Raw genomic sequence first — 144,179 nt, forward strand, 5'->3', positions numbered from 1 at the left:
CATTCACTCAACCCTTCCCCACGTTCCCTAAATTCCATGTTACTTTTCTCAGCGCCATCCAGACTCACTACATTTTGTGCTTTCTCAGCAATCATGTCCACATCTGATCGTAACTGAAACCTTATCAATGATCAGTAGTGCAATCACCATCCATATCTTAGATGATGTACCTTGCTGATACACACCTTCTTTCTGGCAACATCAGCCAACATTGACTCATTTGTGACCTTTCCAGTAGCACTGCTACTTGCTCAGTTGTTCCTTTTTTGTCTCTGTACCTCTGGTTCCAGGGTGGCACTAATAAGCATACTTTGAATTTGTTTGGGCTGAATCCATAGCAATGATTTCAGACCAGTTATCCAGTTTTTTATGATCATTTGGAATCGTTAATCCTTCAAAAGACTTCCACCTGGCAATGCCGCAAACCTGTTAGGTTTTCTCTTCCCTCATCCAGATTGTATGGGGTACAGCAAGGCCCAGGAGTTATCACTTAAAATGGCCCCTCTTCTTGACTGATAACTGTAAAGCCTGTTTTTTTAAGTAATTATGCGCCTTTTGTGATTCTTGTCTAGCTCATCGTTCCTTAATTTGTCAGTGAGTCTGTCATGTACTGAAATGTTGATAGGTTTTTGTGTTGTTTCATCTGCTGTCTGTCAGAGCAGGGAATTATGTCTATTATTACCTTGATATGATTTCTTCTCTCCCATTAGTCAACAGGGATTATGTTGACTGTTCACTTTAACTCTCATTTTCTCCTCTATGCTGGTAAATTACCTGAACACTCACTGGACCCAGTACTTCTTCAGGTACTAAAACAGTGAGCTGAAAATGGTAGCAGGGAGAGCCACACTGAATTACGCCGCAGATTTTCAGCCTTCTTTGTAAGTTCTTTTCTATTGCATACCTAAATGCAACACTTGATATCATATCTGAGAAATAATACAAGAATTACACTGCATCTTTCTTGCCATTGCCTTAACTCAAGAGAAAAAACTCTAACCTGTGAGATTAATTAGCACAAAGACATGTTCTGAAAAACAGTTACAACAGTGGGGCTCCACACGCATCATACTTTCATGGATGGATTTGTTTCCGCAAGCAGACACATGGAAGACCACTGGATACAGACTTGTTTGTGTCAGCCTTACTGCAGGCTTTCTGAAGGATGGCTGGGCTCTGAGCTTGGAGTGACTTGTGTAGTCTAAAATGGTGAGGGCAGGTCTGTTGGGAGAGGATGCCATCCACTCTCAGATGAGCTGGGAGCATTTCTTGGGGTGGACCTTCTGGCTGGTCTGGCAAGAACCTGGAGATAGTTTGTGCCACAGCAAAAAGGAACAGCAAACAACTGAGAAATGGAAGTAGCTTGATCCTTTTCAGGAAATCCAAACATCCAGCAAGGGCAGCAAGGCAGCAGCCCTTGGGCTTGGTTGACAGGAGAAGAGCAACGAGGAGTTAAAATCCAGTCTCATTCAAAGATGTTGTATGCAATGGCAGGCAGCCTGCTTGGCTCAGAGCAAAGATGACTATGTCAGTTTGCCACAGTACAAAGGCTGCAGATAACCTGACATGACGGCACAAGCTCATTCTTTTCCAGTGTGCCAATCCTCCCCTCCACCCCTCAGGTCGGCAGTGAGCACTGTGGCTCCCAGCTCCTACCTGATACTCCCAGTCCAGTAGTCTCAAGGGTTTGAGTTGCTTGACATCTACTTAAATAGCTGCCCGCCAATGTTCGTCTGTACTCTGGCTTTGTTAGAACAGCTTTCTGCCTCATCACTCATGTTGCTGGCTGAGCTGTGCTATGAAACTAGGACTGCAATAACAAAGAATTGCAGTCAGGGCATGCCTCAATAAGAAACTCCTGTGTTGTGGATTGGGCATCACAAAGTCTTTAAATTGCTTAAAATATCATTATCAGGCAATTTTTTTCCAGGCAGGATAATTGCCTAAGCTCTCTGCTGCACTTTGTTATTCTGCCTAGTGCATAAAAGACAGACATAAGCATTACTCAGTGACTGATTTACAGAGAGGAGCTCTGAAGGGCTATGGCTGCATAGCACCAGGGCTGCATGGCTTGGAGCATCCCCAAGGAGGACGAGCTGCTGTGGAACAGCTGTCCCGCTGCCTGTGCAGGGTTGCGCCTGAGCCACTCTCTGCCATTCCTCTGCTGTTTGCCAAAGAGCTGCTCAAATCAGTTAAATACCTGGCAAGTCCTTGCTCTGAGGGCTCCCCGTAAAGTGGCTTTGTGGAGGCAGTGGATGGCCCAAGCATGGCTTCAGCCCCAGCGCACGTTTCTGTGACACTACAGTAGTACTTGGAGAGGGGCCACACTGCTGCAGCTGCACCTGGGCATTGCTGGGGGGCAATCCCAGCTCCTCTCCCTCTTCCTGGTGCTTCAAACCGGGGGCTGGGCAAATAGTCCTTTTAATCCCTGAGCAGCCTTTTTCCCACATGACTAACTCTTCTGCATGCATGACATACGCCCTTTTCCAGACAAAAGCCCTCCTGCCACTGCCGGGATCGGGGTGCTGGCTTTCTGGCTCACCAGTTGCCCTCAGCCCATGTGACGGGGCCTTTCCCCTCACTGCGAGCACTCCTACAAGAAGGGAGTTATGTGAAATCCTTGTGTCTGCTCCCTAGGTTGGGAGCAGAGCTGTGCTGCAGCAAGGGTGGACATCTCGGTTACTCTGCAGGTAGGCACATTCTGTCCTGCTCAACCTCTGAGCCACCTGGGACCAGCTCCGGTGCAAAAGGCACATACCAGCAGCCGGTCTTGGCATAGCTGGCTCTTCCTCTGCAGTGACAGGGTGGATCAATGGCTGGTTGAATTAATTCCTCATTGTCCAGCAAGAATGGAGGTCAAGGCAATGAGTGCAGGGCAGAAAGACTCCCCACCTGCTGCCCCCCCACACAGGACCTTCATCTCAGAGGGGAAGAACTGAGGCAGGGGGAGCTTCTACCTCGCTTGCACCCACCTCCTGCAGCTGATTTGGCCACACGGCCATATCCCAGTAACTTCATAGAGCAGGGAGGGGTTTGCACCCTGCCAACCTGGGGTTGGGGCTGGCACCTTGGATGACTAATTCATATCCCTCCATAAACTGCTGTTCCATGGCAGGCTGCTTCACTGCCTGGATTTCAGACTTAAAGAAAAGCTATGACCTCTGCGCCACACTTTTTTGCTCCAATAGAGGCACAGACTGGTGGCTGTTCCCCAAGCCAAAGCGTGCTCACCATCGCCAAGGAGGGAATTGCCCTGTGGGTAGGGGCAAGCCCCACATCTGAAGACAACATCACAATATCAGGAGTTGTGTAAAGATGCTGTCAGTTGCCCAAAGCGTCAGGAAACCAAAGTGTTTTTCCACGGTTTTGGAGAAAGCTGAATGATTTTCAGGAAGGCAGATGAGTGTACAAACCAGCAGGTTAAATTAGGATATCATAAAGTGTCACTGCTGAAGGCCACAATCAAAATCAAGACCATATGCTAAGAAAGCAAAGGAGAGGGAAGCACCCAGGGGCACAATACTCTGTATTCCTTATGCCCTGCCCATTACAAAAAGCCACCTTGCCCCACCAATGAAGGGAAAGGTACTGATCCTGTGAAACACAGCTTTTCATCTAGGCATCCAGTGTTCTCATTTCAGTTTTACTGAGTGCTCCCAGTTCGTTTTACACTAAACATGTGTCTACACATCAGCATCTACAATGTTGTTTCAATACAATATCATAGTGTACATCACTCCAGAGTCTGTTGGTCCACAACTGATAAAAACTACACACTGTAATTTGTAGCAATTAGGATCTAAATGATAGGAGAGAGGCAGAAGCTGACAGAAAGAACGCCAGAACACACTCTCTCGTTATTTCTCAAAAATTAAATGTTTCCTATTTAGCCGTTGCTGTCGCTAATAAGATACTTGGATGGCTTCAGATTGCCACCTCCAAGGGAAAGGGAAACACAGGAGAAGGAAGACAACAGCAAAATCAAACTTTTCTTTTTGATCTTAGGTCAAATTCAGCTCATACCGAACCTTCTGACTTTACTTTCAGCAAAGTTGAATACATGCTATAAAGGTGGAATTCCTCTGATGCAAACATCAATCCAGCCACAGAATATCCAGTTAAAACACAAACGCATTATGCTAAGTGCATCCACAGTGCTTAATGTATTCATGGAACTGAACATACTGACACATTTGTGCTGGCAAGTGTGTATCACTCATCACTGTCAATGTACTTTAGCTTTATGTGATTTGAAAACTAGCAAGTTCAGTCCATCAAATTAGGTATATCTAACAGTGCAAATTTTTCATTAGCAATTGTCAGCATAGGAAGCTGTGGTGTCACTCCATTGCACACATCCCTCCCTGCATGCCACATTAAAAGGAAACAAAAACCATGAGAGGCTAAAAGAAACTGCTCATAGAAAACCAAGCAGATTGCTCATTGCTAATGGATCGTGGACAGTTGGTCAATGCATTTTGTATAAAAACTTGGCACATTTAAAACAGCTTATGAGTCACAGGTTACTGCACTGATGAACTGACCAAATTTCTGAGGGCAGCAGAGCCATGTTTTTAGGAGTATCTAGAAACACAGACTCACACTGCTCACTGGGAGTTATTTTACATTTTTGTTGCCCTTCTGCCCTAAGATTTAATTTCTTTTGTTTTTCCACATGTGGGAGGTTACATAAGAAAACTCTTTCCTTCAAGGTGTGGTATTTCTCCTTGCTTGGAAAACAATGACGCCCAGTTCAAAGAACCAAATTATCACACCAGAAGCTCCTGTTCTAATTCCACAACTTGTATTAATTTGGGAATTATTTCATTCTCACAGTGATGAAGGAACAGCACTTGAATACTAACCTAAGGCTCCTTGTGCCCACTTCACCCTTCTCTTTTGTGAACAATGGTAGAAACTGTGAACTGGCTTCTGTCTTCCCTCAAAATGCATAACAAAGGTGTCTCTTTATGAAGGCATAGCCAGGAAAGAGTTCTCCATTAAGGTCAATGCAACAGAAGCAAATGTCATACCTGGACAGGCAAATACGACCACGTAGGGCAGAGCCTGTAGGAATATTGGGTCCAGTAGTGAGCACCAGACTTTAAGGTGGCTAACAGGGAGATGTTTAGGAGTGAGAACCACAGAACTTCTCAAAGTATTGTACACTGCCATGGAAGGGAAAAGACAAATGCTGATGTGACAGAACAAGCTTCCTTCTAGTTTTTTCTAACACAGAGTAAGCATCAGCTTGCAGGACACAATGGTTAGCTTTCCTTCAAGCAAGTGGCAGAATGGCTCAAGTAAGGACTTCAGCATCTGCTCACAGTTTGCAATCTTCCCTGCATAAATATAGGTAAACAAAGACTGCTAGCTTCATCTACAAGACCAGTCTGTGATCCATACAACACTGAAGGTTGCACACAGCAAACAGTTGCTTCACAACCAATGCTGGCTCTAATTCAAGGAGGGCACTGCAGAGTTCCCAACATTCTCTAGCACTACAAATGTGTAGCTAATGACTGACAGTGTAAACAACTTGTTCATGCATGATTTGTGCTCATTCTAGCCTAGACATCTCTCTCAAGTAAGCTGAACAGAACTGTAACATCCTTCCTGAAATGTCAACTCTTCAAACAGAACTTCTTTGCCTTTATTGCTTCATTTAACTGAATTTCCTTTTCTACTCTCTTTTCTCTCAAAAGGAGCTCTTGAAAATTAAACAGGGTAGTCTCCGGCACGCCATGTTCCTTTGTCAAAATTCATTGGCATGGCACAAATGTAACTGAAAGCAGAACAACTCACTGTTTTAGGAAGCAGTTTACAGTACAGTCTATATTGTTTGTTCCTCATTTTTCTGTTTATTATCAGGTTGTTTGATGGCAAGTGGTTTAGAGGAAAAAGAAAAAAAAAGGTGAAAGCTACATAAAACATCTGGGTGAGATCCTCAAGGAATATAAATTGTACTGTACCATTTGCAGGCTCTGGACGACAGCCTTTACTAAATCAAAATGCTCTTTGTTTTCTAATATGATCCTGCTGCAGAGACTTCTGTAGCACTGCGCCCTTGATTAACCCAGTTTGTGGTACCTATTTCAGTGAAAGAGCTAATACCAACCCTGACTTCAAAGCATTGCTAAGTGTGATATGTGCCTGTTCATGTATCATTTGCTTCTCTCAAGCCATTTTCTGTCAGCAGAGAGGCAAGCAAGATGTATGATCTGAGTAAATCCCATGTCATCATTAGCAGAACATTACACCAAACTGCTGTAAAGTAATTACGTGGCTAAAAGGTAAGCTGGGAGGAAGTCAGTGATTAAATACCTACCACCAGACTCAGCCCACATCACATAATGCTTTTTGGTCAGAGGCTTTCAATCTATTTTCAAATTATCCACCAGTGCCATGGGCTGAATTCTTCACTCAGACCTTGATAATTATTTTGCTCAGATATGCTTGGCCCTTTTCCATATCGAATGAATTTTATTTCGGTATCATATAATACAATACAGGATAATAGTAATTCTTAGTCAGTAGCTTGAAGTTGCTCTTGCACCGCCAAGCTTTTCTCACCAAAATCTTTCACGGGTTCTTACAGAGGTGCTGCAGTTACAGCAACCCATTGTGGTCACACTGCAGTGTAGCTATCTGTCCTACAAAAAATACAAAAAGTGTGAAGTTCTAGAAATTATGGGATCTGAATTACCTCAATAAAACTCTGCCTAAGTGAAAGACCTTGGGGTAATGACTGAGGAAGCAATAATAACACTGTACTCTGTATCTTCCCTCCATACAATTTTAAACACCAGTAAGCTTCATCTTTGACATTCCTATGAGAAATATATCTCCACATTGTGGATGGTAATTTTGAAGGACTGAGATACTATCATGAATAACTGACTTTATTAATCCTTTTCAGAATGGAGCAGCACACCATCTGGGACACAGAGAAGATGCCATCCTTGTCCAGAGGGACCCACCACCAGGACAACTGTGACAGATGAGACCACATGAGGTAAATTATCAGTGGGTTCCATAGTTTTATTTTGCATTTAGCCCTCTTCTCCCCCAACTCCCTTGAGCTTCTCCCTCTCAGCTTCCTCCCTTTGTCCTGCAGCTTACCCTCCTCTTCCCCATTTCTCCCCTTTTGCTCACCCTGTTCGCAACAGCCAGCGCTAAGTCAAATTGACAGCCAAAAGTGCTCAATACAGCCAAAATGCTGAAGGATGTATACCCTGAGAGACAAGAAACATTTTAGCCTTAGGACTGGATGGTCCTTTACAAGCAGCTTTGACACTATTTTACCCCGTTCTTCTTTGTGAGGAGTCTGATGGAATAACCCTGGTAAATAAATGGGTTTTCTAATATTGCCTCCAAACACAGCAAACAGGATGCCTAATGGTTAAATTCTGCCTCCAGTGATATGGGCATCTTTGGTGATTTCAGATACTGCATCACACTTCCATTCTCTGTGTACAGTTACCCACACACTTGAACCCCCTTTCACTGGAGCTCAGTTCTTCTGAAATCAGTCAGAATTTTATCACAGATTTAAATAGGAATGGGATCAGGGCCCAGATACTACAGTCTGTATGTATGGCAATCCAACACTGCAGTTCAGGGTCTGGCACCATTTGATGCCCTCAACTCCCAGCCACACAAACAGCAACGCAGGTCTGAAAAGTCTCTGCCAACTTACCACCACCTACATGTTGTCACGCAGGTTGGGTACACCAAGCCCAGCAGCTAGTGTCTCAAGCACTGAACCTTTTCAGAAGCTCTCCAGCTGTCACATGAAGGTTCACCTGACCCCAGGCTGGCTATGTCTTGGATGTCTACTCTAGTTTCACTATTTAAAAATGTAAGGGGGATTTTTTTTTCAGAGCTGTGAAATGTCCTCATAGATTTAATGAGAGCTGGGCCACTCACTACAGACTGCACCTTCAGAAATCTGCCCTTTGTTGAAACTTCTACTTTCAACGGATCTTAAACTTTTGCAACTCTTAATTTCCTGGTCATATGCTTTGTGACTTTGACTGTTAAATGAAAAACAGTTTTAGTACCAGACCTTTGCTAGCCTTAAAGCTATATATGGTCCAGCTGCTTTTTAATCTGCTGTTATGGAGGCTGTGAAAGCCTGCTTTTTTTCTCAATAAATGAAAACTTCCATGCACTGATCACTATTCCATCCAAAGGCATACTGCATATCAGCAAAACCAAGTCATTTTACAGAGAAACTTTTGCATATGGCTTGAAAGAAAGCCCAGCAAGAATTGACAATGATAAATGTTATCCCCAGTGACATTCAGGAATAATGCAGTTTCACATTTATATTAGGGGAAAACAAGCGATGGACATATTTAAATAATCATTACAAATTAAATGCCTGACACAAGGCAGGTTTCAACCTTGTTTTGCTGCACATCTTCTGGTAATCTTTAATGGCTATCATTTGAGGTCTTCTCATTTGCTTTGCCCATGAACAAAAGCTTTGTAATGGAGGTTCAAGTGTATGTGTCATCAGCAAAAGGTTCTCTTGAGGAAAATTAAGTGAAAGGACATTTTTCTTGTCTTCATGTTTGACATTGAGGAGTAGTGACGAGATAAGGTAGGCACAGGAGTCTTTCAAAAAAACACCAGATAGCAATGGCAGCATTTCATAAGGATGTGAACCGTTCATCATCTGCTGCAAAGACTCCGTTAATACGGCCTGCTTTTAAATCCAGCGCTTCACAAGGAATCCCATTTTCTACTGTTATTGTCACTTCGCATTTCTCTTCTAAATTTTCTCTCTCTGTTGGCTTTTTATTCTTTCTAAAAACAAGAAAGAGAAAATCATCTTATTCTGTTGACCTGCAGCACTCCACCATGATTCCACAGCCAGGAAACTGCACATATAGTCAGAAGTTCATTATAGGTTATGAAAAGCATAATCTGGTGCACCTCTTTGATGCTGTAAGCATACCACAGATGGTGGAGGCTTAAAGACTGGAAACCCTGGTTTAGTGGTTTGAGATCAGGAATCAGGAATCAGAAAACCTAAAGTAAACATGTTGTAAGCATGTTACACATATTACTTCACCTTCTCATTCTGTAGAATGACTGGAGAGTGCAGAAGGAAAAGCTGGTGAAAAACAAAAATGGAAAAAAACCTCTACATCTGTTTTTGCTTTATGTCAGGAAGGACCACATTAAGCATCTAGTCTGACCCTGTTAGGTATGTTATAGATTTTACCCCATAATGTGGGCAAATTAAAACATAACTTTAGAAACTGATCATCTTAAGACTATAGTCTCCAAATGTGGAGACTTGAATGCCCTCACACTCCTTGATGATCTCCAGAACTTAGGTACTCTTAATGCTGCAAATCCGTGTTTTTCAGTCAATCTTCATTAACAGTCACCTTCCCACCCAGTATTTATACTTCTGTGTTCTAGATCAAACAATTGCACAGCTTTCACTTTTCCAAGCTCCAGTTCCCACCGAAAGCATATTAAAATTATCCAAAAATACAACCACAAGAGGATGTAATACAGAAATATCAGTCAACATGTCACGATGTTCCTTTAGTTCCAGATTTATTCTGACCTTGAGATCTACTAGTTCATAGTTTAAAAACCTGCTACACTTTACAGCCTGCAGCATCAGCAGTTTCAGAGGATAAGAAACTCAAAGTTCAGCTCCACTGCTTCTTCCTATCCTGCAACATGTACTGTAACAATCTGACTCAGGACAACCGTAACAACCTGAGTCAGTGTAACTGCCACTAACAGCGATATTAACAATAATAAAATTTTATTGGCCTTTGGGAGATTCTTGGCATTACAGATTTGCTAAAAATAAACATGGGCAGTAGTAGGGGAAACCTCTTGAGTGCTGTACCTGCTCTTACATTGCTAAAAGGAGTGTTCTTTAGTACAAAAACTGCGGGGCCAGAACATAAAAGAAGATGCTAACAAGCAGGTTTGAAAGAAATTCTCTTAATCAGGGATTGTAGTGATAAGAGGCAATGGGTTCAGACTTAGGGAAAGTTCTGGTTGGATATAAGGAAGAAGTTCTTTACTGTAAAGGTGGTGAGGCACTTGAACAGGTTGCCCAAAGAAGTGGTAAATGCTCCATCACTAGCACTGTTCAAGGCCAGGCTGGACAGAGCCTTGAGCAACACGGTCTAGTGTGAGGTATCCCCGCCCATGGCAGGGGGGTTCAAACTAGATGATCTTAAGGTTCTTTCCAACCCAAACCATTCTATGATTCTGTGATTCTATGAAATTACATGAAGAGGAGACGTGTAGAACTCGTTGCCATAGGAATTCAGAGAAGCCAAAAATTTCTGAGTCCAAGGGGATACTAACAAGTTAAGAAGAAAACATTGTGGGTTACTCAATACATGAAAACCCAACACAGCTCAGGAAGGCCCCCAGCTGTAAATTAGACATTGGGAGAGTAACAGACGGAAAAAACGTGTGCTTACTCTGTTTTCACTCTTCCCAAGGCAAATGTTTATGGCCTCTGCGGCAGATGGTATTTTGGGGGGTAAGGATAGACTTCAGTCTAGTTCAGCATAACCAGTAGAGGATGATCCTGCCCTGGGTATGTGCCAAATCTATTATCAGACAGGGAGGTGTCCTATAGCTGCAATGACAGGAGAACAAACATAAGGCTGGGAGACAGTATGTCTGATACAGCTCACTGTAAAGTGAAAGGCTACAATTACACAGAGCTCTTCAACTGCAGGCAGCTGTGGGCTGGAATTTTATATGCTGGCAGTGATGCACACTGAAGGACTAATTAAGAAAATTTTTCAATTCAAGAAATAAGGTATGAGTGTAACTCATTCCTGAAACTCCATTATAGGCCAGTCGTGCTTCCCAGCCACCCTGAGTACGAATGGCCTGAAGCATGTGCTTTTGGGCTTCCTTTAACAGAGGTATTTAACTGATACTTTAAAGGCCTATAAATAAGAATTCCAAACTTTTATTTTTTTTTTTTTTAATTTTTACATTTTTACTTCTTACAAGGGCATGTTGTGATAGAACAGTGGGTAATGGCTTTAAATTGAAAGAGGGTAGGTTTAGATTAGATATTAGGAAGAAGTTCTTCCCTCTGAGGGTGGTGAGACACTGGAATAGGTTTTCCAGAGAGGTTGTGGCTTCCCCATCCCTGGCCAGGTTGGACAGGGCTTTGAGCAACCTGGTCTAAGTGGAAGGTGTCCCTGCCCATGGCAGGGCAGTTAGAACTAGAGGAGCTTTAGGTCCCTTCCAACTCAGACCATTCCATGGTTGATATGACTTTATGAGTTATAAGAAGTCAACACTGTCCTTGGGGCCAGATTTCCAAACCGGCTTACTCGGCAGCAAAGCTGCTGCTATGTCAGCTCTGGACAGATTTCCAGTAAAACTCATTACTGGGCATGCTAAAATCTTTGACGACCTGGTCACATACTTTGATGCCTGAAAAAGAGATGAGTACTTTCTAATTTCTCTTCTCTGATGTCTGGCTCTTCTTTCAAGCAGCCAAATAGCTTAGACCATCCATGTTATTTTTCCAGTCTTTGTAACAGTAGTTTACCCTCTCTTTCACGCCCTTGCCCCTGCCTGCAGATGCCATTGATGTAAAAGGAGGGTTGGAGTTCAATCATGGTGGGATCTGCTCTGAGGAAAAGTTATATGTAAAGGCAAAGAAGGGAAACAGGAGAAATGAAGCATAACAAGTAAAAGGACAACAAGAGCATGACACAGAGAGGATGCCAACTGACCACAGGCAGGCAGCAAGTCATATTAGTGGTGGTAGGATGATATGAGCATGTAGTTTACACCATATTGAGGGGAACCGCTCAAGCTCGGCTGAGTTATTTTGAAAATAAGAGGGGAGAAAATAATGTCTTTCAGCATGATATGAAACACAAATTATTATTTTAGCTAGAAAAAAAATCATAGCTATTTAGCATAATTTATATTACACTTATTTGAAATGTTCAAAGACCCCCTTTAAGTTAAGCACTACATAGACACACAGCCATTTTACTAACACAGAGGGCACATATGGGCTTCATATAGTGAAACATCATTCTCCAGTTTTACAGAAGAAGTTGCCTAGGTTCAGAGATGAAATAACTCAGCCCATACCACATGGAAGGTTGTGACAGGGCCTAAGCTAATCGCACATCCACAACAGCATCTCTCATCTATTTGTCAAATTCTGCTGTTTAAAAACAGAGGGCTTGCAAAACATACAATTCTTCTGAATGCAAAATATAACTAAAGGGATTCTGACTCCACTACTACAGGTTCTTTATGAGAAGCACTTATCCTTCACAATAAGTGGTGTTCTTCTGCAGTTAAAATAATGTTCTTCAAGGTGATAAGGAGGCAGAAAGGAAGTGTCTCTACAACACACCACTCTTCATATCTTCTTACAAGAATTCTTTGTTCTGTTGTATTTGGGGATGCAGCTCACCATATAGTCAATAATTTTAACATTACCTAGTTGTCAGCAGAGATTTACCCTTTTTCAGTTCTTCTGCTGTTCCTATATAACTCTGTTGCTGAAGTCATAATTTTTTCATGCTTAGCATAACCTTTGTGGCAGCCTAAAGCATGGCAGAAACTGAACTTCTACAGCAGAATCTCAGATGACCTGAGAAATTTCTATTCCTTATGCCCACTTCCAAGCCAACAGAAAGGGCAGAAACAAAATTCCACCTGCTCTCTGTCTTGCTCCAACATGCTCACACTAGGACAGCATGAGTAGCCTTCTCTTTTTCACCACTGCCACCACAGAAACTAAGAGAAAAAGGGCAGAAATGAAAAGAAAAAGAGTGTGTCTCTCTCCTACCCTACTGCCAAACAGCAAACACTTAGGCTCATGGGGAGATCTGGAAATCTGTGAAGGGCTGGGTTCTTTGCACTCAATAAGGTGAGACCATGCACCATTCCATTGAGCAGACCCTCTTCAGCCATACATTAATCATTATTGTGTCCCCTACTGAGTCTTCTGAAACTGCAGCAGCAATTTTTTTAGCCCTGCCAGGAGGCACACAATCACTGCTAGGCTTCTCCTTCTTGGTAGCAATTTGGGTAGTCTGTGAGAGGAGGCTCGCCTGTGGCACTAAACCTTGAGAACAATGACAGCAAATGTCTTGTAAAGCTATCATGTCTAGTTAGGTATTCTCCAGGATCATATTCTTGTACTCCCTATTTCCTCAGTACAACTCAACATTACTATACTTCACAGTTGTTACACTTCACATCTATACTTCCTTTTCTCAGAAAAAGACAGATGGGTTATCTTTACCTAGTGAGGGAGAGGGGGGCACAGCTATAATTTCTCTGAGACTGATCTGAAAAACAAAACCAGCCCAGATGGCTTAACTTGCAGTATTCAGTTAAGACAGAAGAAAAGCTAAGCCGCTTACTTCTTGCGTTGATGAATCCCTGCAACAACGAGGAAAACAATTCCAGCCAAAATAAGACAAAGAACAACACCAAATACAATAAGCCAGACAGGTGTGGAGGGCTCCACAGGAGGTGATAAGGTTGAGGTTATCTTCACGAACTGCAGTGTTTTGTCGCTCAACAGGAAGGCACTGTTGATTCTGTTCCGGTTCATCCTTCATAAAAACACAAAGAACATCACAACTTTTTATAATGGCATTTTACAAGTTAAAAAGATAAAAAGAAGGAAAAAAAAATCATATAGGTGCTGCAAGTCTGGGAGGGCTGAGTTTGATCCAGTATGATATTGGCAAGATTACACAGACCTTCATTTTAATACAGACCTTGTCAGTAATCCACAGACATCCACACACTTACAAACTTTTGTACACTTGAGTTTTGTATGTGTTCATGTGAAAAACTGGGAAATATAGGTGAGACCTGCAGTATTATTATTTATTTCTAGTTTGGACCATACACTGAAGACTTAGCAGGTTGTAATCTGTAACAGTGGCTCTGTTATCTTGTTCATGCAGCATTCAAGATTAGCACAGAAGTGGATTTACTTTTCAGTGCCCCTTGGTTCCTCAGACTGAACCACCCTGCATGTGATGGGCTGGTACATCTGCTCTTGCTGCTGTGGATTTTCTTAGGTCCATGAGGCACAAGATAAAATTTGGTCCAGAGGAATCCACCCATATAGCCTACATGCCCTTCCTCCCCGCAGGGTGCATATAAAAGGATTTATACTTTGCACATTTTTTCCAATTGCTACCCTTTAACACATACTTTCACTCACAGTCACTACTTCTAAGTATTTTCAGGCATTTTTGGATCTGAATCTAAGCAGCCTTAAGAGGCTTTAGCAGTATCTTTCAATTGCTACCCTTTAACACATACTTTCACTCACAGTCACTGCTTCTAAGTATTTTCAGGCATTTTTGGATCTGAATCTAAGCAGCCTTAAGAGGCTTTAGCAGTATCTTTCATTAGCTCTTTCAGAATGTTAAAAATTTTTGAGAAAATTTATTACACATATTTTTCTTGAGAGATTCTTTTTGTTTGTAGTTGTATGATTTACAAGCAGCTTTCCTGTATACAATTCCATCTAATTACCATAAAGCAAGTATTTCCTAAGAACAAATATATGGGAAATGCAAGTAAGATTTTGCAAATTTTTTTTCTTGGAAATTATAATGTTTGCCTTTCCCTTAAACAGGAAGTTCTTAGCCTTAATGAAAAGCTAGCATTCCTGGGGAAGACTGAAAGCCATGGCATATTAAAAGACTCGTTATACGGTAATCCGTCTTTGATTTAGAAAAGATTTTTATCCTTACTGATATGAAAGAATCATTGTGAACAGCTGAAATAAGCATTGTTCACCCTCATCTAACAGCTGGAGTTACAGAATTATGTGCTGAAACACATGCAGGCAGCTACAGGTGCATTTCATGTTTGTATATGCATAAGTATACCTTGTGTATATTTATGCAAGATCTTGAGTCTCATACAGAGCTCTGAAAAGGTTTACTTTATTCTTACTGTGTAGAGAATATGATACAATAAAATTATGGTACATGAGTAGTGTTCTTATGTGCTACTGTAGCATGAAGAATTAGAATAATGGTTTACTGTGGAAGCCTACAATTAGAAGCAATTGAATAAAAAGTATTGTAGTTTTATAGATCATTTTATTTCTCATTTCTAAGTTATAAAAGTTCCTATAAATAGCATATTCTTTATCAGGTGACAGACAACAGTTAAAACCCAAACATACTATAACAGCATCCAATTTCTGTGGCAAACAGGGCACATAAAAGATTTAAATAAATCAGCTTATGCTACTGAAGGTATCAAAGAATAACAGAAATGCAAAACCCCTGCATTCCATCACTCTGACAGAGAACTTCAGTGAATAAATAATCTGCTTCCTTCACTAATGCTATGAAGCTATTGTTTGGTGTCTGTGTAGGAAATAGTCTAATCTGCTCATGAGCTTAAGTTAATCCTTCCCAAAGAACGCATACTCATTCATCAGGAATTAGGCATTACACCTCCATAGAGATAACATGAATTTTCAAGACAAAGTACAGAATGCCTGAAAACAAAGAGGTCTGTTTTCCACTCCATGCGCCAGAAATGTACGAGTAATGCTGAAGTCAGATTACCCTTTTTTTTTTTTTTTTTCCCCTTCTTCAGCTCTACACTCCTTTTATTGGCTACAGAATGTGATATTTAGTAGAAAGCAAACTGCTTTGTACTGCACGGTCATTTGTACAAGCAACGCTCAACAACGTTATCGACTGGCATTCTAGTAAGAGATATGAAAAGAATGTAAGCATAAGATTGTTAGATTATTTAAGCCAAGCTGGGATACAGCCAGCTCTGGTCATAAAGAATTCACAGGAGCTCTTGTATTGTGAAAGCTGACTTCTAAATTAAGTCAGATGAACTGTGCTTGAGAAGCACCAAAAGGGAGCCTGTGGCCATTAGTCTAGGCATAGATGTGCATGTGTCATGCAATGAAAGTTAAATGACCTCGAATACTGTATTCAGTTATGGGCCTCTCACTACGAGAAAGACATTGAGGTACTGGAACGGGTCCAGAGAAGGGCAAGCAAGGTGGTGAAGGGTCCGGAGAGCAAGCCCTGTGAGAAGCAGCTGAGGGAACTGGGGTTATTTAGTCTGAAGAAAATGAGGCTCAGGGGAGACCTTATTGCTCTCTATGACTACCTGAAACTAGTAGGGCAAGAGGTAGGTGTCATTCTCTTCTTCAAGTAACAAGCAACAGGGTGAGAGGAAACAGACTCAAGTTACACCAGAGGAGATTTAGATTGTATATTAGGAAAAACATCTTCACCAAAAAGGTTGTCAAGCATTGAAACAGGCTGCCCAGGGAAGTGGTCGAGTCACCATTTCTGGAGATATTGAAAAGACATTGAAGTAACATTTAGGGACTTGGTTTAGTGATGGACTTGACACTTAACACTGTCAAGTGTTAACAGTTTATGGCTGGACTTGATGATCTTACAGGTCTTTTCCAACCTAAATGTATTCTATGATATAAATTACACCCAGAAAGTGTGCAATTCTCTCATCTGAGGGAGAAGGCTCTCTCACTGGAAAATACAGCAGCTGGATGAGAGCAGCATATGTGCAGTACAGTACCTGCAAATTACAGGTAAAGCTCTAGAAAAGGGCTAGATTTCTTCTGGGGCTCCAGCAGTAAGGGAGACTCCTTCCAAGTCATAATCCCAATGCTGACGTGCTTTGCATTCTGTGGTACTGTTAAAAATCCTCTAATCTCACATGCATGAAAGAGTAGTGACCCCTTGGTGTTTTAACTACTTGGACAGGTTCATCCTTAAAGAGGCAGAGTGCTCATTCACACAAGTCCAGAGAGAGAAAGCATTCTCAGTCAGCAAGGAAGAAAAGGTTGCAGAGGCAGTGTCTGTACCTGATGGCAGCTTCTACCTCACTTCCAGGAACAGTTGTCACATTTTTTGAAGAATCTGTGACCACGAACCAAAAGGACACCCTATCCGTCACATTGCAGAGCAGCACATTGGAAATTCTGCAGACAGTTAAAACAACAATCATCATTAAAGTGCACAGAAGGAATTACTGAAATATTACAGATTTTCTTAAAATATATCTTTCATTTAAAGGGAGAAAAGTTCTTACTTTAAAAACGTTTACAGTTAATGCTCAAGAGAAAAATATCACTCCCAGCATTTCCTATTTCCCAATACTAATAATAATAAAAAAAGCTTACTAAGACCAAACTTGAGTCTTAAAATGAATTTCTGAATCTATTACAAACTTGCATAGTCTTGCATACACATTTAGTGCAATCAAATGGAAAAATACATACTTGCATCTTAATCATTAGGGCTGTGACTAAAGCCATATAAAGGGGCAAATGCATTGGTTGAACTAAGAACTTTGGTTTTGACAGGTAATGCCACAGGAACCAGGAATGAGGGATTCCCCACATGATTTTCAAATGAATGCAGTCCTCATATAGGATACATTTGTTGGAGGGAAGAGCAATGAAACCGATGTTATTCTTTTTCACATCTTTATTCACAGAGTAAGGGCAATGGGCTAAGTTTATATATTCTACTGACACTGGCCTATGACCTTTAGCTTATGCTATGACAAAGATTTATCTTATCTGTTTAAAAAGATTGCTCAGCTTTATGTGAAGTTAATAGTGGAAGGCCCCAGGCACACAGCTTCTTATGGCATACTATGTAAAAAGTCTGAAAAAAAAATGTCTTTTAAATTACTTTTTTCAGATTCTTACAAATTCGTTTTCTATCACTCATAGTAGTAAAAGGTGTAAGTATCATTTAAAAAATCCATGGAATGACATGGTATTTAAACTAAAGTGAAGGGCAATATATCATAGTAGTGACTGAGGATAGATGGTAACCTTATGTCTTTCTGTGTGTTCCCAGTTTATCCACACAACTAAGAAACAAACCAGCCAAATGCATAATACATAGGAATTGTATAATGTGACATTAATTATGGCATGGCAAGGAACATCACATGTACCATAAAAGGACTGCTGAAGTCTTTATGAAAGAGAGCTAGAGAGATAAAAATGGGGAAAAAATATTTAGTTCTTTATCATTATACATTATATACATATATAATTATATACTTTCAGGTTGGATGGGGTTTTGGGCAACTTGGTCTAGGGGAAGGTGTCCTTGCCCATGGCAGGGGGCTGAAATGAGATAATCTTTAAGGTTGCTTCCAAACCAAACCATTCTGTGACTCTATGATTTTATGATCATTAATAAATAACCTAAAGAATTTAGCTCAGGACTCAGGTTTACTGACCATGTCCAAGCAGCAAGCAGATATTCTGAAAGTCTAGGACCAAGAATTAGGATCATTTTTATTTCCAGAGAGCAGCCCTGACTCGTTTCCCCTTTGCACAAGTTCTACCTGGTCACAAGCTCTCCTGTCTTGACCATCCTCAGTTGGGATGGTCAGTCTTCAGATACTTCCTGCTGTTCTGGAGAAGGAAACTCTGCAGTATGTCAGTGAAGAAGATTGCAGCCCCTCTTTTAATTCACTGGAGTGATGTTTGTAACATCCATTACTACTACAATTGGTTTTAAGATTTAGCCTGTCCATCATCAAAATTCAGGTTTTAACATTTGCTTTTCCAACCTGTGATCCTTCTCAGGGTGATGAATTCCCAGCTGCTAGCCACCTCCCCTGCGGCAGAGTTCTGTTTTGTAGTGCCATCTGCCGGCTAATTACAATCATAATTAAATGACCTCTGCAGTGGCCTGAGAAACAGGAAGCATGAGGCAGGAAGGAATACAAGGCAGTCAAAATTGCCGATGAATGTGTAGACTTTGTCCAGAAAAGAACGAGTTTGCTTTTAAGGCACAACAGGCATTGGCTTGATCACAGTATTCCACTATGCGTATTTTTGCACAAATATTTTACTTACTGCTGAAAACCTTTTTGGGCAGTATTCTGAGTATCTTGGGTAGTGCAACCTTTTGTTTTACAGAGAAGGTATGTATTAAATAGAGATACACAATAAAATTGACATCAGTAAGTCTGCAGTGCTGGAACAGCCACTTTTACTATTATGGAACAATGACAATTTTGCAAATATAGAGAATTTTTATGGAAAAAAGAGGAAAGTCATCCCCTGGAATTTGGAAAGATGTTCACATCAGTTTGCTGGCAACAGTCAGAGGATCAAAGCAGATTTAGTCCTCCCAAAACAAAAGCAAAGCACAACATTTGGGGGAGGGGGGAGTGTCTTGCTGACTTCACAGAATATCCAAAATTGTATCTGCAGAGGAAGTTTTCCATCAGGAGAATTTAGAACAGTAGGACCTAAGGCTTCATTTCACTGCAGTTCCTAAAGCTGGAATTTCTGTAGTGCAATCAAAACCTGACCCAGGTAGAAAATCTGCCAGAAAATATTGCCCTACAGATGATTTTGAAATGGGGTGAGTGAGGAAAGTCTGATCCACAAAGAGATCCCCAATAAATTTCATAAAGACTGGCAGAACACCCTGACTTTCTTACTCTCATTCAGAGATTCAGAGACACTTCAATCTGGGGTCTTCCCAGTGTCAAAGCTTTCGGCATGTGATACAGCAGTTCATCATTTTGGGGCAACATATCTTTCTCTAGAACAAACAGCACTGACTCAATCAATTGGGCAGCAAGGCTTACGCTAGAATACTTGAATTTTGTCTCCTTTCTGCTCCCTATTTTGTCTAAAATCTTTGCTCAATTATAAGAATCCAAAATCTGGCTTTACTGCCACCACCATTGGCAGAATCTGAATGCTGTAAATCCTCCCAGTCTCCAAAAAGAGTAATACTGCTTCTGAGAATTTCAAAGGGGATTGAGTAAACACCAAAACAGACCGGTTCAACAAGCACCAATGTGGAAATCTTTTTTGCAGCAGGTACACTTTTTGGCTTTTTTCCTCTGTGCTGTTTCCACGCAGGTTTGTTTCACAGCATGCAGAAGAATTACTACACTATGCTTATATATTGTTTAGATTTGAGAATCTGATATCTCCATGCACTATGCTTATTAAATGTATTTGTAAACATATATGTGGACATCTTTCTACTTCCTTAGCAGGCAAGAAGACTTTTGTCACAGGTACTATAGGAAACTGTTATCATTAAAATGGTTCTGCTGGTTCTGCTTTATGGCACCATGGCAGAAGTCTGAAATTGCATTTCCTTTAATATATGCAAGTGAACATCAGTGAGTTGGGTGCAGGAAACCCTGATGGTTCTTTGGCCTGAAACACCATCATTGTTCCTTATGGAGATATAAAGGCTTGGTTAGGGTAAGAAAGAGCTGCCAGAGACTTGGGGAGCTGGTTGCCTCGAGCGGTCGTTAGCTCGTGAAAGAACCACAGTCCCCAGGTCCTGAGCACCTATCTCTAACTCCTGAAGGCATCAGGCCCCTTCCAAGCCAGTGCTGTGCGGCTGCTCCTGCAAAGAAATGTTACTTTCTTCCTCTTTGCGAACAGCAGCAATGAGATCACCTTGCTGTAACAGCTTTAACTCTAGAAGCTTATTTTCTTGTTCTAAATAGACACAATATTTTTAGTACCAAAAAAGCCTGTCTTAGGAAGATGGATAATGTTGATGGATATTTTTCTCATCATTTCATGGGGAATACTTCAGCTTTTTTAATATACAAATGAGGAAAAGACGTACCAAAAGTAGATTCTATTACTTGAATGAAAGTAAATGTGATGACATTCTTTCTGTTTTAAAGATCAACTAGTCTGAGGCCCAAAAGAGATGCATATTATTTCAAATGAGTCACAGATTATAAAAAACAGGGTTACTAACACAGACTACAGACAATATTTTTTTAACACTGAGAGATCAAAGGTTGGCTCACATAGTTCAGTAATGTACGTATTGAGAACCCATATATAGAGCAGGAAATAAAGGGGGTTTAATTCTTCACTGAAAAAGAAATATTTATTTTATATGTATTAATAATTACTGAGTAATTTGATGGATTGTGTCTTTGTTTCATACAAACTTGAAAAGTTTGACAAGCCTTTCAAGCATTAAACAGAGCTTCATTATTTATTAAATTCTAGTTTAGAAATTAACTTTAGAGAACTCAAGATGTAATGTGCAATCCTGTCCATTTTGCATTAGTTACACAAGGGCAACAGCACCATCAGCTGTTGTTTCCCGCGGCACATTTAAATGCTTGTCGTTACAGGCTGGCTTTTATTCAGCTCCAGAAGCCTAACAAAAGATGACTTTGAATCTCAAAAATGATGGAACAGACTGCAACAATGGTTATGCTGATCCACCAGACAGATTATTCTGGGGCCTGATCCAGCTAGCTCAAGTTAATGGCATTTGGTCTCATGTGGGAGTTAGTTGCGGCTGTGAGTTACTGCAAGGCTGTGGGTGTGCTAGAAATCAACGTTAAAGGGGAGGTTTGTCACATCCTGGTTATGGATGGTGCAGAATTTATACCCTGGCAGAACCAGCATTTGCTTACATAAAATACTGGTGAATTTTTCATAAGTCTTTATTTTGACAAAAGTCTTTAATTAAACAGATGCAAAATTTGGGTAAATTTAGATGCTACCAGAATGCAGTCACAAACAATTTGTTTGTTATTTTATGAGAGAATAATTATCATTGATCTTTTACAGCTCCCAAAGAAAATGTGTTGGCATTAATCTGTAAAAGCTCCTGCAGCGCAGTGTAATTCATCTGACACCAGCTCCTGCTGGTGCTAACACTCTCCTTACCAGCTATGCAAGAGTGTGCAGGGCATGCTGCTCTACAATCTGGGATGCTGAGTGGTCCTGCACCTCCATTCCCACTGTGAACGGGATGGAGATGGGCTGCACTCCCTCCTCTATACCCAGTTACTCCAGCTGCCAGCCACACGGGTGGGGAAAGGAGTATATTATTTCCAGATTTCTAACAGGATGGAGGCTTTCATAACTTTCCTGATCTCATGTAACAGGCAGGTTAGCTGGGGTGCACTGAGAGGTTCACCTAGATCTCCATTGCTGAACTCTGAAGAGTCAGAGGTCCTCTGGGACTTGTGAGAAATTTATAAATAGGAAACTCCTCAGTCTGTTGCCTAGCAAGTTGGACCAGATCTCAGAGCGGCACAGCTGTCGGTTGACATGCTGTCTACACATGACCCCAGAGGTATCTAGAAGTGCTAGAAGAGTTATCAGTTATACCTCGAAGGTACACCCCAACAAGCTATACCCCACATAAGGAAGTCCTATACCATCTTAAAAAGATATAAAGATGACCACACCTAGCTGTTTCCAAATATTATACTGACTTCACTTCTGACAAACATAGCAGCAGGAAATTATTGACATGTCCAACCCCTCCTCCAAACTGCAGTGACACTGACATTATCGTATTTGTCCATAGGAAAAATTGTCTTGGTAGGAGACTGAATTAAGTGAGCATAAATTCTGTGATTTCCCAGAGTGGATAGAGATAACTTCCATTCAAACTTTAACTGCTTTCATACTGGCTTGATTTTTTAACTCTTCCTGCACCAAGCTTTCTAATTTCACTTTAATGTGCAGAGAGCCATTTTGCTTAAAGAGGAAAAAGATCACTGGCTTCTGACCCAGGTTTTTTGCTATGTGAAAGAACTATGACTTTGAAGAAAGACAGTAATTTACAAAAAGGACATGAGACTAAAATAAGTGTACAAAAGCAAATCTTTACGGATCAGATACTCTGCAACCTCTGCTAATTTGAAAACCTGAGAAAAAGCCCTGCATAATCACCTTTAATTAACTTGTATCTTGAACTCATTTTTTTAAATGTCATTTTAATTGGGTGCAGTAGCATACTTGGCTGTTTCTGTTAAGCTCAGTATAATGGCTGTCTTGCTCAAAGGAGACAACTTCTGAGGAATAAAAATGAAACAGCAAGGAACCAAGCATTCGTGTTACACAGAGAGGGAAATCGCCTTGTATTTAAGAGAAAGTGCAGCAGCCACAATAATCACCATGTGACTAAAGGTAACTAATACCTTTGCAAACGTGGAATATGCTTCATCTGATACAATGACAGCGTGAAGCAGGGTTTATTAAAGTAAATTAAAAACCTTATTCTCATTAGCCTACCAGAACTATAAATCTTTCCTTTAAGACTAAAAAAAAAAAGAAAAAATAATAGACCTATAGAAATTCACTTATAAGGTTTCTCAATTAAGATACATACTGAAAATACAGCTTGCTAAATAGTCTGCCTATTCTGATATCTAATTTCATAAATTGCAAGGATCAGAAACCTGAGAAGAATATTCAATACCTCAGGGTGGATTTAATCCCAAAACCAATTAGAGGCTGATTTATGTCTGAACTGCAATATCTGAAACTTCTTGACGTTATGTAACTCAACCACTGCAATATTAGGGATAGATACACGCAGCAGAACAGAGCAGTAGCATAGCCATCCACCTTCCAGTTCCCCAAGTCAGCTCATCTTCAGCATACCACTGGAGCTGTGCTCTGAAATGTGCACCAAAGCTGCCTATTCAAGGATCTGTACTGCATTTCTTAACCTTGCCAATGTGTCCCTTCACCTCTTCCCCGTATGGTGTGCAGAAAGTATCATGTCTTACTGTCAGATTCTGCTAAAGTGAAACGGCGCAATCCACTGAGATCCGCAGCTGTTGAACTCACATCAACAGGGATACTGGTCCAAAGACTGAACATTGCTTAAGACAAAGAGAGTGTGATGTTTAACACAGTCCTGGTTTCAGCTGGGATAGAGTTAGTTTTCTTCCTAGTAGCTGGTGCAGTGCTGTGTTTTGGATTTAGTCTGAGAACAATGCTGAAAACACACTGATGTTTTTAGTTGTTGCTAAGTAATGCTTACCCCAATTAAGGACTTTTCAGTCTCATGATCTGCCAGTGAGGAGGGGCACAAGAAGCCGTGAGGGAGCAGAGACAGGACACCTGATCCAAACTAGCCAAAGGGGTATTCCATATCACAGCAGCCATGCCCAGTATAGAAACTGGGCGGGGGGAGAGTTAAGCATGAAGGGACCAATTGCTGTTTGGGTTGGTCTGGATATCGTTTGGTGGGTGGTGAGCAATTTTACTGTGCATCACTTGTGTTTACTGGGGTTCTGGGTTTTTTTGTTTTGTGGTGTTTTTTTTTCTCTTTTCTTCTTCCCTTCTAGTTTTATATGTCTCTCCTTGTTATTTCACTTTCATTCTTATTAGTAGTAGTACTAGCAGTAGCACATTGCACTTTAACTATTAAACTGCTTTTATCTCAACCCACAGGTTTTACTTTATTTTTTCAATTTTCCTCCTCATCCCACTGTGGGGGGTGTGTGAGCATCTGCATGCTATTTAGTTGCCAGCTGGTGTTAAACCATGACAAACATATATCTGTGTGTCAAAGAAATATAGTGGTATAGTCTGTTTTCAGGAACTTTATATAACGATTTCTACAGTTCTTTACAGCAAAGAATGCACCACTACGTACAGCATTTTAATATGTATAAGGCAAATCAGAGTAGGTGCTTACTGAGTCGTGCTCTTGCTGGAATATCTTCTCATTGCAAAAGCCATCATTGCTTTGAAGAGGTACTCTTCATTAGCATCCCAGGCATACTGTAAAGGAAGAAGGAAGATAATCAGTTTCAGCACCAGTGAAATACAGAAAAGGGAAAAGGGTCACTGAACTTGAAATGCTATATTGATCAAGAAAATGAATAAATTCTCTGGTTGTGCTATGAAAATAAATTCCTACCCACTATCTGGCGTTCACTAAGGACTTTTAAGAGCAGCTGTTATAAAGCACAATATAAAGTGCAAAGAATGTTTCCAAAAGCTTAATGCATTGAATGCTTCCAAAAGTTGGAGATGCAAAGATTCTTGCACCAAAGATAAGGCATATTACTAGAATTCTCCCTCACACACCCGCATTGATGGCCTTGACTCTTTTGCTGGATAAACCCTAGTGAAGCAAAAGGCCTAAATTCACTCTCAAAGACTATTTCACTTTGTCCCTCCCCCCTCAAAAAAAAAAAAGATAATGCTGAAGGTAGTCTCTGAGAGTTGGATACCAGGACACCAAGAAATAAAACGAGATTATGGCCTTATTGCTGCATGTCATCCTTGCAACAAGACAAACTAAACTATAATACAAATTACTACATCGCACATGAGACAAAAGAAAAATAGCATCCTTACTAATTCAATAGAAATTAAAATGCAGGCTCCAAAAGTTGTTCTCTGTTTTCTTGACAAAAAATCATGGGGAGGGGAGGGCAGGGGAAGGGAAGGGAATAAAAAAAAAGAAAAAAAAGAAAAAAAGAAAAAGAAAAAGACACAAATGCAATGTAGTACTACTGAGTATATGTATTTGGTATGCTTCATTCAGTGCAGTACATGTATATATGCACAATTTGTCACTATCAAGTATCCAGTTTTCATAAATAATGCAGTAGCCTATAGCTTCTTTAAGTCAGAGTAACAAAGGGCATCTTAAAACAGGGAAAATAATTTGTAGTGAGGAACTCAATCCCCAGCTAAAAGAGTAAGCACTTTAAAAAGAAGACAGAATAAACAGAAAGCTGCAAGAAATGGGGAAAGAGAGAAAGCTCAGCAGAAACTGGGAGCCTGCTTGAGATGCTGAAAAAGATGCTGCAAACAAACTTCTGGGTGGAAGGGCACGAAGTCCCAAGAAAACAGTGATCAGACAGAAGTTAAGAGGAGATTAAGGTTGCTGTGGGCTCCATATGAACAAGAACCTCAGGACATGATTCATGAAGGAATATGCAAGAGGAAGGGAACATAATGAGGAGGAAAAGTATGGCAAGAATACCTTAAAGCTAACAAACTGTATGAATTCAGGACAAGTGGGCATGGATTGCCAGAAGTCAATTTCTAATCATCAGCTTTCTCCAGTCAGAGAGGGGTAGGTGCAAAGAAACCTAGAAACCTGAATTGTTCTACCATCAGGCTTTATCAGTTTCACCTTTATCCTCCAACTGCAAAAGCCTGGACTGCAGCTGATGACTGAGGATGTTGCTTCTGCTCTTATGTTCCTATAAAGTACAGCTATTAATGCACATTTTGTGCTGCTAGAGAGGAAATATTAAATATCATTTGCAACCACACACTATAAGCATAACTCTGTTATCAATGAAACCTTACATGACAGTATCAGAAACGTTACTGTTTACCATCTTCTTTGCTACACAGAGGAACACACACAAAGACCATGGCTCAGTTGCGCTTGTCATCCTTTATATGTTACAGAGGAGGAGAATTAGACACAGCTGACTGTAAAAGCCAGTTTTAAGTGCCTGTAGCAAAAGCGGAGGTTGATGATAGATGTGTAAGTTGTTGATGAGGTGAAATGGTATAGTAATGCTCTAAGGAAGATAACATTAAATGTTAAAGTAGCAGAACAAGATAGATTATAATATTACAAAATTGCCGTGAGCAACCTGATCTGATTTCAGTGTTGACCTGGCTTTGAGCAGCAGGGGACTAGGGACCTTCCAAGGTCCCCTCCCTCTTGAACAGTTCTGTGTTTTAATTAAACAGCCATTCAGGCTACAGTATGGCTACAGACATATGAACATACTTCTATTTCACCTGTCTGCAGCCCCTGAGGTACCAGCTTTTTGACTCTGACATTTAAACTGAGTGGTGACACAGACTTACATGGAATTCTCAGGGCATATAATTTCTATTCACTTCCTAGCTGTCTTTGGCCCTTTTGAATTAACTCTCTAGCACTCTGCTACCTCCATGCATAGGAAGCAACTAGTGACTAGCACCTATTCCAGAAGCTACTCATAAAGTTAACATCATCCTCAGACTCATAAATCACTTTCCTTTCATTTAGGCTACAGATACCATGTCTCCTCCTACTAGTTAGCAAACAATATCAAGTACACCCATTATTTGCAAATAAAATGGTAACAGCTAAATACATACGGTCTCTTAGCTGCTCTTTCCAGCTCCATTGTGATAAGAACCATATAAATATATGAAATGGCACTCCTGCCTCAAAGTACAGCCTGCCCTGTAAACAGATTAAAAAATGGTGTCCTGTCTTTATCAGCCTCACAAAAAGTGGCATGCACTAAACCTTGTGGAAAACGACAGTAACCTATTTTCTGTGCCCCTGCACATTGGAGTTTTCCTGCCAATCCTAGAGCAAAATGCCCACAGTATCAGTGTTTTGTATTGTAATCCAGCTTGAAGTGACTTGGAAATGAATGGGAAAAAAATTAGCAGCAGATCATCATAACCAAGATGTTCTAAGCAGGCTGTGTCCTACTGTGATACAGTGACATCATTATGCTTTTCTTTGCTAAAAGAGATAAATAAAATGAAAAAGTAAAGTGTTCCAAATTATTCAATCAAAATAAATTTCAGTTTGATAGTAGTTTCAGTTTTCAGTTTCAGGCATTTGCAAAGAAGACTGCAAAGCCTACGGAAAGAAGCAACTACTACCTGTGCACTTAGTAAATTGTTCATTATTTGTGAATAATTCTGTATGGCATCATACCACTTTCTGCATGTTGTTGTTCTAAAATGCTGTTCTAAACTGTCCCATTCAGAAGATATATATGAAATAAACTACTATCTAAAAAAAAAAATAGACTCCTCAGTTACTGCTTTTTTCTTGTGATACAAAATGACTTCAAGATTCATTATTTGTATCAAAGCCTTTTTAGATGAAAAATAATAAAAAAAAGGTCCCAAATGATCAAATACCCCTCCCCCCCCCCTTATTTTACTACAATTGGAGAAGGAAAAAGCACTAAGAAAGAACATTACTGGGAACTGCAATTTTCATTCCTTGCTACTATTTTGAACCAAGATTAAATCGAAACATTACAGTTACCATCGAGAGAAGCTTCAATAACAGAAGCCATAGAACACTATTTTCAATAAATTTTTGAACTAATCAGGCTCACACTACTGTTTAATTAAAGTCTCTCACCCAAGTGAATTGATTTCAATATGAATTTCCACAAATACTTTAGCATGTATCTGGAACTTTTCTTCCCAATTTGTCTGGTTTATGAAGTTATCAGCAGGATAAGGCCCCTGCTAATGTCAGCTTGGTTACTGGACTGTTCTTGTCTCAGCCCGTGGGAGTTGCACTTTTGATTCTCCTCCCCATCCCTCCGGGAGTGAGGAAGGGGAGAGACCCCAGGTTGGTTGGGGGGGCCTCAATTGCTTCCAGCCCGGCACCACTCACTAGGAGTGAGTGAACAAGCTGTCTGGCTAGGTTTTAAACCACAACAGTTCTTTTTGGCGCCAACATGGGGCCCGAAGGGTTGAGATAATGACGGATCTGACCGGATTAATAGTCACTCGTCACAATGCTGATTTATTTGCTCTCAAGGTTGTTCCTCTTGATCTCACAGTTTCAGTATATCGTATCTTACTTCCATCCGGTATTTGCTGTATTAGTGTTTTTCAAGTGTGGGGCTTGGGCTAAGGTTTTTGTCTCATTGTACTTTATGGTAGTGACTTGTAATACAATAGAATCATTGATCATGAAACTGATCTGGTTTATGTTCCCAGTGTGGTCACCACCTTTATACTTTGGGAGGTATATAATAGAAGTGCTTAGCAATTACACATCTTTTTTCTCCTCAGGTGGTCAACCTGTGAAGGAGACATCCTTTTACCCTCCCAGTCCTCCCCCCAGACCATTTACATTTGTGAGTTTTGAAGTTTCTGAATGGCCTTTTAATGCTGTTGAGACTTGTTTGCTGATCGTGATGGGGAGCACCATGTTGGCATGCATACAGAGTGTATTTTGCTCACGAATGATTTCAAGAGTTAAGCAGAGTCAGGTCTGGGTCTTGTCTGGGGTCAAACGACGATGTAGGAGGACCAAGAGATTTTCCCTGAGGCTGGACAGCCATGAGTGGCAGGGTGTGTGGGATAGTATGGGCAAGTATCTAGGTCAGTGGGCCCCTCCAGTACTTTGGAATTTCACCACCGAACAACTGCAAAATCCAGAATGGTGAAACCCTTAAATGAGTTGTGTGGCCATTCTGGCCATACCAGAGATGGACAAATCATGGCAACGTGCTGGGGCTTGGCCTATGCTTACAGGGCCTTGTTCAACACTGTCCAGCACCTTCAAAAGGAAAAAAAGGTCAGTGGATGTGAGGGCAAAGCAACAGTCAGCGCAGCTACTCCAGCTCCAGGCACAGCAGCTTCACCACCCCCAGCAACAAGTACAGTCGCTACTCAAACTCTTGCTGCAATGAACAGCGCAGCTACCCCAGTGGCAAGCAAAGCAGCTACTCAAACTTCGACTGCAACAGACAGTGCAGCTACCCCAGCTCCAAGCACAGCAGCTACACCACCTCTAATTTTGGAAAGGCTTCTACAGTCACAGGGAGACGTACATGTCTCCAATGTCTTATAATATGTAACCAACTGCTTTTTGTTTCCCAGGGCTCCTAACATAATTAGACACCAGACTTCCAGATAGAAAACTGCTCAAGACATTTCATATCTAATTTTATGCTGTATCACACTGCAGATTTGCTCTAAGCATTCTAAACTGCAAAGTACTGAGCTCTGCCATATTTCATAGTACTTTAGATCAGGAAGGACCATTCAGTCATCCAATGTCCCAGTCTCTTATGTATCACAGACCCTTATTGCTCACAACAGTACTTCATTAAGCTCAAGGACCTGCTTTAAGCTGAAGCATTCTAGTCCTCATGAGCCTCATGACAAGAAAGGCCACTGTCTGATGAAGCCCTACATTAGTAGGGAATTGATGAGATATGCTTGAATGATCTCTCCAGAGCAGTCTGAGAGTCTGACATAAGTCCCATTTTATAAAGACCTAACAATCTTTTCCTGCTTCTCTTCCCAGACATACTTGACTTTACAATTAGCACTGAAGTAGAAGTGCTTTTCCCAAAATACAGACTAAGTTTTATGCTGCACCTCTCATGCATAAAGTGTAATACTTCTACTGTTTTTCCAGGAAAAAAATAAAATATTTCACAGAATATTATCTTTATGAAAATATGAGCTTTATACTTCTCTTAAAGGATCCCATTTTAAGGAGCGGACTAGTCAAATGTCAAGAAATGGATGCCTGGATCATGACTTGAGCACATCTATTACAATTAACACTTCAAAACAAATTGCTTGTGCTGCCTTCAGAAACTTTACAGTATACATTACTTCTTATATATTCAGTTAGGATGAATATGTGAAGATATGTTACTTACTGCATCATCTCCCAAAGCTGTTTTGATACTAAGCCGTACTTTGAAAGCATTCTGTGCATCTGGCACGAAGAGAGAAAAAAGGAAACATATATTGACAATCAGCCAAAATAGGACTTATTTACTTCTCTGATTATTTCACAAATGGCAGCTCTTCTAAATTTGTCTCTACAGATCATCCAGTTAGGAGGACAGAAGTTACTGGCGTGAAAAAAGCCATAGCCCTACAGAGTCTCAGTGAGAGTTACCACGACCTTTTTAAGTGAGATCAACTTCCAGATTTAATTTGCAAACTCATAAAAGAAGTGAATGCTCAGCATTTCAACCTCCAAACCAGAGACAACCAGTTACAATAAAAATCTGAGAAGCTGGCAGCATTACAGATGTAAACTCATAGCTACATTTATCTGGGAAAGGGTGGGAATAAGCTCCAAAACTTACCTGGCTTGCAGAGCTCAGCATGAGCAATAGCAGCTACAGAGAGAGTAACCAGCAAAACCCGTAACATCCTGTCAGCATGGAAAGGCTGAAGAAGTGAGCCTCCCCTGTAAAGCACTCTTAAACTTTCTGTGACCCAGGATTAAAGCATCAGGAGCATATGTGAGCAACCAAGGGTTTAATAATTAACCCCCATTATTTTAGCTAAAACAGGCACTAGAAACAAGTGTCTTCTGTTAGTTATTTACTATCTTTTTTATGTAGTAAAAAACAAAAAAGCCATAACAGCTTCTTAATTTTCCTTCTTCCTTTTTAGAATAATACAAAACTTCACCAGACCAACCTTTTTTCCTCATATATGCGATGTCAGACAGGCATACAGATGTCCAAGGGACATTACAGCTGAGCAGCCAGTGACTGCGGTGGTAGGATGCTGTGTTCTTACCCACAGCAGGTGAATTTGAAGCTCAGGTGCCGCTGGATCCCAAAGGAAGCTGCTGCCCAGCTTGCTTCAGAAACTGGCTGGCCCCACAGAGGGCCCCTGAGGATAAAGGAAGACTAGACACCTTTTTCAACCCAAAATAAACGAGTGACGAACACAGAAGCCCCAGCCCCAAAAAACAGGGCTCCAGATTTTCCTCTTCTTTGCCTTTGAACTCGCAGGACTTCTGACGAGCCAGCATCATCCTCCCAGTGGCATGCACCCCCAACCCTGACAAAGCCCCACTCCACTTTCTGGCTAAGGAGTTTGTCTGAGCCTGGCAGAGCGAACATCTCATTCCCCACAAAAGCCTCACAACTGAGGCATTGCTTTGCATGAAAAGAATGTTATAAAAGTGGAAAAATACTTTCTTGCTCTTGGAGGATCATTATGGTAGCAACTAGAATAAGAAGAGGTACAATAAAATGACACTTTGTAGAAGCATGGTGAATAAGCACATACTCTGTTTTGTAGACATAGCATGCTGTGTATACATATATGCACACATGTGAAAATACTTTAAGAAATGCAGAGGAGAATGAATTCAGAAACTGGAATGTATCATAAGTACTTGAACAGTCTTTGCATTCTGGGTAGCAAGACAGGATTATTTTATTTCACTCTGCTGCTGTAGTCCCCCTGTAGCCACTCTGATTAATGGTTAGTTCACAAATCGAAAATAGCTTCAAAATTACTTTCAGTTGGTCCTTTAGCACTAAGAAGTGTGTCTTGAGACTGCAAAACCAAAGACCTGCACAAGAATGAGAAAATTTCACTGAACTGTGTGACTAAATTTATGGAAAACAATAACCAGTATTTACTACATAGGAATACTTGGACTTTCAGGTAATTGAGAACTTAGTGTTTTACTAATTTAATCTTATTTTTAGAAGCCACTGTTAAAGGACTTGATATCCCATCTTTAGAAGTCATTAAATCAAACTAATTTCTGGGCACCTGTTTGCTCTCACTAGGCAACCAGTTCTGAGTACAAAATTACTGGATACATTATCTGCTCAGACGTTTGATCTATGCCTATGAAAACATAAAAATCATGTATTCACTTCTAATGACAGCTTCAACTAACACACTGCATACGCATGGATCAGAAGGAGAGCACTGAAAAATGTACAGATGTATGAAAGACTTCTCTGTAAAATTTGTAATTTAAAAAATCCTTAGAAGAACGTGAATGTGATCAGTTTCATTCTAAATTCATGTGCATTACTTCAATAATAAGCATGTGAACCTTTTTTTACCTTTGGAGAAAATACTGGAGAACTTAGGAAGGGAAGGGAAAAGCCAAATGTGGTTTCCCTGCTGTCAGAAGGCAAAGAGAACTGAGCGTCGATACGTGGCATCACCATTCCTCCCTGCTGTAAACCACTGTAAATCAGTTCTTTCCCTCAGAATCACAAGGAGCTGGTGTCAAAGTACATCGAAGGCACACAACACCCAGCATGAGCAACCTCAGACAACATGACTCGGTTCCCTGACCAGGGCTGCTAACTTCCAGCTGGGGTGGCTGATTTTCCCCAGTTTGTCTTGCTGGCAAGCAGCAAGGCAAATGCTTTTTTCCAGCGGAGAGGGGAGGAGGCCAGGAGAAGCAGCAGTGTGATAAAAACCCTAGCTCAGAGCTCACAGGGAGAGCATCGCACAGTTGATATATATGTGCATAGCAGTTTGGATCCAGGAAAAACCCATCCAGCTGACAGCTCATATGCTTAGCCAGTTGTATATGCACTGCATGTAAACAACTGATTGCTGCACATCTACGAATCTTTTTCCAAAGCCAGCATGTTTTTTAAATAAGCTAGAGGACAAGCTAGACTAGAGAGATGTTAGCAGAAAGATAACTTTTCTTCAAATTAATGGCATTTTTAAATACTTTTTTAAAAATCTCCCTAATCTTTCAGGTTACAAATGGCATTTTAGATTATCAGCATAATGTAAAAAGACAGACATCCTGTCACTTCATATCTCGGTAATAAATCTACATGCATGGTAATTCTAGATTATCCAGCATAACCTACAAAGGCAGACATCCTGTCACTTCATACCTCAGTAATAAATTTACATGCATGGGTTTATTACCCATTTTAGCTCCCATTTTAGACAGATAAGTAGCATTGTTGAAGCATCTCTGCATTTATTTGCCACAAATTAATTAGTCAGGCATCCATCTGCTTTAACAAATGACAATCTACATGCATATATGCAAGGTATGGCTTTAACTCTGTTACTCTGTGAGGTGTTAGATTTTTAGATAGTTCCTCTTTTATAGTAACTTTGTTTTTCCTGACTACTGTTGAGCTACAGGTGGTAGCCATGCAGAATCTCATGCACGATCTACATCCCAGAAATATCACTGATCAAGTGCAAGGAACTATTTCTCTTCCTGTACTAAATGAACTGTTGAAAATACCAGTATACTGATGTTTTTTTTCAGTGTTTGTGACTTCCAGAAGTTCATGTATTGCTTGTATGCATGTACTTAACAGTATACTGTAATTTGGACTTCCAAACAAATCAAGAAAGGACTGAAATTTCAAGAAAGCATATGACTTGGTAAAACAAACAAACCCCTTCAATCTTATCAACATGATTAGCAAGGTACTTTTCTGCTTCTTTCAAAGGCTTTGAAATGGAAAATCCCAGGAAAGTAAAATATTGAGAGCTATCATATAAGTTAATTAACAGCTATGGCCAAACTTAACCTCAGTTTTCAAATTTGACAAATTAACAGTTTTAAACTCTGACGAAGTTAATATTTAGTCTTAAATAGCTGTGTTCAACTCTCATGAGGAAAGAGTCAATGTGCTACTGTCAGCATTAGTCACTCATGGAAATGTACCTGGAGAACTGCAGATCTAATTGTACACAGTGCTTTGCAATTCCCCAGGTGAAATGGAAACACTGCACACCTTCTGCTGACTTCAGAAGCTGATGAGATTAGGATCTATGTGAATTACAGTATCATCCAAGAGACCAGGTCCTCTAAGTCTCATTAAACGGGAGTTTTTCCAGCAACTTTTCGGGAAACAGGATGCTGAATGCGGACCACCACCACTGTCATCAATGTAATAATGCAAAAGTGACTTACACCGTTACAGAGTTTTTATCAGTGCTCACAGATCAGACAGTATATGAGAAATCTGAGCCTGTAGTGTAGCCACTGGGCAGCAGGCAGGGGAAGGATGTCTCCAGATTGTGAAATCTCCAGATTTCACATATATTGCCTTAAAATGTGCACTCTGCATTGGAAAGCACCAAGGACTGCCCACAATGGGCTGCAGAGGGTGTTGCATAGGATGCTGCTGCTTCCATCATTTCACTGTTACAGTACAATTCACATCCCTGAAGTGTCAACAAGAACTATTTCCCATCTCAAACCCACACTTCCTGAATGTCTCCTAGTCAAGATCACTTTCTTAGTCAAACAAATCAGTACCAGTGATTTATTGCCATTTGTATCATGCTCTCTTATGTCAATTTTCTTCAGGAAGGAAAATAAAAGCAGTAAGGTTCCATGAGGACCACTCTCCTATTGGAGTGTATGGCCAAAATTATGATGAGGGCAACTTCTAGGTAACCCGTATGCTTATAAAAATTACCTTCCTTTTTTCAACACAGGGCTTTGGCATACAACAAAGAGAGTGAACAGCTCTTATCTGATTATGTCAGTCCACAATGGAAGGAAATATGACAGAAATGGAAACCAGAAGCACAAGGAAATGAAGTGCAAATGTGTGCTAAATGGAGTACCTGTACTCTTGACCAGAGTGGGTCTGCTGCATGCAGAATTCTGTGCACAGGTCTTAGAATACACCCAGAGACTTATAATGCAGTATGATATGTAACTTCAAGTTGTAGGAGGAAAGTTTCTCTGTTCTGCCATGTTCTGTGAAGTACCATCAGTGTATCCAGTACTGGCCTTCCCGTGATAGGCTTCATATAGTACCATACCATACAGGTGTATTTATTCTTCTTTAGGAAACATGGGAGTTCCACACACTTCGTGTAGGTTTCCACAGAAATAAACTGCTTGAAAAGGCCTGTGGTCTATAATCCCCATGTAAGGCCTAACAGCTATTAACCAGAATGCCACATTACTTTCGGTATGTGAATGGACATTTTTTGTTTCTTTCTGACACCTTATCAATTAAATTGTATGGAATTCAGTGCTGCACTTGAATATCAAACTGCTATTATGTGTATAAATTAATAAGAATAAACAATATGGAGAAAAACACAATTATTGTATTCCTGTTTCAAAGAGGTGTTTTTCCAGAGCTTTTTCCAGAACCATTATGAGTATCTGTAACAGTTGATGTATTTTGTGTTTTCTTACAAGAGATCCTCCTTTTCACTGCTGAAATATATAAGCTCAAGATGGTTCTTTCCCAAAGTATATCAGGAAAATGCCAGAATGTAGCATACCAATGAAAGTCAGGCTTGACTTACAGATAAATGAAGGTTACTGTACAGCACTTACTGTGTTGAAAAGAAGGTGAAATGTTACAGTTGTAATTACTTAATGAAATAAGATTTATGAAACACGTTTTACTGTATTTTTTCAAAACTTTCATGGGTGTCAATGGTCCATCAGTTGTAAAGTGCACAACACTGCCATCTTCTGTACCTAAGAAGCAGCAAATCATGTGTGGTTTCACATGTATGTTCTGCACAAACAGTAAAAGTAATAAAAATGTCAAATCCTTCATTTTAAAAGACAATCCAGAATCTGAAACATTGTTAGGTAATAGCAGAGAGGTCACGGTCTGAATATTCACTGGTCAAACAGCAAACATAACTGCTGACTACAGCAGTCACATGTTTGCTTTGAGTAACTTCACTGAGCTTCAGCATAAATAAGAGGATGTTCATTATGCTGTTAACAAACAGCACGGTCAATTAATCCAGTTTTGACAAAGCCTGCTCTGGTATGCTTCTTTGCCTGCAGCTCAGACTATTTATGCAATATACTACCTCTAGGATGCACAAGTTCCTACACTGTGGTTTCTGACAATAATTTAGATCTTAATCAACAATGTACATTATTAATGGCTATGCAAAACGTGCCCAAGCAAAACCTAAAAATTCATTGCCTCTGAAGACTGCAATCTATAATGCATGTCGCTGAGGAATTGATTACTGACAACTTGCATATTTTGACCCATCATACCCATGACTGTATGTGCATTGTAATTCATTTCCTGCCATGAAATACGTTTATAATCAAGACAGGTAGTATGCCTCAGAGACAATTATAGGAATATATCAGCAGTCTCAGGTAAATTCATCAATATACCAGCCTGATGTTCCCCTGCTATACTAGAGCTGTGACTTTCCTCAGCAGTTTCATAGGCTGTAGGCCTAGACAGCTATCCATCACCTGTATTCATAGCAGCCAAGACGCAAACTAGAAGCTCGCCTTTTGGCAAGCATTGCACACCTCATGTTTCCAAACATATGTCACGAGGTAACCAACACAACGTAAGAGAGGACAAGCTGTCAGCAGCTAGTCACTTCAGTTGGGAGTATTGACGTAGCACAGGCTGCAACGTGCTGAAAAAAATACAGGCTAGCTGCTGCACAGTGCACCAAGTGTACTGCTTTACTCAGGAAGTCTGGGAAGATAACCACTATGAAAAATTCAGTGGACTAAATTAATTCTGGTCTTTAAAGACAGTTTAATAAACTGGAATTTAAAATGCTACTTTTCCACACATTTGCTGAATCCTAGTTCTTGGCTGGAGGAGTAACTTTATCTCATCTTCTCAGATGTGAATACAAGAGCAAGGGATGTGAATTACAAGGAGAACCTGCTGGAGTGAGTCCAGAAGAGGCCATGAAAATGATCAGAGGGCTGGAGCACCTGTCCTATAGAGACAGGCTGAGAGAGTTGTTCAGCCTGGAGAAGAAAAGGCTCAGGACACACCTTGGAGTTGCCTTCCAGTACCTAAAGGGGCCTACAAGAAATCTGGAGAGGGCCATTTTACAAGGGCACATAGTGACAGGACAAAGGTGAATGGCTTTAACCTGACAGAGCAGATTTACATTAGACATTAGGAAGAAATTCTTCACTATGACACTGGTGAGACACTGGCACAGGTTACCCAGAGAAGCTGTGGCTGCCCCATCCCTGGCAGTATTCAAGGCCAGGTTGGATGTGGCTTTGAGCAACGAGGTCTAATGGAGGGTGTCCCTGTCTGTGACAGGGGGCTTAGAACGGGATGATCTTTAAGGTCCCTTCCAACCCATTTCTATTTTACTATGATTCCATTAACAGCTCTGGCCTTGTTTTCCAGATTTTACAGAAGTAACTTTGATAATGCCTAAACACGCTAAGAACAGCTGCAGCCGCCAGCCACCCAAACCTTGCCCTCTTCCCCCTGCATTCACTACCCAGCTCACTGGAGCTTCACATGGCTGAGGGGCGGCTAGAAACCCACGGCTGCAGTCCATCAGCCCCTGTGCCTCCCAGCACCTTCCTCAGCGACCCGGCCACAGTCGCCGAAGGACAGCAGATACCCTTGCCCGGTCCCTCCGCCTCCCGCCTCCGGTGACCGGAGCTCATCCTCAGACCGCACCGCCCCCCTCGCGGCGGCTTCGAGCGTCCCCGTCTCCGCCGGCAGCGCAGTGCGCATGCGTGCTCGCACCTCCCACCCGGGCCCGCCGCCGCCGCCGCTCCCCGTTCAGGCTGCCGGAAGGGATTTTGCGCCCTTCCGCCAAGGGATCACGTGACATCCCTCTGGTAACGCAAGATGGCGGCGCCCATGTTGCTGCCCGAGTCCCCTCTGGGGAAGTTGAGGTGAGGCCGAGGCTGGTACCGGTACTGGGCCTCCCCGCCGCCTCTAGGGGAAAGGGGAAGGGCCTGGGGATCCCCGAGGAGGGTCGTGGCCCAGCCCTGGCCGACACCACCCCGGCCGTACGGCGGCCGCGGCTGAGGCCGCCTCGCGGACGGGCCTGGGAGTGGCGCAGTTTACGTGCGGCTGCGGCCATGGCTGACCGACCGCCGCCGGGCATGGGAGATGAGCGGGATGTGTGCAATCGGCGCCCGTGGGGGGTGGAGGTTGGAGCGCGGGATGGCCAGCGGGGCTGTGGGGGGCTCCCGTAAGAGGGGCCCGATGGGGGTGGGGGAGGGCACAGTGCCGTGGGACTGATCGGCGCTGCCAAGAGGGGAGCCGGAGGTGGAGGTCGGCCCTCCACGCCCAGGGGAAGAGGCGGCCACGAGAGTCTCGGCAAAGGCCGCGGCGCGGGGAGACAGCCGGCAAATCCGGCGCCTTCCGCTGATGGTGGGATCCCCGCTCCTTGTCTTCGCAAGCGCCTACCCTTTGCACATGCTGGAGTGGCCTTCATCGCCAGTGCTGTGTGGCTGGAAGGGGAAGCGAGCCAAGTCGCTGCTCCTTGGGCTTAAGCTGTTTGCCCACCTCCTCGTGTGCTGCTGTGGCCTGGGAGTGAGGCGAGTTGCTGGCTCTGTTTCTTAGGCTTCACGAGCAGCTAAGGAAGTGTGGGGACTGGGACGGAGGTATTCTCATTTGCCGGCCTGAGGCACCTGCTGAGTGGATGAGGTTCACTTCAGGCATTACAAGAGGAGTCACTAGGCTTGCTTGACTTACCAAATGCAGGAGGCTCAGATGTGGGCATTGCATGCGGTCAGGCATTGCTCTTTGAGGGCAAGTGCTCTGTTGCCGGAATAACTACCATGACGGCACGCAGATGGTGAGGTTGTGAGTAAGCCTGAACAGAAGGGTGAGAGATGCAGGTGAGGTTCTGGCTGCGTGATTTACACCTGTGGAATCTTTTAGAATTACATACTTCAAAACCTGGAGATTTTGATCTCCTATTTGAATATTTTGCATGGCAGAATGACAAGAGCTGAAGATCATCCTTCCCTCCTATTTTTCCATTATGAAGTGGCTAGAAAGAATAAAGTTAGAATGAAATATGATAGAAAAGGGGTTGATATGAGAAGGCTTTCAGATACTTAAGGGTTTTATGACCATAACAAAAGCATGGTGTTGTTTCTAGGCAGCCTTGCTGAGCTTTCAGACAAGGAAGGATCAATCTGGCCAAGCTTCAGTAGCAGAAGAGTAGACCTGAGCATTGTGCGCAGTGATGGTGAAGTGTGCTTTTCTTACCTGTACATTAAGGCTGCTGCCTGTAGAGAATATCAGAGGAGATGGGAAGGGACTTAAAATTTCATACCCTGTGTAAGAGAGGAAGACTAGAATGAAATGAAAGGTGTGCCAAAATTGCAGGATAGGAGAGCCGCAAATTTTTCTCCCTAATCTTACCTAGTATCCAAATTTCAGGAACTAAGGGAGAGTTCATGGAGTTGGCAATAACGTCAATACTGCACAGCTCTGGAAGGTTGAGACCCTCTGTGTTGTGTCCAAATGTGATTGCTGCTGCTGTCTGCATGTGGCTCTGACAGCAGGTGCCACAGATTCATTATCATGTCAGATGTCCCTGTAGAGTTACTGTTTCTTATGAATAGCTGTTAATTTTGTGGTTTGTGGGGTTTTGGACTGCTGATGTAAATTGAGTGCATCTATGAAGTAAAAACCCTTTGCTTAGCTGTTTTAATGTAATTAATATTTTCTTATCCTCAGCCATCAAAAATACAGAGCTATTCTAAAGAAAGAAAAACGAAAAAAAAAGCGGCAGGCACTTGCCAAACTAAGAGACTCTGGTAAGTGTGGTTTGTATTGTCAGTGGAACGAGTAGGTTGTGATTTTTTTTTGTTTTTTAAAGGATATAATTTTGTGTATCTTTGCTAAGTGCAGCATCCCATTATTTAGATGTATTGTTTTGTGGGTTTTCTCAGAAACTACAGAAAAAGATGAATCAGTGTCGGAGGAGGAAGAGGAGGAGGTGGAAGAAGAAGAGGAAGAAGAAGAAGAAGAAAAGAAACTTGAGGCAGAAAGGTGAAGAATCTAGAAAATGCCATATATGCAGTAGATGCATTTGTAGTTAATTACACTTTGATACTTTGAAAAGTTTCAGTATAGTCTGTAAAATTGAATCCATTTTGTCTATTTTGGGCAATACAGTTTTTTCTCTAAAGTCTGAATGATTCCTATGGAATTTTCTTTTTTAATGAAGATTGGATGACCTGTAGTTATTCCTGAACTAATAACATTTGACTTGTATGCATGATAATTCTATCAGTTGTGGATAGTCATTAAATTTTGTCTAAGTGGTATCTGGTTTCCTTGGTAGACAAAAGCTACATGAACAGTGGTTGCTGAGAGAAGAAAAGGCCCAAGAAGAGTTCAAGCTTAAGAAGGAAAAAGAAGAGGCTGCAAGAAAACGTCAGGAAGAAGAAGAGGTGATGTATAAATCGAGTATTACAATTGTGTTTGGCAGCAAGCTAGATTTAGTGTAGTATCTTTTACTGTTCTGTAATGGACTCAGTTTTCTTGATGTCGATATGTTTGAAAGTGTAAGCTCTTCTTTCTTCCGCTCTAGAAGAGCAAAATTAAAACAGGGAAAAAAAACGCTCTTTAAATTTTTTTTCTTTTTTTCTCTAGAGGTTTAGTTGCTTATGACTGGATGAAAACTTAATGGTCAGGGAGTTGTATTACAACAGGATTGTTTTGAACTTGATTGATATAAAGCATTAGTTTCCTTAAATATTATTTTTTTATTTTTTTAATCATAAAGAGGAAGATAAAAGAAGAGTGGGAAGAGCAGCAAAGAAAAGAGAAAGAAGCGGCACAGCAGAAGCAGCAGGAGAAGAAAGAGAGAGAGGTGATTCCTGGCAGTGGGAGGATAAACGTGTTACATATCTTCTTACATTATCAGATACAGCAGTCTGAATGTTGGAAGAGGGATTTCAGTCTAATTAGCCATTGTATAAATGTGTTAGAATACTATTTCTCTTGGTTCTGTCTATATTCCTGAAACTGTTATTCACTGATAAAGAGGATACAGTGAATCCATATACCTAGAAGCAACTAGGTTTTCATAGTATGCAATTTCTGTATCTATTAAATACAAAAGCACACTGTGAATTCAGGTTCTGTTGTACACTTTTTGCATCATGCATTAAAGATAATCATTACTTAATAGAATCACAGAATGGTTTGGATTGGAAGGGACATTAAAGCTCATCCAGTTCCAACCCCCTGCCATGGGCAGAGACACCTTCCACTAGACCAGGTTGCTCAAAGCACTGTCCAGCCTTGGGCTTGAACACTTCCAGGGAAGGGGCAGCCACAATTTCTCTGGGCAACATTTTCCAGTGCCTCACCACCCTCACAGTAAAGAACTTCTTCCTTAAAATGTCCCAGTTGAATACAGCCAGTGTTGAAGAAAATGCTCTATGAGGATATGGAATACGGAATTACATTGCTGCTGTTCCTTAACACAGTTCTTAAAAGATACAGCTCCTCTTTACCTGACTCATCCAACAGAACGTATCTTTTTTCAGAGCTCTTTGAGAGGAATAAAAATGGTACTGAAGATACAAGGCAATAGTAACTTTTCTGTTAACAATACATTCTTCTTAAGTTTTAGAAGTTGAATGGCCTGGATGTAAGATGTCCTGTAGAGAATTCCAACGTGAGGACTGGCCTATCACCAGGAAAGGGTGATTGCAGCTTTCTAGGATCGGTCATGTTAGCTTCTCAACAATCACAAACGATTCCTGTCGTTTCACTGGGAGGTGTCTTGCTGCTGTGTCTCATAGCCACAGCAGAAGAAGAGACATGAGCGAGCAGGACTGGCTCCTGCATGCAATAGTTGGTTTTGTCACTACTTACCTAACACTTGCATGGGCAATGAAAAAGAACAGCAGTTGTTGTATTTCCCGTCTTACTTCCACTTGTGTGAAGTGTCCTATTTTTGTAGAATAGGGAGAGAAAATAATGGTTGTGTCCTTTATTTAACGTTGAGATATAGTTTCAAGAGAGTTGAACCAGGAGGTTCAACTGCTTCAGTGGTAACAGCTGGATTTTATTCCTTCCATCTCCTTGTGTCTGGCTTTGCCCAAGCCCGCAGTGAGCTAATTTGGTTCCCTGAACTAGATGGAAGCTGCTTTCTTTTTGGTTTGGTTGTTGGCTGGTTTGGTTGGTTTGGGTTTTTGTTGGCTGGGAGGGTTTTGGTTGGTTGTTGTTGTGGTTTTTTCTGGGTTACTATTTTACTGGTTTAGTGGGTTAAATTGGCTCATAGAGGGCATTGACAGTCACCCAGAGGGAAACCGTACCCAGCTGTGAGTGGAGGCACTCACTTCAGCAGCAGAAAGTTGATCCGTTGATTTTGCCTGTCTCTTTAAACAGCAGTTTATTCAAATTCTGAGTTAGTGATTTGAAAAATAAAATAAAATTCTCTCCCTAAGGTGAGAAAATAGGTTTTCTGATTTGATGGTGTTTTGGTTGGGGTTTTGATTATTTAGTTTTTGGTGTGTATTTTGGGGTTGTTTTTGTTTTTTTTTTACGAAGTTTGATTTGATTTGTTTTTCTTTATTAAGGTGAATAGTATCTGACATACTTGATAATGCTGTCTGGATCCTCATGTTGGATTGCTTTTTTTTTTTTTTTTTAAATTTGCTCTTTTTTAATTTAATTAATTCTCTTCCAAATGAGAACAAAGTTTTCTTGTATTGGTTAGGTTTAAATTTTTTTTTCTTTTTTTCTTGTAACATCCGAGCATAATTTGTTAGAACCCATTTCCAGCCAGTTTTGGAGGGTGACTATTGTTTTGCTCAGCCAACTTAGAAGAAGAAAGGGGAAAAATAACCTCATTGTTTTCTGGTATTTCAAAGGCTAGATACAGTGAACTTACGATATTAAAGTTTCTTAACAGTTACATATTTTGCTTTAACAGAAGCTCCCTAAGCAATGTGTTTTTCTATGTGTTACATAGAATGTTCCAAGTTGAAAAGCTTAGGGCAGCTAAATGATGATGAACCTGTCTGTAACCAGACTGAGTACTAGAGCAGGAGATATATTTAAGTATTCAGTAGCTCAATGATAGTTTTTAAAGAGAAAATGAAACTTAAAGTTGTCTAGCATTTAAATTAGAAAATCATCTACACAAAGGTGTTGTCTGATGTATCCTTTAACAGCTTTGTAGTACTTGAATTGCTACAGAGCAGAAGTAAGCCTTCCATTTTTAAAGCAAACCCCATCAAACTTTTATTATGTATAATCACTGAATATCGTAAATTAGGTTCTTAACTAAAGAAACCAGATGTTTTGTGTGTCTTCAGGGTTTTCACTAGTCCTGTGTTTGCACCATTTATAGGCAGCTGTGCAGAGGATGCTGGATCAAGCTGAAAGCCAGGTATGCTCAGAGACTTTCTCAAAAAGAACTGAAAAGTAATTTAATTGCTATCCAGTGTTCCCTTCTAGCATGTTGTCCATCTGCTCTCAAGAGCCTAGTGGCCTGAATAAATTTAATATGTAGTGGCTTGCATGGCTATAAACAATTATTTACTGGGTGGAACATAATTAAGCATATTTCTGGCTGGTTGGTGTCAGTGCAGTTGTGCATGCTCATTCCTCTTCAGGAGATCTGAATCAAAATAAATCCGGAAATACTGCTATGTGCTGTTCAAAAAAAAAAAAAAAGCTAAACACTGTGTGTGGTGGTTTATATGTGAATTAGAATTCTCAATAAATCTGTCAGTCCTTCTGGGTGGCAAGACAAACTTGTCTTTTTAAGCAGATGGCAAGCTCTAAATAGAAGGATTCTGTAGTAGAGGAGGGCAGGGATCTGTAACGGGAAAAATGAAAGGTATGGGAGGGAGAAGCTGACTGCTTGGGTGCCTGGAAAAGCATGGATCTCAAGCTGGCAGCGTGTGGTTTTCATTTGAATCTTAGGGAGGATCAATTCAGTCTTCCCGCTGCCTTACAGAATAATTTGGCTTTGTATTCCTGTCCTGTGTTAAACTCATGAAGATTCTTGCTCTGCTTAAACCACTGTGTGAATCTGAAAATGAAGTTTTAATCTAGTTAACCCACTGAATGTTGATTGCCATAGCTACATTGGAGTTGAATTAAGTTCCAAATTATGTTTAAACTGTTCTTTAGGTAGGGAATATCTCTGTTTCATAATATGTGTGGAAAAATGCTCTGAGCTATCTGCCCAGAGCTCAAGATGTATTAGCAGCCATTTCTGCAAAGGAATAGGCAGAAATGTGCTATGTTAGACACTTCATTATAGTATCAGCGCAGGGATCAGTTACGTGCTGTCGAAGCAATCGTGCTGTTAAGTTACAAGAAAATTATGTCCGAGAGTCATGAACAGAACTAGTAGCAGGGTCAAATGCTGCTTGTAAGTAAACAGTTTTCAGTTGATTTTAAATGAGAACTTAGGTGAGTCAGCTGTACAAATCTCTTGGTTAACAACATGAAAATTCCCTTTCTAAAATGTGCCTTTTTGTGGTCAGTGATGGCTTGCAACTTGATAATCCCATTTTGAATTACAGAAATTTTTAATGGACTGAGATTATAGTATGGAGGCTTTTACTTCCAGTGCCAACTGAATTTATTTTGTTTTTTTTTTAATTCTGGCCTTTGGCATGTTACTATTATTTTAGCCTTTTCTAGCTGCACAAAAATAATAATGATGGTAACCTTACTGAGCTCTGAGCTGTTGCAGAGACTAATGAATAAATAGTCCTAGCTTTCTATCTGCCAGGTGTATAAAGGGCTGCTCAGCAGGTCCTGGGCCGAAGTAGGTAACTGGCTTAGCTGAATGGAAAGAACCTGTCCAATATTTGTAATTCCTGTGGAAAACAAATGAAGTTGCTGCTCAAGGAGCAAAATACTCTTTTTCTGTTTTTCATTTAACAGAAGAAAGCATCCACTTTAGTCATTTTTTTGTTGTTGTTGTTAAAAAAAAATAATAAAGGATTGTTCTTAAAACTGAGCAAGTACCAAGAAAAGAGGTGTCCATCACCAGAGACCCAAGCCACTTGACAGCTTAGTAACACAGTGCTTAAAGTAGGTTCAGCTTGCCTTGTAGTAACACGGTGCTTATAACTACATACGAATTTAATTGGTGGTAGTGGTTTTATTTTGACATTGTGTTTCCTTATTCTTTTTTAACTTCTGTGTATTTTAATGTTTGGGTTTTTTTTTTTCCACACAGCTGGAAAATGGTGTGACCTGGCATAACCCAGAACCCCCAGAGAATATAGGAACAGAGAAGGATAGAGCGAATTGCCCATTCTACATTAAAACAGGTTCCTGCCGATTCGGAGACAGGTAATTAATTGAATATTTACCAGCAAAGGAGTGTTTTGGAGAGATGAAAGGGAAGCAACTTCATTAGGTCATATGCAAACTGAAGAAAAATTGCTATGCAAATTACTTTTAATTTATTTGGATGTGGTTATGTTATTCATGATGGAACCAGACACTGAAAGCGAAAGTGTTCCCTAGCTGGAATTAAACTGTTTATTGTTAAGGCAAATTACTGATGTTGCATCCTGGTTACATTGGTCAGACTGACTTTTCCTTTGCTCTGATGCATGCACAGATATATTCAAACAGAATATGTTTGTTATTAGTACAGGCTTGGTATGTCATCTGGCTAAAAATCCCTGATTTTTTTGTGTGTATTATAGAGGAACTATAACTCAGCAGAGAAAGACTCTGATACTTATTATATGAATTGTCAGCATAAACTAATAAGGCTATTTTACTAATTTATACTACTGTCCAGCTATTGTAGCCTTCTCTATCCTAGAAGTAATTTGTTTCGGTGTGGTGTAAATTGTGGATAATTATGAGATAATGCAACTCTGTGGAAGCTTCAAGTCCACACAGAATCACAGAATAGTTAGGGTTGGAAGGAACCCTAAGATAATCTAGTTCCAACCCCCCTGATATGGGCAGGGACACTTTGCACTAAACCATGTTACCCAAGGCTCCATCCAACCTGGCCTTGATCTCTGCCCAGGGATGGAGCATTCACAACTTCTGTAGGAAACCCATTCCAGTGCCTCACCACCCTCACAGTAAAGAACTTCTTCCTTATATCTACCCTAAACTTCCCTTGTTTAAGTTTGAACCTATTACCTCTTCTCCTGTCACTACAGTCCCTAATGAAGAGTCCCTCCCCAGCATCCTTGTAGGCCCCCATCAGATGCTAGAAGGCTGCGATGAGGTCTCCGCGCAGCCTTCTTTTCTCTAGGCTGAACAGCCCCAACTTTCTCAGCCTGTCTTCATATGAGAGGTGCTCCAGCCCCCTGATCATTCTTGCGACCCTCTTCTACACTTGCTCCTATAGCTCCATCTTCTTATACATCTTTATTCTGAAGTATGTGTCAGAATTCCTAAATAAAACTTTGGCCAGCTATTTCACTGCAGGCAGCATTTTTGCTTTTCAGATGTTTAGTTCTTTATATTTTTTAATAGTATTTGTGTTTCAGTGATATTTAATGGAGGTAATCTCCTTGGATTAATGATGGATTGCATAAAAATCAGTTTTGCTTTGAACTGTGAACAGCGTTGGTAAATACTGAGAAATATCATATTCCACCTTTCTTGTCTCATCTGTTGTTGACATCAGCTACCTCTCCTTCATCTTCCTTCCTCCTCCTGATATACCTGCTTCCTCCATATTCTGGTCATTTTAACCTCTGGTGTTGACGATAAGTTGAAGGACCAAGGTACAGCTAGGATAAGAACTAGAAGAATGGGTCAGAAGCTGAAATGGACCTCGGTGAAAAATTGAGAGCCAGTATTATCAATAAAATAATTGCTGAATCTTGTCAAAGCTCACTATGTCTTGAAGAAGGTAAAAACTGGCTGAGTTCACCATTATTAATTTCTCCAGTAATTCAAACCCTAATATTTCGTAGTAATACTGGATTTTGGGTAATTCATTTTCCTCGAGGCTGATTGTGTTCTGTCAAATGCTGTATTCATTTTGTGTACAGACAGTATTGGTTGGGTATATTTTGAGCTGCTATTATTCTATGAGCTTCTATTCTATGATTCTGTTCAAATAGAACAAATGAATTGTCTCTGGATTTAGTTTTGGGTTTGGAGTTTTGTTTTTGTCGGTAGTTTTTTGAAGTCAGAAGTGTCAACCAGAAAGTGAGAGTCAATTTCTGACTGATTGGATGCAGAAAGAAACTTCTGATCTGAAGTCTAGTTTGCAGTTGCCCATTTTGAGACCTGACCTCCTCCAATTTGTCTGTGCTTTGCAAGTGCTAGATAAAGAGAGTAGACTAGTCTTGACTTTTTCTGATCATGTCTTGAAAAGGAGAAATGTGTTGGAGAGTGCATGACCCAGTTGCTCAGGGCAGTGTTTGAAATGGAGATCATAAAGCACAGTGAAATAAACACGATGGCTAACATCCGTTTTCGTACTAAAACTAAAGGTTTGTAGAGCAGAACTGTGTTTTAGCATGTGAGGGAGATAGCCTGAACATGATGGATGATGAGGGAGGTCTAATACTTTTATGGCTGCCAAGAAGATGCAGTTTAAGGTAAGACTTACTTAGAAGAATCCATTTTTTTTTTTTTTTTTATTTTTTTTTTTTTTAAGTGGAAAAACACCAATCTTGTACTCATCCAATTTCAGGTCTAAATGTGCCTTCCTTCCCTCAATTCTTCTCCCTACCTCTGTATGATAAGAAAAACTTCAGTAAAAGTTGTTCCACTTGCAAAATAAAGAGCAAGGACTTGCTTTAAAATGTCTTAAAAGATTGTCAGTAGTCTTTCTATAAAGCCCTTCAGAAGTGGGGAACATTTTTTAAACCTAGAAGCCTAAAAGAACTTCAGCTCTTACTGTATTACTAGTACCTACAGCTTTTGCAGATGTGCTTTTTTAAGCAAGAATGTATTTATGCATGGCAGAAAGCACTAAGGTTATATGTAAACTCACTTCTGAAATAACTGTTTTAATAATTGAAGTATGTTAATCTTTCCCTAACTGATTTTCTGTTGTAATATGTGTAACTTGAAATGGGAAGCATTTGTGAAGTTTCAGTAGATGCATCTTTGACTCACAGTGATAATCTTTTTACTTTCCTTTCTTCACTACAAATGCACAGGTGTTCTCGCAAGCATAACTATCCAACATCTAGTAAGACACTACTCGTTCGAGGGATGTTCATTACTTTTGGCATGGAGCAGTGCCGGAGAGATGACTATGACACAGATGCAAGCCTCGAGTATAGTGACGAGGAGACCTATCAGCAGTTCCTGGAGTTCTATGAGGACGTGCTCCCTGAGTTTCAGAATGTGGGGAAGGTTGTGCAGTTCAAGGTATGCATCTGAATGTAAGCTTGTTAAATATCTAACATATACCACCTAAGTTGTGTTTTACTAGCCTTAACAGGAATTGTGTCCAGCATGCCTTAGCTAAATCCCATGTACACAAGAGAACTATACAGTTTCCTTACAGCAAACTGTACGTCTCTCATGTCACTTGTAAACTTGTCAATGCTGTTATAGAGCATTGTCTTACTCCAGGTAAATCTTCTGTCCTGTTCCCTTGACTGTTATAAAAGCTTGTACTTTTATATTGCAAGTTACTCATACTGCTCAACAGTCCACTTACCTCACAGTCGCTGCTTTACTTAGCCCTTGATAAGCCCCAGAGGGTCCACTAAGACTGTTAGATAATATGTCTGAGCTATTGTATTTGTGCCTAAGGAATGAAATAGTGGGGATATAAAATGTATTTGGACTATAAACCCAAAGAGTGTAACTTTAGAGCTTGTTGGATAAAATAAAATCAAATTACAATGAATTGCAACAGTAGTAGATGTTTTGTTAGGAGGAATTATAAAAAGGTAAGTTACGTAAATGGTGTCGAGATTTGTCATATATCCTTTGTGTGCTTGGTTTGCTGAACGTTCTGTACTGAATTTTCCCCATTTATATTATGATTTCTTATGGGGGAAAAAGAGGGACCTGTGTATGGAGACCCCAGAGATGAATGATGTGTGTTTACAGTCCCATGTTGCTTCAAAATACGCGGCTTGGATAGTGAAATTGCCTTGCAGTGAAGTCTAGTGCAGCATACTTTCCTGCTTGCCATTCCTGAGTGTTTTCCTGCAGTCACCAGGAGGCAGGCAGTGCTTTTTCTCCTGTTGTTTCCATCTACTGACAGCTGCCTCAGAACTGAGATTGCATTAGCATTTAAAAAAAGAGGAAAGTAGAAAAAGTGAATTTTCAATAGCTGTATAAGCTTTGTAGGTAAAAAACCTTCACTGGTTTGGAGGAGCATCCTCTCCACATTTTGACTCATGGAGTATTAGCAGGCTATGCTCCAACCTAGAAGATGGGATATAGATTCCCGATGAAGTGTGGGTGGAAATGCTGTCTCACCATCTAACTCAGATCCTTGACTTTGTATCATTGCTATATGCAACTGTGCAAAGTTGCACCTTCTTGGGTCCCTGTGACTAATAATGGCGTAAGAACTTTTAGCATGGCATTTCTCAGCTTCTGAAGCAATTGTGCAACTGTAATGTGATTCTCACGGGTGTTTTCATTTATTAGAGATACTCAGAAATTGCATGTTGGCTGCAGGGGTCTTAACTGTGAGCTGAGTCTCTGCTACCATTTGGAATCAGATTATGCACACCCCTATCTTAGAGATGACTTCCATTTTCAATGTGGCCTAAGGTTTTATTCTTGCTGTTCTTTCTGGGAAGCTACATCAGAATCTGGCAGATCTGACAAAACGCACTTCTTTTCCCACCCAAAAATGTCTATGGCAAAACCATTCTTGGTTTTGTGTTGACATTGTTTATCTCGGAGTTTGACTGCTTATTCTGTACTATTTAATTATTCAACTGCTTGTGGTTGTGTCTGAAGCCCTTGCCTAATCCAATGGACAGAGAGGTGTTCTCTGAGGGCCGGTCGCGGTTCAGTGAAGAAAGGAGCCACTTGCCTCATTAGGTGCTGATATCAGAAGAGGCCTCGAGTCAAAAGAAGCTGGGTACGCTCTTCTGCCCTGGAGAACTGGGTTCTTGCCTGCTTGGGCCATCCCACCTCAGAATCTTTTGTAACTAGCAACAAGCTTTTTGGAAGTTGAATAATGTATTTTTGAGACCTTTAGATACACTTTGAATTCTAAATCATTATGAAAAAAGGTGTTTCAGAACTGTTCAGTGATGAAAGTTAGCGACTTCAACTTTTCTAACTCATCTCATGAGGATGCTGTGAAGGTAAATGGCTCTAAAGATTCTCTTACTGTAATGAATCCTGCATCCCTGGCAGTGTTCAAGACCAGGTTGGATGAGGCCTTGGGTGATATGATTTAGTGTGAGGTGTCCCTGCCCACAGCAGGGGGGTTGGAACTAGATGATCTTAAGGTCCTTTCCAACCCTAACGATTCTATGATTCTATGATTTCCACGTGAGGATACTACTGATCATTTTCAGAGCAGGATTTTGCTGTTCCAGAGTAGAGGTGGTCCAGACAAATGCAAGACAATTAGTACAGGCTGTCTTGCAGACTAAGTGAAGCAGAGGTCCCTGAGTTAATAAAAGCATGATGCTGGAAACCATCAAACGTAAGTCAGAAGGGTGGTTTTTTGTTTGTTTTGTGGGGTGTTTTGTTTGGGAATTTTTGGGTTTGTTTTTTCTTTTTGGCTAAAACTAAGTTTGCAGAAGAATCACTTGTAAGTTCACATTGATGAGCTGTGATATATTGGAATAGCAGGATCTTAGCATGTGTGAGCTGCTGTATAGCATAAACTTTGAGTTGTGCCAACTTTATGTTTCCATCCTCTTAGGTCAGTTGCAACTATGAGCCTCACCTTCGAGGAAATGTATATGTCCAGTATCAGTCGTAAGTACTCACGGTCTTACACAGTTTTACAACTAAACTCCAAAGTTCAGTAAAAAACACTGTCTGTATAATCCAGTTGATTCATTCTCATACTGTAATGGGAGCCTAAAATTGGTAAATAATATCTGAAGTGATTGTAGGATGATAACGTGATTTGTCATTTTTACTTATCAAAGGGAGAAGGACTGCCAGGCAGCTCTTGCTCTCTTCAGTGGACGATGGTATGCAGGCCGACAGCTTCATTGTGAATTTTGTCCTGTGACAAGGTGGAAAACTGCTATATGTGGTGAGTCACAAACTGAGAATGTGTGTTACTGAAAGCGTACTTCTGGAAGTGAAAAAGAGGGAATTAGCCTGTAGCTTTCAGATCTGCCTAATGTTGTAGTTCATTTCTGTTTGGAAGACAAACATGCTGATTTGCTTGACTGCAGATCTAGGAAGGAAAGGGAATATTCTTGCCATGTCACATGTGTGTCTGAATTGTTCTAGTGGGTGTGCCTTGGACTGGAAAAGAAGGTTTGGATCTATGCTTTGGAAATAATAATCTTAAAGTGAAACTACAGGAAGTACCAATTTATCTTTTTAAAAAGCAACAGCAGTTTCTGAACCGTCAGTTCTTAGCAGTAACTATCACATTCGACTTACCTATATTTACATTCTTAGATTAAGGTAGTAAAAGTATTTATGAAAATTGTTTTAAGCTAAAACCTTCATAGCTGTTGGAATTAACTTTCTAAGGAATGTACATATTGAAAACTAATCTTGTGTGAATTAAATTGACGGGAGGTCAGATGCATGTTTTTCTGTTTGAAGATGTGAAATGCAGTTTATTAAGTTTCTTTCTGGTAGGCACAGAATGAAGAAAGGGATTTAACAGGTCTGGTTCATAAAAAAAGCAAACCCTAATCTGTTGCAGGCTTATTTGAAAGGCAGAAGTGTCCAAGAGGGAAACACTGCAATTTTCTTCATGTATTCAAAAATCCAAACAACGAGTTTTGGGAGGCCAATAGAGACATACGTATTTCTCCTGAACGGACTAATCAGTCGTCTAAAAACTCTGAAAGGAGAAAAAGGACAAGCCATCGTGATGACTATTACAGCCGCTCAAGGAGAAGGGGCAGCCCCAGCCCAGATCATTCTTACCGGAGAAATGGAGAATCTGAGAGAAAAAAGAACCGCCGCAAAAACAAGAGAAGGCGTCGATCGGGAAGGTCAAGAAGCCGAGAACGGAGGAGGTCTCACAGCCGGGGCAGAAAGAGGAGAGGCCGCAGTCGCAGCAGAAGTCATAGTCGAACGCGCAGCAGGAGCAGAAGCCGGAGTTCCTCTCGATCCAGGAGCAGGGGTAAAAAGAGATCAAGCAGCAGAGGAAAGAATAGTGAAACTCCCAAAACAAAGTGAGAATTACTTTCAGAAATTGCTAATTGATCAAACCTAGAGCTGACAAAGCAATCTTTCCAATAGGGCACCAGATATTTGAGTTTCAAATAAAGTGTTCTTGCACAATAAATGTTTCTTCCTAATAAAGGAACCTAATTCATTGTGTGCTAAGCTTCAGAAAATTAAAAGTTTTAAGTCCTATATAAGGTGTGAATGTCAAGTACTCTAGCTACTCTGTCCTTCTGAACTGCTGCAACACCTGGATGCATACCAAGTACACATAGAGAGAGAAGTAAAGCTTACTTGGTATATGCTTATTTCTGTGTTACGTGTGTGTTAAATGTTTACTCTCCTTTTAAGGAGTTAGTACAGAACAGCCAGTGTGCTGTAAATTCACACTGCAGCATATTGCAAACTGAAGCCTCTGTAGAAGACTGCCATTTATATTTTCCATCTGTTCATGGGAAATCTCGTTCAAGACAAAGTAAATATAATCCTGTTATGAGTTGGAGAAAAGGGATCTAAAAGACATTGCTGTTTGATTGTACAATACTTTCCCAGTAGGAGCTTTGTGGTCACTTGTGTTGGATTTTTCTCTCTCCCCTGATGGAGCTGCTGAGTTAAGTGCCTGTAGGGATTGCAGTAGACTAAAACCAAGTAGGAAATACACAGAAAAACGATTTATTCAGTATCTTAATCCCCAAGTATGAGTGGAGACCATGAGGTTGTAATCCTCGAGTGGGGATAGAAAATACTGTCCTAGCTCTTGGTTGCATACCATTTGTAGTTGAAAACAACCTGCCTGACCTGTGAAGGAGCGGTGGAAAAATGCACGTCTGGTAACCAAAGATATATATATGTACTTTTGAAGGCTCAGGATGCTGGCAGAGTGGCTAAAGAAACTGAAGGGTTTATAAGTGAAACAATACTTCAGGTTTTTGGGAGAGGAGGACTTGACTTTTTAGGCTTATCTTACAAATGGTTTAAGGCACCCTACTGCCTAGTTTTCCTACAGTCAAGGTGGAGAGCAGGGTACATAAAAGTGAAGTTATCAGGGAAAAAATGTTTTTTAAGTGACAGCTTTATTAGCAAAGTACCTGCAATTAGATAAATCCTTACAAATATTTCTCCCCTTTTAAATGGAAGACTTGTGCTGTTAGTTGGACTGTACTTCACTGTTTAACTTACGGTATTTAACTTGGGTACCTAGGTGTCTTTAGGTGCTTGGAGAGCAGATTGTGGCACTGAAGGTGCCCTGCAGGGTCTGCAGAGGCACTTCCATCTCTTCAGCCTCTCCAAAGAACTTGGGCTTCCGCTATTAGAGTACAGTTCTGACCACTGAAGTCAGAAGCCTAAAGCAGAAATGCAGTGATCCCAAATTGGTATTCATTAACAATTCCTACAAAGTAATAAAGTCCCACAGAAAATCTGGATATCTAAACTTTATGACAGCATTCCTCACAAGAATGTTTTTCCCCAAGGATAGTTCAGAGTGAATGACCATTGTTTCTGGGTATAATATATATATTTTTGCTTTTCTAAATGCATACTGCACCTAGCATGCTGATTATACATTTTCCTTCTTTCATGTGTAATTGTTGTCCAATATGGAGTAATACAACAAAAGTGCTATATATTGATGTTCAGTTCAGAAACGACTTTCACTATATATTGTCATAACGGTAGGCAGAATTGTAGCTTAGTTAATTTGATTAAATGTTTTAGTTATTAACAGATGTAGGACTTGTAACTTAATAGCATAACTTTTGAAATAACAACTTTGTTTTAAAGGCATATTTCAAAGGATAGACAGCACTAAGTTTTAAATTACATTTGGGAAATTTGTGACCACTGCTTTCTTGTGCTGTACTTTTTTGTGACTAGACATTACAGGCAGATTTTCCCCAGGGTTTCTATTTTTTCACAGATGCTCACTTGTCTAGTTGAGTCACTGATGCAGAATGTGGCAAATGCCAGTTCGGCTCCCTGGAACAGGATTGAACTGGCAGGCCAGTAACACCTCCCTTTGGATGGTGCTGCTGGCTTCCCACAGCTGCTGCTGCACCAGCCTGCTGGTTAAGACTGACTCCTGCCATCTGTAGTGCACTGTATATCCTGTGTCAGGTGGCAGGCCATAGCTGAGCATTATCCGAGTGAAATCAATTGCTGAGCTCGAAGGGCAGTAGTGGAATGGGTGGTGGGAACCCGTGACCAGCAAAGCAGGCTTCTGCAGGATTAGAAACTGGGTGCCAGCTAATGCCCATGTGAGAATTCCACAGGTAATTAGGCTTTGTGTCCCCATGGTTTTGTAATGGGATTTGGGAACCTGAGCTGCTGTATTTTTTTTAAAAATAAGTTCTTATAATAAAAAAAGACTTGCGCAGAGGTGCATGTAAAAATTTAAATATACTTTATTTCTGCTACTATAATGGCTGAAGCTTCAGCTTCTTTTTCTTGAGGCCTGGACACGAATGTACTGGCTGTACCTGTGCAGTGTAGGACTGGTAGCTGTAATTATCATTCTCTTCTACATGCAATCTGTTTAGTACACAGAAACTGAGTGCTGTAAAACTGATATTTATTTTGCATTTCTTAGCATGAAACCTGGGATTCAACCAGTTTTCTGACTTCCATATACTTCAATAGTGTTCCCCTACTTCATAATCTTTAGTGTTACATGCATGGTTTTGTGTTTCCTTATTAGCTGAGTGAGCTTTTTATTCTGAAGAGACAAAAAGACTAGAAGTTTTTAAATGTTAAGCTTAATTCTTTTTCCAAAGGGGAGAAACCCAAGAAGAACACAGAAAGGATTTAAATTTGCAAGGAATAACTTGTATTCACTGCCTGTTATTCTGCATTATTCCACATAAAAGGACCTTAGAAACTGAATTCATATTGGCCAAGTTTTGGTTTGGTTTGGTTTGAAGGACGAGGGTGATGAGACACTGGCACAGGTTGCCCAGAGAAGCTGTGGCTGCCCCATCCCTGGCAGTGTTCAAGGCCGGGTTGGACAGGGCTTTGAGCGACCTGGTCTAGTGGAAAGTGTCCCTGCCTATGGTAGGGGGTTGGAGCTGAATGATATTTAAGGCCCCTTAACCAGTCTAGAATTCTACATTTCTGTGGCTGCTTAAAAGCAGTGGCTTTCAAAGTTCTTTCAGTTGTGAATTCTGAAAGGCTGGCTGAGGTGGGTTAGGGTGATGAGCAAAGCAGGTGCTGACACAGAGTGGGAAGAAGTTGTCAAGGCAGCAGGGAGGCCTTTCCTGGCAGGGAGATCTCCAGGCAGGAAGAGTGCATTTCCCAGTGGCAGAAGGGAAATAATGGCAGCGTGGTGAGAACTCCTGTGGACACAGGCAATAGTGTTGCCCAGCAGCACTCAGGCACCAGGGATCAGGACTTGTTCCCCTCTGCAGCAGCCTGCCCAGAGCAGCTTAACCACCAGCAGAGTGAGGAGTGGCAGATGGATGCAAAGCTTTCTATTGCTCACGGAGTGGGACACCAGCACCTGGAAGGGCCTTTCTGCTCTGTCCCCTGCCCTGGCTTGTAGAGCAGGAGGCCTGGAATGCAACCCCAGTAACTTCACAGCTTTACATCCTTTGATGACAATATGTCTTTCTTGGATTCAGCTTTGCATTACTCCATTGGGCATATCAGAAATTGCCCTAAAGAAGTTCATTAGTGACATTCTTTTTTTTTTTTCCCCAAAGAAACATAAGAGCCTGCTTAAAGATGCTGTTGCTTCTTGTCCTGGGTCAGCACTTCTTACAAAACATTAAAGTCTGCGCTACTTAATAATTTAAAGGTTTCATTTACTTTCTTACATCATCTAAAGAGTGCAGCTGATTTTGCTTTCACTGCAAAAGTTGTAATTAAAAGAAATCCCTATTATTCCACATATCCTTCTGTTCAGCACTGTTGAATGAGCTGAATTCAGTATCTGTCTCTGGTTAAAAAAAATATATGTAACACTGACAAGGTTACACTTGGGTAAACTATGATGAGGCAGGTTACAAAGCGAGCTGTACAAGCACAACCCATGACACATGGTACCGTTCCAAACACAGACACAGGGCCACCATCATCATCATGGCATTAACCCCAAAGGAACAGCACATGTTTAGGAAGGGCTCTTTCAGTTAAAGACTAAGATTCAGTGAAGTTGAAGACACTCAAGCCAACAGTCAACTTGCCTAAACAATCCAGAAAGTCTAATTAATGCTTGAGCTTCCCCCAACCTATTCCCTGTAAAACATGAAATTTAAGAAACAAACATTTCATGCTAAAGAAAGGCCCTAAGATGGTGTTGTGGCTTATGAAGTTTTCCCCATGCTTCTGATAACATCAATCTGTTCAGTTCTTTCAGAAAGCTGGAGAACAGACTGATCTGAGAGACTTTTGGTCGAGACCAGGACTGTGGCTGTTGCAATGACTTGCTCATAGTTCCATGTAAGGATATGACTATTCGGTCTGTCTTATCCAGAACCCTTTCTCAACGTGGTTTGTTTCAATTTGCAGATGAAATGGCACTACGCATCCACTTTAATAAATTCCATGTTTAATGTGGTAAGCCTTCCAGAAACTTGCCAATTTACTGCTTTCTGTACACTTCAAATGGATGTAAATAACTGATCTTGGACACAGTATACTCTCACATTTTTTTAATAAAGTGCTCAAGAACAGGTTAAGCACTGTAATAAAATTTCCCTTTTTCTAAGCTAGCACCGAGTAGCCTCTTCTTTGCAAATACCAGAACTGATGACATATAAACACATGGTAATGGTGTAAAAATGGACATTTATTACAACTAAACCAATATGACAGACAGAGGTCAAACAGTTTGTCACAACCACAACAAAGCTTAATCCAGCCAAGCACATACAAGTGACAGTGTAAACGTTAAAAACATGTTTAATACATACAAAATCGCTTCAGATTTGATTTAAGGTAATTTTAACGCTTCAAGCTCACACAAGGGTCATTCTGCTACCACCTTCCCCTTGCCTACCCCTGCAGGTCATGCACTGGGGAAATGCAAACCACTGCCTTGGTGTGCCCTAGAACAGAAACAGTCTCCAGCAATTCATATGTTTAAATCCCAGAAAGGGCCGAAGGAGACAAATTCCACCACTGTGAGTTCATACGCTCCACCCTGGCACTGCCCTTCTGCTGCCCCATGCATTTATTTATACTGGGATCTGTATCAGGGGTGGCTGTGGCAACACTAAGTCAGTCCCAGTGGGTTAAATTTAACCTAGACGGCATCAAGCTGCCAGTCTGGCTCTCCAGATGGCTATGTAAATGCTTATACTAGCAGCGCATGACTGCTTCCAGCAACAGCGCCAAAGCTAAGGTTTGTGAAAACGTGGCACTACTGACTCAAGCAAACAAGCCAAAATGTAGACTCTTAGAGTGAAGTTACTGGGGAGGGAGGAAGAGAGGGAAGCAGCTCCGCCTCCTCAGAGACCATGCAGATGCACAGCAGAATTTGGCTAGTCTAAAGCATGATGCATGACCTCAAAAGTATACATGAATCTGATTCCCTCAAGCAAGTGAAAGAGGTTTCATTTATAACTACTGCTTGGCTGCTCCAAGTGTCAAAATATTACTTGCTATCATTTGACGTAAGTTGCAGTGAATCTACTGTACAAATCTAATATTTAAAAGCTCTTAACTACAAATTAGTTGGTTCAACTGTATGTCACACAGGAGTGTTGTAAGGGATGTGTCACAGTTAAAGGTGTAAGTTAAGAAAAGCAGTTAAAATGACATTGACCTTTACTGTGGGATTTGGGTTTTTTTTAAGGTACCTATATACCCATTAAAGCATAAATATAAACCACCAATAAATACAAGTTAATTTGTAGAGTATGAAAGAAAACAATGAAAAGTCATTTTTATAAAGCTCCCTCTTCCCCATCTTCAAAATTATCCAATTTTCATTATGCACCTCTATACAGTCTGAAAGCCTACCTCCTTTTTAGTGTTTATGTGCAGAGGTTTTTAAGTTTAAAAAGTTTCCTTTTTTCTTTTTTTTTTTTTTTTAAATTCACACATTCCCTTTTTAGCTTAGGAACGTGCACAGTTTTGCTCAGAGTAGCTACATTTCCTGCCTAGTGAGTTAAGCAGTTTGCAGTTTTCTTGCAAAAGCTGTATCACCTTAACAGTTTTTACCAGTGAGATATGCAGATCCTAACAGGATTCTTTGGTATAATGACAAATTCAGTAATAAACCAGCATTTCCAAGCTTTATGCATCAACTGAAATAAGCAGAATTATCACAATTGGTGACTGAAATGTAGATGAACAAAGTCTTTGGTTGCATAAACACAATTTCTACACCATAACATTTCATAGTTTCTTTTCATTTAGATATGTCATAATGATACACTTATTTCCTGAAGTCAAGTTTGCTTATAAAAAACAGTACACTTACTGAAGTCAAATGCAATTTTGTTATAAATGCAGCGACATGAGACACTGAGTCAATTTTAATGTAATTCCCTTTCATTTACGATTTCTGGACTTTTAATTTCTTACTCCCTTTTCAAAAAGGAGTGTTTTTCGTGTAGGCCCGAATGAAGCAGCTTAGCAAAACAGTAATACTGACAAACAGCATCTTACACCATTAGCTAAACATTACAATGAAGGCAGTGAACATTTACAGTATGAAACATTAATATGTCATCAGCTGAAGTGAAGATTTATGTCAATCCAATTTCTTCAAGTACACTACGTGGGGTCTCTGCTTCCTATGGAGGGAAAATAGGAGACAGTGGTAAATGGACCCTGCACTTCTGTTAACAGTACCATACATGAGTTGAGTTAGTATGAAAAATGCGTAATTAAAAGAAGAAAAGCTGAAAGGCATGAAAATAAAGAAGTATTGCAGTTTGCAAACACAGGATTAGCTGCAATTTTCTAAGTACTGATAATTAGATTGCCAGGGCTCACAGAAATCGCTGGTAGATTTTATTGCCCTTAACTGCAATAAAACTAAAGAAATTCAGATGTACCAGTAGGGAACAAATCACAAGCCAGTAACAAAGACATGAAATGGGGACAGATGGGGAAGCATCTTGCAATGGAGTCAATGATTTTTGTGATGAATTGTTTCATGGGTCTCAAAAATCTGTTAGGGAACAATGAATAAATAGATGAATGAAATGACTGATGCAACTAAGACACAGTATCCCTTAAGCTCTTCATAGGAGATCAGGTTTTTATTTTTTTTTTCCACACTGTTCCTATACATAGTTCATAAAACCAGGACAAAGTACTTGGTACAGCTGGTGTCCAAAAATTGACCCCTGCAGAAGTGGAGTAATTGCCAGGACTGGAATGGTATTATTCCACACCAAGCATGAAGTTTTAAATTAATTCTAATCTTAAATAGCTTTGTTTAGATGCAGAGCAAGTTGTTTAATACAACATTGCAAAGGGTTATCATCAGTGTTGTAGTCATTATTCCTATAGCATCTGAAAAAAAATAGTAGTTTAATCAGAAATATTTAGGCTGTGCTTTTCCATAATTATTAACAATATCAAAAAGGGATACTGTGCCCCTATGGAAACAAACAGGTTTAGTATCCACAGACTGAATAAACTTACTTTAGCATCCTAAACCAAGACATGTCATGAAGCAGAAAAAAAAGGCAGATAACAGTTAAGGCAGCAAATTATTTTTCAACTGCTTTCTAAATATTAGAAAAACACTGTCAGCAAAATATATAATTAAACGTCTCAGATCTTGCAAGTAACATCAAAACATCGTCTTTATCAACCCTGACTGTATGTAGCACAAAATGATCAAGTTCACAATCCTCATTCGTTCATGTATAAGGCGATTTTAGAATTGAAAGAACAAGCCATATTTTAAAGGCAACTTCATTTAAAATTCAGTCAGTGCCGGGAACAGGCCACCTCTGAACACTTTGAGATGGCTTCCAAAAGCCAGCAGCAAGTAAGAAATGGCAAGAAAAAACAGAAGTTAAAATTGGAAACAAGATACTTGTATGTTATATTAACGATGTTGTGGTTTTTCCTCACTGATGCAATATTTAAATATTCTTAGAGCTGCAGTGACCTTGACAAAGCCAGAGAGAATGGCAGGATTAATGATTTACATGTGTATTTTAACACAAATATCCCAAAAGAGATACTGATTGAAGAAAAGGCTTCGTAGCATTTTTAATATAACCTGTCGTATTCTATTACCAGATTACTCTGTTGCATTCGTTTTAGAGGACATGCATCTCCCCTATCTACCAACTTAAAACATTTTACTCCAAAAAAAAAAACAAACAAAACAACCCAAAATCCTACATTAACTATAGCAACAGAAGTGACAAAGTGTAACTTTTCAGGCATTTCAGGGTCTTGCAAACATTTGTACTAAAACAACTCCACAATTTTAAATTGATCAGACAGCAGTGGATACTTACAGTTACTCAGTGGTAAGACACAGTATTTACTAAATGACCTGAGGAGTTGCTCCATAGCTATGAAGAAACTGCACTGCTGCTACTGTCTTTAGAGCAGCCCAGTATTATTGTCTCCACTGCCAATTCAGAGTTGTGGGTAATTTTCAGCAGGCATATACGTAAAGATTAAATTTCTTCAAGAATATCAAGGTAATTGGCTAACAGTGAACTTAAAATAATGTATTTCAAGTACACTGGCTACTTCCCCACAGGTCTCTCACCCTAAAACTCGGTAAGATTTTAACTTTTTTAATACTACAGCAGTAACCTTGAGGCAGACATGCCTTCTTATTCACACAGCAACAGTACAATCTCAAGGAACACCTAAAGGCTAATGTGTTTTGTTAGAGGAATTATTTCATCAATTATGACTTTTAAGAAACAAGTAGGATGAATTATGTTTTGTTCATGTTATTTTTTTTTAGGAAGTGTCAAACATTTTAGCCAATTGTTATGGAAAGTATTCTGTAGCATTATACACTACCTGCAGCTCAGAATCACCCCAGGCAAACAATGAAAATTTGAAATATATCAGAACACAGATGAGGAAAAAAGTCATTCACATGAGACAAAAGTGCATGCAATACTTTATTTCAAACATGCCAGGAAAGCTAATTCATTACCTAGTCATTTAGAAGCAAGCAGCTGTATACAGATAACAAGAAAAACAGCATCTCATTACAGCTCAATGCACAGCATTTTAAGCCAACAGGCATGAAATAATGCAGGCTAAAGCAGCATTAACCAGACATTCAAACACATTGTTAATGTCTTACAGAAAAAAGGCAAACTTTGAAGTGGAAAGCCACTCCTGTGATCTTGTTTTCTAAGACTTCAGAATGCTGAAAGTCCAATCCAGATCTTTTGTCTAATCCCCTAAATCTCCCATTTCTCTGTCAGTTTAACATTTAAAAGGTAGTGCATTACCACATATAGTACATGCAACTAGAATGTGGTTAATCTCAGTAATCAGTTTCTTGATAATTAAACAATTTTCAAAACCAGCACTCGTTTGAGCTTACGAATTATTCTCCTCTTCTAGGCAAACAGAGGATGCAATACATGCCCTCTCTCTCTGCCCTTACTTTTTAAATGAATGGCACTTATATTCATCCTTGTGGCAGTTCTCTGATATACAAGGTAGTCTGTACTTAAAACTGGAAATGCCAATTGAAGATGACATTTTTCAAGTATGCTGTAAATGGACTTAAAAAAAATAATCTTTCTAACCCTAGCCATTTGTGAAGCAATGAGCTTGTTCTCTCCTTCAGTAGCAGCAATTGTTCAACTATTCACAAGAGCATTTGAACAATTAAATACAAATTTTGCAACTTCAGATTTACCTGTCATTCTTTTTGCCCATATCAGTTCTGCCTTCCTCCTCTTTATAAGGAGGTCTCATTAAATATATTGCTGTGTGCACCTTTAATTAAGATGCAAGGTCTGTGTAGAACTGTGTGACATCATTTAACATTTGTGTGTATACAGCTTGCATACTACTACTTCATTAGTTTCTCTGTAAATATTAACTTCATCTACAGGTTTTAAGTATTTTTAAATACCACCACAACTTATTTGCAAGATAAACACAGGTCAAGTAATGTTGCAGTATATAGCTATTTAGCTCGGAAAATTCTACAGAACTTTTAAGCATAAGACTTCAAGCTTACACACAAAAAAAAGTTAAAACCATATGCCAGCAAGCACAAGTTCTGTTGAAAGGAGACATGTGAAGAGACAACACTGTAAAACAGAAGGGGAAGAGGAAAGTACAACAGCAGAGAATGGTTGCGGCATTCTGTTAGATTCACGATGACTGGATTCACCAAGCTGATGATAATGTCCTGTCATGAGTAAGTCACAGGTCTATCTCCTCTGAAATTCTGCATGCATGATGAATGAAGCCATTTAGTACACTGGGACATTAAAGTATTCATGACGTGGCTACAAAAGAAATGTACATATTCTTATACATAATAGAAAGGTGGAGAGATGTGCAAGAAAACAAAAATACTATCTCACTGTGGTATCACTGACATGAAAAGGACATTTGATACATAAATACAATTCTGTATTTTTTGACTACTCTAGACTTCTGGGGCAGGGGACAACACATGACACCGTCATTTCACCCCCCAATACTTGCATGTTGGGTCTGACAACATACAGGATAACTTCGTAATTACTATATTATGTAAGCTCAGTCTTTTTCTCAAAAGAAACTTGGCTGAAGCTGAGATACTGTTCCAAGAGATGGACCACCCTATGTATTTGCTCCATTCTAGCCTCTTCGGTAGATACTATTGGCTACTGTCATAAACAGCCCAGGCACTGAGCTAAGTGAAGTTTTGACATCACACATCAAATCTGCTCTGATAAATATGGATTGTTTACAGGCCTCTAGAACACATTTGTAAGCAGCACCGTGGCAGGGTAGTACAGCAGTGGTGTTACTTGGCATTATCTGTAAAAGCATCCCTGTTTGAAAAACAGGAGCTATCTCAGACATGCCTCTCAGCAGACAGTTTCCTTTACTTTCAAATTATACCACTTAATACTCTCTTGTTTCATTAGCATGAACATCAATATGCAATTTGTTGAAAGATGCATTAGAAAGCAAGCGACACTCAATTTTCTGTATTAAAATCAGTGCCCCAAAGACAGATGAGGATATTTTTGATGGAGTAATAGCAATTTAGGAGTATGCCCATTACACACCTGGCGGGAATGGGGACGGGGGGGGGGGGAAGTGCTGGGGGGTCACAAACCACAACTCTGCATACCAGTTAGTAATCTTTCATGATGTACCAATTAAAATCTTCAACCTATTTTAGCACCCCACTCCCAAAATTATAGAAGTGTTACAAGACTTCTAGACCTAAAAATTTCTTCCATCTCAGTTTGTTCACACATTCAAGCTTACATATTTTCAAATTCTAATCTCCAATCACAAAAAAGCACAAGAATATCTTAGAAGATTTATGGGATTTATACTGCTTTTCACTATCAGTAATATGGATATTATCCCACAGTAGTCAAAATCATTCTGATCAAGCGAAATACAAATCCAGTAATTCACAAAACAATAGCACCTAATGCCAAGTGACAGTAACAAATATAAGAAGTCTGCTGTGATTTTTTTTTAGGGTAAAATTCGTAAGAATTTGGTGTACAATAGAGAATACAAATAACAGAATTACAGATGTGAAATTTTGACTCTTAAAACCTCTCATATTGCACTTAAGTGTCAGCCTAAATTAAAAACAAGATATTGAGGCATATTGCTAACTGGAAAAGGCACTGCATAATGGGCAACATACAATACTAGTCTAAGGAATACACTGTTGGCATGATATGTATTCATGAAGACAACTCATGTCTTCCAGTGTTTCACACCCTTGGAAACCTGGAGCCAGTAAAGTTGGTGTCTTCACTGAAATGCCTGGTAACAGATTTCACCTTAATTTTACACTAGCTCTCTGGACAGAAGGTATGAGTGCAGCTCACTCTCTAGCACTTTTACAAAGTTGATTACAATTCATTCTTGTTGTGTTCAAAGATTGTCCAAGGCTGCACAAACTATTTAGCACACTTTGGCCTGGAAGTGCTGACCATGTTCCATTTTACACCACTGGTTCAAACAAAAAAGGACATGGATGTCTTTGTTTCATGTTAACCCACCTGTTACCTTCCAGTACTTTGCAAAGTTCTACCCTCCCACACACTCCTATGGTGTTCCCTGCCCTATGCATATTTTCAATGGTTTAGAGCTTGAGGCATTAACATTCTCTTTGATGAGAAAATCCTGGTACACAAAATTAAATTATCAACTCAAATTACTGTTATGGGATTAGTGTCTCATCTTGACAGAAAATTATTATCTACTGATAAAGCAAGATGAATTGTCAGGTAACGATAGGAAGAAAGTGGTTATTTCGCTCCTGGAGGCTTTTTAGTTTATAGACCATGTAAACACCACCTGCAACTAAACTAGCAATAAACTGACATTGAAGAAGTGAATCTAAAAGATTAAATGGAAGACATCAATAACTAAAATATGAAGTTATATCACAGCAATACAGTGAGATGGAAAACACTGCAGTTTCAGTAAGACCTCTGAGGAGAGCATCTGAGACCATCACACACAGAGGGTCTGCCACTATGGGCTGCCTGACAAACAACAGAAAGGAAAATAAGGGTTTGATACATTATTTTCCATCACAGAACTACAGTATCTCACAAGCTGCAACTACGATTTGTTAATTTTGGTTCTGGTTTGGGTTGGTTTTTTTTGTGGGTTTTTTTGGTGGTTTTATTAGTAGTAGTAATAGTAGTAATATTTTTATCTTACTGTGCTCCCTGCCACATTGTCTCCAGAGCTAGCCCGCTAGTTTGAATACCAGAAAAGACAATTTGGCTTAAAGGACAGATGTCGGCAGCTTCTACAACTAGTATCTAGGCTACCTTGCCCACCTTGTGTGGGACTCTGCAGACCTCAAAACATCTGAGCCTGTGAAGCATGTCCTTAAGATAGTCAGCCATCTGGATCTAATGAATTTAGAAATGAGTTGATCTAGCAGCTAGCAAAGAGGCAACGGTATCCTTACAGCACAACACAATGGCAAACTAACATGAGATACTATCTCTGAAAAATTATCACTTAAAAATTTGGACATAAAATGTTTACCTGACTTTAATACATAGATAGGTCTTAGATCCCAGCTTTGCCAAAACAGTAATAGCTCTACAGTACAAACTGCACATTGCAATTCCACAGTATTTCAAAGTTACTAGAATTCATCTTTCTCGAACTGACATCTGTGTTTACAACTCCTTTTAAAAAGCTAATAATACTCTCTGAAATTGGCAGCCTGAATCATTAGATTTTTAAATTATAAAAATGGTAGAGTTGATTTGAGTCAACAGACCATTTAGCTAGCCCATCCCAGCTTTTTCCTCAGCCAACTTTGTCATGACCCAACCTAATTAAAAATCATAATTAAAACTAAAATTAGAAGTGACTTCATTTAATCCAGGCCCACAAACAGCATACCTACAACATCCCTGAAAGCTATTTAATCTGGTAAAGGCATCCAGTGATGGAAACTTTAATGCCCTCCAAGCAATCTACTTAAATGCTTAATTATCATCACTGCTGGAAAATTTGCCTAACATCTACTTGGAATTTATTTTCTTGCTGCAGTTTAAGCTATTTCATGTCTGTAGTGGACAAGAAAACAGTTTATTACCTCAGGCAAGAGAAAGACACGTAATTTTTTATGCCTACACCAAACTGACCTAAGTTCAGTGTTTTGCAATGCTGCCATATTACTGACAACATCACAGAAGTGACAGAGATTTCATGAATATTTGTCATGCCTTCTTTTTCAGGGAAGGTTTGCTTAGGTTTTATTTTAACTTCTTTCCCATCACAACCAGCATAAAGTCTATGAAGGCAATCCATGTTAAGCTGTAGTCAAAAATTACAACTGTTATCTTTTGATAAAGGATTGGTTCCCCCCCCTCTCTCAGCATCTAAACAAACCCCAAGCTAGAACCACAGACAAGATGTGGGGCTGCAGAGTGCACAGCAGCTTGGGAATAATTCTACAGAAACAGGCTATAGGGAAAAGAGAGTAGGTACAAAGGCTTCTATTTAGAAACATGAAATTCTTACAGTAGGAAGAAACTGACACTTAAGAAGAATGTTTTTAGCAATGCTTCAGAAGCAACTACTTTTACACTCTCATTCTGAAACTTTATTAGGAAACATCTCTAATGAAAGCCTGCTTTAGGAAGTTTCCACTGTTCACTTGCCTCTTCAGGGATTTCAAAACGGTAGAGTACCCATTTCCCAATCCTTGGTTAGCTAACTATTCAGAAACGCCAATTACACGGTTATTGAGAAAACTATACTTTGAAAGTAGTGCAAGATGTATTCTCAGAGAACCGAGAAACACCCATGAGGTCTTGAATGTGTTCAGAGACAAATATTAACTATGATGCTGCTCAAAACCAAAGTACAATCCTACATCAATGCCAGCTTCAGCTCAAGATCTTGCCTGCAGCTTCCTATACAGAGAACAAAAAGAAGAAATCTTCAAGATTGGTATAAATTAGTGAACACAATACTCAACCAGAGTCTGAAACAGCAGCAGCTGTCATGCAAATGTTATTCAGCAAAACACCTTACCATGTGCAAACACTTGGGCTCTGAAACATCACCCCAACAGACCAGAGCAGAAGGGCATGATATAAGATAAGCAGCGGCCAGTCTGCCTGCCTCCTCAAAAGCAGAAGTAAAAATACCAGTGGAAATTTCATGTAGTGTAACTGGATAATAGCAGATACTTCCTGCTTCTTTGTTGCTACTCCAGTCTGCTGGATCACAGGTGGTAATCTCTCCAGGAGGTAGTGGTTTATACCTGCCAATCATTTGCTACACAACAAGCTATGAAGAACTGACAGTCTAATCTTTAAAAGGTAAGGATGGTTCTAAGCATCCACTGAAGGCTCCACTTCCTCACCACAAAATCACAAATGCTTCAAGCAAATACTGCTGCTGAATACTTCTTATTGTAAAGCTAGAGACAAAACTATTACAAACCACCAAGATCTCTATCAGATAATCTCACAGCATCTGTATGTTCAGCAGTTTGCCAAACCACACAGGTAAGGTTTCATTAATGTTTTCTTCCAGCACTGCACCTCCAAGTTTACATTACTTACTCCCCTTTCCTTAAGGACCATTTCTTAAGCTGCAGGGCTGTATCTTTGAAGGTATGACCAGAATATACTGCTGTAACAAACCATGTCATGGCCAGTATCATTCAGCTTCCATGGCAATGGTATTTAAGCATTGTCCTTCCTTCTTGTTCTGCAGCACTTTGCCTTCTAAGAGTTGTTTGGACAAATGTTTGCAGGGCCAAGTTATAAACACAGAAAACCTGCTGACTGTATGTTTTTAGAAATAGGCAATTTAAATTCGATCAGTTTAAATGGATCTGAAATCTAGTTCTAGAATGGTCACATATAAAGTTTCTCTGGCACAAAAGGAGAGAGGCAGGGAAAGGACAACTGAAAACTCCGTAAGTCAATACTGCTGCTGAAGCTCCTGCAACTCTCCTATGACTCAGGTCAAAAGGAGGGGTGCAGGTGAATTAGAACTTACCTAACTGTGCTAGCTAACTTAAGGGTCCACAACAGACATGAAAGAAGACAAGATATAGGGAACACTGGCTTTTTAAACACTTAAATTACATTTATTTTTAACAATTCCCAGTGTAATTTAAGTTGCTCTAGCAGAAGTCCTGGCTGCCACTAAAAGTAGATGTCTTTTACTTCCTTTTTCAATGCCATTGCTTTCCTCCTCCTGGCACTTCCCTCATGCCCTCCTGCATATTCTCAGGTTTTAGCTAACAAGTTAGGAACCATATAATCACAGGGCAAGTGCATGAACACGAGTGCCTCCACAAAAGTAGCAGCAGGAATGGATCCATCCTTCTCAACATAAGACACTGTCAGCATTATTTTAGGTGATGAGGAAACTGTATTCTGACTCAAGTCCATGACTTTACCACCTGTAAACTGTTTTTGACAGAATGCGTAAATTCTATTCAGCAGAACTTGAGTGTACAATAAAGAGATTTCACCCTTTCTAGTTGTATACCACTCTAGGGTTTTTAACATTATACAAGGTATACCTTAAATTTATATGCAAATCTCTCTGAAGCAGAGAAAAAAACCAAATTGTCCTCCTCTAGTGATTGTTTATGCTTGATAAAGTAACACAGATTAAGTAATCTGAGCTGTATAACCTGTTAAATATCAGGTTAATCCAAGCACAAAAGCTGTATGCGTCAAATTCGTCCCCTTGCCCAAAGATAACCTTCTTTACCTGAGAAAATATTTATTTACTACAGATGATCTTCCTTCAAATATACAAGCTGCAGTTTCTTCCAGCAGGCAAACTATCCCCATCTGTTATATACAACCATCTATTTGTCCCATGCCCCTTTATCCATACTCTGTGGAGTCATGCCAACCACGTAAACTAAGCTCTGTAAACAGCCACTATTCCTTCACTCCTTCCCAGGAACAGTACGGGCCAGGAAGCATCCCATGGGCATCTAGTAATGCCACCGTGTTTAAATTAATGGGGGCAAAGCACATTTCAACTAAAACTGTGCCCATACACAGAATTAATCAGAGACATACTGCAGACAGCTATGGAGATTGGAGTCACACAGAATTCTTCAAGCACGAGGCTGCATGTTCCAGAATGGTTTTTTGTAGCCAAGATAACAAAAAGATGAAGACTCCTAAGTAAAAGCTCGGTTTAGCATAGGTCCCAAGCAACATAAATACTTTTAAGTTTTAATTACAAGGAAAGTTTTACAGTATTAATACTAATTCTCACCATGAGAATCACACTCTTCATACATAGAACTTGTTATAAACAGGAAAAAGAGGAATAAACATGGGGAAGAAAAACCGTGGAAAAGAATCAAGCTTGAGCATTTAGGTTTTCTCATTATTTTAGAGTATGTCAAAACTCATATAAAAGAGTCTATTTTGAACAAATGACTCATTGAGCGCCCTAATTCTACAAGTCTAATATGCAAGCAGGTTATTAGCCACCCCCCAACATGGATCAATAGCTGTTTGTCGTGGTTTAAACCCAGTGAGTGGTGCCGGGCTGAAAGCAATCGAGGTCCGTGTCCACCACCCCCCCCCCCCCCCCCCCCCCCCAAAGCTCTCCCCTTCCCCACTCCTGGAGGGATGGGGAAGAGAATCAAAAGAGTGCAACTACCATGGGTTGAGACAAGAACAGTCCAGCAAACAATGCACAACACAAATCACCACCGCTACCACCAACGACAACAATGATAAGGCCAGCTACACCCCAACTGAAAAAGTGATACTGGCAGCCTATGAAGGGGTTTGAGCTGCTTTGGGAAGTGACTGGCACTGAAGCACAGCTCCTCCTGGCACCCTGGCTGCCTGTGCCTGTTCAAAGGCAGGGTCTCCTCTACACATCATGCAACTGATGCTACATGGAGTAAATGGGCTGCACTAATTACACAATGAGCTTGAATAGGAAATCCCAGTCCTCCAGGCATTCTAGAAGTCATCATGGACTGGCCAGAGGGCAAAGATTTTGGAATGTCACCAGAGGAGGAGGTGATGTGTGCTGAAGAGGCCTCACCATATAATAAAACTGTCAGAGAGTGAAAAGCAGTATGCCTTGTTTACTGATGGGTCCTGCCGTATTGTGGGAAAGCATCGGAGATGGAAGGCAGCTGTATGGAGTCCTGGACGACAAGTTGCAGAAACTGCTGAACGAGAGGGTGAATTGAGTCAGTTTGCAGAGGTGAAAGCCATCCAGCTGGCCCTGGACATTGCTGAATGAGAAAAGTGGCCAGTACTTTACCTCTATACTGACTCATGGATGGTGGCAAATGCCCTGTGGGGGTGGTTGAAGCAATGGAAGCAGAGCAACTGGCAACGCAGAGGTAAACCCATCTGGGCTGCTGCACTGTGGAAAGATATCCGAGTGCAGAACCTGGTGGTGAAGGTATACCATGTAGATGCCCATGTACCCAAGAGTCACGCCACTGAGGAACACCAGAACAACCAACAAGTGGATAAAGCTGCTAAGACTGAAGTGGCTCAGACGGACTTAGATTGGCAACATAAAGGTGAATTATTTTTGGCCCGGTGGGCCCATGACACTTGAGGCCATCAGGGCAGAGATGCAACATACAGATGAGCCCGTGATCGAGGGGTGGACTTAACAATGGACACTATTGCCCAGGTTATTCATGAGTGTGAAACATGTGCTGCAATTAAACAAGCCAAGCGGTTAAAGCCTATTTGGTATGGAGGACGATGGCTGAAGTACAAGCATGGGGAGGCCGGCAGATTGACTATATCACACTGCCACCAACCCGCCAAGGCAAGCGCCATGTACTTACCATGGTGGAAGCAACCACCGGGTGGCTGGAAACACATGCTGTGCCCCATGCCACTGCCCGGAACACTATCCTGGGCCTTGAGAAACAGATTTTGTGGCGACACGGCACCCCAGAGAGAATTGAGTCAGACAATGGGACTCATTTCCGGAATAACCTTATAGATATTTGGGCCAAAGAGCATGGCATTGAGTGGGTATATCACATCCCCTACCATGCACCAGCCTCTGGGAAAATCGAACGGTACAATGGGCTGTTAAAAACTACACTGAGAGCAATGGGTGGGGGAACTTTCAAGCATTGGGATACACACCAAAGGCCACCTGGTTGGTCAACACCAGAGGATCTGCCAACAGGGCTGGCCCAGCCCAGTCAGAACTTTTACATATTGTAGAGGGGGACAAAGTTCCCGTGGTGCATATGAAGAATTTGCTGGGGAAGACAGTCTGGGTTCTTCCTGTTTCAGGTAAAGGCAAACCCACTCGTGGGATTGCTTTTGCTCAGGGACCTGGATATACTTGGTGGGTAATGCGGGAAGATGGGGAATCCGATGTATACCTCAAGGGTATTTGATTTTAGGGGAAAACAGCCAATGAACTTAATTGTATGCTGTTGCCTGCTGTGTAATGCTTTTATAGCCCATCAACTAGATGTCTTCAGGTCACCAACAAATAGCCCTGACTTCCATCCAACCATCATCCCAACAGAGAATGATAGAACAAGATGAGTTCTGCAGTAAAGGAACAATCAGCATCAGCAGGCAACGATCCAATGCTGCCCACAGCCTTTCCTGTCCTGAAATATTGTTACAAAAGATGGAACCTGACATCACGGACTGAATGGACTCAGCATTATAGGGATTGGTCCATGCACTAAGAAAATGATCTTTCTCTCGGTCTGTGTATGTATGTGGATGTATGTATGTGGGAGAGCAATGGTATATTGAAAATGTGGGATCCAAGCATGACATGAATGGTATGGAATAAGGGGTAGATACTGTCCTGGGTTTAGCAGTAGCAGTCAATTTTTCTCCTTCTTGGTAGCTGGTGCAGTGCTGTGTTTTGACTTTCAGCCTGGGAACAGTGCTGATAATACCGATGTTTTCAGTTGTTGCTAAGTAATGTTTACCCTGACCAAGGACTTTGTGAGTCTCATGCTCTGCCAGGGAGGAGGGGAAGCTGGGAGGAAGCAAAGAGGGGACACCTGACCCAAGCTAGCCAAAGAGGTATTCCATACCACAGCACATCATGCCCGGGAGGTTAACTGGGAGTTACCCAGAAGGACACAGGGTCTTCTGGGTCAGACTCGTTTTTTGGCAGGTGGTATTGTATTCTCTTCCCTTGTTATCTTCTCTTATCACTATTGTCGTTGGTGGTAACAGTGGTGATTTGTGTTGTACATTGGTTGCTGGACTGTTCTTGTCTCAACCTGTGGGAGTTTCACTCTTTCGATTCTCCTCCCCATCCTTCCAGGAGCGGGGAAGGGGCGCGGGCCTCGACTGCTTCCAGCCGGCACCACTCACTGGGAGTGAGTGAACAAGCTGTCTGACTGGTTTTAAACACCACACTGTTTCATATACTAGGTAACATTTAAATGGTAAAAATACCCATACACCAACATTGAATTTGATTTTGAACACATTACAAAATATTTTTGTCTATTATTAGACTTTTGTTTAGAAACTAAACCCTGATGTTTATAAAGCTGCATATGAAGTTAGATCTATTCCTGCAGTTCCCCATTACAAAAGACAATTTGTTTACTGAACTACTTGTTCATCATTGTATCAAATAAGCAGCAAAGTTTTCTCCAGCAAATTATTTTCACATGTGTTTTAAACTTGACTTATGTAAAATAAAATCTTACCTTTATTAAAGGACTGCCACAATGTATTCCGCTTATGCTTTGGACAAAAAATATGTTGCAATGCACTATATATGCAAATAAGCTTTGTTCTGTCATGCAGCATCCGGCATTTAATATACAGTCAACTGCAGCAGCACCCCCCAGTCTTTTTAGGGCCAATTTTCTCTGCACAGCAGATGTAAAAAGCTCATTTTCCAGTAAATACACATTTACATGGGTTGATTGTAAGTAAACAAAGCCAAACATCTGTTTAGTTATTAGTTTTAGTAACCATTTCTCTAACTTGCATTATCCCACTTGATTATCAACACCAAAGAAAGCTAGAAGTCAGACACTTCCATTTGATGCAGTTAGTAAACAAAGGAAAATAAAAGGGAACACTCAAAGCACTCTTCAAAGACCATCATGCAAGTGTTGCAGAAAGTTAAGCCCATCACCCATTTTCTGTTTACCCTTGCAAGGACTTAATTACACGTGCAGCAGTCTTTGCATAGCACCCATTTAATCCATGCCACCAAAATGGTAAACTTGGTAGTTACCAATCATTTAGATGGGGGTCAAAAGGGCTAATGCCTTAGATTGCTCTTAATCATAAGATATCCTCAGACAAACCTCCCCAGTCTTCATTCTGGCTCTACAAACACAAAATCAAGCGGCAGTGAAAATGCAATACCAACTACTTAATTAAACAAAACAAACAAAAAATAACACAAAAGCAAACAAAACCCCAACAACCACCCAATTATTTACAGGTTACTTCTGTTTAAAACAAACATTAGAAAATATTCTGAACTATATACAAAATTAAATTCAGTTATTTCATTCAAATGTGTTTCAGCTATTGTTACTCAGTAAATACAATTTTACCAGGTCCTACTAAAAAGCCCACTCTTAAACAACAAATATGCATCAGTAAAACATCTATTTGAAGGCTCCAAATAGATGCATTAAAAAAAACCCTCAAGTTTATTTTTCAGTTCTTACCAAGACAAAGAATACCTTAAAGTAATAAATTCTATACAGCTGTTGAGAAAGCTTTACCTCTGTTTGAAGGAGTACTAATTCAAACTTGGGGGTTTTGGGTTGTTGTTTTGTTTTTTTTTTAAAAAAAAGAGAATTTAAGATCAGCTGTGCATTACTGTAACAGATTGAGAGAGCATATCACAATAGGATGCTACCACATTTACATATATCTAATCCAGTGATTTATGTGAAACATGCTTAATCCAGTGACTCATACTGATATCAAAGTAAGATTTGTTCCGTTAAAGGAAGTAAGAATTTCATTCAACTTCTCCACCTACTAGCCCTAAAGTAATTTAAACAATTCAAGAGCTATGTACTGCATTTACTATTAAGCCTCCTTGTTACTTGCTGAGCAGTATATAAACCAGACATTTTCATGTAGTGGTGCTTGGTGCAAAAAGTTGAACATTTTTACTTTAATCCATCTGTTAACCAGGTGTTCTTAGATTTCTCAGGGAATTGTGAGCAATAGGGGTTTTTCCACTTTCTTTTTTCTTTTTTAAAAATCAAACTTTCAGCATAAGATTTAATAAATATTATGTTTTTAATGCATCTTGATATCCACCACCAGAACTGCTACTGTTGCTAGACCGCTTGGCAACAACAACAAAAAAAAACACAACAAAAAAAACACCAAAACCATAGCATCTCCCTTAAAAACAATATATAAAAGCCTCAAAACACATACCAGCAATGTGCCTGACATGTAGAACATACAGACAAGACCATGAAGAAATGACTCTAAAAACTGAACACAATGGCAGTATCTCCTGGGGACATTCATATTCTCTTCACCTACTATTGTGTCACTCTAAACTCATCTTCACAGGTAGCAAGAACTTTAGGAAAGGGTAGGAGCACTGCAACATCACACATCTCAGTCACCAGTAAAAACCAGATTTTCTCCTCACTATTTCAGGGTCCAAACATTAACAGTGCCCTTTCCAATATTCTGCCAGATTCAGGGAAAATGTTCTGCTAAAATGCAAATTTTTGCGCTCTTTCAGAGAGTGTGTAATTTTGAAGATATGATATTCTTTACTGTCAAGCAGCCTTCGACAATTATTCATGGATTTTACAATGTTTATTGACCAAAAGCACACAGCTAAGCTCCTGAAAACGGTTATGACATGTGCAGCAGTGCTAAAATTTTCATGACATCACCCTGACACAGTGCTTCTACAGACAGCAACAGAAGAATATCTCTGGAGAAAAATCTATAGGTTAATGTATAGATAATAAACACACCCTTAAGTGAATTATAATCCATAAGGAATTCAGGATACCATTAATACACCCTTAACCATTCTACAAGAACTGTTTGTATCAATGCATGATCAACTTCATTGGTAATTTTGCAAAGTGGATGATCTTGATCAGTACTGGAATTTATACCAGCCAGGGTACTGAATCATTTATCAGTCAGCAAGGACTTAATGTACACTAACTTGCCTCACTTATAATTGAGATTTCCTTACGTTTCTATTTGCAAAGCTGACTGAATGAATATTTAATACTTACATGGACATCCCCTTCCTCACAACTTGTTGAGTCTTAAAACTTTAATCAGCATTTTGATTTCTTTAATAGAATAAGATCACTTACATCTCACACACATACACACTAAAAACGGGAAGAAAAAAGTATTATGGAGACAGATTTACTAAAATGGTATTTTAAAGGTCTGAACAAAAGCTACTCAGGTAAAAAGCAGACTGCTTTCTACCATTTTCAATTCATAAATGCAAGGATAGATTAAGATTTGCCAAAATGTTTCTCAAAAGACAATTAGATTTCTAAAGCATTTAGAAATCACAGCCTGCAAATCTATGATAAACCCTAAGCATCATGACATATCCAGAAAAGCAAAGAAAATTCAAAAAGAACATTAAAATACTTAACTGCATTTTTCTAAATATAATTAAAAGACTCACAGACCAGTAAAATATTTATGTTGTGAGAAAAAAAAAAGCACTCTGAGAATGGGAAGGGGGTGAAGAATGACACAGTAACCTCTTGACTCAATGACACTTTTTCAAGACTACATTTAAATCTGGAAAAGTTAATTTCCCCTCTCCCATTCCTAACTGGGAGGAAAACAGATGCAGATTATACTGTTAATTTTCTGGACCAATTTTCCTACTGTTTTAAAACAGAAGAATATGATTTGGTAAGTACTTGCAGGAAAGCTTACTCCACAGTACTCCAACTCAAAAGTATCTATTAAAAATATGGAAACAGATCTGTCTGCTATCTGTTTACAGATCTGTCTGCTACTATAAAATGTACAACTAGTTGTCTTCAGAGGCTTGTTTCAAAGGGAAGCAATGTTCGTATGATTCCTTATTACATATATTCTTACAGTTCCTTCTACCTTAAGTCCTGCTGAATTAATATTAGGTATTCATAAAGCTATGACAACTTCTTACAAAAACTGTTGGTAGGCTTTATCAGTCTACAGTACAGACAATGATAAGCAAGATAGCCATAAACATATATGTATATACCTGAAGTCAGAAACACAGTTCTATAAAGATCTTAAGTCACTTTTTACTTAAACAGAACACTGCAAAGAGCAAAGTAATTAACACAAACATACACAAAGAACAAATGCTAGCATAACAAGGCTTGGAACTTTAACTGACACATTTGGAAACACCTCCCATGCACACTAACACTTCTTAACTGTGTACCTCTTTGCTCTCCATCTTGCAAATGCTGACTTTAAGAGGCTGTGTAGTTTTTATGACCACAATAACAACCCATATCATAGCTGAACAGCAAATAAACAAATTTGCCTAAGACAATGTGCAAATAAATTCTTACAAAGTGAAGCATATTATATATATAATGTTACAGAGCACAACTGTAGCCAAGCAGTTATACAAGACCTATTCATTCAAAGAATAATAACCATCTGTTCAACTGATGCAGGAAAACAAACATAAAAGTAACTAATCACTTAGGCCCAATATACTTTTATGTTGACTTGGGGTAATGTTTTGTGGAAAACTATGTCAGTGTCTAAGAACAAGCAATTAAACTTTTTACTTCCAAGACTGGGGAAAAAAAAACAAAACAAAACACAAACCCTATCTCTCCATACCTGAAGTACCTTACAAAAAGCCATTTACGCATGCACCCATTTCCTCACATACTACTTAAGAAGCACCCATACTTTGAATAGCACAATTAAAAAAACATGCAATGCCTCAAAAAGAAAGTGATTATGTTGAATGCACATTCCCAAATCATTCTACTTATGCATAGACTATCACAAAAAAATAAAAAATACTTTAATTCCAAGTTTTTAAACAACATCTGGAACTAGTATCATAAACAAGCCCCTTTATTTTTGATCAGTGTATCGGAATCAATGACAAGATGTCATCGAAATGGGTAAGATGTACACTGCGTACTTAAACCAAAAGATCAAACATGCTAACTGCATTACCTCCTCTTTCCTGCTACATATCCAACATCCTCCAGGGACTGACAGCTGAAATGTATTTTACAAAAGTGTCAGCTACAAAAACACTACCACAACTTATTCTATCTTCCACGAGTACCTTCAGATCATTATTTGTGAGTAAAATCAAGTACATACATGTCTTAAGAACTGCAGTCTTGAACTGACCAACCAAGCTGACTGCCTGAAACTGAGCCAGAAGTTACACATGAAGAACAGATGGCAATCAAGGCAGTCAGATCTCCATTATAATAAGGATCTCATTATCCATTCTTGTTTCACATTGAGAGGAATACAGGTACAGTTGAGGCAATTAATGTCACTGCCAACTTAGGAAGGCAGTCTATTGCAGTAGTCTGAAGAGCTAACATTAAATGAAGAATGAATTAATTGCATTAATTATCCTAAGTTTCTCAGGCAACTGTTAAGAAACAGGTGCTTACAAAGGCCGTTTCCTAAACCAGACAAAAATCCTCCTACTCCCACTCACTCCAGGCTTAGGTAACAGGGATTTTCTTTGTCATTGCTTATGCTAACATTCCTTTATTTTGTCGTATCTCAAAGACAACCTAATACTATCTCTCTGCTACCATGCATAACTTTAAACCTATGTTTTCCAATTAGAACATTTCATGCTTAAGAAAGCAATTTTCATGGCATGCATAAGAAATACACCAAGTTTTTTTTTTCAAAAATACTCATTCTAAAAAATAGAAGCTTAAATCTACACAGCAACCCTAAGCATCTAGTGGAAGTTAACTGACATTAACAATTTAAGCATCCTTCTTGATACAGGATGAGGTAAGGCCTTGAAATAATAAGGACAATAAGGTTAATTGACAGACTATCTATTTTTCTTCATGCAGAAGGACTAGTAAATACTACCTGAGGCTAAACTGCAAGAGCCTAAGACTCACATCGCTTTTAGATTTTTTTATCATTACTAAAGTAGTGATAGAAACAAACAAGTATGATATGTCAACAGATCCACTGGTCTTTTTATTGATATAACATCCTAAAAAATATTTAAATTTTCATTATTTCAGATGCTCTGCAATCAAATATTACATACATACACACCCTACAAAAGAACAGTGGAGGGGTAATTTCTAAAATACTTTTTATAAAAATTACATAGGTTGAATAACAAAAAGTTTTCACTCAAAGCCAAAGTTTAGGAAGTTCCTTCAAATGAAGATAGGTGAGTCTGTACATATTTGCTTTTAAACATATACATCATTGCCTAGTTTAGGCATTAGAATTATTAACTCCTTGATATTAGTATTTTAGCTCAGTAAATGACCATGAACTTCCTAGCACCATGTGGAATTACTTGTAAAAACCACAATACGTAGACTTGAGTGAAAAAAATCAGCTTTTTTCTTTTGCTTAGAGCATGTTATGTTCCTAGTTTCATGCACTGCAAGTATCATGAAGTCATGCACAGGATTATCTTTTAGCTGTTCACACACCACATGTAGAAGTCATGCAACAACATACTGCATCTGCCCATTCTCTCAGTACAAACTGTTCACACAAGCAAACATACACCTTTTCAGAAAGGCATGACTTTGTAATCATTAGTGAAATATTTAAGATTTGTACAGCAAGCAAGATACAAAATTATCAATCCAGTTACATGACATAATTCTTTTGAAGTATTTCTAGCAACAGATTTACAAGGAAGCATGTAAGCACACTGGAATAATTTGGTTTTATTACCATTGATATGTATAACACAGCTAGTACTGACAACTGACTATTGGCAAGTTAACAGGCGGTAATAAATGGGGTGTAGGGAATGAATATTTTAAATGAGCACATTATTAAAGAGCTAACAAGAAAGTGAAGGTGAGGAAGGTTTAAAAAGTTAGTATGTTTCAGTCACACAAACTTCAGCTGTCAAGTAGGTGGACTGCACAGCACTACAAACTTAATGACAAACTGAAGTAGGTGCTCAGAAACAGTACATGCTAGAAAACTGACAGAAAAAAAACAAGCAAGCAAGGGTATTAAGAGCTAATTCCCTATTCAGCAATTTATGCCTCTGCATATTTCCTTTTAACACACAAATAGCCACTTAAGCAAAGGAAAGTCATTACAAATACATTAAGTATTCTGTGCATCTTTTAATCTTTAAGGTGCTTCATACATTAATGTATCTAGCATTACTAATTAATAATGTTGTGTATTCAACACTGAGTAATAATTTTTAAATTAGGCAACTTGAGTATTCACGGCCAAATAGAAGTTCTTTTGTTGCACATAATAAGGATCTGACATGGACAGAAACACACAGCCACCCTGCTAGAAATGGTTTGCATTTGGAATCAAACCACATTTCATTACAGTAGCTTTGAAGTACTCTTGGAAGCAGAAATTAACTAAAGTACTAGAGAGTCTCCAGTTGTGACAAACTATTATTTTAACAACCCTCTTCATCAAACTCAGCATGCACACAGCAGCATTTGATACAAAAACAAACCTCTGCAGAAAGAGTTCAACTTTCTTGGAAGCTCGATTTAAATATGAATTCAGACTTTTACAGGTTTTATAAACTAAAAATCAGATATATGGAGTAGCTTTATACTTGATCAACAATCAATATAACCAAGAATGAAATACATAAACAAACATAAGACCAGAGTGGCACTGTGATAAATTCTTACATTCCAATTTAATCAGAGAAGACCTAATAAACCTTGACAGAACAGAAAATCTCAGAGATGGGGAAAGGAAGAATAATCAGAGTACATCTATCAGGGCAAGGGAAAAGTCTTCCACTGAAAAAGTGATACTTTTGTGTAAAATTTAAGTGTAAAAACAGAATGTTAATTGTTTGGCTAGAAACCAGTAATTAATTCCTACAGGTAGAATGCCTTTTTGTTTTAGGAAAGCCCTAGGAAAATGGTGAAAATAAAATTCAAAACTAGTGTGAATAAGTACAGTAATTCTATTTTATGTATTATTAACTGCGCATTTGCAGGAGACAGATTGGAATATATAAAAGCAGATATAACAGTTATCTAGAGAGCAGCAAAACATTTTCAGAAACTACACAGATTATTCCCCACACACCCCCTTTGTAAACAGCAACAGGACTTCCTGTTAAGATGATTACTTTTAAGGGTAAAGAAGGGGCTAACCAAAAGTGCATCAGAATACAAGCCGTAAGCAAGTGCATATAATTTCCTTACTAGAAACTGAGGGCAGCAAATCTGTAATGGCTGACCTTGCTCATGACACTAACTAGCTGTTGATGGACCAGAACTGTAATGTGCTGTGGATTTGCCTGTACTCTGAAAGGATTACAAACATAACTACAAGGGTAAAAACATTGTGTTTCCCCATGCTATTAATACCACATTCAACAAAAAGAGTACCAAGTGGAACACAGAACTGTTATGAGAGAATTAAGCAATTAACTCACAGGATGAAATAAAAAACTGAGGGGAAGAAAAAAAAAGTGAGCTTACATCTATATGTAATCTTACCCGTGAATCTCAGTACATTTAAACAAAATTAAGGCTCACCATCACTGTTAAACTGGATGTTCCACTGACTTGCACACAAGATTAACAAGTACCCCAGCACACCAGAATTTCTATTTCCATTTAGGTTTGGAAGGACCTTAACACTCACCTCAAGACTACAGCAATTCAGAGGATGGGGGTGGGGGGTGGGGACAGACAAAACAAATGAAAATAAACAAAAAAAATGCCCAGAAAACAAAAAACACAAATGTAGACAACAAACAAAAAAAACAAACCCAAAACTACCATTACCATCCCAAAAACAATAAAAAAAACCTACCAGCATACAATGGAGAAACATGGGGAAATTATACTAAGCTTTTCCATATCATTGAATCCCTTCCCATCAAATGTTTTCCAAAGAAAATGGTATAGAGATGCAATCTTTTTTCAAAGTTAGTAATGAACAATAAAAGCATTCAAAGTGAAAAAACAATTGTTCTTATACTTCATTCTGTACATTTCTATGGTATTACTTTTACTACTTTGTCAACTTAAAAGACAAATGTTCCATGGTAAGCAACCTATAGCAGAAAGGCAGGTCTTTAGAATAAGAACTATACCTGAACGAGTCTCAAAGAAGAGAGTCTAGCTTCTGGATTTCAGCAATGAAACAGTAAAGAAGTGAACATGCATCAGGTATGACAAAAAACTAATGGTTGATTAATAAAAAGAAGAAATTAAAGACACATGAACAAAACTAAGTTAAAGCAGTATGAACTATCATTCTCTTAAGTATACACACAGAACAGCTACTTGAATTTCTAGCAAAAAAAAAAATCACAGTAGGTTACAATATACACATGCCAAGAGCAGAGAGCACCATACTGCACAATTAGAACAACCAACTAGAAACTACATGCTAAGCATGCTAAAAAGCACCTCCTACAAGCTTAACAGAAACAGGAGACTTTTCAATTCAAGCCTACCATGCTGTTACTTTGGCCAGAAAAAGCTGAATTTGCTTACCTCCTGTAAAAGATCTGCCTGTTCAATGGCTTTGAGAACATTTTTCTTGGAAGTCTCCTGAACTTCCCCTCCTAAAAGGAACTCATCCAGAATGAAATAGGCTTTTTCAAAATTGAAGATGATATCAAGTTCACATACCTAAAAAGAACACCAAGCATTAATAGAAAGTAGGAGGATACTATTTATTGAGGTATATCCTCTCACAATACTTAACTTGTTCACAGCTTCGCCAAACCAAGATGTTAGCCTCAGGCTGTAATTTTCTAAGAAACGGGCAACAACAACAAAAACAAGCAAACAAAAACAAAAAAAATCAATCCCTTGGAAAAAAATATTTTTTTTTTGCTTAAGTAGAGTTACAGCAAACTCTCTGCAAAACATTTTCATTGTTGAAAAGGATTCAATTCATAACTGTCAATATAACGTGGCTCTTCATGAAACAAGAGAACATTCCTACATAGAGTTCTCTTCTTGCCTGTGGTATCCAAAGGCAGAACGCAAAATCTTACATAAAACATTAAATCACAATCATCTCAAATTTCTTATTCATTCTGTGCACCTCCCTTGGAAAGTAGAAGGATGAGCAACAGTTTTTCTGAGTGCTAATGTACATTACTGCAGTTTTTTGTTTGCTATCTTGATAAGCAGATGTCTGCCACTTCTTTGCCCACTGCTCCTGTTAGTTCACAACCAACTGCTTCTTTTGGGAGCAGATAAAATGCTTACACACTAGCAGCGTCAAGGACAAGGAAGTCTGGGTGACTAGCCAGAAAGCTAAATACAAGATTTTGCCTGACCTCAAGCAAGGCTATTACAAAAATGAAACAAATACAAGGCAATTAACTCCGGATTCATAACAGTTCTCTCAAATTACTGGTATTTTGTATTTTAACAGTCATATAGGCAACCATTAGTTTAGTTAGGCCAAGCAAGCAACATGTGTCAGATGTACCTCTAAAAAACATAATCAGCTAGCTGTTGAAAGAGCTGTGGGCATAAAAAAAAAAGAAGTTCTGTAATATGAAGACGCTAACTTACACTGCCAAAATACTTGTCAAGAAGTTCTACATAGCGATGAATTATTTCTAGAGTTATTAGTTCATTGTCTTGATCTTCAATCGCACAGCAGAAATAAAGGCTTGCATATCTGTAATAAAATAATCCTGATGTTAGCATAAGAACATGTACAAAATGAATGCACTTGAGATGTATTATGCTCTCAGTAGTCCTTCATACTCAAGTCCAGTAGACTGTTACGCTACATCAGCAGTCATACAAGCTCTACCAAAGAGCTTTCAGCAGACATAGGACAGCAGACATACTCACGGGATCTGCCTCCTTGATTCAAGGAAGACTTCAGTCTTTATCACTCGTCAGTTGATGGAATTAAGAGGTAATTGGAAATGGAAATGCATTTGGGATTTTTTTGGCCTCCTGGCAGAATTCTGGGGCAATTTTTTTTTTCCTACTATCTGTAATATCCAAACACTGGTATACTAATTAACAGATTCAATCTTAAATTTTTATCACAAAAGCCACACACTAAGATAATAAAAACTACAGAAAATACCCTGGGAAAGATAAATTGAACTAACGATTAGAATTTGGTCTTTACAGAGAATTTAACAAATGCCCCAAAAACTCCAAAATTAATACTAATGTCATATACCCCAATTGCTACAAAGTCAACAACTCAATCACTACCAACTATCCTGGTATAAGGCTAACAAGACACCATCATCTGGTTTCTAGCAATCCACTGCCACCTTGGAAGACAGGGAATTCTTTATTTAAGATATCTTGGCTTGCCACTTTAACAAAAAGACCATTCAACTCTGCTGTGCTCTACCATACTCTTAAGTCATGTGTAAAAAAAAAAAAAAGCTGATTAAAAAAAAACAAACCAGAAATGAAAGCTGAATTTTTAAGTGCTAAAACCATATGCTATACAGACACACATGACACAACTGAGATTTCAAGTCACACCTCTTGTAACTGATAATTTACAGGAAACAGAAACAGCTTTTGTTTACCTACTCAGAACAACTGGCCACATTAAGCACACAGTATCCAGCCCTACTGAAAAAAGAAGCCATTCAGATATGAATGCCAAATTTAAGATATGCATTTGTTTCCCATGCACAGAGAGATACAGACCTTTTAAACGTTATGCATATTTTATAAGCTGGGACTTTGTAAGCCCACAAAGAAATTGTCAGGGTTTGGGCTAGAAGTCTGGCCAAGAAAAAAAGTTGCATTTTTTAGTACGTTCAAATTTGCTCACCTAGCACCATTTGTGATCCGAACACTCCGCCGCCTCCACCCCCCCCCCCCCAGCTCTGAGTCAAATTGCTATGGCTTCATTGTTAAAACTTCGCAGAATAAGTTTTGAATAAGAGTTTTAAACTATTTTAACAAAATTACTGCCTGCCAATTCTTCCATCCTACCACAAAACTTTGGGGGGAGGGAAGAGAGGAAGACACCTCCATTGAAGCACTTAACACTAAATCCCTGCTCTTTCATCTCCTCACCATAGGGACTTGTCAGCCCATCAGAAATCCTATCTGAGCACAGTTCTTTTGATTTTACATTGTTGTGTTTGTGCCTCACTAATTTTTCAACTAGCCTGCAAGATGCAATTTGTATAAGGCATCTTTTAGACAAAGCTATTTTAAAAAGTATTGCAAAGTGATGCTATAAAAAAAAAACATTTTCAAATCTACTGAGGAATTTAGAAGTCAAACTCCAACTTACTGTATTTCATTGTAGAGAAAGAGCTTTGGTGCATTAGTTGACATTTGCACTAATTACCAGCACTCAGGCCAGATCCATCTTTTCTTCATATAGCTTTCTTTATATTCAGATGAGCAGCACTAATTATAAAGTGTAGTTAAACTGTTCCTTTACAGTGCTTAAGCACAACTTTAAACACATGCCAGGAAACATTACCAAATTTAAATCAAATATTTGAATTTTATCCACATAAAACAGTCCTTTTGTGCTTCCCCATTACTTATGAATCTCTTTTGATGAACAGAACTACTTTATGCAAATAACCACAAAGAAGAGGGGGGGTGGGGATAGAAGGGAGAGATTACCTAACATAAAGTACTTTCCCAGAAAGGTGTCTGCTCTCAGCATCCTCATTTAAAAGAAAACATAGCATACTTTTGAAAGACTTTATTTGGCAGCTAGTGAGCAGACTACACATTCAAGCTCTGCCAACTGCAGTTTTGGCAAAAGAATACCAAGAAACAAAAACTACACAGTGGGCATCTTAACATGAAAGGGAGGCCTGGCTATCTATCATTATATGCAGAGAATATTTTTCCAAGTATTTTCTAAGTAGCAACCGTAACTAATGGATCACTACTCAACAAAAGAAAATAAATGCAGATTCATTAAGCCTATATGGCAAATAATGTTAGACTATAAACAAGTCAGCCATCACTGCAAAGGGCATGAGCATACTACTAAGGTATACCTTTCTTCAGATGCAAATTCTCAAAGACAACAGTTTAATATCAATTTTCTTTTGCAGGCCAGGGCTTCATAAAAAAGCATCCACATCTAGTCTACTGCAGATAAACTAGAGGTTTTGCCAAGTATAGAAGCTTACATGGAGAATGCCCTACAAAGACAATTAGATTATGGTGCTAAAGGCTGAAGAAAGATTTCTGCTCTGCAGAAATGCTGTTTTCCCCTACTGAGCCCGACATAAACCTGCCTTCCGTATGCACCCATTGAAAAGACAAATTTTTATGGTAAAGTATGCCACATCACACAAAAGCAAATCTAGTGCAGTCTGTAAGAAACATTCTGCCCTATTTTCTTCCACTTGCTATTGTGTTTTGTTTGGGGATTTGGTCTTTTTTTTCTTGGTTGGTTTGAGGTTTTTTTTGTTCTTGTGTTGGGTTGGATTTGTTTTGTTTTCCCTTTTCTCTCTCAGCAGGTGTCTTCATACACAAGTTAGGTGCTTACATTCATTTAGGGAAATATTTTATGACAGAACTCCCTCCACTTGTTAGACATGGAAGCAAACACAGAAACCCCCAGAAGAGCTTGGGGAAAAAAAAAAAAAAAACACAACTAAAAATCCAATGTGGAGTAAATAAAAAGGAAACACAAGAGGCATATGAATACTTTTACAAACTCTTGCCTTCAGACAGATTACTTTAGAGAGATTTTTTTGCAACACGAAACAAATTCATGAACCTACCCCTCAACAGCTGCAATAGTTCAGCAGCAAGAAGCCTCATGATTAGCAGGCAAAGCTTCAGCAGAGTTCTCTGCTACTGCTCTACTCGCAACAAGGTTCAGTAACTCTGCTGGGAGATCAGGTCACTGAGTGCAGAGCATAACTGATTAAACCCTATCAGTTCAGTGGTATTCTCCTATTAGCTGAGAGAACGCCTACTTGAAACCAGCCCTGGAAGTCTGTCACCAGGCAAAGCTACAAGCAAGCCAGAAGTCTGTCAGCATCTGAAGTCACTTTGCACATAGATCCCAACTGCAGAAATTTAAAGCTTACAGAGTTTGACAGGAGCAGAAATGAAATGCAAATGACAACCAAGCTGCCTTTAAAAGGCAGGCAGGTGCTTACAGGAGCCCAAGAATCTGTTGTTTGATGATAGCTGTTGACCCAATGAAAACTGGGACAGCTAGTAAGTTGTGACTGGTAGAAGATTCTATTTCTCCTCCAAAAAAAACTCACATTTGTTTGATGAAACAAGTTCTGAGCATTTACGACAGGCAGATCAGTCACTATTCAGTTATAGAGAGATTAACAATACCACTACTGAAATTAAGCATTTTTTTTTTTTTTACAGTTTCTCATTTCAGCAAGGCTATACCCCCCAGTAAGTTCAGAAATGAACAAAAACTTGGTACTGCTAATCATCTAAGAATTTTTTTCTCAATACCAAGGTCCTCTTAGTGACGCATGAACTGGAATTCTGTATAAAGAAGGCCTGATTAAGTTAAAATAATCAAACCCAAGTACCTAATTCACTATAATTGCATTCAGTTTTACACAGTCACCTAATTAACATCACAGTGATACTTTTAACAGATACAACTGGCAGCTAAGATGTACATAGACAGTGATTATGTCAACTGCTGGGCACATAACATACCACTAGCCACAGGCCTGCACCTTAGATTCATAATACTTTAAGAGGCACACTACTTAAAGAATAGTGTCTTTTGTTGGGGTGGAGGGGGGAAGGAAGGGAGGGAGGGTGGGGGTCAGGAGGGGACAGAGGGATGGGACAGTTGAAAAGAAAAGCTTTAGAACTTAGTTTTCCAGAAGTCTTTAACATAACCTATTTTAAAGTATAAGACATTTGCCACAACATTAAGAGCAGCACAAGCTAAAGTTTTATAACTTCATACTGCAAACATATAAAAGCAAAGGCAAAAACCTTAATCAAATTATTAAACAACAATAAGCAAGCCTCACGTTAGCCAAATATTAACAAAGTGAAATTTATATAAAAATCAGCTATTCTGCAATTCCAATTTTGACTGCATACCACCAGAAGCTAAAATAGTGACCAGCTGACATCTGGGGGGGGGTGGGGGTGGGGGGGGTGGAAATCACATCCTATCTTAAGTTCCTTTTTTCAGTAAAACTACAAATTTTAGCATTTAACACATTTCTCTGCCACAAGCAGACAGCTGCATGAATTTCTAACCTGTATGCACCAGTACCACTACAGCTAGTTCTTAGAAGGACAAAACATGAAGAGTGATCATCAACTGTGTTTGCTAAGTTTCTAATCAGCTGTCTGCAGATGTCTCCCTCGCTATTTTCATAAAGTGAAATTGTTGTTGACTTCCCATATTTGAATTTCTTTTTTTTTTTACTCAGCAAGTCACTTCAAATCTCCGTCTCCTGAAGTTAAACACTCATGCCCTTTTCCAATCTTCCAGTGTCTACTAGCCAGACAAACTCTCTTCCAAACCAGCTACAGAGTACATACATCCCAACTCACAACCACATAAAAAGCAGGGCACCTTTTCATCTGACCCTAGTCTGCAACCGTTATCAATGCTACATGTGTGAAACTAAAGAAAATAAATCACACACATTCAGATGGATTTTAAAACAGTTCTATTTTCTTGAAGTTTCATTCAGAAAGCAAACTAAGGATGACACGTTAGAGAGCTAAGGAGGCTAATCAAAATAGCCCAGCTTTCTTGATAAACACTAAGTATCAAGGCAGCAAAACCTACTGGCTTGCCAATTTTGCATTTCAGTTCATTCTGTTCTTGAAAATAGGTACATCAATGCAACCCTTGAGTACACTTCTAAATAATGGCAACAATTCTCTGAGCTGCAATATCTAGATCAATTCTCTCACATGTCGACAGTAACTACACTCTAAAAACAAAAAGAGCACATCAATTTCAGCACTTTCAGACTCTTAATAGCATCACATGCAACATATACAATCGCACTATGCACATACTTTTCTAGTTTATATTGAAAAACATTTGCAACAGAAGTTCAGATCTTTCCCAATAATGGATTGGACAAGAACAGATCCCAGGAGATACTCAAGAGCCTTTTGTCTGTGAGCAACTGGGAACACTTTTTGCAGTTTCACAAACCATGCAAAACTCACGCAGATGTGTTTCTCTTTTAGCCACCCACCCTTCAGAATGTATTAGGCTTTGACTATCATAACCGTCTTTTGGGGATTATATAATTTTGTCTTATAACTGATCTCTCTTTTCAAAGAAATCATACTAGCTTGTACTCATCACCTTTAATGCCAATGTGATGAGTGGAAAAAATCCCACTAACCTAAAAGCTGTAAATGTTATCAGATACAAGAATCTAAACTATCGCCTCTTATACTTAGTCCTTCTGATGATGTTTTAGTCTAACGGAACATGCCGAAAAAGCAGAAGTAAAGACTGGAGATGTTTATTAGCTTGATACAAGATGATCTTAACAAGATTTCATAGGCTAACTGTGCCAGATTGTTTTGCACAGTGAAGTAAGTAAGCTACGGCAGTCAGCTGTGCACATCAGCAGTCTAGCAGACGGGCTACAGTCTACGTCCAGCCCAAAATGGTCTAGGATAAATCTCCCAGCAAATTTCTTCATTCTCCCTGACCAGAGGATCCACAACACATACTGAGATGCATGAACACCAAAACTTTCAGCAACAGAGTCACAGCCACATTTTCACCACTTCCCTTAGACACAAAAGGACATGACAAGTTGTTAATAGCAATAAACAGACAAGAAGGGAAAGCAGCTGCGTGAAATCAAACCACCACCAGAAGAGCTACTGCTGTTCAAGACTGGGCAAGGGAGGGAACAGACTGGCTTCCTCATGCTAAATTTTTCTGATTTAGTCCCAAAAAAGCCCAGCTAAAGAAGCACTTGTAGGCATTAGAACTCAAGCACCCACAGCATTCAAGTAAGCTTGCCTACATACATGTACAAGAAGTTTTGTTAGAAAAATCAAGAGGCTGAAATAAAAACTATCTATGCTTTCAAAACAGCCTTATGCATTGTTCCTCCTTTTTCCTCCTCCTTGTTAAAGAGCTACATGCATTAGAATGAATGACATTCATGGGCATGAAGTTCCATGCAACAACATATATACGAAACAGGACTTAAACCTCTAAGCCTTTTTAATTCTACGCATTTGGTACACTAGGAAAGAATTATAAACTCTTCATTTCACCTCTAGTCCTCTCTGCCTTACCTATAGAGAGGATATAATAATATTTATTGTAGGGCACAAATCATTTAGTATCTCAAAGAGGGAAATACGAACACACAAACCTTCTAGGGGAGATAACTCAAGATTTCATAGCACCAGCTTTAGCTGGAAGAGATTCAGCCTACCAAATCAGGATGAGGATTACATTCTAAAGATCAGCACAAAACTAAAAAATGCTTTTAAGATACTCCTAGAAAAGTTAGGGAACAACTGAGAAATGAAACTACTGCAAAAAAAAATTATACATTACTTCCATCAGAAGAAAGCTAGCCATGATTTGTTCAATTAGGAGAAATGCCTTTTTGTATACACAGAAAAAACAAAATTAAAGAAATGACAAAAAACCAAACTGGGTAATCTCAAAAATTATTCCTTATTTCTATAAGCCTTTAAAAGCAAGCTACATTTTCAGGCGATTTATGAAGTCACTGACTTATGAAATTCAGTTTTTCTTTACCATGTATTAAACCTCACATGCTTCATATTTGTAAGCATTTACATACTGCGTGAATCTCAATGGAGAACCAAGACTCCACCACTCCTTCTGGAAGTAAGAGGAAACCTCATTTCTTCAGCACATTTCTAAACGCATGAATGATTTTCCACATATGAATGATTCCTAGTTGGTTATCAAATTAGATTCAAGGGAGAAGTCAGTGTTCTCCATAACCAGCAGAAGCAAAGAAAAAAACAACAAAACAAAACCAAAAACCACATCAACAACAAAAATCAACCTTCATTATTTGCTTGCTACTTATTACGTTGTTTGTCATGTAAGGCAATTACAAGGTTAGTGAGACAGAATAACCTTTTGTAGACAATCTTCAGGTCTCTCCATTCCAGGAAGCTGCACATTTTCGGCTTGCGGGCTAATACTGTTTGAACAAGCTCCCTTGTGATTTTCTTCTTTTCTTTGTCAGATAATGGGACATACCACTTCTGGAGTCTCAGTTTCCCCTGGCGACTAAAAAGCAACATAAACTGCATCTGTTGAATTGGGGGGGAGGGGGGGACAGGGAGAAAAGAAGGGGGGGGGTAAAAAAAGGTTACTCTCAGTCTTAGTTCTAAAAGGATTTATGCGAGAAAAAGCAAGCAGGAAGCAAGATAGCCACTGAAAACTGCAACCATGTTATGTATTTCTATAGCCATGGCAGACGTTACACAAGATTGGGAGTACCAATAACACAAAGGATTCTGCTGAATAAGGTCAGTGATAGCAAAGATAGCAGAAAGCACACACAAGTTTCGTAAACTGATGTCAGAAACACCAAGTAGCAAGCGAATACACCCAAATTTCAGACAACAATATCCAGCACTGTTGCGGTTGCATTTACATTTACTACAGAAAATGACAAAAAAAAAAACACAAAACAAACCCCAAAAACCCAGCACAGCAGTCTCCTCAAATACCCAAATTCATTTTGAATTCACCGGATTAGAGGTTTACGGCAGGAGCAATTTGCACTTAAAATCTTTCTGAAAAGCCTCAGAATACTTTAAAAGACATTAAACCTCCCAACGGAGAGTCCTACGGCACAGAAAAGCCTAGTCTTTCCACACATTACACAAAAGGAGTTGAGATTAAGTGCTTTCCCTGCGATCCTATGTTCAGGTCTCGCTTCCTCTGAAGGAGTGATGCTGCAATTATAAGAGGAACTTGCCGACTGTGTTTTCCAGCAGCTATAACATTAAAGGAAATTACTTTTTTCTTTTTCTCTTTCCGCTCAAAGTTGTTTCGAGCTCGTGAAGTTTCCCAGGCAATGACAGACGTGAAATACGACGAGAAAGCCCAGCCTAGTCCCGGATGACAACTCCGACCAGCGCCAGCACAGACAAGAGGCGGCAGCGGCGGCTCGAAGCCCGGTGATGCCGGGGCGCTCCCTCCGCGGGGACAACCCTCCGCGCCCGCGGTCTCCTCCACCCGCCGCCACAACACTCCCCTGCCTCAAGGCGGGCAGCCGAGTTCCCTCCCCGCTGCGGGTGCGCCGGCGTGTGCGGAGCAGAACCGGGGCAGGTGGCACCGTCTTTCACCGGGAAGCTTTCCCTCAAAGTCACCTTGCTTGGTTGGCAGGATGGGCCCCCGTTATGTGTTCAGCGGTGTTGTGTTTCCCAAATGCAATCGGGTTTTATTCCTGTGCAGCTGGAGAGGTTTTCGTGCCAGAACAGCTTGATTTTGTGGTTTGGTTGGGTTTTGGTGAGTTTGTTGGAGAGATGATTTAGGTGAAATTTTAGTTGAAAGAAACACAAGAGATGTGTCTCTTTGAGCCAAAATTGAGGCAGCTTTATTTGTAAGTATTTTAAGGACCTAATGCTCTCTACATCGCTGGTGCTCATCCCTGTCCTTCCCCACCCTAGCGGTATTAAAGGTGGCAATAATGAGGAAAGATCACTTTGAACACCAGATCCTTTCATGGTGTGATGGGATTACAGGAGAAGATTGTGCTCGCTCTGTAGCTCTCCATTAGGAGTAGCTCCAAGTGCTTTGGGATATGTCATGCTTTTATTTTTATTATTGATACTTAAAAAAAAGCCTGTTGTTCTGGCTGCCAAACAGCTGTGTCAGCAGAAACCAGTGCTGGAAATGCTTTTGTGTAAAAATATGGATAGTCTGAGAGGTAAGCCAGTTTTTCTGGCATTTCAAGGAATTCTGTAATCAATTGTACTTGGGGAAAACTGCAACTATCTTTCCCTTTTTACAGCAGAGGTTATAACTCTTAGCCAAAAGTGACAGTTTGGTTCATGAAACCAAACTGAATGGATAAGGCAACTGCAATATTAGAGTTCATGTAGAATGTGAGAGCTACTGATGTTAGGGGCTTGTTCCTGTCATGCTTAATGTTTGTTTAGCAGCCATCTTGTTCTCATTTGAACTTACCTGTCACCAAGTGTAACAGATATGTGTGGATCTGTTACTTCGTAGAGCCTTCCTTTATACCAGTGTATTATTTTGTCCTTTGTGGTTGCCACGCATTGCAGCTCCCGCTTGTTTCTTGTGATCCTTTTCCATGATCTAAAATATCCTGTTGTTCAGAAAGCTTTCATAAAGTATCTCTTTCCTAATCTGCACTTCACTGTTCTTGAATTTAGCATCACATATCCCATGAGTTCTGTGCTAAAAGTGCATGTGCACTGTGGGTGCTTCTGGATCTTAAGCCAACTTTTATTTCTCTTCGTCAGAGCTACTTCAAGTATGCAAGTATGTTAGCATCATTATGGTAATGGAAGTTCAGAAGTTAATTTCTGAAGTAGTTGCACCAGACCTGTATTTTGATTTCTCTCTTCCCAGCTCAATGAAATATTTATGCAATATGAATCAAACCACATACTCTACAAATGCTTAGTTTAGTGAAATCAGGAGAACTACCCAGATGGTTCAAGAAATGTATGTAATTTGTTGACATAGAGTCTCAGAGCTCCTCTTTTTTTTTTTTTGGACTCTATTTTTATTTTTTTCATTTTTTTTTTTTTTTGTCAGATTTCCTGCTTACTTTCAGTTTCTGGTTTCATCCAGTGACACAAGGGCAATTGCTCTACTGTTTTTCCCCTTCCTCTCTTACTTGGCTGGATTACTTCAGGCTTTAACCTGGGGTTTCTTAATTAAAACTCCTTCTGGTCTGAATCACTCTGACATATGCAGCTTCAGGTGGTCTCATAAAGCATGTGATACCAGTGGTATGTCAGTCATGGTGGGAACTGTGTCTAGCTGTGTCTAACTCAGCTGAAGTTTTGTCTTCCTCAGCCTGTCCTGCGTGTCCTCATCACTGTTCCAGGCAGGGGATGCTATTTTATCTAGTCTACCCAGATTGCCACTTACATGATCATTCCTTAACTCATTTCTCTCAAAATGACTCTGCTTACTTTAACCAGTTTAAGGTGCAATTCTGTGGCAGTTTCAAATTATGTAAATCCTGACTTCTCCTACCCTGTCCTTCCATTCCCAGCTTCATGTTCTGATGTCTTTTTCTGTGCTGGTACTTAGCTGCGTATCACACAGGGCATCCTAATGAGGCAGCTTTTGGCTGTACAGGTGAGGATACAATAACCGGGTTAGTTGGTTTCAGGATTAAGTACCTCTGTCGGGAGGGCAGTGGCAAACAGAGGTAATGCTGTCCTTTCTGTTTGTGCTGTTTCTTTTGGGAACTTTAGGAGACTTGCTGTTTGCATTTTTTTCTTGCAGTTTGTACTAATACGCCTCTTTATACCGACTCCATTTGTTCCTGTAAGAAATTATCCTGTCACCTGTTGAACTAGCAATATACTGAACTAGCTGTAATTATCAAATTGATAAAGATACACATGATGCTTAAAACAATAATATAATAGCCTTTGAGCATTCCACAGACCCGTCACAATGCAAATGTCATGCAGTCTAATTTTACACATGACACAGCGAGTCTTCTGTTCATTAGCGTTTGTTTTTTGTCCTAAATGTGGCTTTAACAAGATGGATTTTAAAGAATGAACTCAGTATATTGGTTTCTCAGCCTTGGTTGATAACCCCCATGTTTAGTATGGATGGATTTTTTTAATTGCTACACTTGTAAAATCCTAGTTTTTCCATTTTAGAGGTAAGGCAAGTCTTCAGGGGGTATATCCATTGATCATAAGACATTTGGGGTCCCCAGCCAAGAGTTTGTTCTGTAGGTTATTTCCAGCATAACTTGGGACACAGAAAAGACTGCCTCAAGCTGGGGAAAGAGGGAGGAAGCTTATATCAAATGAGATTAAATTTGCCTGGTATGGTTTATGTCAGTTCTTAAGGGTTTTTGTTTGCTTGATTGGTTGCTTGGGTGTGTTTTTTTGTTTGTTTTTCATTAACTGGGATATAGTAGGTTTGTCTGTGTTACTGGGTCTTACAAAAAATGTAGTAAGGCAAACATCCTGACATTTGTCACTTAATGCACGGTGTTAGTGCCAAATCTGAAGCCCCTAAAAGAATTCTGTTGTGTTTTCAGTCTTAGCTAAAATGATGGATAAACCAAGAGGCTTTTATAATATGAACTATTAATTCTAATGGGAAATTTGTTTACTGAATATTAACAGCATTTTTTTTTTTTTTTTTTTCCCTTTCAGGAAAGTAACCCAGTATTTAGTAGAGAAAGGCTTTGTTTCTACCTCCCTTTCAACCATCTCAGTACTTTAAAGAGAAGGGCAACATTTTTTAAAAGTACATACTGTATCTCTCCACTAAAGTAGGCGGTGGATGTATGAGTGAGACTCATTTTATTGTTAATTTATCTTCATGATGCTCAATATCAGACTCCATTTTCATTGACTGAATAGCTGTGGAGTCATTATGAAGGCAATAAGAACTGAGCTACTAGCCTTGGAAGTGCTTATTGCTAGATTTTTTTCCTCTTAAGCCTCCAAACAGGATGTTGCATTATCGTATGCAGTTCTCTACCCTGATGTATTGTCTGAACACTGGCCAAACTATCAGTGCGCCGTTATGATTCATGTAGAACACTCAATCTCAGTGGAGCCAAAGTGAGTATACATGAGACCATAAATGACAGTTTTCATTGCTGAGCTCCTTTTTTTTTTACATGGAGCTCTCTCAATTAATTACTATTATTCCAATCTAGTAGTCTGATTGCTAGATGCTAGTAAATCATTGGATCATGCCTGGAATCCTAACCCATCTGTGTCTTCTGTGTAAGGGTTACAGGTTTGCCTGTGAGAGACTTCTGGACATTGAAATTTTTTTAAATGCTGTTGTTTTCTAACAGTCTTATATAGCTCTCAGGAATATGAGTGTCAGGCAAAATGTATGATAGGCACAGCTACAAAATGAGCATCACAGATGTTCATCCTTGAAGTTGAATTTTCAGAGCTAAAGGAATAGTTGGAAACTGGAGTGTGAAAATCGCAGCCTGGTTGTAAAAATTGCAGAGTCTAAACCATGCCTTACACGTGTCATTTGCTTTGGAAAATAAAAACCAACTTTTGAAAGTATCTGAATATACAGAAATGAGGTAGGGAAATGTAGTAGTTGCCAGTCAGCAAGGATTTCCTTTTACTTACCATGTTTATTAGCCTGAGCCTGATGCAAGACACAGCAGCCGTTTCAATAAGACACACACAAGCCAGTTGGTAGCATTGTGTGCATTGGGCTAGTGAGCTGCAGATTTCTATCCTCTACTTCAGTGATGTTCTCATCTTTTGTTTTTTCACTGTCTATATTGGAGTAGTGCTTGGAAGCCCCAGAAGTGAAGAAAACTAGCTGCTGTGCAGACATTTATGAAGAAGTTGTCAGGACTTCTGGTGCTTCTTCCTGCTCCATGGCTACAGACTACAGCAAAGAATTGAATGGTTTCAGAAGCAACTGTATGAGGAAACATGGCTTTTCAGCCTCACATGGTAGTTCCTCAGAGGAAGGGAGAGAGGGAGAGAGAGGAAGGGAAAGAGAGGAGGCTGGGATTTCTGAGAATGCATCAGTACTTCGAAGAGTTGTTGAATGCAGCACCTCACATATATCTTGCTCATCTTCTGGCAGTCCTAAGAAAGCAGTACATGCCATTGCAGTTTGTGAAGTGGCTAATGCTGCAGGTTAAGCAATAAGTGCTTACTGAATCGCCTTGGGTGGCATGGTTTAGTGTGAGGTGTCCCTGCCCATGGCAGGGGGGTTGGAACTAGATGATCTTAAGGTCCTTTCCAACCCTAACTAATCTTTGATTCTATGAAGAAGTAGTTGGACAGGCTTATGTGAAGTGGCTCAATTTTGTTCAGGATCAGGAATTTTTATTTTTTTTTACATATCAAAGCACAGTTCTGGATAGGACACCTGAGAAGTCAGACACATTCAGAGTAAGACGGAGTGTAGGTTTTCTGGAACCCAGTTTGATTACTCTAAATCCACTTAAGAATCATTTAGGCATGTGTGTCCTCTTCTGTCCTCGCTACAAAACGTGTTTAACTGGTGATCCTGTAAGGCCTCTTGGTCTGACTGTGTGTGGAGCCTGAATCCAAAGGGTACTGCCTTTTGCACCAAGGAGATAATCTGCTTTCCAACTTCTGCCTTTCTCAGGTTGGCATGTTGCTCTGTGTAACCAGGACAGAAGATGCGGATTTGCATAGCATGTGTCCTGATTTTCAGCAGATAGAAACTTTTCATGGAAACTTGGAAAATGGTCTGAATCTGAAATGGTAACCTAAAACTAAAATGTTCTGTGTTATAATCAGACTCCTAAATCCCCCAAGTTTCCACACTGATCCTACAGTATTATACTAAGCTTTCATTTCAAATCCTTCTGGAGAATTCAGTACAACTTTCTCTGTCATTTTAAAGAAAATATATTACATGATCTGCCTAGTTATTGACACTACCAGAAAGGGATGACGCAGTCTGCAAGGCCTTCATTTACTGCCATTTTCTTTTTGTCTGAAGTGTTTAATGAGGATGAAACTGGGGCAGCTGAAGGCCTGTAAGCCATTTACTCCCTAATTTTAAAGGCTTAAGAAGAATTTAAATGATGCATAGATTTTATGCTGCCTGTTTTTGCATGTGAGAAGATTTGATTCTCATGAAGTTTTGTTCGAGCTGTCTAGACCCCTTCTGTTGCCATTACTTTATAAAGCCTGTCGTAGTGGTGCTGTGTTCCGCCTACCTTAAAGCTGCTGAACGGTAATTACAGCAAACACCTTTGCGGGGGGGCATGCATCTGTTAAAAGAATGTGTACCTGGGATCTCTAGTTTTTGAAGGAATTTGAAAAATTAAAAAGCATATGAAATGAGTATGATAAAGTTTATTGTGCGAGCTAATGGAGGGGGAATGTGAGTTTACAAAGTATCTGTAAAAACTAAGTATCTGTAAACAGTTACTGTCTCCCTTTATGCTTTCACACCCATACAGTCAGAAGCACCAAAGTGTGTGGATTCAAATGGTCTAGTCAAGATCACGTGTGTGATCACGCAGAGGATAAGGATGCTGTCTGCTAAGGCCTCCTTGTGCCTCTGGGTTCCTTGATTGGCAGATGAGCTGATTTTGGACTTTGTTTTTATACTGCCTAGGAGGGGATGATGTTTGTGATACTTTACCTCACTGTTTTGTTTCACCCTTAACAAAGTCATGAAAGTCTTCTTGTCTCTGGGTTTGGCGCTGGACTTGTTCTTCATCTTTTTTGATACCTTGATGTCAGTTTTCTCCTCCTTTTCATTTGTATACTTTTTTTTTTTACGTGTTCTACAGCCTCTTGTGGTACTTTCACGCACATACCCCTTAAGATTTGTTAAAATTCACTGCAAGAGAGCCAAGTAACTCCTCCTTTTTCCGTGATCACTTTGTTCCTCAAGTGCAAGCTTGCTTTCTGTTTCCACCTGTACAGTAGCATATCAAATACAGTCAGAAGTCAGTCCCAGTAAGAAGACACCATTTACTCTCCAACTTTAGGATTCTGCCCTATTCCAATTTACTCAAGTCTGAAAGGCCAGTGTTTCAAAACTGCAGTGTGCTATTAACAGGGATGAATTCTTTGGCAGTGTATTCTTTCTACTGCAAAATACTTGCTGTGTGGAACCTAAGACCCTTATTACAAATTCCTGAATGATTTTTATCCATCCTGGCAACTCTCATAAGCACTGCAGTCATTTGGAAGGAAAAAGATCATTAGTTTGTACAAAAAAACGCAGCTTTGCTTATATTTGATCTAGCGCTCTAGTGAGAAAGGAATACTTAAACTTTTTAAAAAAATTAATCAAGAGGTGCTTCTACTATATTACATCTCACCAATCTATTTAGAAGCAATGTTCAATAAGAGAGAACTCAGTGCAGAGCATCAACAAAAGAAAAGATGATGTCTAAAATGTGCACAGTCCTCAATGTGTTGGAGGAGTTGTAAAATCATCTTGTAAAACTTAACTACTAGTCATCAGAAAATAACTTCCTAAAAGAGAATCTGCCTATCAAGAAGTCCTCTAATTTCTTCATAATCTTTTAAACACTTTCCCCAAAATGTGAGTTTCCCTTTGAGCACTCTTAACGTAGAGCCACTGTTTGTTGCAGAGACAAAGCTGTCAGAAAGGAAATCAGATCTGAGAGGGAGCAGCTTTTATCTCCCTGGAGCACTGTGGTGCAAATGTAACATTTACAGTGTTAGATACTTGAAGAAGTACCTGATGGCTGATTTCAAGTACAATTTTCATAATACTGTTTTTCCCAGTGAGCAACTGTTGTGGAAACAAAAGAGATACGCTGTGATAACAAATAGAGAAGATGTGTGCATGGGAGAGGATGTGCTGAAATGAGTAGTGATCCAGATCTGCTGCTGTGTGTAATACAGTGTAATACAGTCGACCCTGATATAAGGCCAAAACTAAGGATTCAAACTTCCAAGAGTCTGGCTCTTATTTTTATAGAGCCAAACAGATGAGCTTTTTATAGGACTCCTAAATGCTATAAAATTTCTTCTCTAAATAGAACACTTTTGTCCCACTTGCTCAGATGTGCAAAAGGAACTCATGTAAAGAAAGTTTACAGTTAATCTGTTTTCCCAGTCTGCATGAAGAAATTACATTTTTACAGCTAGTTTTGCCACTGATAAATAATATCAATAATAAATAATAATCAGAATTGGGCATCATTCCTCTCTGTTCAGTCATGAGTAATTTGCGCTGAGGGGTACCAGAGGACAGTGGAATGAAATCACCCCCAGGCAGCTAAACAGTCTGAAGAAATTAAGTCTGTGCATGAGCCACATGTAGATTTAAAAAAAAAGAAGAATAACAATAAAAACCCTAACAAAAAGTAAACCCAGCAAAAACCAAAAACCAAGAGACCCATGCCTGAAATTGAGCAACAAGCCAGGGAATATTTATGTTTGCTTATATTTATTTACAAATGTTGGTAGCAGATGGTTACCAACATTTCATCAGTATGGCTGTTTAAGTGACTTATAAAGCTTTAACAAACAGCACAGTTTCTGTGGCAGCTTGCCTTCTTTAGCCCACTCTTACTTGTGTTACCCAGAACAACTCCCATTACAATTCATCACAAAACTAAGTAGCTAAAAAAGGAAGCAGATGCAAATCCTGAAAAGCAGCATAGTTGTCCAAAATTAGAGATTAGTGGCTTCTCCACCATGGATGCCTGCTTTGAGTGATAGTTCTGTGCACAAATGATCATTTTCAGGAGATTGCTTCCTCTTCCCAAGCACAGTGTACCTTGGTTATTAAAGCTTGTGGAGGCTGAAGATGCAGGCTCTATCTTAGCTGCTAGATAGGCATAACATCTCAGCACTTTGTTATTTTAAGAACATATTTAGCAGACAAACTAAACTATGTGCTTTTATCCCACATTATCCTTTTATTTTCCTGCAACACCCAAGCTAGTTAAGTTGAGGTGATGACTGTCAGATGAAGGTGGCTCTTCAAATGGATGACTACATATTGGTTAAAATATGCTAAGAAAAATAAATAAGTACAAATGGGGTTCTCAGCTGAATTTCCCAAAAGAAGGCCTCACACCTTCTTTCATATCTTGAGCTGTCCTACAGAATATACAGGTTTTGTATACCTCCTACTGAAATGGTTTAATTTGTTTGAGCTCCTCTCTTGGATACCTGATTTGCTTACAAATTCAAGAAGAAGTCATAGGTGGCTGGATGGAACTAGTTGTGATGAAAGTGGAAACAGAAGAAAACATCAGTAGCATCACTACAAAGGTATACAAAAGGCAATCTAATGAGCAAACAGTGATTTAAAAATATAAACCCAAATACTTCCTTTGTAAATGTTTACCATGAAGCTGACAATGAAAAGAGTAGTCAGTTGTTAAGGAGGCTGTCACTGTAGATGGCCTGGAGAAAGAGGTCCTACCACCATTTCCCTGTCTGACGTGGCCTCACAGCCTCCCTGGCTTCAGAAACCTCTACTTGGCATGAGCTCAAAGTGTCTGTGCATGGGCATGTGGGCGTTTGTGTCTGAGAAATGATTACTTACTGCACACTTGCAAATTGAGAGTTACTGACTGTACTCCTTTGTTCCTTCCTGGGCAAATTCGATGTACAGTGGCAATGCAACATCATAAAAAACAGGTGGAGTCTGAACTGGAAATGTTGATTTAATTGGTTACATTAAATATATTTAGAGGCTGAGGAAAAAAGAAGTTTTTCCTTTTCTACCCTGCATTTATATGTAATAAAGGCTCAAAACAACTTTTATGAGAGTATGTCTGTAATTAGGAGTGGTGTGCTTTTAAAAACTTGAAAGATTATTTGAAAGATAAACATTGACATGTGCCACAGCAAGCTTTACTTAAGACCAGGATGAGAATGTTTAGATCTCATGCTTGCATGGTATCTGCCCACTATGCCCTTTTGTTGAGCTTATACATTAGCCCAGCGTGGGAGCATTTCCATGCCACAGTGTGACTGATGCTTCCATCATCTCTTTTCTGTATCCACTCGTGTGTAGTGGAGCATGGAGCTGTTACCTGGTGTGCTGGGACCTGCCCTTGTTGTGCCAGCAGGAGCCCTGGAATGGCTGGGGGACTGCAGGGGACAGGGATGCAAGGCTACCAGTGCTCTGGCTTGCCTGCATCCTTGCTGCAGATCCACCCAGTCCTAGAAACAGATGGGCGCTAAGTCAGTTTGGGACCTTGAAGCAGCGCCAGACTTAAATCGCCAGACTTGGGAGTGGATGATAGATGGGTGCAGGCTGAAAACTGGCTGAGAGCCCTGAGTATCTCTCCCATTTAGACATTGCCACTATGGAGGAGACTTTGGCAGGATCTACACTTACCTTCCAGCAAGTGCTGAATCATCCTGCTCAGCTGGGGAAAACAGCATCTAGCCAGGGAAGAGTCACCGGCAAAGGATGCCATTGTGCCAAGGGACCATGCCTGCCTGGAGCTTGGGGCATTCCTGGTTCTTGGGTGCAGGCACAGCTGCCCTCTCACCCATACACAGCAGACACTGGCACAGCCAGACAGAGCCAGATGAACAGAGACTGTCTCTGAGAAAAAAACCATATTCACCAGACAGGCAAATTTATGGGGTTGCTCTTTCTTCTCCATGCGGGAGAGCAGAGGCAGTGTCTCGCCATCTCTTGGGAAGCAGAAGCTGTGGGCCTTGCTGAGGATGTATGCAACCAGCGCTGTTAGATGTGTCCTAGAAGTAGGTGGTAATGACATATTTAGGTTAGAGCAGATCACATTTTCATTAGTGGTGCTGCTTCTGGAGAGGAGTGCTAAGTAATAATCATCATTATTGCTTTAACACATTGTATCTGTGCACGGCTGCCACCTGCCACTTGCAGTACTGCACTGGGGAGACAGCCCTGGATTTAAATCCTAGTGGGTGACCTTGCTATCCGTTCCATGTCTTCAAAGCCCAGAGACGCCTGGCCCCAGATTAGGGAATTTAGAAATAAATACGTTGGAGGGTTCCTTTTCCTTGCTATTTGGCTTCTAGGTAGTTAGCATCCATACAGGTCATTTGTATTTTACTCTCTACAGCAGGCTAAGATTTTCAGTGCAGGGAGGAAGTAAGGAAGGGGGAAAGAGGGATGGTCAGAAGAAAGAAAGAAGAAGAAGAAGGGTAGATAAAAAGGAAAGAATAACAAGCAAGAAGAAGAAAATTTCTACGAAACAACACCAGGAACTGTGCGTTTAAGAAAAGTAACAGGTAAAATAAGTTTAAAAACAGAGACAGTAGCTCTGTCAAGACTTGGCTCGCTGAAGAGTGAAAGGCAAAGTAAATAAATATATTTCATCCAGCAATAGCTTGTCAGCTAAAATTATTCATGACACCACAGTCATTAACAGGGTTATAAAGCCACCCTATTCCAGTCTCATAAATCCCCCAGCGTGAATTAGTGAACTTGAGATTTCTTGTCCCCTTAGGACAATTCTCAGGACTCTTAAGCCGCAGCACTACGATAATGGATTACTTTGGTGCTGAATTTTGTTTTAGTTTCTGAAGTGCAATAGCTGGGATTTCAGGCTTTTACACTTGAGTGCTACCTTTGCTGTCTGGCCTATTGAATGTGCAGGCACAGAAAGAGTAATTCAGGATCTCTGGTTTCTCTAGCTGGCTAAGGGTCACAGAAGTGATATTTCGGAAGAGGAGTTAAGACAGTGTGGGATACAGGAATAATTGTTTGGATGATGCTGCAAAAGGACAAAATAATACTGGGGAAAACACAGTGCTCTGACCTTTGTTGGAAGGACCAATCTGCCTGAGACATGCCCAGCCAGTCACCTGCCTGGGTCAGCATGAAATAGGACATAGATTTTTTTGAAAAGCATGGCTTTGGATGTGTATGCTGTGTAAATCCCTACATCCACCAATTTAATAGAGACATACATATTTCCATCACTGGGAAGCTTGGCCGTGTCTTTAATTTATAATCCAAAGCCTTTGTCACAAATCTGAAGAAAATTACTCCAAAAATGTGGTCATTGACACTGGCAACAGTCTGATTTAAATGCAAACTGTGGATTGGCCATTGTCAAAGGTTTGTGGTATGCATTGCATCCATTTTCATTGCGTGTAGACAGAATGGATTTTGTAGTTGAAAGCCTGATAATACTGTTATCCTTGTTCATTTTTTCAGCACCGTATGTTCTTCCCAAGTAGAAATTCTTGACAAATCATATGAGCAAAAGCTTACTTTATTTCACCATGCAGCAGATGAACCATTAGAATTACAGAAATCTGGTTGGGCAAAGAAATATGTTTATAAAATGATTGGTTTAAGTCTTTGTTGTCTGAGAAAATTACTTTTTAATGTACTGACAGCTGTTTCCCTCTGGCATGTTTTCAGATTAACAGTTCATGCTGGAGCCAGATCATTTGTTTCATAACTGGCTGTAGCATAACAAACAGCACTTCTAAGTCTCCAGTCAGCTCAAATATCACATAAATGTTATATGTCCCAATTGAGATAGTTTCCAATCACTGTGTTTTCTTAATCAGGCCTGAAAAATAGGTAAATAATATGGCTACATGATAATCCTGATTTAAGTGATCTAGATAAAAAATTGAGTCGACTGAAACATTTGGATATTTTTATTAGGTCATTTTAATTTAGAGTCTAGGAAGCTAACCAGCACATTAATAGATATTTATTTATTTGCTAAAATAGTTTTATAGTGCTTATTTAAATCCTATCTAGAAAACAAGTAGTACTATTTTATGATCCCTATAGCTTCCAAAGTCCAGTGTGCTGGGCACTGTACAAATATACTTGGGATGCTTACAGGCTAAATCAGGGATTCATTTAAATGTCTTCATACTTTATTTTCAGATACGAGACCACTGGGCTACATGGTCTGATCCCTCCATCTGTATCCTGCAGTATCCAGCTGGACCCAGGCTGGTTTCTTGCGGGTGAATGCAGAATGAATCATAGAATCACAGAATAGTTAGGGTTGGAAAGGACCTTAAGATCATCTAGTTCCAACCCCTCTGCCATGGGCAGGGACACATCACATTAAACCATGTCACCTAAGACTCCACCCAACCTGGCCTTGAACACCGCCAGGGATGGAGCATTCACAACATCCTTAGGCAACCCATTCCAGTGCCTCACCACCCTCGCAGTAAAGAACTTCTTATATCTAACTTAAACTTCCCCTGTTTAAGTTTGAACTTATTACCCCTTCTCCTGTCACTATAGTCCCTAATGAAGAGTCCCTCCCCAGCATCCTTATAGGCCCCCTTCAGATACTGGAAGGCTTCTATGAGGTCCCCCATGCAGCCTTCTCTTCTCCAGGCTGAACAGCCCCAACTTTCTCAGCCTGTCTTCATATAGGATGTGTTCAAGCCCCCTTATCATCCTCGTGGCCCTCCTCTGGACTTGTTCCAACAGTTCCATGTCCTTTTTATGTTGAGAACACCAGAACTGTACACATTACTCCAAGTGAGGTCTCAGGAGATTTTGATGCAGCCCAGGATACGATTGGCTTTCTGGGCTGCAAGGGCACACTGCTGGCTCATGTTCAGTTTCTCTTCAACCAACACCCCAAGTCCTTCTCCGCAGATAGAATCCTAGAATGGTTTGGGTTGGAAGGGATCTTAAAGCTCATCCAGTTCCAATCCCCTGCCATGGGCAGGGGCACCTTCCACTACACCAGGTTGCTCAGAGCCCCATCCAACCTGGTCTTGAACACTTCCAGGGATGGAGCAGCTACAACATCTCTGGACTGCCTGTGCCAGTATCTCACCACCCTCACAGTGAAGAATTTTTGCACGCATTTTGCTGTCAGTGTTCCCACCCCTTGAGCATCATACAGGACTTCTTCACCACCACTTCAGAGCAGTGCCTGCACCTTAGGTTGAAAACTTTAGTCTGAATGCAGAAATCAAGTCATAGTAGGGGCAGCTGGAAGTGAAACAGAGGGAGTTCTCTTCATTTCCTCTTAAAGTGGTCTTTTGACATAATTTTATCTCCTCAATGGTGTATTGCAGACCTGACAGAAATGGCAACATTGGACTATTATTTCTATTGTTTTCAGTGTAATTCTACCTTTCCCTGTTTCACAGGGAAAAGAGACCAACTGATCTGTAGCATATTGTGTGTAGTACTATGATGCCACCAATACCAAGGATTCCTTACCATCATTTATATGAGATGTTACTGATTTTACTAATTGATTAGATCCATTCATTGTGGAACCAGAGCAACCCTCAAGCATCTCCTAGAGGCTTAAATATGTTCTTTGTTCCTAAACAGTAGCATTTGTAGCCTCTCTTAAATCCCATTCTTCAAATAAATTTTGTAACCAAGGTGAAAAGAATCTACTGTAAGTAGAAAATTTTCTTGCTAAGCAGCAGAGAATGTTACCAGTCTCTGGTGTATTTCTGAGGTGCATCTGTGTCTGTGATCTGTACCTAGGTTATATACCTTCTGAACTGAAACACTCATTTTGGGTCACAGTAATATGCTTATAGACCATGTAAAACCAGAACAAATACTAAAATCTTTACAAGCCTTATACCACAAATGAATACATGCAGAAGAATGGAAAAATACAATCTCCTTGTAGAAGTAAGCATCTGGATAAAACATCTGTAAGAGAAAATGTATCCGAAGGATGGATTTTTAGATGAAACACAAAAGACCTACTACATAAGTAAATGTTGTTAGGCTGTTGGAAGTTGCAGCCATGGGTGGAAGGATGGTCTTCTGACCTTTGGCTCTGAAGGCTCTTAATCTGTCATAGTACCAGGTATGAAAAGTGGCACTGCAATAGGCAGCATAACCAAGTTTACTTATACTGACTGCATCATGTGGCTTCCTTTCCCTTCCTTTCCCTGTGATGAGGGTGTCCTGGTTTCATCAGTAGCAGTCATTTTTCTCCTCCTTAGCAGCTGGTGCAGTGCTCTGTTTTTGACTTTCAGCCTGGGAACAGTGCTGATAACACCGATGTTTTTAGTTGCTGCTCAGTAATGCTTACCCTGACCAAGGACTTTCTGAGGCTCATGCTCTGCCAGGGAGGAGGGGAAGCCGGGAGGAAGCAGAGACAGGACACCTGACCCAAACTAACCAAAGAAGTATTCCATACCACAGCACATCATGCCCATTATATGATAAACCAGGTGCAGTTACCTGGAAGGGCTAGATCACTGCTCGGGTCGGGCTGGGTATCAGTCAGCGGGTGGTGAGCATCTGTATTCTCTTCCCTTGTTATTTCCCTTATTATTGGTGGTGGTGGTAGCAGTAGTGGTTTGTGTTATACCTTAGTTATTGGACTATTCTTATCTCAGCCTGTGGGAGTTACATTCTTTCGATTCTCCTTCCCATCTCTCCGGGAGCAGGGGGAGGAATGGAGAGGAGTGAAAGAGTGGCTGTGTGGTTTCTGGGTTGCCGGCTGGGCTTAAACGATGACAACTGTCAAATTAACTGAATTAACACCAGGGTAAGGTAAGTAAGGTAATTAACTCCAATATCATGACTGCATCAGATCTCACTGAGCACAGTATTCATTGTGTGCTGGTCACAACCCTACAGCATATTGTACTGTATGGAGCCATAGAAGGGGTTTTGGGAGAGAGGGAGAAAGAGAGTCAACAGGGCTGTTTTGGTAGGAGGTATGAGTCTATGAATGGGAACATCTTTTGACCACAGGATTTGCCATATCAGGTAGGCTGACATTCAGTGGCAAAAGAAGTATAATGGTGTCCTGGGTTCAGCAGTAGCAGTCATTTTTCTCCTTCTTGGTAGCTGGTGCAGTGCAATGTTTTGACTTTCGGCCTGGGAACAGAGCTGATAACAATGATGTTTGGGTCTGGCCAAGGACTTTGTGAGGCTCATACTCTGCCAGGGAGGAGGGGAAGCTGGGAGGAAGCAGAGACAGGACACCTGACCCAAACTGACCAAAGAGGTATTCCATACCACAGCATGTCATGCCCAGGAGGTAACTGAGAGTTAGCCAGAAGGGCTGGGAGACTGAGGGGTTGGAGGAGGTATCGGTCGGTGCTTGGTCGGGCTGGGGGGGCAAGTTATTGGTCGGCTGGTGGTGAGGTGTTGTATTCTCTTCCCTTGTTATTTCCTTTATCATTATTATTATTACTGGTGGTAGCAGTAGTGATTTGTGTTTTACCTTAGTTACTAAACTGTTCTTATCTCAACCCGTGGGAGTTGCATTCTTTTTGATTCTCCTCTCGTCCCTCCAGGAGTAGAAGCAGGGCAAGGGGGGGGTGGGGGTGGGGGGGTGGTGTGAGTGAACGAGCCGACTAACTGGGTTTAAAACAATGACAAATGGTCAAAAATTGAGCTATGGAACTTCTGTGAAGATCTTAAATGATCTAGTTCTAACTTGAAGGAAAACTAAATGAGGCAAATACATGTTGCAATTATTATTTAATCTATCTCTGAACTATTCGCATAACTTTAGTGAAGATCCACTCATTTTGGAATCTGAGAAGCCTGCATGTATTATTTGCTATGTATGTCACATGTCTATTAGGATATGGACTCATATCTTTGAAAATCTGGGAAAACCTTCATTTTAAGCTGTTACAGCTAAAGCTGCATCTGTACTTACTTTGCAGATGTATTGCAGATCTCATCTGATCATTCTGCCTGTGGGAGCCAGAGTGGAGGAGAGAGGCCAGTTTATAGTTGGTTCTGGCTGTAGTTCAAGTACCCACACTCAAAGTGTACTTCTGCGTTGGTCACAGAGGTAGAAGCATGGATAATCTTCAGGGCTAAACAGTTTTATTGTGAAGTCCCAGCTCTTGGGTGTTAGTAAATGAAGGAGCTGGTTCCAAGACTATGTGGAAAGAATTTGCATCAGTCTTCTTGCTCCCTCTCTGACTTGGAAAGCTTACTCATGGTGTGTAGGCAAAGCTGTCATGTCTACCTGAGAAGTATTTAGTTCTGATGAGCTATGCCAGCCCAGTGGCATTCAGTGTGGGCTTCTTTCCAAGTGCCAGGGTTTTGGTGCGGCACAGGATGGAGCAGTAGCTCCCCTGGGTGAAAGTGTGGAGGAGAAAAGCCAAAATTAAGCTGCAGTAGTAGAAATGAAATATTAATAATTATGTGTATAAATTTATTAAGTAATTTTATCAACCTCCCCCCTCCCCTTGAGTCGGTGTTTTAAATTGTGAAAGCTCTTGCAAGATGCTCTCAGCTCTGAAGTGTGTCCTAAAGCTGATTTGGGTTTCTTTTTGCAGCTGTTCAGGTGGCAAGGAGTGTCAGGAGTGTCACATTAGGTATATGTGGATATTTAATAGCATTCATGAGCTTCTGTGATGATACTAGGCTTTGTTGAAGCTTGCTGACTATAACAGATCTCAAATAAGTGATTGCTTTGAATAAATTATCTATGCTATTGTTTTCCCACAGCAAACAGAACAGAGCCATTTTTAAACAGGCTGGATAAAGATGACACAGAATTTGATGTGTGAAACGAAAGGACAATTTTGATTAATTTTTCTCTGATATTTTCTGAACACTTCTCATTTTTTTATTATTTATTATTACTATTGCATGGTTCTTTCAGTTCAAGAACAGACAAAGCTTTGGAAAGTGTTGCCTCCAACTAATAAACACAGGGAGTAGCACACAGTCATTCACTTAATGTTTTGAACAAGGAGTCTCTTAAATATCTACAAAACTGGCAGAGCTTGAGAAAACTTTGATATGGCATTTCTCCAAGCCACAGTTGAAGAGAGTTTTGCTTTTGTTTCTTAGATTTCAGATGCTAATTGCAGCAAGATACTTGTCTAGTGCATTAGTGAAAGCCTTCAATAAGACAAAGGTGTATCAGCCAATATTCATGGTTCATGAGATGAGCGGAAGCCTCAGTTTTTTACTGGGAAACATGGTGCTGTCTTCCTGATGAGCCGTTGTGGTGGATTCATGACTTCTTATGGTCATTACAGATCCCACATCAATTTTTTTGCAGAGGTCCTGTCAATCCAGTTCAGATGATAGCGGTACAGATGATAGCAGCCTTAATCCTGAAACTCTCACTGCAGTTTCAGCCAGATGCAGCATTTTTGCTGTCTTAGGTTGTGGTTTACAGAACATTTACAGGATATTTCACTTCAGAGCAAGCAGAAGAGCAGTAGTGAGTAGGGCAGCATGCCTGAGCAAGGACTGATGTACATGCATGCCTTTAGAGGAACAGCCTTCAGGACTGTGATTTACAAGACACTTTCATGTCCAAATAGAATGATGTGTCAGGGCATTTCACAAGCTGCCCTACCCTCCTTGTAGCACATGTACTTCCTGCCTGCTTGCCCCCATCCCTCTGCTCTCAGAGCTGCCTGTAACCCCAGCTACCTGCAGTGTGGAGAGGCATGACTCAGGCCAAGAGGGAGATTTCAGGCAGCTTCTATCTAGCAGACACCCAGTTTTTCCCTACAGCATCCCTCATCACACAGCCAGCTTCTGTTTAAGCCCTAACTGAAACCAGATGGTGGTGACTATGCTGCTGATGATGATGCCTTGAGGCAGAGGGCAGTCTGAAACCCTATAGCCTCTGCTCTCCCTCTACTCTGGGGGAACATCCCCTATGGCACTGGAGTCCCTGGGCACTGCTGCTGGTGCAGGAGGATGTGGCATTACTCGGGGAAACGAAATGTCTGAGGCTGGAAAGAATCCACACTCATGTACCGAGTCCTTAATTAATAAACTGCTTTGAGACAGGAAAGGTACTACTTAATAGGGCACATAAGAAATCAAAGACATTTGTTTTCTAAAGCCTTGTGTTTTAAAGAGCAGTGTCAGCTAAAATGTGTGTATTTTTAAATTTAGCCTTTATACTACATCAGTTCCAGAGCCAGACACATTTTCCCTGTGGTAAGATTACTAAAGTAATTCTTAGCTGAGCCCTTAGCCTTATTTTGTGTCTCATCTCTCTTTAATAACTGGAAACATACCACAGATATTAGGCATGTACTGGAAATGAAGAATTACAGAAAACTGTTGTCTCATCCTTGAGAATGACGAAATATTTTGCTGTCAAGAGAATCAGCTACAGATTGTCTTTTGGAGTAATTTACAATCAAAACGTTCTCAAATCTATTTTAATGCTCAACCTTCCCTTTAAAAGCCTCAGAATGCTTGCATTATATTCATGGTGGATTCTGATTTTTTTTTTTTTTTTTTTAATTGCAGCTATTGAAAACATAAGGGCAGAATTTTCATTAGGAATTTTCATTGATGGGAGGAAACCACAGTCTGGATGGCATGAGAAGAAGAGATGCTGTTTGCTCCCTGTTTTGTTGCTTCAATCCTTTGCCGTACTGGGCAGTGCGATCAGTGAGTGCCCTGTCTAAAATGGTTTTGGCTTACTGAAATGCCCATCACTGCTTCATTTTCTTTTCAGAAATATTCCTGCCCATTACTGAATGTTACTGTGAGAAGGAAATGCCATCTTGTGGTCAGATTTTCATCTCACAGGCCTGAGCTTGCTTTGCTGAGGAAACTAGTTCAATTATCTCTCCACCTTGGGGATGCAAAATAACTAACCCAGCATTTTCAGATTTCACAGAATCCCAAGGGTTGGAAGGGACCTCATTATAAATCCAAGTCCTCTACTAAGACCTACAGTCTTTTACAGTAAAAACTGGACAGTTTCGAAGTAAACTTGTCTGCTATTAATCATAACCTAGAAATTGGCATTTGGAGATAATATTTTTTTAAGTTATCAAAACAAAATGTTGATATGTGAAATTTATTTTTTCCAAAGTCAAGCAAGCATAGTTTTGCAAAGAGTAATGATTTTGTGCAGCTGCTTGGAAAAAAGTGGTGCAAGCATTATTCAGTAGAAAGCTTATGTTTTCTATAATTTAGGGTGATATAAATAGCTGTTAGGACTACCTCATATTTTCCACATTTGCTCTTTTCTCAACCTCAGGTACAAAGCTGAGTAATAAGAATACCAAAATGCAAAATCTGCTGGAGGACAGACTTTGGGAGTACTTACATTTATATTTTTGTCCAGTTGGCTATTCAAGAATTACCTATGAATTTAAGATAGACTCTATTGCTTTTGATATGCTGTTCCCAATGCTCTCGTATGTTTGTGCAACATAAAGATTTACTCCCTTACTGCAGCCTCTTTAGTAAATGAAGGAAAAGCCAAGGGTATGATTGCAGTAATCTTTTAGCAATAGAGGATAACTGCCATCAGGGTTTCTTCACTAGGACTGTACTATGAGCTCTGCTACAGGGAACATTATAGGCAGAGCAATAGGACCCTAATTATGTCAGAGACAACTCCAGCCTCTGGAACAGCTGAGGAATGAAAGTAATAAAATGCATGTGAAGCTACTTTACCTCACACTCCTTTTGGGCTATGAGTTCAGTCCAGCTTGGTTTTAAAAAAACAGTTAAAAAAAAGCATCTGTTGGATGTGCTCTCTGGGTGCAGCACTGTCTGCATACAGACACTGTCTGTATGGGTGCTATATGGACTCACAGGCATGCTGACCCTGTCCATGTGTCTGCACTTATAAATGAAACATGCCCAGAAATTTCCCTGTCCATCAGGACAGCCCGTGTTCCAGCCAGTTTACCTGCTGGGTTGCAGATGAAGGCAGCTGAAGCCACACTGCCTGCTGGCAGTGGACATCCTGCTGCCTTCACTGCCAGCCTGCCTGGAAGCTGTTCTTGGGGAGCACTAGCTCAGCCAAAATGGGGGTCAGGGCAGTTTAGGGTAGATACTTATGGTCATGTGCTCAGGAATCTGCCTGCATCGACTAGGATGGACAAGCATCAAGTAGCAGAAGTACTATGTATGCAGCCAGGGGAGGAACAGAGCAACATGGACTGTTACAAGCTGTCTGTTATTTGATGTTACTTGATGCACATTGACCAGATAAAGAAAAGAACCCCAGACTTGAGGAGCTTGCCAGATGAGATAGAGGAGGAAAGCAAAGGCTCAGTGGTGGGAAATGCCTGGCCAGAGTTTCCAAGCCGGCCTACGGCATCTCTGTGGCCAAAACCACCTGCAGAAAGAGGAATCTGCAGCTGGGTCCCAGTGGTGCTGCTGGCCCAGTCAACACCCAGCCTCATACGCTGGCCAAAAAGAGGGGAGGTCTTGCTGTCTCCATGCTCTGTCTACCTCCGTGCTGGAAAGCTGGTGATCAAAGTGAGTTAGAAGAACAGAGGAGCAGAGTGCTCTCCCAGGCCAGCCATCAAATCTCTCGAGATGACATGTGCTGCTGCGTCTTAACTGGTGTCGATTTGTGTAGGCACATAAAGGAGTAAAGGTGCGAGTGTAAGCAAGGAATAACACTGAAAAGAGACTCTTTACCATTGCCAATTGATATTTTTGGGTTTGGGGTTGTTTTTTTTTTTTTGGCAGTAGAAAGGCTTTTATTTTCACTGCATTGCAATCAGAGCTTCAAAGCCTGTTTGCCTTTCTGTTTACTCTGCATTGCAGCTGGCATACCCAAGAAAAACAGCTTGCTCTGAATGCGCATTAAGGCTTGGCCAGTGTGTGTGTAAAAGCAGAAGTGATGTACCACCTTTTCAGAGCCAGCAGGCCCTGGGATCAGAGAAGAAAGAAGAGGGCACAATGGTGTTCCCATCCTTCCAGGTGCTTCTTCACCCGTGTCAGCCAAGGCATGGCCATGATCACTGTGGGCTCCTCAGATACACTGCACTGAAATGGATGGAGCTAAATGCAAACCACCAGAGCAGTGACCTGATTCTGCATGGTACTTCTGTCTACAAAGATAAAACTTCTCTACATTCACATATTTATTTTGAAAAATTGATCAAAAAGGCATGAAATTCTGTACTAGATGTTGGTTCTTTTCTCTCTGACCCCATTTTATTCTGTTTTTTTTTAATCAGCTGCTACACTGATTGACACTGGGAAGAAAAAGTGGAAGAAACACAATTTTTCTTTGTTTGAAAGTGATCCATTTCTCTCCTACCTGTATCTGCCAAATTTGACAAGTAGTAAATAGAGCTGCACCGCATCCTGCCTTGGGTCAGCACACTGCTGCAAAGTCAGCACAATCAGGAACCAAAATGTCTATAAACATCTGTTGTATCTTTCATAGACTGTAGAGGTGAAAGGAATCCCTGCGTTCATGCACTTTGGTCTTCTGCATAAACAGGATGTTCTCTGCAACTGCATGACAGCCAGTTTATAGAAAGACAATTTCATTTTAAGAGCATGTGCATTTCCCCCGATAAATCATTCCAGCTGCTAATTTCCTTACTTAAGGAAATTTTGTTCTATTTCAAAGCTGAGTTTATCTGGCAGGGTTCAGCTTCTAGCTGCTGAATCCTGGTAAGCTGCTGTCTGCCAGATGGAAGAGCTGGGGCTGGAGGAGATGTGCAGCTTTCTTGGGGAGGAAGGGGGAATGTGTGAATGTTGCTCCTGTATCACTAGAAAAGCAAATACACAACCCCAACCAGAGCTGAGAGTAAGGTGCAACCCTATTTAGATCCTCCTCCTCCCTCTTTCCATGAGTTCATGTCTGTTAAAGTAACCCCCATATCAGTGTTTTTTTTGGGTGTAGATACCCATTTAAAGTTATTATAAGACCTCTCACACTTTCTTTAAGCTAAATAACTCAGTCCTTCTGCATTTTAAGAATCCCTTCCCTATTCTGGATCATTTTCTGTGTCTTTCCTTTGACTTCCCCCTCCCTGACATCCTCCCTGGTGGCACACTATTCTAGCAGCAGTTTTCCAATTGCTGCATAGAGAAACAAGATCACTTTCCAGCCCTAGCCTGATATTTCTTTTTATGTATTGATTTTTCTGGTTATAGTGATCATCAAGCCCTTTCTCATCTCATTGTTTTCTGTGAGAAACAGTCTGTTCCCTCAGCTGACACAGATACATGGACATATCTCTCAACAGCATGGGTGAAAAGCCTCTCCAAAGACAGACTTGCCTTCAGCAGGGTCATTGTCCACATGCCAGGATCTCATGCTGTGACGTCCTCAGTCCCTACTGTGGCTGGTCACTCAGAGTGGTCAGTGCAGGTTTTGGTCTATGGTGATCTATCTAACAGGTTAAGCCCCTCAGATGTTTATGCTGAAGTTTGTGTTTCTGCTCTGAATCTCTAAATCCTGGTAACCCTTCACTGACTATGCATTCAAATTACATATAGATATTAGGGAGAAGCTCTTCACTGTGAGGGTGGTGAGGCCCTGGCACAGATTGCTCGGAGAAGCTGTGAATGCCCCATCCCTGGCAGTGTTCAAGGCCAGGTTCGATGGAGCTTTGAGTAACCTGATTTAGTGGAAGGTGTCCCTGCCCATAGCAGGGGAGGTGGAACTGGATGATCTTCAAAGATCCCCTCCAACCTGAACCATTCTGTGATGCTGTGATTTATGAAGTGTTGCATGACCCATATTTAGTCACCTAGGAAGCTTTTAACAGTCCAAAAATTGAGAGAAACATTTAAATCTGAGTGTCACCAGCACTGCCTGGAGAACTGGCAGCCTCTTGCACCCAGGCACCAACCACAGCTCCTAATAAGGGAGGTTCATGTGGCAAAGTAACCCGTCTGAGTACAGTCACTGAGCTTTTACCAGATCCAGCCCTGCTTACAGTTTAGTTTGTAGAAGGTGGTCAGGTTTGTTTTGCAGCTCTAGCAGCATGGATGATACTGATAAGATGTTGCTGCAGCATCTCGGTAACTCTGTCTGAAAGAACACTCTTGGAAGGATCAAAACAGCAGACAAAGATTAACTGGAAATTCAAGAGGCCATAACCTTCCTCCTGCATACTAGAGCCTACTTCTTGTTCACACTTGATTTCCTGGGTAAAAAGGCATCACAAAATAAAATAAAAAGTAAAAAAGTAAAATAAAAAATTTTAAAAAAAGTAAATTAAAAAAGTTTATTTAAACAAAATTGTGTTCAATAATATTCATCTAGAACATTTTATAAGTGCCAAATGTGAGAACAGTGCTAAGAACTGGAAAAAGTCCTCTTATTTCCACTTAATTTATGTTCTGACAAAAAAAAACCAAATATCTGTTCATTTAGAATATCAAATAGAATCCACTTTTCTGTTTTCACCTCAGAGGTATTGAAAAATATTTTACTGTCAGTTCTACTCAGACCCAGCATGAAGGGCTTACCTCTCACCATACCTGCTCACAGTCCAAACTAATCCTTTCCTATCACTTGTCTGTTAATATTTAACAGGTTCCACCATGCTCAGATTCAGTGGCCAAAAATACTGCTTATAAAATAATCCTGTAGTCTGATTATTTTTTAATTTCTAATGCTTAATCATTGTCCTTGTGAAATATTTTTGATTACTCAGAAATTCTGACCATCTTAATATATCTCTTGTAAAGAATTACTGCAGAGGTGACAAGTTAATTTTGTAGTGCAAAATATTAAGACAGCCATAATATATTATTGGCAGAATTTAATCACAAATGGGAGATAATTTTTCTACTAATATTAACATAATTTTATCTCTTCAGTTATTAATTTCTTTAATTTGCAATTATTCAGATATTTTGTATTTAATTATTGCTCCCCCTCACTCCTGAATAAACATGATATATATTTATCTATAAAGAGACTATTATCTGTATTCAGCAATTAAAGGAAAACCACACCATTAGGATTGTAAATAATTGAGCACTAGAATTTATTTCTTGCAATAAGCGATGAACTAAAATGTAGGTAAAGAAAGTCTCAGGTTCCTTTTCTAATTTTAAATAGTCTTAAATAGCATATTCCAGTCAAGCACAGAATTTAATTGCATCATCCTTATTAATTCTTTGGTCATCCTTTACAAAAATGGTAATCTCAGTAAATTCGCTTGATAATGCTGTGGCAGCTCCCGTGTGGCTCTAGCATAGAAGTTGCTGAATGTCCAAAAGTTGATGGCGATGAAATCAGAATTGCTCTGCTCTTCAATGCATTTTTGAAAAAAAAAAAAGGCATTTTATTTTATCTGTTTGTCATTTATGTGTCCTCTTAAAAAGAAAAAAATTGCCTAATTTATTGTGCCATACACCCATCCTCAGGCTTTTTTATGGAACCAGCAGCTGTGAAATCCAGCCCCTGAATCTCTATTGAAGCCTTTCTCTTTCTTCATTCTTGGAAATCAGTGAACTGAATAGGTTATGTGGATACCTAAATTACCTAAAAGTAATGGGACCAACAAAGACAATAGTGCAAGAATATATTTCCCCCACCTGCTGTTAGTGGGGAGGGTAAGTTATCACTCTAGCCCTTAAGGTGGAGGACATCCACAATGCTGATGCCTCCTCCTTTATTCCACCCACAGTGTTTATGGACCCCATCCAATGCCTGAATGGGAGAGGTGGGGTTCCCACTGTAGGACGGTTGGGCAAGAGTAAAAACTGGTTGGCTTCCTTTGTGGACCCTTCCTTTTGCCACCTGCTGCCAGGTGCTGCTATAGGCTTCACTGTGTTGCTTGGAGATCTGCTTTGTAAGTTGTGGTGATCAAGAAAGCCTTCTTTTGGACAAGGAAAATAAGTAAAGTGTGTTGTGTGCCAAATCAAGAGGAGAAAAACAGCAGTGAAAAGTTTAAATTGATCAATGCCCACCTGGTTGAATTTCATTGGGAAAACTGAAGGGGCAGAGGTTCTTCAAGAGTGCAGTGAATGTATTGCAGCCATAGATGGGCATTCAGTTTTACAAGCTGAGCTAGAGCTGGATACACATCCCAAGAAAGATGGCTATAGCATAGGCACCAAGTCTTCAGCACAACTGTTTCACTCTAGATACCTGCTCCTATCGACCTACATTACCTGCTAATACAAAATTTCATTGAAGAGTGCCACCCCCTCGGCTTCCTGCCTGCCCACCCCAGCCCTCGCTGAACCTGTCTGTTCCTCTCAGCTCTGCTAGCCAAGGTCTTGGTTGGGGCTGAGCTGTGGCTGGATAGCCAAAACAACCTGCACCAAGCATGAGAAGAAGGATTTTAGTTTGCTTTGAGCTTAACTTCTTGTCTGGCACAACCAAGAGGGCAGCATGCTGCTGTGGGGCAGCATGAGAACATCCCAACATTGGGGAAAGCTGATTACTACCTTTTGCAGAAACAGTGTTTTCATGTCAGACTGTCAAGAAGCTGTAACCTACTTCCACAACAGCTTTATCACATCAGCCTCCCTTCCTGTATTTAGCTCAATTAGTAGGAGTTTTTGAGGTCAAGACAGTCAGTTTAGGAAAAATACAAACACCATTGACAGCTGACACTTGAAACTCAATAGCTGTTAAAGATTGCTCAATAAGAGTAGATATTATATCGCTCATTATTCTTCTATGCCCTGGCCCCACAATCCATTCATGAGGGCCTAAGTATTTTAATACGTTAACTGGAACCTCTGCCACCTTTTGGACTAATACAGTTTGTGGCCAATGAACTCATGTAGTCTATCGTTAAATTTCCTAATAGGCTCTTCCACAAGCTATTGTTGAAGCAAGCTTGCCAAGTCTGAATGATTTTTACTCAGGGCCTTTCTATATGCTTCCAAACCCTCGGATGAAGCCTGAGAGGTTAACAGGGACCTCAGGAAATAATTATTTCTCAGTGGACATCTTCTGTGTGGCCATCTGCCTGAGTTACACAGAGAAATGACTGAAGGCATAAGGTCCAGTTGTTTTAAGGTATTTGCTAACAGAAAGTTCTCTGCACTATAATTATGAACTGATGTAAAAAAGCTGTCTGTTACAGTGATGAATTTGCTTAGTTGACTGAAGCTACTTATTTTCTTTTAAATTATTGTTTGGTTATTAAATGTTTGGTATGGAAATCAGGATTAAAATATTTCTTCATCAACTTTTCAAGAATCAGACATACTTGCATCTTACCAGCACAACTGGAGGCAAAATAGGGGTGGTATGAGAAATGACATAAGTAAAAGGTTTTCTAGAATGCATTTGTAGAGATAAAAGGCTATGATTCACCAAGTATTATTTGTCTAGAAGTCCCACTAGAAATGGCAGAAGTGATAATTAGAGGACACCAAGGATTCTAAGAGCTCCACTGGTTTGTAGATATATGTGCAGTCTTTCTATGTCTGCCTCTTCCCCTATGAAACAGAATGAAAGTTTCTCTTTGTACTCTCCTCATATCATGTGGGGTTCCCAAAGCTGTGGCTTACTGATTGGTCACTGCCTAACGTCTGCCAAGAGGGACCTAGTCTTGATAACAGATAAACTTAAGAACAAGACAGCAAGTTTATTCTAGAAAATAAAAATATGGTGTCAGCTGATTACAGAAATTGGAATTGGAAACACAGAAAAGAAAAAGAAATCTGTGAAGTGCAGTTCTTCATGATGTTTGGTTATTACAGCTGCTCCCACATTTCAGATAACATGAGGGCTAAACAGTCTAGTTCCCCCGCACCAAGGAGTATCCTTGGTGAATGTATTTTCTCTTTTTGTCCAACATACAGTCTTCTCCCTACCTGTTTTGTCAGACTGCAGGGTCTCCTTCCCACCTTTTCTTCAGTTCTTCAGCACAGTTTCAGCATCATAAAATTCTTCTGTCCCACCTGCCTGTGATCATTTATAGATCTTTGTTTCTGAGCAGGGGGACCCATCCTCCTCTTCCCTCCCCTGGAATTGGATTCTGATGTTCAAGCTACAAAAGCTTTAAATGGGACATGTCCCAGTCCTGGCAGCTCCTCTGCACAGGCACTGATGTTGCAGTCATTACCAAACAGATCTTTTCTAGCTTAAAGAGCCTTCCTGCTTTTCATATGTTTTTCAGGATTGCTGTGGAGCTTTATAAAGCCTGTGCTATAAGAAAAGATTGACAGTGCTGATGCCTGATTTTATCCACAATCTCTGGCTCACTGATAATGCATAGCCAAGACTAGAGATGACAAATTAATGGATGGTGTGACAGACTTGGAACTCAGATGGAAGTATCCATCTTTGCCAGCATGTCCCTTTTCCCCCTTCACCTCTTCACTGGTTTTAAGAGTTCTACTTATGTTTTATAACTGGACAGTGGAAGCTCAGCTTAAGTGGCTGGGGCACTGGAGATCTGTTCAAGAACTGAAACTACTTTGTGCTGGCAAAACCACTGCTGAGCAGCAGTTTCTTGGAGGTGCAGAGTCCTGTGTTGTGAGAAAGGGGGTTGGGGTGACCCCAAGCAGGAGCGCCACAAGAACAGGGAGTCAGGAATGCCAAATCCTGCAGCTGGGAAGCCCTGCTGCCCCTGGGGAAAGAATGCATACACCTTCCCCTGCCAAATCCTGCTGCCAGTCTTGGCCTTACGTGCAGAGGCTTTGTGTCCTGCAGAGCTCTGTGCAAGGAATATTTGAGGAACTGGGACCCAAAAGGGGGAAGGTACCAGGTACTCTCTGGTTGGTGATACTCTGCTGCTGTGAGCAGCAGAGACTTCTTGACCAGTTTTGCTTCATGGCATTTGCAAGAATATGGGTTGACCAGCAGAGCTCCTGGAGCTTCCTGAAAACTAAAGGTGTCATTATGGTAAACATCAAAAAGGAAAAGTGTGGCTATGGATATTGTTCATTCAGGTTACAGCTTACATCAGCACGTGCTAGATGCCTTGAATCTTTCTCAATGTGTCACTGGGTGTCCACCTTATGTGCTTTCAGCACCAAATGATGCTCTGAGGAGAAGCCGGGCCTGCCTCCTGTTTGAATTTGTCTGGCTCACAAAGATTAATAAGCGTGAATGATGCTATATCTAGCAGCGGTCTGGGAAAAGCTGATGACAAATCATGCAAATCTGGTGTCTCCTTAGCAAATGCAGATCAACCAAGAGAACAGCACATGGAAAATCAGTTGGCCTCACACTGTCAAGATTGCCCTGGCAAGATTTACCAGAGAATGCAGCGGCAGCAAGAGCATCAATCCAACCTCATCCAGCATGAAGGAGAGTACTGTGACCGAAGAATATACATCCTCGATGAGAGTTAGAAAAGCAGTTCTCAGGGGACAAAAGAATTCACTCTGCCCTTAGTGAATAATTCAACTAAGGAGTTTTGCTTTGGGCAACTTGTGAAAGTAGCAGAGCTTCATGTATAAAATGTTAGTTCTGAAAGCTTTACCCATTAATTTAACATGGCTTAGCTCAGTTCCAGCCTTCCTTATACAGTACAGTCCATCTTCTGCTTTGCTAGTCAGGACTGATGTATTCCTCTGTGGTGTGAAGTGAACCAGCTGCTTGCAGATCTCACTTCTACAGCAAAACAAAAGGGGAGCTTTAGAACAGCAAAGCAAGTCAGACAGAATTCATAGAATACTCAGCAATTTCTCATTCATTCTGTGCTGTGCAGTATTCATTTATGGATCAAGATGTTATAAGAACCATTTAAATATATGATTGTAATAAATATTCGTAACTCCTTTTGCAAGTTTTTTTTTAAATGTACAGAAAAACAACAAAGGTATTTCAGGGCTTTCTTTCTCTGTACAGATCTAGAAATATTAAACATTTGTGAAAAGCAAGGGACAAAGGGGGTGACAGTCATAAGGGACAAATCATAAGTGACAGTCATGTAATATGATGTTTATTCAAATCAGTCTTTACAGCCAACATACTAGAATGCAGAAAACCTGAACAGATATATCTATCATGTAAATTTGGGCTTGTATGTAAAGAAATACAAGCTGGAAAATATATGTTAAATATGCCACTTCAGTGACTAATATTGAGATGTTCAGTACCAAAATAAAAGAAGACCTATAGAAATCTAACAGAAGAGTAATTCTAGGAAAAGGGTAATGGATGGTGTAAAATCCAAAGCATACTGGGGCTTAATGACTGGCATAGATGTTCATGTTGTTACCCTGCTGCTCTTTACATATAACTTCAGTGTACCTGCTGAATGTTTTTAGGCTGATGAGGTCTTTAGGCTTGGTACTTTTTGGGGTAGAACTGGGATGAAGACCCCAGGAGTGAAGCAAGTTTCAGTAAAACTGGTCTAGCAATTTTCAGGACTGAAATTAGAAGAGAACAGATTGCTCTGCTAAGTTGAAACAGTTTTACAAGCAATTTCTTTCAGCAGTGTCAGCAGGCATCTTTCTGCTTTGGAGCACGAACTTGGACTTCTTCAGGAGCAGAGAACTCCCCCTGGGTTTGGAAGCATACCATTTTCTTTCTTCACATTTGCAGAGTTGCAACATTTAAACTACTATAAGTTTGCAAATGCTGAAGGCTTTTCAGCTCTGTCCTCTGGAAGCTGTCCAGCCCAAGTGTTTTCCAACTGCTCAGAGATACAATTGGCCTGGGATCACAGGAGCAGTCAACCTCAATTCATTCAGAAGCAGAATCAGAATTTTCCTTTTATATTTCTCCCAGCAAGGTGATGTTTGGGAGCAAAAATATGTCACAGGGACATTGAAGGACAGAAGAGAAAGGAAAAGAGAGAAGTTTTGAGGGTCTGGAGAAACTGGTATAATCAAAGGCTTAAATCTTTCAGCCTATTTATCTTATATAAAAGCAAGTTCATGGGTGATATATTTTCACAAGAGGAAAATGCAAGGTAATAAAGCAGTCTTTGATCAAGAGAGAAAGATTCAATGGTGTACTGCAACAACATCCAAGGAAGCTGGATTCAAATAAATATATAGGCAAGGTTCTTGAGAAAGAAAGTGGAAACACTTTAAGATATTCCTAAAGCAAGTAATCAGTTTACTGCTTTTGGTATCTTATTCAGGTTTGCTATCTCTAAAGAGCGTGCTTTGACCACTACAGCACTTTGTGCTTACTATCCTTTTTTTTTTTTCTAGGTGACAGTCTCTAGCTAGTTTTATACATCTAATAAGGTTGGGAGAAGAATTGGTGCCTTTATTTCTTGAACTCTTTGAAGTGGCAGGGACAGGATGAACATAAGAGCTGAGCAAGAGAAAAGGAAGAAGAAACGGAATAGATGAAGAAGATGGATGCTGAAGGGGAAGGACAATATAGGAAAGAAGGACCAGGAGCTCAGCTGTGCAGTTGGATTATTAGATCACAAACCAGAGAGGACCCAGGTGGACGGCACACCCTGGGACTTCCCAGTTGTGTAGCACCACATCTGTTGGCAGATACTAGTATGGCTGACTGCATTTTTCGTTAAAAGCAAAGGAGATATTTTCTCTCCAGAAGGGCTTAATCATGTTATATGATGTAAAAAAGAACAGAGACATTATCTGCATAACTAAAAATGAAATTACATTTTCAGTCTATTTTCAAAGTAATTTTACTTTCTTATCTAAAACATTGTTTTTCTGATGTAGTAAAGCAATGAATACCTAAACAACAGGGAACATTCAGTTTTACTGCTTTGAGCTTTCTATTAAAAAAAATCAGGAGGAGTTTCCTCAGCTTCCTCAAATTGTGATTTCCTTTCTCAAGGGTCTATTTCTGTGGAGGTGTTTTCATATTTCTTCTCATATGTGAAGACCCTTTTAAAGAAATATCCTAGGAGATACAGCTTCTCCGCAGCTCGTTTGTGAGCATCCTCATTTCTTGACAGTTAAGCACACGACATTTGATCTTACCAGTAACCATCTTCAAATCCATCTTCTCTGTAGAATATCGTTTTCACTGCCAGCAAATTGCAAATAAACAATGAGACAAAGGTAGACAAGTAAGGTTTGAAACATCAAATTTAGGGGTGACACCAGCAGAGGGCAATAAATAGACACCATCCCTGACAGCCCGAAGGCTGGAAGCACAAGGCCTGCTGCCCATCATTTTTTGAGAAATGATCTTAGATTCCTTCAATACATTACAAGAAGAAAAGTCAAAAGTGGCATTCTTTTACAAAATCTGTTTAGCCATCACACAGTCCTTTAGTAAAAGCACTAAGTACTCATAACCAGCCATAACAAAGAGTAGTCATTAATAATAAAGTAGAATAAATGTCACAAACCATAGCATCCCTGGTTGAAGACACTCATGTATGTGCACATGCAATAAAGTAGGTGCTCCATCTACAGCTTGAGAACAACTACGTGTTAACGTGATTTGCAGCACCTTCTTTTCCTTTTAATGATGGGAAATACAGTATTAGAAATGGTGCAACAGAGGTGGATGCTGAACAAGATTTCATAATTGCCATCCATGGATATGTAGGCTGAAAAGTCTTTTTTGTGTACACAGCGTGTTCTGGTTTTACTCTTTACTTTACTATGATCATGTCAGGAGACCATTAACCAGTCTTTAATGCTTTCAGCTTGCACATCTAGTTGTTTGTCTAGGAGATATTTACTGAAATAGGACAAAAAAAAAATATATATATATTTCTGTCCTAATGAGGGAGAACTGTTGGAGTTCCCTAGGAATTTTGTTAGATAATTAAGTGCCTTAGGCCTACTAAGTATCACCAAACTTTTCAGCACTTAAATTATTTACAGGTAGTTAAGACCAAATGTTTTGCCCACCATCAACATGGTGGGCATGCATGGCTTGTCAAGGTCATTACTAAGGGCTGTAGCAGTGGGATTGCATTCAGTTGAACCCCTCAGTCTTCTGTCTAATCCAGTGTTTTGGATCTAGAAAGAGCCAAATAATTCCCTCTATGCTCTAAAAATACAGGGACAGGGCATGATACACTTATCTATAATAAATGCAGTTGCTTGGGGTGAAAAAGAAAAGGTATTTTCTCCCCGACACCTAAGTGTGTATACATCCCAATGGATGTCCAAAACAAAAAACAAAAAAGGAAGAGAGGCAGGGAAAGGGTGTCCTAGCAGCTTATCAGTATTCAGCTAGCTCTCTCTGAAGAAAGTATATTAGCTCCATCTCCCTCTCCAAGGGATCATGCAGTTCTGTGTGCCCATACACATGCAGAGAATGAAGTCTTGCAAAGAACCATCCCACCTTTTAAAGATAAAAAGCCACAGCATTTGCAAAATGATGCCATTTGAGAATTGACTGAAATTGTTTGCAACTTCTAGCCAAATTGACAGAATCATTTAGAGGATTAGAAAAGTGAAAAGTAGACACATTATGAGCATTTTCAAGCACTTAAACAAAATATTGATTTTTAATTTCAAAGTGGAGTTCTGTTTTCAGCTTCACCTAAATGTAATTCTAGAATGGCTAAAACACCCTGGAAGAAGTTTCTTTTTTTTTTTTCTTTCTTCTTGGACTTGCAGATAGGAAGTCCTTTGACAATATACAAGACAATGCATACTTTGGCAGCTTCTTTCTTTGTTCTCACATTCTAGAGACTTCTTATGTTTTGGCATTTGACAGCTTTCTTTGTCCCAGAAAGAAACAGAGATTTGTTTTACTAAACAGGTGATGGGAGAAACAGATAAACAAGTCAGTCTGTAAAGCAACACCATGTCTTTCTTTGAATTCAGAGTTCAGGACTTTTAAAGTTCAGGAAGCGCAGGAACTCCTTTTCCCCCAGCACACTAAGTCTACAGAAGTTAACAGTAGGATAGCTCTTTCCATGTAAGACTGACTCAGTCTGGAGCAAGCCAACACATAAGGAACACAAGGCAGTATTAGGAAGGTTTTATCATCTCAGAGGTTACGTGATCCCTTCCTGCCTTCATAGGTAAATATGAAGAAGTATAAAGAAGTCTGTAATAACAGCACTATCTCAGAAGACTACTACAGATTATAACAAATCTTTCCAGAAAGCATTACAATAAATATTCAGGTTTTATAGTGTGTTGCTCATTGTAACAGTAGCTGTTAGGATTTAGCACTATTCAGAGTTTACAGAAGAATATTGTTCTAAACAGGAAAGCACCTGCCTGTACCAGGCTCTAGCCAGCATCAGCCAACCTAATACTGTTTTTCCAAGGTTGCAGAGTGCTGCAGAGTCATTTTAGCATGCTGCTAGCTGACGTGGCTCATTGCAGTGGTGCTCTGTTACAGTCAAGAGCTGCAGCAGGGATGAAGCCAAGGAGATGTGATGGCCCAGCCTGGGGCAGCCCTGGAGCCAAGTAATGCTGCCTGAAGGAAAACCAGTCCTTAGTTGCCTCTCATGTGTTTCTTTTTAAAATTATGGATTAAGGGCTTGGCTCTTGACCAGGGACAAATCTTGCCTGTTTACACTGTCAGTCTTTTCACACCATGAGCCTATTCCTAAGGAAGCAATCACCTTGCTGCAAATAAGAATGCTATAAAACTCCTTCTGTGCTAGGTTTTTCAAGTGATTGCTATGCTAACAAAGGTTTAGTTCAGCTATCAATTTATATTGTGTATTCATAGTGTAAGATTTTCAGAGACAAATTAATGAGAGCTTGGCATCATACACTCTTCTGAAATACTCAAGAAAGGCTGCTTCTTGCTCTGAGGCATTGACAAGCCTTTAACAATCTCATCATAGGATGTTACTATATGCCTTTATATCTCTTCTTTTCTTTTTTTTTCAGGCATGTCGTTTATCTTTTTATTTCAATACAAATGTTTTTAACTTCTCCTTCCAGTCCTGGCAGCTTGTTATATCCTACAGGTCTGTGAGCTCTTTAACTAAGTTTTGCTCTCATGTAGGTTCTTAGAAATTTTGTTCAAACCCTTAGCCTTCTATTGTATGAGAAATATGAACAGATACCTCAGTTTTTCACGAGGAAAACACATTTTCCACCTGTCTTGTTTTCTTTTTCTTTTCTTTCTCTGACACCTGCTTTGTTTTTCCGGCAGTTATGGAACCTGGGGCAGCAGGACTGGGTGTGGAGTTGTACACACACCCCTGCTCAGGCCAAAGAGTGGGCAATGGTCTCATCTCATGGCTGGTGGTTTGTCTCCTGGGACCACATTGGTGCTTTTGACTGTGGTTGCACTGAGTGCTTATATTCAGCTGGTTAAAAAAGATATACAAGAAATAGTCACAGCTTCTTATGACAGAGTGCCTGATACTATGGGAATTCCTGTGTTCCTACATGCACATGACATGGGGTGTTATAAAAACATAAGCCTTTGAATTTCACTACTTCACCAAAGAATTCAGTTTATACTATAGTGGTGACCTAACACTTCACATTAGCACTGCCCAGTCTTTTCTGTCACTTGCAAACTCCATCAGCAATACATCATTAATGAGTATTTTGCTTTCTTTTTCCTGCTAAGTGACTCTTCAGTCTTTATGAAAGGCATGTTGACAGCATATTTGTAAAATATTTGCATTTCAAATGTTTTAGTCTTCAGTATTTGAAATCAAGGCAGGACAAATTTGACATGCTTTCAGAGAAAAGGAGTATCACAAACCCTGAATGGTTTCCCACTCAGAGAAGTGGGGGAACGACAGGAGGAGGAGAAAGGAGAAGGGGGAGGGAGAAAGGAAGGAAAAGGATTCCAGTAACTTTATCCTTAAAGAGATTTGGGCCCCAGTTCTGCTTTTATCTACAGTGTTTTCCACACTAAGGCAATGTGATGGACTTCGCTGGAATAGCTGTTTTCCACCCTAATGAAAATAAGAAGACAGTCAGCCTCTCACAGGGAAAGAGAAAAGCTAACTGACTATTCTGGTGGCTGGCACTGATGACTTGCCTCTGAAGCAGAGAGAAAGAGGCACCCTTAGAAAGCAACTAATCTCAACCTGAAAGAGGCCAAATGAATAACTATAAAGGATGCTAACATATAATAAGTGTCAGAAGACCCGATGGGCCAAAGTTAGGTGAGGTGGACCCTACCTGTAATGATCAGCATGGTTCTCTACATTTATTTGTGACCAACAGTGCTTCATATCATGAGCAATAAAGGAGCTTTGGTTATATTTAGCATGCCATTTGGCAAAACGCCAGTACATAAAACCTGAGGGTGTCCTGTTTAATCCAAGGTAAATATAATCAACTTCTTACTTTATTTTGCGTGTGTGCTTTTAGCTGGTGCCTGCTGCCAGCAAGCTGCCGAGCGAGGTGCAGAGCACAGCGCGGAGCCCAGCGCCGGGCTACAGCCGGGTTTGGATCTGAGAACAAGTGTATGGCACAAGTGTGGCCAGGAGAGGGCCACCAAGCCCTGGCAGTTTCACGGTGCTTTGCTCTTTCACCAAGCAAAAAAGCTTAGTGTAAGTTTAGCTGCAAAGTCATGAAGTTTGTAGACGTATAACCCCAGGGGAACACTTGCACACTTTCTTGTAGGAGAGGAATGGAAGAGAGACATTCCTTCAGATCTGCTGCAAATGTTAATTTTAGGAATCTGAATTAAAAAAAAAAAAATACAAAAAAAAAGTGCTATTAAAAGTGCAGGGAATCTTTGCCTTTTTGCCTCTTATCCTGATAGCCTCTGTCTGATAAATGTCCCACAAGCTATAAGATCACTAATCTATGTATAACTACATGTGCCGCACAGATCAAGTGGAATCACTGTCTACCTCTTACTCCTTCAGGAGCAGGTAGCCCTGACAGAGGCAGCCCTTTGCTAATCTGTCTTCTTGTGTTAGGACTGAGACAAGTTAGCAAGAAAGCTACCCTGTCCCAGACTCTCTCACATGCCTTAACTGAGAGAAAAATCATATAAAATGAGTCTGTAGAAGCTAAATTGCTACCTGTTTTGAGGCTGATTATATGGGACACTTAAGGGAGGTGCATGCCTTGCACAAGTGTGGCCAAGAGATTTTGACACATAGTGGAAGGCCAGTGTTCCCAGCCATGTCCCTGCCTGTGCCTGGGGCAAGCACAGGCCTGCAGCCCTGCAACTCCTCAGCATGGAACACAGGCAGCCCACATGCATGCATATTTCTCTAACCCATTACTAAGCACCTGCAGGATGAATAGGGATTTAGTCTTTCCTTCTGAATTGGCTGGAGCTCATAGGGTATGTGTAGCATTTTTTCAAAGCTCCAAATTGAGTGTCTTGGGCTTTCTCACTTCTCTTTACGCTTGCAGGTACATCAACCCCTTCGCACACTACTGAGTTTAGGAGTTGCTACTATTTTTACCCAACAATCACATTAATAAACACATTTGGTCTCTGCAGAAAGGAAGTGTGACCAGAACTGTCAGGTCATAGGAAGCAAAGTAAAAAAGTCTAGTGGGCACAGCTTTAGGAAATCTCTTCTGTGCAGTCTGATTAAACAGAGAGTCAAGCAAGATCTACCCAGAACTGGGAGAACCAGCAAAATGTGTGCCTTGCTCTTTTTTCTCATGTGTTGATGTTCTCCCACCACTGTGCTGTTTTTTCAGTTGCTGAGCACGGGTTGATCAGAGGCAAGGGCAGCCTGGTCTGGAGCTGCCTGCAGCCCAAGCGAAACACCCCTGCTATTGCGTTCCCATGCACAGATCATTCCCCAGCCAAGGCAGGTCAGTACTGAGGCAGGGCAAGGTACAGAGCAGAACTGGACTACTGGGGCTCCATAAATATATGGTTCAACTAGGATTTTCCTTGGGCAAGCCCATCATAAAGAGGTCTCTGGTAAAAGAATCCCACTGCTGAATCCTTTCATGTGGCATGGGTAGTCATGGTGGGCTCTTGCAGGTCCAGTTGGGGTGCCATGTGCAGGAAAAGCTACTCAGTGAAGCTACCCATTCAGGGCCCAAAGTCTACACCTTGAACCCTTGAGCTTGAGGGTGTCCATTAATGGTGGAGGAGATGCTGTCAGTTCTGCTGCTGGTGACAGTTGCTGTTACCATCAGGTAACGCTGTTTCCTCTTTAATATATTGCAATACAAGATTGTTCTGATTTTGAGGAGAGACTGGCACTGAGACTTTTACAAGGGCATGTAGTGACAGGACGAGAGGAATGGCTTTAATCTGGAAGAGGGTAGATTTAGATTAGATACTAGGAAGTCCTTCACTGTAAGGCTGGTGAGGCACTGGCACAGATTGCCCAGAGAAGCTGTGGCTGCCCCATCCCTGTCAGTGTTCAAGGCCAGGCTTGACAGGGCTTTGAGCAACCTGGTCTAGTGGAAAGTATCCCTGACCATGGCAGGGGGTTTGAACTGGATGATCTTTAAGGCTCCTCCCAGCTCAAACCATTCTGTGTTTCTATGCGGAGATCTCCCTCCATCCAAGAGGACTGAGTGAAATCTCATAAGGAGGGAGCGATACTTTGAAGAATTGCCTTCTTCTCCCACAGGAAAAAAGTTCTACTTGATGCTTCCTTCTCAAGATGATGAACTCTGCATTTAGGTTATGAGTCAGATGCAAACAATACTTCCTTCTAATATTTTTTCCCTGTATTTGCTCTAGCATCTTCTTCAAGGTTCTCATAAATTAATCTTGTTGTTTAGTGAAGTTTCTAATTTATGACATTTGTAGCTTGTATGAGATTTGCTTCTTTAAACAGTCAAAAAAAATCTGGAATAACCATCTTAACTGCTAAAATCCAAAATAGCTTTACCAAAACAGAGAAGCTTCTACATACTTATTGTGGTAGAAGCAAGATAGATGGTAGCCATGATGACATCATCTTGAGGACTTGTTCCAGAAAGTGATTCTTTGACATATTCTTTATCCTCAGCTTGCCTAATTTACTTGTTTATTAATTAGCTAGAGGTGATATATATCACCTGGCAATAAAATTAGAGTCCCATGTTGTTCTGGTTTAATTTAATTTGCATTTACTTTGTGATAGCGTATCTTACACATATATCACATATTTTCAAATGAAAACAACTTGTCTCATTAAATGTCTTACCCATTGTAAGAATTAAAGCAACTTCTCTTTCCACTTAGCCAAAACACGTGCCAGCTCTAACAAAGCTGACTGCCCTATCCCCTAATTAGAAAACTTCCAAACACTGTCCACATCAAGTAAATCTCTCTTTCCACTGTGTACCCCACAAGGCTTTAATTCATTAGGACTTTCAATACCAAAATTCCTTTCACACTAATAAGATGTTATATAGCAAGATTACTACACACACGGGCAAAAACTTCAACCATAGCTGACTCTTGCACAGTAATGGAGAATGCATCAGTTTACCTTCTTGGTCCGCTATTACTACGTTATTATTGGGCTCAGTTTTTTTCATCCATGTTCTCAGTCATTTAAAAATCTTAGTTCCAGTTTCCAAGACTATTGGTCACTGCCTGGGTACAGTTATGTTACTGGTCCCATTATCACTCATGAGTCGTTCATGACTTTACCAGGGCAGTTCCTGGAGCCCAGCACAAGGAGTCTGAATTACAGACACAGTTCTCGAGCTGCAAACTAAACTGTGAAAGAATATTACCAGGGTCTGGCTTATCCTTCTTTTTAGATCATCTTGCAGAACCATTCTCTTTACTAAGATGTGTGTATTGCCATAGGTTAAGACAGCAGAAGGGAAAAGAGAACAACGATCTTGCCAAGTAATGCCTGCTTCTTCATCAAAGCATCAAACGATCCTCATGTTCTCCAGGAAATGCTATAGACCTAATTTACCCTAATTTACCATTCTGAAAAGTGCTATAAAAGCATATAGACACAATCTACCACACTGTAGTTAGACTGGAACGGTGGTCAAAGGTGGGCTGCATCAGCTGTCTCCAACAAGAGCCCAGGCAGTTCACAAAAGACAAGGAAGATGTTAAAATGCTCCGTTCCCTTCCCGGCAAAGCCTTCTCCGTCTTCATATCCTCAGCTAAGAGCCAGGAATTTGCTGGTACCTTGTCATTTGGATACTGTTAAGAATTTCCAAAAAGGAGCTAAGAAGTCTCAAAAATTACCTCTTTTGTCTATATCAAAAGAGACTAAGGATCTAAAGGTGCTGTGTAACTTTGAAATTATGTATCATACTTCTGAACATCCAATAAACACCAACTGCAGTCAGAAAAAACACTGGAATGAGAATGGCATAACTGAAACAAACAAACAAACAAAACAACAGTGGAGGTATTTTCAGAGCTCTTCAATTTTTTTCTTTCATGTATTGAGAAACAAAGTTTCCTGAGATTAAGGAAAATACACAGGCAAATGATTATATACATATACAGCCAATATGATTTTAGGAGATTGTAATATAGCAACAGTGAATCAGAAAGTTATTATTGTGAGTACAAAGAAGTGGAAATGGGAAATGTGAAGGGAAGATGCTCAGGAATTACGTGCATTGCCACAAATATATGCCACTTGGTAACACCAAGTTGAATACAGTGCAAGGCACACTGATGCTGGTATCCCTCTGTCCTACTAGTTCAGCAACAGGACTTTTCTAATTTTCAATAAGGGGAGAGAGAAAGAAACGTACCTCTTTCTAGTCACAATCAGCTATGCGTTGATGTCAGATTTTGTCCTCAGTGCCACAAAGGCTGCAGTTGTCATTTAAATTAATCACTGCTACTATATTAGCTCATCCCTGCATGGAGAAGTGCCCAGACTCACATAGCTCCTGAATACTTGGCCCATGTCTTGAGCTTTAAGACTACGAATGTAGTGAGCATTTGCTGAGTCCTACTGTAGTTATTTTAAGATTCAGCTAATGCTTTCATATGTTTTGATTCCTTTTTGGTTTAAATCTATCCAGGAAAAGATATCCTGCCACAGAGATGGAGCATGCTGCCTCCATAGGTGTTGGGTCACTTGTGGCACACATCAAAATATTTTTGTTGCTCTCAGACCATGCTGCCAAAAATGACAGATTAAAGATTCCCCTTATGCAGTCAACACATAAAATGGAGGGTAAATATATACTTCCTATAGGTTTTGTGAAATAATTATGTGTAATACAGAAACACCTGAATTCCCATACAAAGACTGGATTTGGCTGCATTTATTAGCACATATAAGCACCCATATCCTCTGAAGTGACAGCAGGGAAAAGCAAAGGAAGAAGGGTTGTTGAAGCTTTCTTACCTTTCAGTGAGTGGGTAGGCAGAGGGAAGCCTGGGATGCCTTTACAGAAGCTATTTTGAGATTATCACAGTAACATCCTGAGATCTTGGGACAAAGCCTTGGATTGAATTCGGGTTCCTCAAGACACAGTCAATCACTTTCATTCAAAAGAATTTCTTTCCGTCTTGCTGATAGGCAAATTGGAAATGTGACAGATGACAGACAAGCTGGCAGGGTGACAGGAGATCACCCCAGGATCTAGTCTGCAAACAGGACAAGAGCATCTATTTTACTCCCACACAAAATACGCCTACCTTTCCCTCTGCTGCTGTTTATATCCTGCTTTGCCAGAAAAGGCAGTTTCATTTGTTTCATGGAAGTCCTTTCAGAGCCAGTCATCTAGGACAGCTGAGCATAGTCATTAAGATAATTAGAGTGAAAAGTTATTATAATCTGGACAAGTCTTGTGCTCGTTTTTTCTGAATACAAATTTCTTGCAAAATTCATCTCCAGACCACACTGTAAGTATTCACCTGCAGTGAGGCTTCCCAGAGCTTTGGTATGGAGCTGAGTGAATCTTTTCCCTAAAATAGAAATTCCAGGGGAAAAAATAGTCAAGTGTGAAAGCTAGATTTATGAAAACAAAGCCCTTAAATGAACAAAAATGTGTAACTCAGAAAAACAGGAATTAAAAGGGCTTGTAAACAAATCTTTGCCTTCATATTTCATTCTTGAAGAGAGGGACCAATCTCACATTCTTGTCGTTAGTTCTTTCTTTCAATAATAAAAGTCACACAGTCCCATCTGGGTACTTAGGAAGAGTCTTTCTTATTGTTCCATCCCACACCTACTGTCTGCTTTCTGCTCTTCTCAGCAATCAGTCTCTGCTCTTGTCTGACTTATGTTAGATGTAACATAAGTCAAGTATGGACCGGAGGTGAAAACTGGGCATGGGCCCAAACAAAACCACACATGGGAACAGCATGCCGTAGGAAATGGTGTCACAGGGTAAAGTGTCTGGTTATAGCCTGGCATACCGATAAGGAGGGGGAAAAGAGGAACATCAGAAAAGTGGGGAAAGTCGTCAAGAAACACTGGGCCCACTGTGAAACAGTGTGGGCAGCACTGTACGGAACAAGTGCACCAAGAGTCTTTTGTACTCAGCCTTGGCTGAAAGCAGTTTGTAGCTGTAAGCAAAGAAGCAGCCACCTTCTGTTGGATTGCCCTTGCGTTCAAGAAAGCTGTACACACACTGGCACTTTACTCTGCCATCCTTGTCTTTTCCCAAGAGGAATAACCTGGAAGACCCCATAGTTTTCTTAACCAACTTGGGGCCAAAGGGGGTAATAATATGCATAATGTAACAATTAGGTTTGGGAAGTATTTAATGTATTCACACCAGGAAAGGCTTGGATAATACTTCTGATTAATACAAATGAATCAAATTTTAAGAAGGTTGTCAGCTGTCCTCCCCCTGAGAAGCCGAATGATTAATGGTAGCAAAATTATAGCAAGAGGTAATAATAGCTTGCACTTAGCTTTTTAAACTCTAAGAAACTTTACAAACATTTGCTAATTGATTTTAGGCCTCTATTTATCCTGTGCTGTGAACATTGGAAGTGTAAGACAAATATATTAACCAGAGAGATAGTGAAGCTCATCATGCTTCTCAGTGTCCGCTTCTGTGTTAGAAAGGACAAGTAATAGAATTTTAAACAGTTGGTATTGGAGAGCATATCTTCTAGATGTCATGGACCCGGAGGAAAGCGTAGTTTCTAACAAAGCTCCTAGTGATGTTCTCTACTGTTTGTAACAAAGATGACTTTCATTGACTTGTGTATTTTTAAAGCATACTCAGGAGTGGAGATACTGAACTCACATCAACTACAATAACAATATCGAAACTGATGGCTACCGCACTTCTATTGCCCTCACGCAGTTGTGAGCCTACCTCTGAAGTGAAATATTAGTCCCTGTGTGCAGGGATGTGAGATTTAAACTCAGCCTTCACTTGTTAAAAGCACTCATTTTCTGAAAGACAAACCTAGCTGTCCTCAACAAAGCTTCCTCACAGCAAGGGAAAGGAGGCTGCGGCTTGGCTTGAGGGAAAGCTCCATTTTAAAATCTGAAAGTGATTACTACACTTGAATAGTCTAAGTGTGCAGATACATCTTTTTTTGATCTTCAACTCCAGAAATTAACATTACGGTTTGCTTTCCATAGAGAGTTATTAACACTGTTGAACTGCTTGGTGGTTCTTGCTCCACATGTGTTTATCTTTTGTAAAGGTTATGCTGCTGCTTGCAGTAGAATTGGCAACAGAGGTTGTTAGCAAAAAGGCTGGTTTTGTACAGAAGTGTGAAGGACTTTAGGAAGCAATATAATCCTAAAATAACCACTGCAGATGTTTCATAGGGATTATATGCTTAAAATTGTTCTTGGCCAAAAAGCAATGATTTTTGATTCTCTTTTGACTTTTTTTTTTTTTTACACCACACTTAACATCACAGTAACAGAAGACAAAGTAACTGCAAATACGACTTCAAATACCACATGAGGTAACCTGAAAAGCAGAGCAGTAGCAAACAGTGCAGGGGCACTTGAACTTTTGAGCTGGCAGGTATCAGAAGCAGTACAGCTGCGTTGCACTGCAGAGTTGAGCTAGGGGAACCTGCAGAGCACTTTCCGGGTGGGTTGCTTCAATGTCCAAGCTGATACACCTGCACAGAGCAATGCAACACCATGGGAGCTGCCTGGCTGTGGTAAAGCTGGAGGTCTCTGCACAGCACTTATGTGGTGTGAGCATTAGGTGGGATGAGCTTTTGTGGAACATAAGGCCAATGTAGATAGAAAAACTACACATTGTATTTCTGCACCCACCTTCAAAAACACGTTGCTGCATGGGGTACTAGTTGGCATTAAACTAGGCAAGCTTCATGACCAGATGACTGCAAGCCCTTGAGTGAGTAGCATCACTTTAGTTTTGCCCATTTGTGTAATTCAGCTGATGATCTGTGAATTAAATCCCTCCAGAGACAGGGGCAATGCTGCTGCAGGGAAAGAAAAAGGAGAAGCTGTGTGTTGTTTGTATAACAGTGGTGATATAAAATCTGTACTGCACTCTTACACTGATACTTGAGTCAATGTCTTCTGACCATTTCAACTTACAGTTCAGGTATAGAAAGCTGATATGTCCATATGGTGTTAGAAGAGAGCAAGCAGACCAGGGGTGATAGTGTATTTTTTTGATACTTTGGGAAAAACAGAGTAGTGAATACCTTGGTGTGAAGTGTTGTCTGCTGCAAGAATATCCATGAAAGCACAAATAGATAGATGACAGCTTTCTGAAAGACATGTTTAACTGTCTGGACACAGGCTTGCACCAGTGCAGGTATACTTATTCTGGGACCCCAGTTTAGTGACCTTCAGCCCCAGGTGGGATAAGCTTAGAGACCATCATTGTTAGATCTGCCCTGGGATCACACACACTTCCAGGTGGTGTAAACTTGCCATTACTTGCTTTTAGATGGGCATTGCCTACAACAGAAATGAATGTAAGCTGCAAATGGAAGACATTCTTTGGGGCACACAGGAGATTTTTTTCAGCATCACAGAACTTGTAAACTGCCTGGGCTCTGAGGAATCTGAATCCACTTCTCATGTGGGAGGGTGAATGAAGTATCCTGTTGGAGTGAGTCCAGAGGAGGTCACAAAGATAATCCAAAGGCTGGAGCACCTTTCCAATGGAGACAATCTGAGAGAGTTGGGTTTTTCAGCCTTAAGAAGAGAAGGCTCTGGGGACCTTAGAGCACCCTCCCAGTACCTAAAGGAGCTACAAGAAAGCTGGAGAGGTAAGAGCATGTAGTGACAAGACAGGGGGAAAGGCTTTAAACTGAAAGAGGGTAAATTCAGATTAGATGTTAGCAAAATATCTAATATCTAGGTGGTGAGACCCTGGCACAGGTTGCCCAGAGAAGCTGGGCAACCCTGGTAGTGTTCAAGGCCAGGTTATATGGGGCTTTGATCAACCTGATCTAGTGGAAGGCATCCATATCTGTGGCAGGGGGGTTGAAATTGAATGATCTTTAAGGTCTGTTTCAATCAAAACTGTTCTGTGACTTGATGATCTTCCTTCCCCAGCACCATGGTGTTGTCACAGGTAAATTCCTGCCTCTCAGGAATGCCTTGAAGCCAATTTGTGAAGTAGTAAGTCATTCCCCTATTGGGTGATCCTTCAGTGTTACTAGCACCCTGCCTTTTCCACCCCCAATACTAGCAACTTTCCTCAGCAGTCCGAAGCAGTTTCTGTTGCTGCAGAAAATGCTGTTCCTCTTCTGTTACTTGACTATCTTCAGCCTACTGTCAAAATCTGCTACTTCTGAACCTGAGTAAATCCAGTGAGGTTTTTTTTTTTCAAGTGTTTTGTCCCCTGGGCTTGTGCAATACATGCAGAGCGTGACACTTAAACCTTAATCTCGTGTTTACTTTAATTTAATTCCTTTAATAACAAAATTTAGGAGCCTGATTACCAAAAGAAGTAGGAATTATCTAGGAAAGCTGTGGAGCTAGGGATAGCTGAACAGGAAAACCAGTTTTCAGCAGCTGAGATTCTGCAGCGTTTTTCAGAAGAGAAGGTCTTTATCAGCCTCTAATTCATACTTCTGCTTTAGAAACACCCAGTCCAAATAGGCAAAACCAAGGTTTGACTCTCTCTACCTCATAGAAGAGAAAAATGAGGAAAAAGCCAATTAGTGGGGCAGTAGGATGCAAAATTTGGACTTGATGATCTTGAAGGTCTTTTCCGATCTAGCTGATTCTATGATTCTAAGAAAAAGGAAGAGGACTCAAATTTAAATGCAAATCAAATGTCTCAACCAAAAGGCCGTCCTTTCTTTTTATATGAGGACTTATCTACTTAAACACTTTCTTCAAAAAACAAGCTAAGTGTAGAGGAAATGTATGTCAGATTACGTGGGGCTGTCATCACTTGCCTTTTGCTTACTAACCATTTTGGATAACATTGTTCTTTCAGATGTCACAGGTATGTCACTAGCATATAGCATTGAGACACATACACCCACTAAATCTGCCACTGGCTCATAAGGTACTTAATGTGGGGTTTTTAGCAGAAGAAATTTTAATCATCCTAATCTCAGGAAAATAGTACTGCAGGAAGAAAAAATTCATTTATCTAAATATTGATTTTGACCGATGAGGGTCAGAGGACCATAAAATGAAACTTTTAGCCCTGAGTAAACTGAATTTTAAATCCAGGTTTAAAAAAAAAAAAGTTTTGAAGAAATGCTCATCATTCAGAGGAAACAAGAAGACACGTGTGGTATTTTCTGCAAAAGCAAATCTTATCCCAGTTTTCAGTCAGTTCTACCAACCAGTCTTCCCTTTCAGAAGGCTTTGAGACCAAGATGCCTGAGGCACTGCACTGGATACACAGAGTTTTTGCACATGGTTAAAGGTCAAACACAACACAGAGAGCTTGACAGAAGTGGTCTGTACAAAAAACACATTACTAAAAAGTAACCTTGAAGAAGTGCTGCTGATATGTCAGGGAGCTTATGTACAAAGTACTCAGATGAAATACACTTATAAAAATGTGTAGATATCTTATGTCTCCTTAGTCAAGGCTCTCTGAAGGTGTTTTGGACACTCAGTCAGCAAGCATTTGTTTTTCTCCTTAAAATGCCTGGCTTCTGTCTTCCAGCCATCCTCCTTCATGCCCCTGTATAGGTATTTTTCTAAATGACCTCCACTCTAAGTCTCTCTGCATTTTAATTACTCTAAGATGGAGTCCTGAATGTTAATGATACTTCAATATATTACATTTGTGAATAATTAAGTGGGGGGTTTTGCCTCGTGCCTTCTCACAGTGAGAAAGATTTGTATTCAGTGCACTAAGTTTTAAAGCTTGACAGCTGAAGCTTCATACTTTTTCATAGTTTCAGAGCCTGAAAGCTTCTATTAATTTAGACTGTCATTAAGAAAAAAAATCTCAAAATGGTAATACAAAGAAGTGAAGATCATATTCATTAAATAAATCCACAAAGGAAAATAATGTTCTTCAGTGTATTTATGCATAAATTCACCATTAAATTTATTTTAAATTCTCTAATGTTTTTCTATGGTTCTCATAAAATTTGTGCCTCAGCACTTCCTTAGTGAGTATCTTTGAAACCATAGGTACCTTTCTGCTGGTTTAGGGAATTTAAGATAAAGATGCTTCACTAGCACCCTGGTAGCAGTGCTAGACATGCATTTCCTTTGCAATCACTCTACCCAGCTTTATTCAAAGTGAAAGGAAGTTTTGCACCTATTACAAGTAGAATTGACTGGAAATTGTTTCTTGAATTTTATCCACTGAGAATATCCAATTCTTTCTTGACTAACTAGAAACCCATGCTAAAACTCAGTATCCAATGTATTTTCTCTTGAATTTGAGTACTATTTCCATGAATGAGTTTACTGACCCTTAGTATTACAACATTTTGATTCTGTCGTCTTATACCCGATGCCTTTAAAAACATATCTGCCTTTATGTTATGTCATTTACTAGCAGTGATTGCAAGCACGATGTTTTGGAGAAGAAAATTCAAAGTATCTCAAAAAACTAAACACCAGAAAGTTTTGACCCCATCTCATACACGATGCTTTCTTGCTTTTCTGTGTGTACCGTTCGTTATTGATGAATAAAAGCACTGCAATTTTGAAAAGACTTTTGAAGCAAGTCTCTAAAATACAAATCTAGAAAAATGAAGATGTAGTATCTCAGAGGTACTAATTACGAAGACTAAGAGACAGTGTAGTAGGCGCAGGCAGTATGGCTCAGAATTGTTTGTACTTTTCCATGGTGTAAGTCAAGGAAAATTTTACCAACTGGAAGCACTGAAACAAGACTCCTTTCAAACAGATTGTTTTATTTGAGTATGAGGATGCCCCGAGAAAATGAATTGCATACACCAGAACCCCTTGGGTACCTTGGTTACATCAAAACAATTGTGTAAACTTTTCATAAAATGTCTTTTAGAAGATATGTATGTAATTAAAGCCTAATAGGATGTTTGTTTGGTGGGACCACCACTACCCAGCACTGCCCTCAGATTTGGGTGTAATCCGTTTTTGCCTGTCATACCTTGTATTGACTGTAAGCTGGTTTAAGACAGGCTTTTATTTTTGTGCTTAAACTTATGTTGAGAAAATATGAGACTGACACCTCATTAGGTTTCAACATATATAGATCTTGACATTGCTTTCGAAAATAGGGGTTATCAGAGAAACCACAGATGTGTTATAAGTATTTCTGCTTATACACTCAAGCAAAGAACAGGGTTTGAAAGGTGGGTTATGCAGCAGCACGTGGGAAAGGGTAAGTTAAGACAGCAAAGTGGTGCTATCCAGTGCAGTGCAGCACTTACCTAGAACTATTTGAATACACAGAAATCAAGGGGGAATCTACTTTTACTGAGCCCTGTTCATTTGCATGGAGGTTTTGGCATGACCTAGGCAAGAACTGCCTCTTGGGAGGTGTACTCAGCAAGATGTGAAATAATGGTCTATGTTTCCTTTTTCCACCTCTGAGCCCCCATCCTGAGAGTCCTTGTGAACATGGAAGGAGTCACCTAAACTTCCACTGAATTATTTGTGTGTTACATTAGTGTTTGCAGGTTGAGGGCTTAATGACAAGGTTTGTACCTGCTACTAATTTGTCTCAATATCTGAAAATGAATGATGAAGATTTTGCTATGAGTCTGTATGGATTGATGCATTTTCACTATTCATATCAAAACAACTTGTAAGCAAAATTCTTCTGCATCAAATAACAGGCATAGGACATTTTTATGTTGTCAGCAATAAATCAAAATGGGTCTTACAACCTTATATTTCTAGGCACAGCAGTCAAATTACTAACTATATTTGCCAAGTGTCTCCTAGAGTACCCTGCCAACATGCCACTTCTACAGGAATGACAAGCCTATTACATTCAATAATAATTTGGAATCAGATAAGGAGAAAATTACATAGAAATAAAGGATAGCAAGAACAGAGAAAGTGAAAAACAGGTATGTTGAGTCTTACAGTCCTAATACCTGATATGAGGGCAGCTGGATGGTCATTGTCTGGCCAGAGTATGATCAGTAGCAGCAAAAAAATACCAGCAAGATGCTGATCTCAAGCCTGTTTGAGGCACTGTTGTCTTGTGTTCCTGGAAGAGAGGCTGAATTCTGATATTTTCCCAGAAGAAGGAAAGTAGTGGGGAAAGAACAAGCAAAATGTTTAGGACTTTAAGTTTGGGCTTGCTTTGGGTGAAGGTTTGGAAACTGGCAGTTTACCTTCTGTGCTTTGTTGTCTGAGTTTGCTTTAATGCTCTTTCAGGGAATTGAGTAGTTCTCTGGTTTCTTGTTAAATTTTTGCAAAAAAGAAATAAGAAATACATAAAGATACCTTTAAATTAGATTTTAAATACCTACAGACCTATTAAAAACATGTAATACTTTTTTTTTTAATAACTTCAACAGATTTGCCTCCAGGGTAACATTTTTCAAAGATAAATTTTCATTAACTTACATTTCTCAGCATTTCAATGCTGTTAATAATTTAAAATACAGTTTTAAAGAATACATTAGGTTTAACAATTAAGATAACCTTTCATCCTTATTCATAGTCACGGACTAGGCATCTTCAAAAAGGGTTTTATAGGCCAGAGCTTCAGCTAAAGTTTGACTTAAACATCTCTGTTTATGGGTTGCAATATTGTTTGGCTATCTTTTCCAAAGTAAGCATGCAATTATAGCCCACAAAATGAGAACAGGGATTCTATATTTGCATTTGTTTATTACAAATTTTCATTTATAATCTTCTTGCCCTTCTATTTTGTGGGTGCTATTATGGTGTTTGTGAACACTGAATTCTATCAGTGTGGTATTATAAACTCACATATCATATTAAAAATCACAAACTATATAAGGGTTTGACTGGCACTGAGTACAACTAATGGTTCAGAAATTCCTGATCTTAACCTGTGAGATGTATGCATGAATACATAAGTTTCGGTGTATTTTGTACTACCTTCAAAACACCCAAACTAAACAGAACATGAAAATGGACCTCCACAGCCTCAGTGTAATCTTTCCTTCCCATAACTAATAAAAAATTTAAAAAAAAGTGTTCTGGGGCCAGAGACATACAGTACTTTGAACCTGCTCTTACTTGGGATTAAGCACACCTAGGGAATTCCAGCTAACATAGCTTTAGACTACAAGAGAGACTTAAAGGAGAAGCACAAACAAATGAACAGATCTGCTTCTTGGATGATCTCACACCTGAGAACAGAGCTAACATCAGAAAAAAAACTTGTTTGGGTTTAAGTGTACTTACTGAATATTACTTATATAAAGTTTTACCAAGATACACATTTCAAGTATCTTGAGAACTTGCCCTACTTTGCAAGCCCAACTTTGGTGCAGTCACTGCTCCTCCTGACTTCTGGGTTGGATATGTGGCCCTAGAAAGAAATCTTGTACCCTGTAACAAAGCATTTCTCCTAGAAAATGCTGTCAGGGAAGCTAAACTGAACTGGTGTAGTTGCTAGTGGGTTTGACAGATCAGGACATGGTCCATAGCCTTGTGGGAAGATTTAGCTCAGCTCTAGGTGTTACTTCTGCATCACTGCAAGTGTAGTCACTTTGAAGGAAAGGAAAAGGGAATGGTGATCCCCCAGTCCAAGACAGGTCCCATTACAAAACAGTGAGAAATTCTTGATAGATGCTGGTACCTAAGGAGAATTCCAACAGGGGAAGTAGATTAACAAGTGTCACCCCACCACACTTTGAGGTATAGGAGATATTTTAGCCATTGCAGGTGGACAGAAACAACAAGCATGAAAATACATTTATGATATTTTTTGGTTGGGTAATTATACATCTACTGACCCAGTGCCTAATTTACACCTCAAATACTGTAATTTGCCTTGCCAGGTGCTTCTTTGTATTGTGGATTTCACTATGTTAAGATAATTACAATCATATACTCCTAAGGGAGATTACTGTTGTTGGACCTAAAATTTTCATGAGATCTTTTCAGTCAGCCATCACAGCCACTCCTATTGCACCTTCCACTGTGATACACTTGCACAGACAAGAAAAAACAAGAAAGATAAGCCAAAAAAACACTGAGGTACCCTTTGCATATATACAATAATTACTTTCTGTCCAAAATATTGGCATTCCTGGCAATAATTCATCAATAAATCTGCTTGAAGTATTTTTCTTCCCTGACAGTTCCTGGAGCAGTGAGTCACTCTTACAGTCAGACTTCAAATAATTTCATAAATGAGGTGGTTATCCCATGTTTTTTTACTGTCCTTCTGCACTATGCTCATTTTAGACCCACAGCCGTGATCTGGAATGTCCCATTGTTACTTTGGAAACTTTCCTTTGCACAACCTGTTGGTATCTCCAGTCCAACATGGGGAAGGTTACACAGAAATAAATGTTTATCAAGAAAGATCTCAGCTATTTTAGCCACTGCTGTATTGCTCTAGGCTCTATGCTCCATGAATTAGGCTTTTACTCTGCCATGTGCAACTGAATTCCACTCTCTAGCTGTTTGCTCCTTGTCTACCACAGCATTTACCTTTGGTGGGTGTGATGCCACAGAAGCCAATCAGGGATAGATGCAAACAGCTGAACCGAACCACAAACAATGCTTAAATATCTTGCTGTTCTTATTATTGCTATTACACGGCATCCACTTCTACCCTTGATCTGAAAGAGAGGTGGTTCCAGAGCCTTATCAGCTTCCACCTCAAGCGAATGACCCCACCATTGACCTCACATGTGAAAAATGACTAAGAGCTTATACTCAGCCCGTTGAGTTCCCCAGGGTGTCTTTCTGCTTTTTTAATTGTTTTAGAACTCCTGCTAATTCATGAATGATGTAATTTTTCTTGTCACCTCCTCTATGCCACTGGGATTTTATGGAGTTCATAATATCATTGCTGAGCTCTTTCTTTTCTGGAATTGAAGGGTACGTTATTATTTACAACACATTTATAGGATTTCATTGCAAAGGCTTTCTTGAGTTGCTAAAACTGAAGCATTTTGATAAAAAAACCCAGCTTGTTTTACATGCCATGCTTATATCAGAAAATATCTTTTACTATAGGGTGGTGGTACTATGCTAAAATACAGATTACAAAGTATCCTTTAATGTCAGAATCAAACTATTACAAGAGCCTATGACTGAACTCAAATATGCATATCACAGTGCAAAGGAATGAGCATTGCAGCTGTTTCAGTATATTTGCCTTTATACCGGAGCAGTGTTCCTTCAAATCTATCTCAGAAAGGAGTTTTTTAGATTAATTTTCAGTTTATGTACATTTAAATATTAAATATTAAAACGAACCATAAAGTCCATTATTAGATGCCATTTTAATTGCCTTTTTTTTTCAGCATTTTTACTGAAGGCTATACCATTAAGTGTTTGACAGCCCTGTGAAAATACTATCAATGTGTAATATCCGAGACTATAATCTATTGTTATTTACACAGACCTGAATCAATTTGTTTTATTGTTTAACATCTTATAAAAGCCTTTGTGGTCTTAGAAAGCCTTATATACACATGAGCAAGCTGATGAGCCTGCTGTTTTCCCCTGGGTACATTGCTCTGTGATGATAATTTCCAGAGAAAGCTGGACTCGACATCTGTGAGTATATCACTATGTATGATATATTCACAAGCTTTTGTAATTGAATTCCACTGCTTGGTATAAATGGGATTAAATTTACCAGATGATGCAGCAGAACACTGTAGTCAGGATTCAAGGGTTTAGATGACACAGCACTCTTTTCTGCAAATATGTCTTGAAGAATAATATGGGAGTTTTCAGTACTCTGTAGACCTTCTCTTAATGCAGGACATTTGAAAATGATGGAATAAAAAAAAAAAAAAAAAAAAGAAAAAAAGAGTATTTCTGACCAAACATGTTATAATTAACAATTAACATTATGTACATCGTCCACTTTTAAAACCAGTTTGGGGCTTGTTTCATATTCCTGTAGCTATTTACAATAAGAGTAACAGAACACTATGTTACTTGATTTCTGTTGTCTATGCCAGAAATGTAAGGGAGAACAAAAGCCAGAAACATCTGAATTCTAAGCCCAGCACTTCAACAAAGATTCTGCCCATTTTCTTAAAAGGTTAATAAATTTTGCATGTTCCAATATGAAATTATTTTGGACTCTGTTAAATACTTACCAAAATCTTCACTGTCTTCAGTGAACTTCCATCCAGACCTTTGTTTAGATGTCAGAAGATGGATTAAGTCCTAATTTAAGACACCCACATTTGAAATGTTCTGTCTGTGTTTCAATGTTGCTACCTTTAAAATGACGAGAATAAATTTAACCATTCCCATAGGATTTTGGGAGGATTCATCAGGATGCACTTGTAAAACTGAAAAGCACTGGTCCTACAAACTTCTTCATCAGAAGTGGTAATCTTGTCTGTTACTTAACTCCAAAGAAATGAAATATCGTCTGTCTTCCAAGATTATTTTAACCCTCTCTGCTTTCACTGCAGTAAGTGAAATTCACAGAGCAGAAACCACTTAATTAAAATCTCACTGGACATGGTCACTTTACTACCCAGTGATTTTTTAACAAAATCTTAATGGATAGTGATTTTTTAACAAACTTTTTTCTTTTTTTTTTTCATTTAATAAGAAACCCCCTGAAAATATCTCTATTCATTTTAGTGAGAATCCTTAT

General features: G+C 40.0%; 3 protein-coding genes across 8 annotated transcripts; 1 reads left to right on the forward strand and 2 right to left on the reverse strand.

The window, feature by feature from the left end:
- Positions 1–8,299: 8,299 nt before the first annotated feature.
- Positions 8,300–30,773, reverse strand: CLTRN (collectrin, amino acid transport regulator). Of its 2 annotated transcripts, none has more exons than XM_057419516.1 (6): positions 30,664–30,772; positions 30,226–30,284; positions 24,513–24,598; positions 16,892–17,008; positions 13,416–13,610; positions 8,300–8,814 (listed from the first exon to the last, which is right to left on the reverse strand). In XM_057419516.1, exons 1-6 carry the CDS (start codon positions 30,728–30,730, stop codon positions 8,658–8,660), a joined length of 681 nt encoding a protein of 226 aa, XP_057275499.1. In that variant the 5' UTR covers positions 30,731–30,772; the 3' UTR covers positions 8,300–8,657. The 2 variants fall into 2 exon arrangements, with proteins under 2 accessions (XP_057275499.1, XP_057275500.1); XM_057419517.1 differs by lacking the exon at positions 8,300–8,814 and adding an exon at positions 10,473–10,633 and having other exon boundaries at positions 30,664–30,773.
- A 7,049-nt stretch (positions 30,774–37,822) lies between these two features.
- ZRSR2 (zinc finger CCCH-type, RNA binding motif and serine/arginine rich 2) lies at positions 37,823–52,610 on the forward strand. Of its 3 annotated transcripts, none has more exons than XM_057419509.1 (11): positions 37,823–37,955; positions 39,760–39,839; positions 39,975–40,074; positions 40,370–40,478; positions 40,814–40,900; positions 43,397–43,435; positions 45,248–45,363; positions 48,165–48,378; positions 50,861–50,916; positions 51,093–51,202; positions 51,833–52,610. In XM_057419509.1, exons 1-11 carry the CDS (start codon positions 37,909–37,911, stop codon positions 52,312–52,314), a joined length of 1,440 nt encoding a protein of 479 aa, XP_057275492.1. In that variant the 5' UTR covers positions 37,823–37,908; the 3' UTR covers positions 52,315–52,610. The 3 variants fall into 3 exon arrangements, with proteins under 3 accessions (XP_057275492.1, XP_057275494.1, XP_057275493.1); XM_057419510.1 differs by lacking the exon at positions 37,823–37,955 and adding an exon at positions 38,020–38,216; XM_057419511.1 differs by lacking the exon at positions 43,397–43,435.
- A 6,140-nt stretch (positions 52,611–58,750) lies between these two features.
- AP1S2 (adaptor related protein complex 1 subunit sigma 2) lies at positions 58,751–91,284 on the reverse strand. Of its 3 annotated transcripts, XM_057419519.1 has the most exons (6): positions 90,886–91,284; positions 90,162–90,340; positions 82,646–82,754; positions 81,608–81,745; positions 73,150–73,244; positions 58,751–59,039 (listed from the first exon to the last, which is right to left on the reverse strand). In XM_057419519.1, the coding sequence occupies exons 1-5, from the start codon at positions 90,913–90,915 to the stop codon at positions 73,200–73,202; spliced, it is 501 nt and encodes a 166-aa protein (XP_057275502.1). In that variant the 5' UTR covers positions 90,916–91,284; the 3' UTR covers positions 58,751–59,039; positions 73,150–73,199. The 3 variants fall into 3 exon arrangements, with proteins under 3 accessions (XP_057275502.1, XP_057275501.1, XP_057275503.1); XM_057419518.1 differs by lacking the exon at positions 73,150–73,244 and having other exon boundaries at positions 90,886–91,282; XM_057419520.1 differs by lacking the exons at positions 58,751–59,039; positions 73,150–73,244; positions 90,886–91,284 and adding an exon at positions 62,378–62,714.
- Positions 91,285–144,179: the final 52,895 nt, after the last annotated feature.

Source organism: Pezoporus wallicus, unplaced genomic scaffold (genome assembly GCF_028554395.1).
Source record: "Pezoporus wallicus isolate ANWC-B61680 ecotype Strahan unplaced genomic scaffold, APGP_CSIRO_Pwel_v1 contig_5767, whole genome shotgun sequence".
Taxonomy (NCBI): domain Eukaryota; kingdom Metazoa; phylum Chordata; class Aves; order Psittaciformes; family Psittacidae; genus Pezoporus; species Pezoporus wallicus.

Coding starts and splice junctions, on each gene's coding strand:
- CLTRN (XM_057419516.1), bottom strand. CDS start 30,730: ATGTTACGGGTTTTGCTGGTTACTCTCTCTGTAGCTGCTATTGCTCAT. Junction 30,285..30,663: donor TGCTGAGCTCTGCAAGCCAG/GTAAGTTTTGGA, acceptor TCTTCGTGCCAG/ATGCACAGAATGCTTTCAAA. Junction 8,815..13,415: donor GGGATTCATCAACGCAAGAA/GTAAGCGGCTTA, acceptor TCTTGTTTTTAG/AAAGAATAAAAAGCCAACAG.
- ZRSR2 (XM_057419509.1), top strand. CDS start 37,909: ATGGCGGCGCCCATGTTGCTGCCCGAGTCCCCTCTGGGGAAGTTGAG. Junction 39,840..39,974: donor TGCCAAACTAAGAGACTCTG/GTAAGTGTGGTT, acceptor GGGTTTTCTCAG/AAACTACAGAAAAAGATGAA. Junction 50,917..51,092: donor GTATATGTCCAGTATCAGTC/GTAAGTACTCAC, acceptor TACTTATCAAAG/GGAGAAGGACTGCCAGGCAG.
- AP1S2 (XM_057419518.1), bottom strand. CDS start 90,915: ATGTGTGGAAAGACTAGGCTTTTCTGTGCC. Junction 81,746..82,645: donor TTGACAAGTATTTTGGCAGT/GTAAGTTAGCGT, acceptor TGTTCTTTTTAG/GTATGTGAACTTGATATCAT. Junction 59,040..81,607: donor AGGCAGATCTTTTACAGGAG/GTAAGCAAATTC, acceptor TTCCCTCCATAG/GAAGCAGAGACCCCACGTAG.